The sequence below is a fragment of the Malania oleifera genome, chromosome 5 (assembly GCF_029873635.1).
Source record: "Malania oleifera isolate guangnan ecotype guangnan chromosome 5, ASM2987363v1, whole genome shotgun sequence".
Classification (NCBI taxonomy): Eukaryota; Viridiplantae; Streptophyta; class Magnoliopsida; order Santalales; family Ximeniaceae; genus Malania; species Malania oleifera.
In genome coordinates this window covers 40,265,573-40,409,751 of record NC_080421.1, presented here as the reverse complement: position 1 = coordinate 40,409,751, position 144,179 = coordinate 40,265,573, and the positions used below count along the sequence as shown (strand labels likewise).

Sequence of the window (144,179 nt, the reverse complement as noted above, 5' to 3'; positions counted from 1 at the left end):
GGTTTGATGTGACCAACCTTATTGCAATTGTAGCACGTGGGAGCATTCAATTTTCTTTTCTTTTACTAGACTCTCCCTTCTCAGATGCAGACTCCCTATACCTTTTGTATGGCTTTCTATTCTTCTTGAAGAATTTGTTGAATTTTTTAGTTAGCATAGTCAAATCATCCTCAGAATCAGGTCCGATGCATTCACTAGATGTATTAATGGAAGTTTTCAATGCAGTCATCTTCTTCACCCTATTATGTTCACTAAGTCTCTCATTTATAGCTAGTTCATAGGTGATCAATGAACCAATCAATTCATCTAATGTCATGGCCTTAAGGTCTCTACCCTCAGAAATGGTCGAAACCTTAGCTTCCCAAACAGGAGGCAAGCCTCTAAGGATCTTCCTAATCATCTCATATGTAGGATAGGTCTTGCCTAATGCATGCAGTGAGTTTATAATGTGTGTGAATCTAGTGTACATACTCTGAATGGACTCACCTACATTCATCCTAAAGGCCTCATATTCATTAGTCAGCATATCTATCCTACTATCTTTTACATCCCTAGTGCCTTCATATGTGACTTCTAATTTATCCCAGATTTCCTTTGCACTAGCACAGTCATTGCTCTATTAAACTCATTCACATCAAGACCACAATACAAATTATTCATAGTAGTGGCATTCAAACTAACAGCTTTCATATCATCATCATTATATTCTTCCTCAGTTTTAGGAACTCTAGTCTCACCCTTTGTTTTCATAGGAACATAATTTCCCTTAGAGACAATCCTCCACACCTTCCAAGCTATATTTTGATGGTAGATGCGCATCCTCTATTTCTAGAAGGTGTAATTAACACCACTGAAAATGGGAGGTCGTGTGGAAGAGGGTCCCTTAGGGAAACGGGTCACGGTGCTATGAGCCATCTGAGATCTTTTGCAAATTAACTATTAAGTCTATACTACGTGGCTCTGATACCAATTGTAGCTTTATAGTAATCCCAAGAGGGGGGTAAATTGGTATTTTCAAAATTGATGCCCTTGGTCAATCCCCTAGCAGCAGTATTACACAACCCTAAGGTCAATCTAGTGTAGATAAATTAAATCAATTTAAATATATAGTAGAAATTAAATTTTCCAATTAAATTAACTAAGCATGCACAAGAAAGCTGTAAATAAAGATGACACCTAGAAATATTATTGAAGTTCGGCAAACTGCCTACGTCCCTACATTGGCTTACAAGCATAAGGATTGCCACTATAAGGCTTACTTAACAGGTGGAGCGGCACCTAAACAATTAGGTCAATTAGTACAGGGCTGACCTTAACCTTTACAACTAATCCTTATCGGGTTGGATTACCATCCCCTCAAGCCACTCCTGGAATACAACAGATTTCTCAAACAAATTTGCATATAACAAGTATGCTTCTTATCTAAGCAGATTATGTACCAATCTAATCAATACACCACCGAATGATATGATAAAGTAAGCTCAATATGGTCTAAATGTCTACTCTTAAATATTTATGCAAATATTGCAATCAGTGCATGAGATTGTAAGTGATATGATCTTTGTGTCAAAATAATGATTTCAATCACAATGCACAAACAAAGATCCTTAGCACACTTTAAATATCTCAACAAATATTTCTCTTAAAATATATGTAGTGACCCTGAGAAATTATTATATTTAAATAATATTAGAGAGGGAGGAAATAGAAATTGGAAGGGATAAAGAAAGAGGCAGCAGGCCTCGTCGACAAATGCGAAGGCTCGTCGACGAGTGTACGTTTCGTTGATGAGAAAATACCGAAAAGGAAACCTCTCATTCCTGAATTTCTTCGACGAGAAATAGAGCTTGTCGATGAACTTCCTTCATGACTTCGTCGACGAGGTGATGTGGCTCGTCGACGAAGGCCGCAATATAAATAGTTCTAAACGCGATTTTTTGATAGAATTTCGGCACAGAATCCTACCTTCTCTCTCCCTTTGGTTCCCCAACCTTCTCTCTAGTTTTCTAGGTCCATTCTTTGCCGGATCGACGATCCGAAGCCACCACAACACTCTAGGAGAAGTTCTCTGCATCTCTGCTGGAGTGGATCGTCGATGGTTCGAGTTCGGAATTCATCCCAAATTCAGGGTAAAGCTTCTACTTAATATTTGACTTCTTAATAGTTGTAGAAAGCGTAGTACGTGTAGAAATACTGAAGTTTAGTTCTAAGAAATATTGTTTTCAGGGTGTTGACCAGGGAACCCAGCGGGTGTTGAGTTGATTGTTTTAGGGGTTTTTTTAGGAATCAGGTAAGGGGATAAACTAAGTTAGTTATTTTATGAAATTATATGTATATTAATACAACATCTGATTTCAGGAAAATAAATATATTTATATATGCTTTATGTTTGGGAAATACTGTTGTAAAAGATGGTATGTTTTAATATGTATGAAACCTATTTCATGTGGCATGAGCAAAATTTATAATGAAATACTGTTTTTCTGGGAATATGATAAAGATATGAATTTTCTTATAATGAAAAACCGGCGCACGGGCCGAGATTTTAATATGATTTGCCGGCGTATGGGTCGAGCTATGTGTATGATTTGCCGGCGTATGGGTCGAGCTATGGATATGTTTGTCGGCGTATGGGCCAAGCTATGGATATGATTTTTTGGCGTACGAGCCGAGTTATATGTATGATTTTCCAACATACGGGCCAAGTTATGGATATGATTTGCTGGCGTACGGGCCGAGCTATGAATATGATTTGTCGGTGTGTGGGCTGAACTATAATAAAATGTGAAATACAGGCGTACGGGCCGATGATTTTCATGATATACGTATATACAAAAAGACATGATGATATTGATTTGGCAATTAATAGTATGAAATATCCATGTATCACAGCTTCATTATATGTTATATGCTATCAGAACCTGGTTGACTTGGTTTAGGCTAGCACTTGTACGGTACCGATGCTATGTGTTCGTGATTCATCATGACATTTGTGTTAACGCTGCTGTACGGAGTGATATGAGGTTGGATGGTCGATGTGGTTTTAAGAAGTGTGAGTGCCCCTGGTGTACGGACCAGGTCTGGCAAACCCATTGGACTTACATATTATACTTTTGACTTGACAGTGGTCGATCAACCATTGTTAGGTCCCGCCTTCAGGCCACACAACCTAGTCATGTGGGGGTAATACATGACAACAACCAACTAACCTACCAGGGTGGTTTTTGTATTATTATTATTATTATATGAGATGATCTATGCCATCAAAAATCCTTTATGTCTGCTTTTGAATGAGTATATATGCTTTCCCAGATATGATACATACAGTTTTACTAGTTATGTTTATGTATGTGATTATATATATAACACAGAAATGCTCATGTTGCCACACACTAGTATTAGTTTATTTCCCTTACTGAGAGGTGTCTCACCCCAAAATTTTATAAACATTTCAGGAGCCCTTGATAGGAGAGCGGCTAAAGCTCCGTTGATTTAGTACTGTTGATATCCCTCGTTGAAGGGTATGTTTTTGTGGGGACGGTTGGATTTTGTGGGAAATGTCTCTAGGTCTTTCTTTTTGGGATGTATATACTTAAATACAGTGGATGTAATAACTCTGGTATTGTGATGGATGGTTTTGTGTTTATGATATTATGATTGTATGTTTCCTACTGCTTAGGCTTCCGTTTGTCTTTCTGTTATATCCTTGGTACCCACGGGTTCAGGTTGATTATGATTTGTTGAGTTTTGTGATATTGGTTTTATTATATTATGGGAAAAAATGTGGAAATTAAGCAGGTCGTTACAATATAAACCTCAAGAAATATTCAAATTTAGTTTATAAAAGTTATTTGATCTTTGAGTTCAAAATGATAAAATCAATCAAAGGATATTGCTACAAAGATCTTTTAGCACATCGACAAATATCTCAACAAATATTTCTCAAAGTAAACCACACGAGATATTTGAAGATGATTTGAAAAGTATTTTTAGCAATCAAAATACAATGTGAATTCCTTGAGATATTGCAATGAAAATGCAGTACTCAAAAGCTCAATGAAGTTTTTCCTAAGGAAGACTTATTAGTAAAATCTCCTGGGAAAAACTTAATGCTTTACTCTCCAAGAAAATAATCTCAATTAATCAAGCAAGAGAGAGCAAAAGCCTATTGATAATAACACTCAAGCACGCTTACAAGGGGATTTTAGCAATAAGAAATAGTAAGAGTGAGTGTAGGAGGCTTGGAAATGAGTATAGGAGATTTTGAGTTTCGGAGAATTTTCTCTAATCAAGACTGCTAATTAGGTGGTAATCTTTTCAAATGAGGGGGTATATATAGAATACCCCAAAATTATAACCGTCCAGGACACATATGTCATTTTTAGTAAAGTTAAAATGAGGTTAGTAAAAATAATGAAGTTTTTAACCTCAGTAAAATTCACCAACTCGAGAGCACTGGTCGACCGAACTTAAGGTTCGATTGACCAAGTGACACTGTTCGATCAACTGTAGGAAATTTGAACTGAGAGTTCGATCGACCGTACTAAGGGTTTCAAATGCGATTTTTTCAATTTCGTATGGTTCGATCGACCAAGTGATTTTGAACTAGGTAGTTCGGTCGACCGAGCGGTTGGCATTTCCCACGTGGGGGTTCGGTCAACCAGGGGGTTTCCCATATATTTGTAGTCGGTCGATCGAGGGGTCAAACCGTTGACTCGGTGAAGGTTCGGTCGACCAAGTTGTATGAACTTGGCAAGGTTCGGTTAACTGTGCTATGGTCAAAACATTGACCTCTGACTGGTTCGGTCGATCGAAAGCTTTTATACATTCTGGTTCGGTCGACCAAACATGCATTTTGAATGCATTTCAGTTCTAATCCCCTTATACATTAACCCTATTCATATAAGCACATTTGTTTATGTATGCATATGGGTCCTAAGGTCGTTCTAGGTATTTTTGAGCTTACCTATCATATCATGCATGTAATGGATTTGATTATTACAGGCCATTTTTCTTCTAATTACTATTACAGGTCCGCATTACATAAAATGAATTTAAAATACAACACAAATATGGTCTTCAAGCTCTACTTTATGTGCCATCATTTTGATTTTTCAATTATATACCTGCACATATCCTTAAATAGCCATTAAATACAACAAGTATTTGTCATTATTAAAACCAGGTGTGACCTATAAGGTCAACACGAGCCCTACGTTCGGTCGCCCGAACAGACACATGAGAAAATGTGTATTTTTCATGTTTAGGTGCCCGAGGACATGTTCAGGTGGCTGAACTAGGCGATTTTCAAAATGTCCGAGGTTCGGTCGCCTGAACTTAAGTTCGGTCTACTGAACTTGCATGTTCGGCTGCCCGAGGGTATTTTGAACATAAAGTTCGGGCACCCGAGTTGTCTGAAAAGGTTACGACCAGGGTTTGGTTGACCGATGAAGTTCAACTCTTTTTTGGTTTAGTCGCCCGAACAATGTCAAACTTTTGAGCAGTCAACAATTCGGTCGACCGAGGAATTTTTAACTTGCTTGGTTCGGTTGCCCGAATCTTTTTCAAACTTAATATTTTAGGTCCTTTATGAGTTTAAAGTTATATGCAGGGACCTAAGGTCTTTCAATGGCCTAGGCTTTTTTAAATAGCCCAAAACTCCTGCGTCGGTCGACCTTTGGTTCCCTACATTCAATCTATGGTCATATCTAAGCATTAAGTCATATCATGCATGATGTATGCAGTTATTACAAATCAAAATATAAAAATTTAATGCATATACAAATTAAAACAAATGTGTCTTCTTCTTTGCTCTTCTGACAACCTGGAATGTGCCTGAGTGTATAGTCTTTATGTCCTTTAAGGCTTGAATTGCTAATCTCCTTATGTGTGTGTTGAATTATAACCTGTTCAAGCACATTAAAACACGCATAAGGAACTAGTACTTTGTTAGCATCAAAAAAGTGATCGAACTCAAAAAGTCAATAGTATGAAAGCATGGATTCAAAGATGATTTGATAAAAACTTTAAAGAGTATTGAAGCTCAAAGTGAAGATGGACTCAACAAATGACAAACATGAAGACTCCGAGCATAGAACGATTTTAAGTCTTAAGAAAGTTTTTATGTATGTACTTCATTCAAAAGTCAATATGGATTCTTTGAAGCTTATTAGGATAAATCATTGACTTAGAGACCTTATTTTGAAAAACCCCAGAAAATATTTTCAAGAGTCTCAAAGTGTTTTGATAAGTTTAAAAGAACACAAAAGATTTTGGAAACAAAATAAAAAAAAAATAGATTTTTTGAACTATTCAGGCGACTGACCCTTGTTGGCCCAGTCGATTGAACTTTATACAGAACAAAATTGGACTGATAGTAAAGGCCCAGTCGACTGACCCTGGCGAGCCTAGTTGACTGACCCTGGCGAGCCTAGTTGACTGACCCTACACTAACTTTGAAATTTCATTTTTTTTAAAGGCCCAGGCGAGTCCAGTCGACTAACCCTTCGAAATTCAAAATTTTAAAATAACAGGAAGTTTCCAAAATTGAGTTTTTGAAATTCTAAATGTTATGAAAACTTACGAAACACTCCAAGTCACTTGGGGAACACGAAATACACTTTCTAAATTCTGTAAATACCCCCCAAGACAAAGGATTTCATATACTAAGAATTAAATTCAGCCATCAAGTTCAAAAGCTCTCTTGCTCACATACTTGCTGAAGTTTTCTACTGAATCTTGCCGAGATTTTCTCACCAATCTTTGCGCACAAATTATGATTCTTTCAATAAAAGGAAGATGGTAGGGTGATAAATATCTAAAACTTCAAATACTCTATATTTTATATTTTGATTTGAAGTATATAGTTGTGCTTTAAACTTGTACTAATCAAGCTCTTGTTGAGAGTGTCTTTGTACACCGAATCCTCTTGTTGTTTTGTTGACGGTTCAGGATTGTTGAATCGTTGTACCGAGCGTAGGGTATCGCTTGGAGAGGAGGGTTCTATCCTATTGAAGAAGTGTTGTAAAGGTTTGCTCCTCCTGTAAAGGAGCAATATTGTGGAATCCTTAGGTGTGTTGCCTAAGGCAAGGACGTAGGCGGGGATAGCCGAACCTCGTAAACTCTTAGTGTCACTCTCTTCCTTACTCTATTTAATTTTCTGCACATATATCAACTGTGTGGATTGGATATCAAATTGATGAAAATTAATTTGTTTTTGGGAATGGCGGAAACCAAAAGGGAGTATGTTGGTTGATCAATACATATTGCAAAAACCGTAAGGGAGTACGCTAATTGATTAACACCCAAGACTCATTAATATTGAAAGCAGTTTATTTAAATTCTGAGTTTTGGAAGCTTGATTGAATTCTTTATATCTTTCCATATTGAAATCCAGCTTATCTTGTTGAGTAGGTTGTCATATTCAAAAGCTAAATCTTGGAAGCATTGTTGGATTTGACATATTGTTTCATATTGTAAAGCTAATCTTGGTTGATTGAATTGGTTTATTGGGTGTTGATTTAAAGTGCTGAAATAAGTCTTGGAAAATCTACAAAGTATTAAATTTAGTATTCTCATTATAATTGAATTAATTCTCAATTGAACTTGTGATTGCTCAAATTAAAAAAAATTGCAAAAGAATTAATAAAAGAGGTTATAAAGAAATTTTTATAATCCCATTTCACCCCCCCCCCTCTTTTGGGAGTACACCTTTCTTTTCATAGGCCTCTAATAAAAAGGAGGGAAATCCCTTTTGAATTTGAATTTTAAAATTTAAAATTTAAAAATAATTATCATTAATTACCAACCATCAACTAGCAATGTCATTACTTGACAAGTGGCATCAATAGGACATGTGGTATGCCTAAATTTCCCATCCAATAACAAGAAAACAACTAAAATTTTTGAATTTTTCCAGGGTTAGTTGATCACTTGATGGAGCTGAGTTACCTCCTATTGGGGGAACAAGCTAGAATTGGTGGGAAAGGGGTCGATCGATCGCCTCAATTTTTTTTCTTCCTCTTGTATTTTGTCTTAGCTTTTTCATATTTCAACATGACCATTGTTTTGTATGGTAAAAAATGACTATTTACACTAGCACTACAGATTATCTATCCCTACAAGGGGACACTCTTAACTTCAGTTAGAAAGTCAGTTCTTTCATGCAAACAAGCACCTTTAAGCAATCTAAGCTAAATTTAGGTATACTACCCACAGAATAAATTATGACTATGAAATAAAATATAAAAAAATAATAGATGAAATTTTATTAAATTCTTTTTTTTTTTTTTGTTCACCTAAAATTAGATCTTTTAAAGATGTGGTGAAAAAGAGACAGTTTCGACAACTATGATCTTATATTGGAAAGAATACTACACATTGGAAAATATGCATGAGATTTGTATATACTTGCTCAAATATCATGAGATTTCTTGAATAATAAAAAATCACTCTCAATACTAGCACTACAGATTATTTGTCCCTACAAGGGTACACTCCTAACTTCAATTAGAAAGCCAGTTCTTTCATGCGAACAACCACCTTTGGGCAATCTACACTAAATCCAAGTATACTAACCACATAATAAATTATGAGGATAAAAGCAAAAAAAAAAAAGAATAGATGAAATTCTCTTTAACTCCTTTTATATTCACTTCAAATTAGATTTTTTTAAGAAGTGGTGAAAAAAAAAAGAAAGTTTCAAGAACTTTTAACTTATATAAGAAAGAATACAATAACACACGGAAAAACATACGTGAGATTTGTATATGCTTGCTCAAATATCATAAGGTTTCAAATAGTTAAAGTGAGAGTATTACATAGAAGAGCTCCTTAAGGAGAGTCTATTGCAATCTGTTTTCTTCTTTGTATTCTTTTTTGTGTTCCTTTACAATGCACAAAGTATGCTTCTATAGACACATTTAATGAAATAGTCATCCGGCCATCAATTGCCAATACTTAATAATCTTTCCAAAAAAAAAAAACAATATGAAAAATATTAGAGGTCGTAGCAAAAGCACGAATAGTTTTGATGAGATTTGTTTCAAGAAGACTTATTTCAATTTCAAGATACTTTTTTAAACTACAAGTCAATGCTTGTATTGATTTATTGTTGAGTGTTGTTCCCATAAAGTATTTGGCAAGCCAAAACATGTTCAAATAATTTAAACAAGGTATTTTTAAACAACATTCTAAGCTTCAAGATTAAATACCATTAGAAAATACAATTTGATAATGAAATATGCATTATCCTTCATATAACAAAGAAGATATACTCAAAAGCCTAAAGTTATAAAACTCATTGAGGTTAGTTTTATTTTCACCATCTACAACTTATTTGATTATTCATGTGCATATTCTACATCTAGTAGTGCATCTAAGAGAAAGTGTCTAATTATGCATGTAATGAATAGATTGTCAAAATACATCCAATGAGTTAACAACCAAAATGCATGGAGACATTCTTTTAGTACATATCTAGTGATGCATCTAAAGGACTTCTAATAGATAACTCAGTTCTTCAATTCAAATCAAACAATACTTTCTAATCTTTTGGTGTTTTGGAAACTATCAAAGCTTATTTATTAAACATGCTCACACAATTTCTAGCACAAACAATACTACTATTTAGTTATATTTATAGTAAGGTGGGATATTTACCTCATCATCCCTTGATATTGTGAATGCCCACCACTGGTAATATAATTTGAGCACTTCCAACATGCAAGCTTGGTAATTTTATAAAATTATCATTTCTATAAATTGCACTATGAGAAATTATCATTAATATTAATAAATTCAAAATTTTATATAATCATGTGAATGATTCACATGGTCAACATTGAGTCATCATTACACGAATTTGGTTTATGATATTGCGCGAGTCCTATTTAGATTTATCAAATTTACCACGTACTTTGTTTAGCTATCACTGTTGTATACTACAAGAAATAATTTATTTACTAATCTAGTTACCATTGGTAATTATGGACAATATGTTGGCATAGGTTTTTTCAAGTGGATAAAAATCGTTGGTGTATCAGGTATTGGTAATATCACATCCTATCCTAGAAGATCCCGATGTATCAGGTATTGGTAATGTCGCATCCTATCCTAAAAGATCCCGCCCAACCAAGAGAAGATGGCTCCAAGAGAAATCTAAAAATCAATCCTTTTGAAGTTACTAGTATTAGGAAGCTATATAGCATAAATAAAAAGAGCACAAAAATAGTGGACCCATTAGCATAAAGTAGAGTTAGATGCAACACAACCCAATCCCTCTATACATACCAAAAGTTGAAGGGAATATATATATATATATATATGCTTTACAAAAATGAAATGATTGAAATGAGATAGCATTCAATGAGTGGATAAGAAAGTATTACGTAACTACTCCACATTTATAAAACATAATTTCAAAATAATTTATCATAATTTCATATATCAAATTGTTTTTTATCATAAGCATTATTCAAATTTTATATACTAAATGTGTCTATGTATATATAATATAAAATTTTAAACACATTTCTTTATACATAAATTAAAATATGAGTATGTAACATGGTGGACACATAGTCTAACAAATCAAATATAGTAAAAATAGAGACAAAGTAATATATGTGTATACAGGTATCAAAATATGAGATGTACCAAGCACAAATTGGAAATGTAGGACTTAACAGTAAATTAAATGACCAGATATTTCCTCATAACATTATATAATTGCAAAAATAAATCATATCATTTAATAAAATTTTTCATAATTTTTGGTGTTGTAAATTCAAACAACGGGATGTTAATTTTATAAAAATAACTTTTATCCGCTCATAGTAAAATATGGAGGATGAGCTGTGTGTGCCGCCAATCCTAAAATCACCATCTAGTGCACTTCTTGCATTTTCGAATATGTACTAGAAAGCACTTGTAATGTTAACATGATAGTGTACATGCTATGTATAAAGGACCCCATTATTATCATACACTAAATATTCCAAAAATACTTGATATTTAGACACCACAATTGAAGAAAATAATGTCATTTCAAGAACTTCAAAAAATTTTGGATTGCCAAACTTCTTGTGATAAATTTGACACAAGTGAAGTCAGACATTATTGCTCTACTATTTGTGCGCTAAAAGAAGAAGTTGAAAGGAGGGAAGACAAATAAATAATAAATAAAAGAAAAAGCAAAGAGTGGGATTTTGGAGAAGGCAAAAGTTACATATAAGAGGGATGTGCTGTCATTGTGCATGTTACATCCTACATATGCATTTTTCTTTTATTTATTTCTTTCATTTTGCTTTCATTATTAGTCTTCCAAACTATTCTTAATTCAAAACTAATAGGAGAACATTTTTTATATATATAATTAAGCCATTAATCTTAAAAAAATTTATAAAATTAACCCTAGTAAAAATTGTTGTTCACTAGTTATTATATATTTTTTCTAATTTATGAAGAGCTAATACAATTTTTTAGGGTCTGCTAAAATAATACTAAAATATTATTATTTTACATTATAACTCTATAAATTTTGTTATCACATGTTCAAGATTTTAAACCAACTATTTAAATTTAAAATAATTTTATTTTAAGTCCTTTAATTTCCAACATTTTTATCATTGTTTGGGCATAATGATATCATAATGGATAAGTGAATAAATAAAAATAATGGATAATGGATTTCTTGTGAATATGGAGTGAGAAAAAATTAAACTTCATATTAATTAAAATGGTGTCCTGACCAATTGGCGTTTGGGCCAAATGTTTTACAAGGCTATTTATAATCCTCAAAAAACGTAAAACTAAGATTAAAACTATAACTAAAATTAAGCTTGAACTTAATCGTAACTTGTATAGTAACTTGCCAAAATTAATTTGGTATTAAGACGCTTAAAATACCTAAAACTCTTTAACTCAAATCCATATAATTAATGGTAAATAAAATCAACAATAATCAAGATACAAGTTTATTTTGTCTTTGTATTATGACTTCATAAGGCCCCTTCACTTGAAGATAACTCACCATTAACTTTATTGATGACATTGCAATTGTGTGACTTTGGTGTAATCTCAAGAGGAGGGTGAAGTGGAGATTTAAAAACTCTTGCTTAGGTCAAACTAGATGACAACAATATTTCACAATCTATGGTCTTTCTCTGCAATCCCAATTACACTGGTAATTAGCTGAGCAAGTATTTAAACAATTAAAGCAATCTTAGTATTTCCCAAGCATTCACAGAAATTAAAATATAAATAAATTAATATGAAAAATTAAATAGTGTAGGGAAGAGAATAACACAGGATATGTCGGGGTTCGGCCAACTGTGCCTACATCTCTACCTTGGCTCGCAAGCCTGAGAATTACCACTAATGCTCACTTAACGGGTGGAGTGACACCAAATACAATACCAAGTCAAATTACCAGGGCCGACCTCAACCCTTACAACCAATCCTTACGAACTAGATTAACACCCCCTCAGGCTATGCTTGGAATACAACAGATAATCAATAGAATTTCGTGTACAATTTTAATGCCTCTAACATAAGCAGATTTGTACAAATACGCACAATATGATCAGTGCATTCAAGTATGATACGAAAATAATGCTCAAGCGAGATTTGTTCTAAACAGTGTATCTACTCACAACAAGATATGTATCAAAGTATACATGAGAATGAGTAAGGTCTTTGATTCTAGAATATGTATTCACAATGTAAGCAATCACAGAATCTAAACAACCTTAAGCAAATACCTCAATGATATTTTTTAGCAATAAAATCAAGAGACACTCAAGATTAGCTTCTTAAAAGTATTTTGTCATAGGCTCAAAATCTAGCCTTTGAATCTTACAATAAAGATGCAAAGATTCTCAAACTGAAACGAGTTATCTCAAGATAATATCTATCAATGAAATAAACTAGGATCAACTCAAGCTAACTCTCCAAAAATAATTTCAACAATAATGAATGAGTGAGTATACTAGCTTTAAGATAATGTATGAAGCACACAAATATACTCACTCTTCAAGCTGCAACAACAATGCAAATGAAGGGAATGCAATAAACACTCTCTTATCAAAGATAGTTTTTATAATTAAAAGTTTGAGAGAGTATGAACAATATTTTCTTGAAAAATGATGGAGTATGAGCAAATAGGAGTGTAAAAATTTTAGAGAACTTTTTGCTAATATATTTGCTAATCTTGTTACTAATCAAAGCAAATGAATGAATATTTATAGGTACTCCACAAATTATAGTCGTTGGGGACTTATTTGGTATTTTCAAAATGTTTAATGAAGTTTTAACCCCAATTACCATAGTAAAAATGTGGCAACCCGAGAGTTTCGGTCACCTGAGCTTTAGGGTCGGTAACCTAAACAGACATAGTTAGAAAAGTTCACTTTCTGACTTTGGGTGCCCGAGTGAAGGTTCGGGTGGCTAGGCCAAGGTGATTTTCCAAACGCTCGAGGTTTGATCGCCTGATTATCAGTTTGGTCTACCGAACGTCATACATCGGTTGCCCGAGGTATATTTGAACTTAGAGTTCGGGTGCCTGGAGAAGGTGAAAAGTGACACCCTTAGGTTCGGTCGATCGTGAATAGTGTGTTCATTTTGGGTTCAGTCGCCCGGACCACAGTCAACTTTGTTGACTCTTACCTATTCGATCAACGGAGTCATTTTCAACGTCCTGAGTTCGGTCAGCTGAAGCCCTTTCAAGATTAAGGGTAGGTCTAATTTTTGCTTAAGTTTCACCCCTACTTGTACAGATAAGACTTGTGATTTTAAGGGGATTTTGCAAGAGAAGTTTTAGGGACCTAATAGTCGATCTATGGCCTCTTGAGCATTTTGTCATATCATGCATGCAGATGCATTATTACAGATCATATTATATTATAGACCCAATAGAACTGAATGCAAATATAATAATAAAGAGGTCTTTGTCCTTTTACTTCTTCAAAGCCATATATGAAACATGATCTTTGTGGTTCATATGACTTCCTTAAGTTCCTACCATCAGTGCATGCTAAGGATGAACCTGTCCAAGATGCTTAGTGCACAAGTGAAAAACATTGGTTTTGTCATAATCAAAACGAGATCAAACTCATAGAGTCAATAACAATCTTTTAAAAAAAATAATTAGAATATTTGACATGTATATATATATATATATATATATATATATATATATCTTAGTTTTCTTTTCTTTTTGTTGTTTTTCAACATATAAGCTTCCCAAATATTCTTCCAGTCTAAATTTCAACCCATTTGTTAAGTTCTAGAAGTGCTATACAATTTTCAATAAATGCATAAACTCAAATGAAATTAACATGTTCAATTGTTAGATATTCTAAAAGATGTTGAAATTTTTAGGCTATCAGTTATAAATGGTGGTTTGGGTTGCTATATGAACAAGAGGAGCTTTCAATGGTGCTATAGGTTGTTGCATGAATGAAGGGCTACTCAGAAGCCTAGATGGCAGAAAAATAATGCAGGAAAAAAAGACACACACACACACACATGCAAAATTCATTGGGAGGTGTGGAGAATCAAGTTGTTGTTAGTGAAATCAAGGTTGAAGACTAGGAAGTTAAAGAACCCGAGATATGCAGCAACGGATATTACAGAAATCATAGCAGTAAATAATGATGAAATCCTAGCAGCAAATCAGGAGCCTAATAATGAGGAAGATACAATATTTATGATCCCGCAGAATTCAATTGTATAGATGTAAAAAGTTCTTAAATTGTATCCTTTAAAATAGGAATCAATTGTATTTGTAGTGTTATTTATATAGTTGTATATACAAACAAGACTAATCAATGAAAAACAGAGATTATTCTCAAATACTCCACCTTTGAATTATCTTACATGGTATCAGAGCCACAAAAGACCAACGTCTAATAATGTCTTCCTTAAATCCCTCCTCCACTCCCAATTCTGAACCACAAAATCCCACCAATTCTTCTATCATCTCCATGCCTAATGTTATCACCATTAAGTTTAACCAAGACAATTACTCCTCTAGAAAGCATAACCAGTGCCTTATTTCAAAGGTCAAGATCTTTTTGGGTACATCGATGGTACTACTCCCAAACCACCTAAAACCATTTATGTTCCTTGCCCTGAAACTATAGTTGTCTATGAAAGGTTAAATCTTGCTTACTCTCAATGGGTTCATCAAGACAACCTCATTCTTAGCATGCTGATCTCTTCCCTCTTCGAAAGAGTACTTGGCTCAAGTTGTTAATTATACAACTTCCAATGTTGTCTAGTATGCTTTGGCTGAAACTTCTCTTCAAGATCTCATGCGTGTATAGTGCAAATCTGCACACAACTAGCCACTACAACTAAAGGCAATCAATTTGCCACTAAATATTTTCACTTTATCAAAAGGCTCACAGATGAATTAGCAGTTGCGAGACAACCAATAATTCATGATGATACTATCACATACATTCTTGCAGGTTTAATCCATGAATACGACAGCTTCGTGGCCTCCATTTCAGCTCGCACTGACAGTGTGACACTTGAAAAAATTTATTCCCTCTTGCTAACCACTGAAGCTCACCTTTCTCGACATCAACTTACCCCTACAGTACAGCAACCTTATGAAAATATTGCTCAACGACAATCACAATCCTTTCCGCGAAATGCACGTGGTGGCTTTCGAGGAAGGGGGCGTGCCAATCGTGTGGCTATAACTCTGCCAATTGAAGCCATGATCAGTCTCCAATTATTTGCCAAGTTTGTGGTAAACCTAGACACTCTACTCTTAAATATTATCATAGATTTGTTCTTTCTTATCAGAATTCTCCAAAAACACCACCCAAGAAGGCCATGGAAGCAATGAACAATGGCAATAATAGTAATTGGAAAATTGACTGGCATGCAGATACATGTGCAACTCATCATTTCACAAATGATGTTGATAATCTAAACCTAAAGAATGATGACTACAATGGTTTAAATAATGTGCAAGTGAAAAATGGACAAGGTTTGCAAATTTATAAAACTAGATCTTCTCAACTTTCAACTAATACCAAGTTCTTCTTGTTCCTGAATTTCAAAAGAATTTAATATCTGTGCAGCAATTTTGTGTTGACAATATGGTTTATTTTGAATTTCATGCTCACTTATTTCTTGTGAAGGATTACTCGAGGAAGGTCCTTTATCAAGGACATCTTAGTGATGGCCTCTATCGATTCTCCACCAAAACAAGTCTACCTCAAGCCCATTCTAGTGTTCGTGTCTCTCTCGATGAGTGGCATTGTAGACTTGTCCACGCCTCAGATTATGTTCTTCACAAGTTCTCTCAACCATTGCCTTTCCAGTAGAGAAAAATAAATTGCATAATGTGTGCCTTGAATGTCAAATGGCAAAAAGCCATAATTTACCTTTTAAATCATCTACATTTGTTTCCACAAAACCTTTGGATTTAATTTTCATTGTTGTGTGGGGACCTGCTTCATTGGTCTCTACCCCTAGTGCTAAATATTATGTAAGCTTTCTTGATGATTATTCAAAGTTTCTTTAGTTATTTCCTATTAAACTCAAATCCGATGTTGAACAAGTTTTTCTCAACTTCCAAGCTTATGTTGAAAAACATTTTGAAAGGAAAATAAAAGCAATTCAATCTTATTGGGGTGGGGAATATAGGCATCTAAACACATATTTTAACAGCATTGGAATTAACCATCGCCTAGCTTGCCCCCACACTCATCAACAAAATGGTTCAACTGAGCATAAACATCGACATATTGTTGAAGTTGGTTTAAGCATGCTAGCTTATTCAAATTTACCTCTGGTATACTAGGAAGATGATTTTCAAACAGCTGCCTATGTAATAAACAGGTTTCCAACACCTATTTTAAAACCAAAGTCACCTTTGAAATGATTTATAATCGAGTGTCTGACTATTCTTTTATGCATGTTTTCGGCTGTGCATGCTGGCCGAACTTAGGATCTTACAATAACAGTAAACTCAATTTCAAATAAAAAAACATGCATTTTCATTGGATATAGTCTTTGTCATCAAGGGTACAAGTGCCTCGATCTCTCTACTGGTAAGGTTTACGTTCCTAGACACGTTATATTTGATGAAACATTTTTCCCTTACTTGAATGAATCCAATGCCATTGTCCATAATAAGCAACCATTCGATTTCGTTTCTCTTCCCCTTCAAATCAATATTCCATGATCCACAAGTTTAAAAAATTTGCAGCCTAACCACATTTCCATATGCACACAATTTGCACCTTTGTTTTCTATTTCTGCAGGCACAGATCAAGCCGCATCTACAGAGTTTCTCACTACAAATTCCCTTACCGAGAGCATTAATAGCAGAAAGTGTTCTTGCAGCTACAAAACCAACGTTTTACACTAAGGCATCGAAGTCAGCTCATTGGTGAGAAGCAATGAATACAAAATTCTCTACTTTTCTGCAAGATGGCACTTGGTTCATGGTATCACCTTCAACTAATGCCAATATAATGGGATGTCAATGGATATAAAAAATCAAAAAGAAGGCAGATGGGACTATTGAGCGTTACAAAGCTCGATTAGTCGCTAAAGGATTCCACCAGCATGAAAGAATCGATTTCTATGAGACATTTAGTCCAGCCATCAAGCATGCAAATATTCCAGTTAGTGATTTCTATTGCAATTCCTTATTATTGGCCTATAAAGCAATTGGATATGCAAAATGCATTTTTGCATGGTGATTTGCAAGAAAATGTGTTCATGTCTCGGCTACAAGGATATGTTCATCCTCAATAACCAAATCATGCGTGTAAGTTACACAAACCACTTTATGGCTTAAGGCAAGCTCCGAGAGATAGGTTCTCTAAACTTTAGACAAGCTCAAGTCCTTTGGTTTTCATGAAAGTAATGTTGATACGTCATTATCTGTTTTTAAAACAACAACAACTATTGTATACATTCTCATATACATTGATGATATCTTGATAACAGATTCAAGTTCAGCTGCAATACACAGGATAATTCAATATTTACAAGACACATTTGCAGTCAAAGATTTGGGTTCTCTAAATTACTTCCTTGGCATAAAGGTACTTCGATGCTCGGAGGGCATTTATTTGACTCAATAGAAGTATATTGTCAATTTACTTAAACGAAACAACATGGACAAAGCCAAACCCTACAATAGTCACATGGCTTCCAACCGTCATCTCAATTCTACGGATGGAAATCCTTTTGAGAATATTAGCCTCTATCGAAGTATAGTTGGTAGCATGCAATATCTTGCATTTATACGACCTGATTTGGCATTTGTTGCACACAAAGTTAGCAAACTTATGCATAAACCTTATGATTCCCATTGGCTTGCAGTCAAGTGCATATTGCGCTACCTCAAACATTTAGTTTCAATAGGTTTGTTCATCACAAAAACTGCTGATTTCAGACTGCAAGTATATTTAGATTCAGATTGGGCAGCTGATAGAGATGATTGGCGATCAGTTGGTGCTTTATGCATTTATATGGGTCCAACTTGATTTCTTGGAGTTGTAAGCAGCAACCTACAATTGCTAGAAGAAGTATAGAGTAGGACTATACACGGTTCGGTGCGGTTCGGTTTTGGCCAGAACAGAAAATCGAACCAAAATTTTTGGTTTTGGGATTTTCGAATTGAAATCAAAACCGAACTGAAATTATGTTTTAATTGAAAACCAAAAATATGGTGGTTCGGTTGTGATTTTTCGGTTTTAAATCGATTTTTTTACAAAACAAAATAACCTTTACTCTTCATAAAGTTGTTGAAAATTTATTAAGCATTTTAATTTTTTATAGGGACTTATAATTTTGACAAAATAAAATCTGTTGGGCACTTTTAACAAAAATAGCCTTTATTTTTCATAAAGTTCTTAAAAATTTATTGAGAATTTTTATTTTCTATAGTGGCTATATGGCTATATTGCATGCTATATTTTTACTAGCCATATTATATATATCTTATATAAATCAGTTTTTCAGTTTTTTTCGGTTTGGTCTCAACATAAAATCGAAACCGAAATCAAAACCAAACATTTTAATTTTAGAAAACCGCAATCGAAATCGAAAATTGAAAAACCAAACCGTTTATGGTTTCGGTTCGGTTTCAGTCCGATTTTTGATTTTTCTGTAATTTTTGTACACCCCTTATACACAGGTAGAATACAAAGCAATAGCAAATGCAGCAGCTGAACTTGCTTGGGTCAAATCAATATTATCTGAACTTGGTCTACCTCCGAAACAAACTCCAAATTTGTGGTGTGATAATATTGGAGCAACCTACCTCACCTCCAATCCTATATTTCATGCAAGAACAAAACACATCGAAATAGATTTCCACTTTATTTGAGATCAAGTTTGCAACAAACAACTAGTGGTTCAATTCATTTCAAGCAGAGATTAGTTAGCAGATGCACTTACCAAGCCATTGCCACTAACCAAAATCAAACAAGTCCAAATCAACCTGAATGTCCATGACCTACCCTTGAGACTGAGGGGGCGTGTAGAGAATCAAGTTGTTGTTATTGAAATCAAGGCTATTGGAATTGGTGTGTTCCTAATAGGGGGGTGAATTGGAGATTTTAAAATTTCCTAGGTTGAATGATCAACAGTTCAGTATATCTTAACCGAGGATTACCACTATTGCTCACTTAACGGGTAGAGCGGCACCAGTTACAAACACCCTTTCCTTACTAAGCAAAGGAATACCCCAGGTCAAATTTGTAGGGCTGACCCCAACCTTTACAACCGATCCTTACGAGCAAGATCAACACCCCCTCAGGCCATGCTTGGAATGTAGTGACCCTAAAAATAATAGTATTTAAATATAATAAGAGAGAGAGAAATAGAAACAGAAACAGAAGGAGACCGTAGATTTTGCATTTTGGAGAATATAATAATTTCAAGGAATTGCCAGGACTCATCGATGAATACAGAGCTTCGTCGACGAGTGCATAAGGAATTTTGTCGATGAATACAGAGTTTCGTCCATGAAGGTCTTCAGAACCTCGTTGACGAAATCTTGCCTTCGTCGACGAAGGCAAGATTTCGTCAACGAGAAAATACCGAACGGGGTTTCTGGCTGCTCTGAATTTCGTCGACAAATACAAGGTTTCGTTGACAAATTTAATGAAGGACTCGTCAACGAGGTGACGTGTCTCGTCGACGAATCTGGCCCTATAAATAGCTAAAAATAGGATTTTTATTCACTTTTAATGCTCCTCTCTCTCTCCTACATCTTTCTCTCCCTTCTCTCTTCGATTTTGGCCCCGCCGGTCGCTAGATCAAAGATTTGAGGCTGCCATGACGCTCCTAACGAAGTTCTCTACAAGTCTACCAGAGCGGATCATTAGGAAAAGGAAGTTGGATTTCATCCCAAATTCAAGGTAAGACCTTTTAGCCTATTTTTTGCCTTATGGTAGTTATAAGAAATGATGTAGGCTATGAAATATTGATATTTTATTCTAGCGAATATTGTTTTCAGGGTGTTGTGTAGGAGGCCCAGCGGGTGTTAGGCTAGTATTCCATAGGGGCTTTCCAATAGCAGGTAAGGGAAATATGCTATGTTAGGTATTTTTAAAATATTATACAGTTTATTAAATGATGAAAATTATGTATTACAGTATCGTGTGGCTTGTGAATATGAATATAGTACGGAGATATGTTTTACGATATTTCAGTATTCTGATTTTACGATATTTTAGTATCATGATTTCATGAACCTCAGTATCATGATAATACGAATATCAGTATTATGATCATGCAGTTTCAGTACTATGATTATGCAAACGTCAGTGTTATGATTACATAGTTCTCAGTATTACGTATGAACTACAATTACAGTTTATGCAGCATCATGGTTATTTCAGTATTTCAGAATCATGGTAAATCAGATATATATATATATATATATATATATATATATATATATCTATGAGACCCTGTTGGACTATGCAGCTACAAAGCACGGTACCGTTGCTACAGATATTATGTTATTTTATGAGTGCAACCACCTATTTAGATAATACGTGGTAAGGTCGATCACCTAGGCCCTTGAAGAGGATAGGCTCCCCATCCAGATATGGGTTGAGGTGGGCAGATCGACCGATGGAATATAGTGATTTATTCCTGGTTGGCCAGTCAGGGTAAATCCCGCCTACGGGCTGCACAACCCTGTCATGAGGGGGTAAGTCATAACACACAGATATCCACAAGGAACATTTTCAGTTGCTATTACGTATGTACAGATTTACAGAAATAGAGAATATACCTATGTATAATAGAAATATTTTGATTAGTAACCTACGATATTATTATGTAAAGCAACATGGAAGAGGGGGGGGGGTGTATTTATCACTGGTACTTTATTTATATACTCAGTTATACATGTTTATTTGTAAACAGATTTTCATGATATAGTAGCTCATCTGCCAAACACTAGTAATAGCATACTTCCTCTTATTGAGCACTAGCTCATCTTAGTGTTGAATCATTTTTCAGGAGATTCAGGTAGGCGAGCAGATCAGGCTCGCAGATAGAGGGGCTTCAATGGTGCCCTGTCAGAGAGTGAGTATATTTTGGGAGTGTTTTTGTATATCCCAGCATGGTTGAGGGTATCTTGGGTAAACAGTGATATGTGTATATTTTGGGAACCAGTACGGTATCAGAGCATGTAGATTATCATAATATATATATATATATATATATATATATATATATAAAATCAGTTTATTAAGCAGGTCGTTACATGGAATGCAACAGATAAATATAAATTTTGCCTACAATGAAAGGTGCTTCTCACACAAGCATATTTGTACAATATTATGATCCAAATATACACTGACATATAATAAGAATATGTGCTCAAGTGAGATAATATCTAATAAGATTTCAACTCTCCAAAGATGTACATAAACGTGTGTATACGTGAGAGTGACTACCTTTGATTTAGAAAAATTATAATTAGTATATAATATCAAAGGAACTTTGAATCTCATGGTAAGAATCTCAACCATAATATTTTTCAAATATTAAGCACAATCGAGATTTAGGGATCAAGCTTGCTAAAAAATAGTTTGTCAAATAGTGCAAGCAAGCTTTCGAATCTGGCAATGAAGATGCCAAGAATCAGAAGCTAAAGAGGGTTATTCTCAAATAATATTTATCAATTAAATATGATGAGATAAACCCTAGCTTCACTCTCCAAGAAAAATATCAAGCAATATAAGAATATTGAGAGTAATGAGCTTTAAGAGCAATGTATGTAAGCACACAACAATAAAGAACAAGCTCCCTCTCACTTACAATTAGTTTGCAAGAAAAGGAGCACAAGAACATATAACTCTCTATTTTAGAAAGATTTTGCAAGCAATAAAATGTGAGAGTATGAAAAATTTGGCTTGGAAATGTGAAGTATAAGCAATATGGGCTCAAGAAAAATTAAAGAGAATTTTTGCTAATTATATTGCTAATCCCCTTACTAATCTCTCCAAATGAATTGGTATATACAGATATCCTAAAAAATATTACCTTTGGGGACATAGGAGGAATTTTGAAAAATGTTTAATGAGGTTTTAACCCCAATTATTACGGTTAAATTATGGCAACCTGAGAGTTTCGGTCGCCCAAACAAAGACAAAGAGAAAAGGTGAACTTTTGGGTTTGGGTGCTTGAGGGTGAGTCCGATTGGTTGAATGCGATTTCCCAAACGTTCGAGGTTCGGTCACCTGGTGAGTAGTTCGGTTTGCTGAACCTCACAATTCGGTCGCCTGGGGTGATTTTGAAATAAACCTTTGGGTGGCTGAGGAAGGTGGGAATGGTCACTGTCACGGTTCGGTCGACCGTGGATGGTGTGTTCAATTTGGTTTGGTCGACCGAGGCAAGTCAACGAATTGACTTTCTGGTTGGTCGGTATACCGAGGCATTTACAACGCCAATGGTTTGGTCGACTGAGGTCTCTTGAAAAATTTCTTTCTTCTTTTGACCTTATAAGAATTATCCCTATTTGTATGTGTTTTCAATTTTGGCTTAAGGGACTTGTTCATTATGTGTCCTAAGGTCGATCTATGGCCTTGAGTGATAATCCAAAAAATCCGACGTCAGTCGACCAAAGGTGATACCTAAGGTCATTCAACGGTCTTGAGCATATAATCCTACCATGCATGTGATGCAATTATTACAAACCATATTAACTTACAAACCATATGAATTGAATGCAATACAATAATAAAAAGGGTCTTCATTCTTTTGCTTCTTTAGATGCCATAAGTAAGCTTTTATCTTGAAGTTCGTATGACTTCCTTGTGTTCCTACCATCAATGTGTGCTAAGGATGAACCTGTTCAAGAAGTTCAGTGTACAGGTAAGAAACATTGGTTTTTTCATAATCAAAACGGGATCAGACTCATAGAGTTAATAAAGGCTGAAGACCAGGAAGTTAAGGAACCCGAGATATGCAGCAACGAATATTACAAAAATCATAGCAGCAGATCATGATGAAATCCTAGCAGCAAATTAGGAGCCTAATAATGAGGAAGACACAATATGTATGATCTTGTAGAATTCAATTGTATAGCTGTAACAAGTTCTTAAATTGTATGCTTTAAAATAGGAATCAATTGTATCTATAGTGCTATATATATAGTTATATATACACATGAGATTAATCAATGAAAAATAGAGATTATTCTCAAATACTCTGCCCTTGAATTATCTTACAGGAGGGAATCAAGCCCAAGAACCCAATGTATTCTTAAAAAATCATTATCTCACCTCCATTGTGCAACAAATTGGAAATTACTTTTATAGTTTTTTTGTTTTCATAAAAATAAAGGGAATGATTTCTTTGGAAACCTTTGGAGAGACAACCAAACAAATTTTTATCTTTGTTTTTGAATCTTAAAAAATGCAAATGAAAAAATTGTAAACAACAACAATATGATTCCCTTAGGGCTTATTTAGTATCAATTTTGTTTCTGTTTTTGGGTTTTATTTCTATGTAATGGAAAAACAAATTATGAAAACATGTTTATTAAGAATATGTTTGGTATCTTTCTATTTTTTGTTTTTTGTTTTCATTCATGCATAGTAAAGAAATATATTATGAAAACACATTTGTTGTTGCCAATTTTAAGTTTTTATTGTTTATTTTCAATTGTTTGTGGAAAAAAATTAAAACCAAATTTTATGATTTTTTAGTTGTTTTGCCAACCTCTTGTATAATATTTTAATATCCAGAATCAACTATTTAGAATAAATCATTCATTATATATATAACTAAAATTTTTAAAAAATAATCACTTGAATTTGAAATATAATTAAAATGAAAATATTCCATAAAATATTAAAAAAGAAAAAAATTAAAACCATTCACAAAATACCTTTTTACTATTTTTCTATGTACAATAAGACAATTATTTTAAATTGAAATTTGAAATATTATAATTAAATAAAAATTAAAATGAAATTTTAATTTAATTATATATTCTTAATTTGCATTATTTTGTAATTTTATTATTTTAATTATTATTATTGAATTTTAAAAACAAAAAATGTCGGTTTATCTAATTAAATATTTAATTTATTTCAATTATAAGAATATTAACCAAACAAATCACTATTTTTAGTTTTTGATTTTATTGTTTTTAATTTTAATTTTTAACTTTTAATTTTATAATTTTGATATTAGTACCACATGGGCTAGGGGTGTACAAAATTTACCAAAAAAAGGGCAAACTAGCCTGAAACTAGACCGGAATAAGTTTCGGTTCGGCCTTTCGATTTTCGACTTCGATTTTGGTTCTTGAAAATAGAAAATTTTGGTTCTCGGTTCGGTTTCGATTTCAATTTCCAACCCAAAACCGAACCAAAAAATCGAAGAACCGAAATATCTTTAGAAACTGAATTGAAATGGATGCAATAGAGGCTGCGTCTCAAGGGGTGAGAAGCTGTGCGCCACAATAGTTGCACTTATTCTTAATTTGCATTATTTTGTAATTTTATTATTTTAATTATTATTATTGAATTTTAAAAACAAAAAATGTCGGTTTATCTAATTAAATATTTAATTTATTTCAATTATAAGAATATTAACCAAACAAATCACTATTTTTAGTTTTTAATTTTATTGCTTTTAATTTTAATTTTTAACTTTTAATTTTATAATTTTGATAATAGTACCACATGGGCTAGGGGTGTACAAAATTTACCAAAAAAACGGCAAACCAGCCTGAAACTAGACCGGAATAAGTTTCAATTCGGCCTTTCGATTTTTGACTTCGATTTTGGTTCTTGAAAATAGAAAATTTTAGTTCTCGGTTCGGTTTCGATTTCCAACCCAAAACTGAACCGAAAAATTGAAGAACCGAAATATCTTATAAATAATAAGCTGAATTAGAAATTGAATTGAAATGGATGCAATAGAGGCTGCGCCTCAAGGGGTGAGAAGCTGTGCGCCACAATAGTTGCACTTCAAAAGCAAAGGCAAATGATCCACAACTGATGGCTTGCTCTCTGTTATGGTGTTGCCCCCCTGCTACCAGATCTTAGAAGGGGCATTTACATGTGGTTCAATTCCCCAAGTCCTCTCTATATACCCTCTTACTGTTTTATCGTTGCTGAATCTTCCAGAGCCAGCTGCACTGAGGATGCTCATTTGTGTCCACCTCGCTTGGTCGACAAATGCTTTTTTAACCGACAACAACAGCCCGTGCCTCGAGATAGCTTGCGAAGTCATATCCATCACGCACCATCTACGCTATCACATGATTACTTGAAGTAGTCTTTGATGCCAAAATAGCCTTCCTGCACCATCCTTGCAACATGTGCAAATTGAAGTGATGCCTTAACAACGGCTCCTTTTGCACTCAATGTTGGAACTTCATACACTTTAGCATCAAACAGAAACATGTTTTCTGCTCCTACTTCTTCAGTAATTTCTACGATAGACCCATCTGCTGTAGCTAAAAGCAAGCATCCATTCATAAAAAATTTCATGCTTCCGGTTCCCGATGCCTTATGTCCAAGCAGTGCTTATGTGTTGTGAAATAAGGTCACTCCCTGGTATTACTAGTTCAGCCAGAGAGTCATTGTAGTCAGGAATTAAAACCAGTTTTACAAGGTCTCTGACATCTGTATCATTATTAATTTTTTCTACCACATCATGACAAAGTTTGACAATCTTCTTTGCAATCTCATAACAGGGTGCAGCTTTCCCTCCAATGATGCAAACATGAGGCACAACCTTCTTCTTACTATCAACCTTCCCTATATTCTTTATACAACCTCCCCACCTATTCTTGTCCCACATTGGATGTGATTGAGATTTAAAGTTTCTCCCTAGCTATAAATACTGGTTATCCCTTTTCATTTATTACCAATCCAGCTACTAGCTTATGGGATGAGGGTTTGCATTACTGTGCGTGACCCACATTGAAGTCCTATGGTCCTCTCCAATAAAGCCCCTTCCCAGTAAAGGTTCAGTTGATTTGTAACATTCGCCAAGGTTCAATTCAGTTAGAAATTGAAAACCGAATTGGATAATTCTTTTTTTTAAAAAAAACTGAACTGTCGTTTGATAATGATTTTAAATTATAAGAACCGGTATGTTTTAGTTCGGTGTTTGATTTTGTGTAAAATTGAATCGAAAAAAAATCGAGTGCACCCCCATTATGGGTCTCATAAAAGTTAAGCTTAAAGATTTAATTTTACCGAAACTAATATAGATTGGTTTGAAATTTAGGCCTAACCGAACCCAAGTGGACCTATGCAGTATAAACAGCCGCAGTAAACAGTCTACCGCAGTATTTGATAAAAGTTTTTTAGGCTTTAAACATGTACACACGGACTTGGACCTTCACCTTGTAATTCATTGTCTGACTTCCTATGAGGAGGCAGTTTCAAGCTCTGCGATTCTGCAGCCTCGGAGAAAATTAGGTTTCCAGGAAGATGGACAATATTCCAGGATCGTCGTCATCGTCGTCGCCGCCCGGGAAAAAGCGCCGGCGAGAGCAAGATGTTGAGATTGAAACTTACGATGCGCATCAAACGCTGTCCCTCGGTGATTTCACCTTCCATTTTCCAATTTCTCTTTCTTTGGGGAGCAAAAGATTAGCCGCTTATGGTTTCGAAGTTAAAATTCGCACTTTGAAATGGCTTGAAGATGGTCTTTTTTTGAGATGTGGTCGTTTGTCCTTTATAGTATTCTCGTTTTGTTAGGATTACAGGGTGAAGTGACCATTACTTATCTGCCAATGCAGAGGGAAATCTTACTTTTACCGACACTATGGTTGCACTCCGTATAATGCATGCGCAGTTTCCACCAATTGAAAAGGTTTGTCATGAAATTTTACTTCAACAAATTATTTCATTCGCTATACGTTCATCGACTAGATAGGCTTGTGAATGCTTAAGTTTACCTTAGTTCACTGTTTGGAATATGATGGGAATAGAATTGTAGATGGGAATAGAATCCTAAGAATTTTATAGGGATATAATAATATAAAGAAAAAAAGTCTCATGCCAAAGTTTGTTTTTTAGTTCCATCCAATATGAATGGTATAGAATCGGAATAGGCATTATGGTGAAATTTAGGAATAATTTTTCATTGTCGATTCCATGTTATGGATTAATAAAAATATATGCATGGCCATTTGTTTTTTGACAGTGCATTTTCTTTCATAAGTAATTATACAGATATTCTATGATAATTTCATTTGTAATCTATTCCATCTCACCAATCATAGATGTTTAAACACCTCTTGAAAATGTGCATTTATTATTATTATTATTATTATTTTTTGTTGTTGTTGTTGTTGTCCATGATTGCATAAATTGGCAAAAAATGATTCATATAGCTGACCCCACGTATTGGGACTCAGGGCTGGTTTGTTGCTGTTGTCATGCGTGCTCTTGGAGTTGTTTTATAGTGTTACCTATGGCCTATGGAAACATTATTTTTGAGGGGCCTATTGTGCAACTTAAATATATTTCTAGTAGGGGATGCAAGCATTGGTGGGAACTATTGTTTGGGTTTTTTTTTTTTTTTTTTTGGGTTGGGAGTTGGAGGTGTTTTTGATGGCATAAGTTGGGCGGCTCAGGGGGAAGGTTGGTCAATCCTTAAAAGTTGAGGTACGGCGTGACAGGTAAAGGAGGAGGAAGATTATGTAGGAAGAATGAGAGATGTAGGGGCAATAGTAGGATGACGTAAATATCTTTTTTGGGGGCGGGGGGGGAGGGGGGGGTTGAGGTGCAAGATGAGCTGTTCTTTTGGAAGAGATGCTGTGAGTTTTGAATAGAATAAAAAATCTCCATATGAGGTCATATTGTGGTAGGACGTGCATTACTGAGTAGGGTGATGCCATCGAGCAAGGTAGGCCAATGTGAATGGCTTATATTCTGGTCAAGAGAGAGGGCAACAAGTGGCAAGTGTCATTTCTTTGTGCAAGAATGAATGAAAAAGGAGCCTTGGTGCTGATAGGTTGCTTCCTTCATCTTTTGTCATGGTGTACCACATTGCATACACCAAGGGGCAAAATCTACTTATAAGGATTAGCAACTCGAAACATATCATAGATAGGATCAGTAATTTTGCCTCACCAAAAATAATTTGAAATAAATTTATTTCACATGCCAAGCTTTTTGAATCATTTTATTTGAGTCCACTCATGACTAATGGCTATTGCTTGGGAGCTTCTGTTTGTTGGCTTCAATCTCTTAAGCATGAATATCACCAAGGCAAACCTGGCATGAGCTATGACAAGCAATTTTTGTGGCACACATCCATTGAATATCGCTAACCTCATTGAGTGATTCATTATGAAATTGTGTATAACAGAAGGGTCATGTGCAACATATATTCTTCAACTACACTCTTCATATGCAATCTCATTTTGTTCAGTGTTCTTTGCTGCACATATGTTCTTTAAGGCAGGATTATGAGTGTGCATTGCATGGAGTATTGGAGCTCAAAAAATATATGGATATTGAGACTTCATGGGTGCATTATCAGTAAAAATTTGACCACATATTGTGGTCCAACTTCGGCAACAACATCCAACATAAATTGAGCAATGCAATTCTTGCCCATATATTCCTTCGTATCATCAATTGCCTTTAAGAAAATTAGATTCCTGTTTGGTATAGTCATAGAATTGATTAGTGGCTTTTTTTATGGATCACTCCACCCATCCTATACAATACCAGCGCCTTTTTCTCTCTCCTAGCCTCCTTGATTGCTTGCAACATCCTCTCAATATTTACTTCTCTGTTTTTTTTTTAAGAAGTGTAGCTTTTAGAGCATTAACCAAAAGGAACAAAACAAACAATAGTATTATTAGCTGTATAATTTGGATTTTGAGCAAAGTGGATTGGTTATTGTTTTGAATAAAAAAGCAACTCTATTAAGAGAAGAAAAAATATGAAAAGAAATCCTTCTAACAAAATAGAGGAATAGAAAGAAAAAAAAGTAGATCAAATACAAACAAGAAATAGAAAACTAATGAAGCTAACCAAGCCAATATCATTGTATATTAGAAAAACCCACATCACATTCCCAAAAGCAACTAGATGAAATATCTCCAATGAAACAATGGCAGTTTGGTCCTTCGATCAAACCAATAGACAAAACCAGAACTCACAAAATACAAGCATCTCTTTTGGACAAAACACCAACAGGATAGCAAACACTGCCCGCCACCAAAGTTTCCTTGCTTCCTTTTGCCTCCCAAAGGCAGCCACAATTTGTACTAATCAAGCAGGCAGAATCAGCAATCAAAGAAAAAAATAAAGATGGGGGAACTGCTTGCATTGGGAAAGAGAGAGTTGGAACATAAACAACCACCTATCACCAATCCAAAAAAAAAAGAGGCTTGTGAGAACATACTTGGTGCGCGGTGAGGCCATGAAGTGAAAAAAGTCAGAAGAGTTTGAGAAAAAAAGAAGGTTTCAAATGGCTGAGGGAGGTTTGGACCGGAGGTTTGAGCGACTGATTTGAGCAACATTGCAACTGCAAGCAATCAACTGAGATTAGTCACCAGTTGATGAGTGCTAACTGTTTCATAGGCTGGGATTGGAGGTGTTGTTTATTTATAGAGCCCAAAAACTAAAACTGAGAGGGTAATGAAGTCTTCAAAGGCTTCTTTTGTTTAACAAATGGTAATTTTGAGGCCCCAAATTTGTAAGAACATTTGCATATAATTACCCTAAAAGAAGAGACATCCCCCTCCACCAGTAACGAGTTATTTGGCAAAGGAAAACTACTACAACCCTCAGAGACCCCGCCCCTCTCTTTCTAACCAACCTTCTTACTTCACCACAATTTCTACCTTAGCAACTCACTTTGACCAAACCCAGCCGTTCTTTTTGATTCAACTACCTTCTCAACTCACCTTTTTGACCTTCTTGTAGATTCAGTCCAGTTTTCCAAATAATAACTTTTTTAACCCGAACATCTCCCAACTTGCTTAAGTTCGGTATATTGTGAGTTTGTGAATGATAAGTCTGAATGCACTCTTTCAATCAACAAGAAGCATTTTACATTCAAATAGAGAAGATCTAGGCGAATCATACAAAGCACCAGATGACAATGCTTCTTTATATCTCTCTTAGAGGAGGAGTGGTGATGGCTGGCTACAGAGATACACTTAAAATGGAAACCCTCAATTTGTCAAAGGATGTTGCTCTAGATCATGTAAATTGGAAAAAAAGGATTCACGTAGCCAACTGCACCTAGTGGGACTCAAGGCTTGGTTGTTGTTGTAGTAATATGTGTGGATGACTGATCCTCATAAAATGTCCATGATAAAATTCATGGTTTACTCCAAAGGTGGGGTATGGTATTCTCAAAGTTTGCATATGCTTTCAACAAACTACATCATTATGAGCATGCATATGATTTGTTGAAAAGTTTAATGCAGCAAGCGGGGAAGTAGAATGCCATGCAAATGTTGTTGAATAATGGTAGGCAGAAACTGTAAGTAATATGATCAGGTAAGGGAGGCAGCTCCCAAATGTTTTATAAAACCACGGTTAATTGCTCAAATGAGGGAGCACTGCGATATTGTGTGCCCAGGTATCGTGTGGTTTGCAACAAACTATATTGCCCTTTGATAGCCTGTAGAAAAAGATGGCAAGCTTGAGGTCTCTATTAACATCAGAGGAGGCGCACATTAAATTGGACAGAAACGGGCAAAGATGAAAGTCGCATTTGAGCATGAAGTTCTAATCTTTCAAATGTCTTGAAAAAATTCCAAACGTTCTTGAAAAAGTTTCTATGATTTGACACGCCTCGCCAAACTTGGGTTTCATTTTGTAATTAATTTTAATTATTTTTTTTCTCCAGTGATCATTAAAATACCTTGAGGGCTTGTTCAGTTGTGAAAAATGGTTTCCATTTTCCATTTTCAGTTTTCTGAATAATTACAGAAATGCAATCTTGTTTTCCAGTTTTCCAGTATGTGTTTAGAAATGTTGGAAGACATCTTTCCACTGTTTCTAATTTTCTGGGTTAAGGAACACCCGTGGTCGCTTAACTGTTGACTAAAAGTTCTTGACATCACTAAACTTTTTTTTTTTGTGATCGGAGGTCACTCAACTACCAAATTATTGCAATTTCCCTTTTTTTACTCTAGAACTAACGGGCCTTGGTTAAAAATGCTTACATGGAAAAATATTTTTGTGTAAATTGCAGCTGGGGTCCCATCTCAACTGAATTTAGTTAATTTCCTTCCAAAAAAAATTCATGTGGTCATCTTGTTCCTCATTTTTCTGCTACTCAAGCTATGATTTGCAGAGCTAATAAAATTAATCATGGTGACACCTGCCATTCCTTTTGCAAGAACATCCCCAACATACCCATTTGTTATTGTAACACGGTGCTCCACCCATCTTAATTCCCAACTCCCAAATTTTTTTTTTCTTGTAACACCACCGCCGTGACGGTGCCATCACCACTATTTTTGATGTACAGCAACAGATCAAAGAAACAAAATTATAATAAAGTTTATGTTATCTCATACCTAACCAACGAAACCTATAGCACACAGAGAGAAATAAATTGGGGTATTGACTATGGATGATTATATGTAGGGAGATGGAAGAAATTGATCATTGATGAGAAGGGTCAGCAAGTTTAAAGCCGGAGAGCATTAAATGCGTTTGTGAGACCAATAAATTAAATCATTGAAAGAGAAACAGGAGTATTTAATCTGGGAAAAAAACTTGAAACATAGGAAGAACAACAAGTATACTAAATATGTCACTTTTTATTGAGGTCTTTCGAATCAAAAGCACAGAAGAAGCAAGGGAGAGCGAGATAGCTGCAGAAATTGCAGGGGGATATTAATGGTGGATTGCGAGCAAGGACAGGACAGAGTGGGATTTAGGGAGAGAGAAAAAGAGTATTAATGATGATGAAAACTGAAAAGTGCTTCTTGCCGACTGTCATACAAATGTTCAAGCCATCAAAGCCATCACCACAGTCCACTTGTTATACTCTCTATTAGAATTGCCATGGCCAGTGCTGATGGCACCCCTGCCAGTGCATCAAATGTCACGCTCAGGTAGATATCAAATGACAAGCTCCCCACTGCCAATGGCATCCTATAGTACACCATCCCAATGCCGAAAGCCCCTGCCATTGCTGCCAGTAACCACCTCAGGATCTAGCTGCGGAGGCAAGGATCATGGATTGGAGTGCTGGCCTATTAACATGTGCCATGGGCAAGCTGTGCTGGTCTCCGTCACTGGTGCTATATATTAGATGCTCGAGGCGAGGAGGTTGGAGAATAAGAAGGAGCTGAAGGGAAAATGTGGAAAGAGGTGAGGCATTCAACAATGGAAGCGCTGGCGACGCAGTTAGCGTCGGCTGAGAAGACAAACCACCAAGGGATTACAAGGATTTCACAGTGATGATGCTGTCGAGAGCTGCTCGTACCGGAAGTCCAACATGACTCTTTGGTCGTTGCCGACCGAACTATGGATCAACCAAATATGGAGAAAAATTATTTTAAAATTTTCAATATGGACAAAAATCGTTTTAAAATTTTCATGTGTTAATGCCCTTGTCTTCTTATCCACCTTTCAAAACCCTAATATTGCTGGTGTTAATTTTTAATTTTATTTTTTGGATAAAAATATAGTGGCGTGTTTCAAGTGGGACCCAGTTGCCATGTAGGTATTCCATTTAGGCATATGTAACAGAGTGACGTTCAAATTGGACGGAATGGGGGAGATTGCAATAATTTGGTAGTTGAATGACCTTAGTGCACCAAAACAAAAAGGTTTAGTGGTATCAGGGATTTTAGTCAATAGTTAAGTTATCATGGGTGCAGTTATCCCCAGATTTTGAAATAAATGTTGGAAAATTGAAAAACAAGGTGGCAGTTTCATAATTATCTGGAAAGCTAAAAAGAAAAAAAAAAAAAAACTGTTTCCCGCAGTTGAAAAAGCCCTAATTTTTTCCCCCTTTTCTCATTTTCCTTTAAAGCTGCTGTGAATTTGTTATAGGGATCTTTCTTTTCTGTAATAGTATGGTTGACTTCGATAGATACTTGTTAACCGAATTAATTCTTTCTTCACTTCAATAAGCTAGTGTGTTTGCTTATTTGGTAAAATATTCAGTGGCATTTCAGCATCTGCTAAATACAATGCCTCATTATCTGTTCACAACTCCACATGCTATGGATCATTGGAAAATTAAACAAGTAAGCATTATCCAGAAAAAAATTGTCCTGTGCTCTTTTGTCCCAGCACCTCTTTTTTTGTGCCTTCAATGATTGTGAAATAAATGTACTTTGGCATGCATCTTTTTGATTGTTATTTTTATTTCATCTGAACTCATAAAATTTAACACCGACGCATAAGAAACTGCTGCTGGCCTGAAGTTTATTTTAGGAATATTAGTAGCATAGAGAGTTTGAGGGATTTTGGTGTACATGAAGAGGCTGCTGCTAGTATGGAGTCCTATTCCTCTGAAGAGGAAATATACGAGGTTGTGAATTCCCTCTGCTTTTAACTTACTCTGTCTGTATTATTTATACGAGCTCTCTCATTCACTTATTAGTGTCTCTGGTGCTTAATACCAGACTGAATGTTAACTAAATGCTTACAATTGACATCCCAAGCCGATGACATCTGTTGACATGCACCCTTTCCCTGGTAATGAGGCCAACGCCCAGCCATTGTGGCATACACTAGTGGACTTGTGGCTGCATGGAATGCCAATTGCAGAGCCTTTAAGGACCACTTATCGGTGCCTAAGCTTATAAAGTTTTAGACGCTCTTATAAACATTTATTATGGAATTTTTTCCCTCTATTTATTTTCCCCTTTTCATATGCCAGTTTAATGTTGAAACTTATATATACCATTATCCGTTTTATTTTTTAATTTTTTATGTTATGCCTATTTCAGATTTCAATTCAGCCTTTCATTTTACGGTCGCAATTGTATAGCAGTGTCAAGGACAGAACTCAAGTTGATAGGGAATTAGAGGTTAGTCTGGTTCCTCCAAGAAAACTCTAAGAATTGAAGCAGAAATTGGTTTTGTTGGCAGAAATTTTGATTTTCTTTGGATTTTGATAAAAAAGATGTATACTTTTAGTTTTAGATGCATTGATATTGAATTTTAGATTGGTTATAAACATTCAACTGCTAGTCCTACTTTCACATATACTACAAAATTCTCTTCAGTTGATAACTCCTACAATTGCTATCCTACGTTCATGAAGAAAGTTAAGTATTTTTTTTTTGATTGAAAAAGAACAATTATATTAATGGAGAAAGAATGTATGAAACAGGAAAATAAGGAATCTTCTAAAAAGCAGGAAAACTAAAATAGAAAAACAAAAGAGTTAATACAACATAGCAAAGCTATCCTGCTGAGCATATTCCAAACATGTTCCTTTGAAACAACCAGCAGCCAAATCCCACAAAGAAGCTAAATATTGGATCTTATCCCAGACCAGAACCCAAGAAGTCTTCTTCCCCTTAAAAAATGCGAGCACTCCTGTCTTTGCTCCCTCCGAATCTCAAAAGAGAAATGGCCAACATATCCACCACTAACTCTAGACAAACCCAACTTTCCCCAATAAACCAAAAAGCTTGTTCAAATCCTCCTAAAGAAATAACATTGCATAAACAAATGAGAGGCAGATTCAGAACTATCAAAACTAAGAACACACAAATGGAGATAATGCCATAGAAGGCTTCCTACTCTGCAACAAATTGTTTGGTGGTAACTCTATTAAGAACAATCAACCAAGTAAAAGCCTTAATTTTACAGGGTGTTTTGGCCTTCCAAATTCTATTATAGAATGAAAAAGACATATTTATCCAAATCAAAAACAAAAAAGAAAGAGATGCAAGAAAATTGTCCCAAAGAACAGCACCCACTTATCACATCCTCCTTGTTGGAAGGGAAACCCTCCAACAAACTCAACAAAGACCCAAGCTCCTCCACCTCTCTATCTTTCAGAGATCTATGGAAATGGAAATCTTATGCAAAATTCTCCTCATTAAAGGGGTTCTTGGGTGTCATGAGCCAAGCTTGTTCAGGACATTATGTTTGCCTATGACCATTTGTCTTTTGTGCATGTGATGAGTTACCATCATGTAAATACTAGTATAGGTTATTTGCTTTGAGTAGGTGTAAGAATTAGTGTAAAAGAAGAGTATGACTCCTTAAACAATTTGATGTTTGCTATTGCCAAAGCTGAAATAACATATAAAGCTCTTTTGGGGGAGGATCAGTGTTCTTACAAGACTCACTAGCATTTGATAACCATGTTAGCCTACTTGCCTCCCTTGCTAAACACAAGTTGCTTACGGACGTCTTGTTAATGAATTACATTGTTTCAGTGTTTACCGCTTGCTTGCCATTAGCTTTCATGAATTGCTTATTGCTTGCGTTTACTTTACATTCAATGGTTGTGAATGTGTTCTATGGGTAAACCGAGGTAATCTTTGGCTAACTAATTAAATGAGAGTGCTTTAGCTAGTGTTGCATGATCCTTCACAAGGTGTGGAATATTTGCCCTGTGAAAGTTGGTATTAGAGCCAGGTTACTTGCTACAAGAATTTAGTTGCCTTCTTTACGGGATTGTGTTAAGCATTGGTAAGAGACTGTGCCAATCAATATCAAGAGAATAGAAGCGCTAGAACTCGAGGTTGATACAACCAACAATGTGGCTATGGAGATGGTCAAACTTGCTGAATGTGTTGATGTTTTTGAAGGGTCACAAAAACATCAACGAAGTTCTATGGTGGAGATGTCAGAGGTCATCTTTCAAGGCCTTACAAGCCTCCGTTGTGGAGAGGGCACTATAAGATGATGCTGATGAGGAGGAAACTCCAAGGATGGGTGCAATGCGGTTAGGCATCATGTTGGAGAGGTAGACAAAGGTGACAAAAGTTACTTAGGCTAAAGGGTTATTGTTTGTGGATCTATGGATCAATGAGAAGAGCACTCATGCTATTTGATACTAGGGCTACCCATAATTTGTTTCATAGGTGATAGGACTCAACTTGAACTTAGAGGGGGATTCAAGACGCATGAAAGCAGTTAACTCCCCAGCTCAACCTACTCTGTGAGTAGCCAAGCAAGTGATTGTAAAGCTTGGATAGTGGGTGGGGCATGCGAATTTCACAATTGTGCCGTTGGATGAATTCCAAGTGATTCTTGGAATGGAATTCTTGAGGGAGACTAAGGCGGTATTGATTCCATTTTCTAGTTCCCTTTGTCTGATGGGAGACCACCCTTGCATGGTGCAAGCCATTACAAGGAAAGGAGATGAGAAATTTCTTGTTGCTATGCAGCTCAAGAAAGGATTGAGGAGGGGTGAACAAACATATCTTGCCACGCTGCTAGCAGATGAAGATGTAGGTTAAGAGTAGGTACCTACTACCAGCCAAGTTGTATTGGATGTGTATAAATTTGTGATCCCATATAAGCCACCTCACAACTTGCCTCTGCAATGGGGTGTGGAGCATGAAATTGACTTGTTAACAGGAGTGAAGCTGCCTGCAGTTTGCATAGTTGAGGAAATAGTTGGAGGAGTTTTTGGAAGCGGGCTATATGCATCCTTCCAGAGCACCACTCGGAGCATCGGTTTTGTTTCAAAGAAACATGATGGGAGCATGCAGATATCTATGGACTACCACACACTCAACAAAGTGACTATGCGCAAGAAGTAACCTATTCCATTGATTGCTGGTTTGTTTGATTAGTTAAGTCATGCAAAGTACTTCACCAAACTTAACTTGCGGTTAGACTACTATCAGGTTAGTAGATGGGGATGTACCAATGACAACTTGTGGGACATGGTATAGGGCGTATTGATTCTTGGTGATACCTTTTAGGTTGATGAATCTGATAGCGACATTTTGCACCTTGATGAATGATAAGACCCTAGGGTTTTATCATAGTGAAATTGGGGAAACTTGATGGGTGGAAAATAGAAAGAGAAAATAGGGTTGATCACTTCGAGGGATCTGCCTCTAAATTAGCCAATGGTTATGAATTGTGTTATTGCTTGACTGAAAAAGCCCTGTAGGGTTAGATTAATGTAGTGTAGGGAGCCCTACTCCTATTAGGAATATAAAATATTTTAATCCAAGTCTTGTGGACTCAATCCTAATTGATTTGGGAATCTAACTCATTAAATAAAAATCCTAACATAAATTGAATCCCAATTGATTTGGAATCATAACACGTTAATTAGAAATCCCAATTGATTTGGGAATCATAACATTAAATAGAAATTGCAATTGATTTGGGAATCCTAACATTCTTGCCTCTTTCAAATTAGCCTTGTCCTCATGGCTGAGCAACAGTAAACTTTGGGAATCGCTCCTCCAAGAATTGATAAATTCCAAAGTTGCATCTTCGATTGGTTAGCCAATGAACTAAAACATCTATGATGTCTTGACTTTTGTGTTTGACCACTTGGTGATCCAGAATTGCTTGTGGCTGCACTTGAACCTCACTAGTAGGTGCAATATTAGGTCAGTGGCACTGCACAGTAATTTGCTCTCCTAACTTCTTTTTGAGGCAAGAGACATGAAAAATTGGATGTACCTTAGAACGTGTTGGTAAGTCAATATGCCCAAGATATCCACATGTGGTCGAGCAAAGCTGCATTTAGATTTGTTGACAAACAGATGATGCTGGCGAAGAGTGGTGAATATCGTTCGCAAATGACATAGATGATCTTCAAAAGATGAGCTGTATTTTAGGATATCATCAAAAAAATATGAGAACAAACTTTTGTAGATAAGGTCGGAAAATGTCATCCATGAGACTTTGGAAGGCCGAAGGGGCATTGGTTAACCTAAAAGGCATAACCAAAAACTTGTAATGGTCATCTTGAGGTCTAAACACATTCTTCTGAATGTCTTCATCATGTACCCAACTCTGGTGATAGCCTGATCTCAAGTCAAGTTTGGAAAATTTTTGGGCACCCCCCAACTCATCTAACAATTCATCCACAATAGGGATATTTATCCTTCACACTGTTCTTGTTTAATGCTCGATAATCAACACATTCGCCAAGAGCCATCCTTCTTCATAACCAATAAGATAGGAGAATAATATAGACTAAGCTTGGTTGAATTATGGCAACATCTAACATTTCTTTCACTATCTTTTCTTTTTCTTCTTTTTGAAAATAAGGATAATGATAAGCACGAATGTTAGTATGGACGCTACCTAGCAATAGAGGAATGTGGTGATCATGTCTTCGTTAAGGTGGCCATTCTTGTGGCTCCACAAATAGGTTAGAAAATTCTTAAATAAGAGATTCTAGCCATTCATCTTGGTCAAATTGATGTTTTAACTCCTTTGGTGCTCGAAGTTGTACCAGTTAGCCATGTCATTCCTTTTTAAGGAGCTTCTCCATGTGATGGCTTGAAATTATAGTGACATTAGCACAACGTTTGCCTTTAAGGGTCATTCTCTGGCTGTTCACGACAAACTTCATAACTAGTTTAGAAAAATTCCAAGCTATATCACCTAAAGTCCTTGGCCATTCAATACCCAAAACCACTTCATAGTATTCTAGTGGCAACTAAAAGAAATCAACATGCAACCCATGATTTTGCATAGTAAGTTTTGACCTTTGGACTCTTGCTTTGACATGTCAAGGTCCTCCCATCTGCATCCTTCACATCAAACTTTTCACATTGCTCTAGAAGATAGGCTAGCTGTTTAGCAATTTTAGCGTCCATGAAATTATTAGTGCTACGTGTATCAATTAAGAGAGTAATAGGTTTGCATTTTAGGAAGCCAATAATTTTCATGGTTTAAGGATTAGCATGCCCAGCTAAAGCATGAATTGAAGAAGTCATAGATTCATCATTATCATCAAATTCCATACCTTCTTGATATGAATAATCACAGCCATGCTCAACTTCTTTTGGCTCCTCCACTGGTTCAATCATCAAGAGTCGTCCCTTTTTTGCAATGGTGCTCTCTTTGCCGCTTTGCATCATAATGTCAACATAAACCTTTTGTCATTTCGCTCTTTAAATTTCTCCTGAGTTAATCGTTTGGCAGGAGGATTGTGAGGAGCAGGTGGTGTTTAAATTTCTCCCGAGTGATGTCATTCTTCTCCAAACCTCTTTTCTTCTAACCATGCAAAGGAAATTGCAGTGGTTATAGTCCGTGGCTGATGCACTTTGACCTTATGCCGAATGTCAATTAGGAGACATTCAATAAGTACCGACGAGTTGACTTGCATTCCAATCTTTAGCTAGTGCTGCATGGCCTGTCACAAGGTATGAAATATTTGGCCTATGACACTGGGCCACAAGGCTCCCTGCTTTGCGAGGATAGGGGGAAGGTCGTCACAGGTTCACAGTGCAAGGCTGGGAGCCTTCTGACTAGGGATGCCCTTTAGTAGGGAGAATTTTGTGTGAAGACTAACATTTCCATAGTTTTTTGAATGATGGAGAGGTGGAGGAGCTTGGGTCTTTGTTGAATTTGTTGGAGGGTTGTCCTTCCAACTGGAGGATGTGAGGAAGTGGGTGCTGTTATTCAAGAGAATTTTCTTGCATCTTTTTCTTTGAGTTTTCATTCTGTCATAGAATTTGGAAGGCCAAAACACCCTATAAAATTAGGGCTTTAACTTGGTTTATTGTTAATAGAGTTTTCACTAAACAATCTGTTGCAGAGTAGGATGCCTTCTATGGCATTATCTCCGGATGTGTGTTTTCGTAGTTTTGATAGTTCTGAATCTGCCTCTCATTTGTTTATGCAGTGTTATTTCTGTTGGAGGATTTGGAACAAAGAAGAAGATCTAAAGCAAAAATTCTCCCCATTATAAAGCAAAAAAGAAGAAACAGCCCCATTATGTAACCAAGAAAGATGATACGAGCAAGGAAATGACACGAGAAGAGTTGAGGTCTTCCCAAAAATGAATGCACCCATTACCCACCCCAAATTTGTTATTAGTGATAAAACATGGATTGATATACATCTCCAAGACTCTCAAAAGAAGATCTAAAACCTGCTTTAGTACCCTATCCATTTTCTTGTAAGACAAATTTGCTGTTAGTTTCTTTATGCCAAAGTGAGTTCTCCTCTAAAGGAAACTTCCATTGCTATTTGAAAAAATCAAGGCAATGTTTTTAGTACTAAATTCCCAAGATCCAATCCCCCTTCCTTCTATGACCTACACACCTCCCCCCAACTAACCAAATAATCTTTCTTCTCCCTAATCCCATACCAAAGAAAGCCTTGCATGATTCTCTTAATAGTCCTAGCTACTACCGCAACAGGAACTTTGAAAATGGACAAAAAATAATAAAGAGGTATACTAGAAAGATGAGATTGGATAAGAGTAACCTGACCACCTGAAGAAAACATAGCACCCTCCCACTCATCCAAACGCTCCCCCCCTCCTTCCCAACCATAGGAGCCCAAACAATCCACGAATCTAGGATTACTACCCAAAGGAACCCCAAGTACATCAGGAATAGCACATCCTGCTAAAGAATCCAACTCCAAATATCTACATTTCCCAAATTTGTACCTGCTATCCCACTTTCCCCTAAATTTACTTTTAACCCTGAAACACACTCAAAAAGTTGTAAAATAGTAAGCACATATAAGAAAGAATTTTTGGTCCTCTAACCTTCTCCATGTTCTCAATCTATGATTCATTTTGGCAGGGTTTGAGGCCATCTCGGGCTTGAAAGTAAATCTTGGAAAAAGTAAACTTATTTTGATTGGTGATGGCATAAGAGGGTTTTTCTTGCTGGCCTTCTGGGATGCAAGATGGGATGTTACCTGATCAATTATCTTGGGCTTCCTCCTGGAGCCAAATTCAAAGATCAAGGAGTGTGTGACCCCAAAAGTTTGAAAAAAAGATTGGCAGGATGGAAAAGGAATTTCTTGTCTAAAGGTGGCAGACTCATGCTTATTGGAAGTACTTTGGCAAACCTTCTCGCCTATTTCATATCTCTCTTTCCTCTGCCAGCTTCAATTGCCAAGAGATTTGAAGGAATTCAGTGGAGGTTTTTGTGGGGGAGGTTTGGGGCGGTATTTAAATTCTACCCTATCAAATGGGGCATGGTAAAACAACCTATTTGCCGGGGAGACTTGGGCTGAAGTCCCTTCACACTTTCAATAAAGCACTTCTTGGGAAATGGTTGTGGAGATTTATGAAAGAGAAAAACCTTCTCTGGTGGGGAATCATAACTTCCAATGTGGGTTCGAGCATGATGAATGGATTACTCAGGCTGGCAGAGGACCATATGGTGTAGGGGTGTGGAAATTCATCAGGAAAGGATGGGATGACTTCTTCCCTTTTATCATACTTCAAGTGGGGAATGAGGACAGCATTTACTTCTGGCAAGATGTGTGGCATGACCGGAAGGTTTTCAGAAATGTGGAAGATGGGGAACTCCATCTCATTAATTTTTATGGTCATCTCTACAACTTTCAACACCAAAACATTTCCAATCACACCAAAGTGGACCACAGATAAAAATGGGGTCTTATTAGTCAGATCCTTCTGTAGGAAACTCTCACAAATGGAAAAAAGCCACAGAAATTCCCCTTGGTCTCACGTTTAAAAATGGATGCCCCTACAAAGGTAGCTTTTCTTGCTTGGGGACTAACCCGTGGAAAGATCTTAACCCTGGACTATTTGCGGAAAAAGGGGCTGATTGTTGTCAACAGGTGTTCCCTATGCACTATGCATGGCTGATGCAGAAACAATTGAACGCATACTCCTTCATTGCCTGTGGACCAGGAACGTTTTGAATATGGCTCTAACCTTGATCGGACAAAGGTGGGTTACTGCCAGCTCGGTGCTAGGGGAGCTCTGGGCATGGAAAAGGATTCAGGCAACCAAGGAGAAGAGAAAGGCTTTAGCTCTCATCCCTCTTGCCATTTTTTGGTGTGCTTGGAAAGAATGAAACAGAGAATGTTCAAAACTCTCTTACGCCGCTTTAGAAGTGTAAAGAACAATGGACTACTAAGGTTCCCAGCTGGTACATTAGGACTGTAGTGAATGATCATAATGTAATTTAATATTTTTGTGACATCCTGTAGGATGGATGACTGTGTGTACTTTGGGGTGGCATCCCCTTGATGCCCTTTTAGTAAATTTCTTTTACTAATAAAAAAAGAAAAAGAAAAAGAAAGCTAGTGTTATTGGCCTGAAGGAGACACTATGACTCTCTCACTACCCACCCCAATACCTCTCTCATGCCATTTTATCAATTGCCCTATCTATCAATCCACTCAAATGGCCAACTACCAAGACAAACAAGGATGTGGACAATGGACCTTCTTGCCTAACACGTCTTGAAGCTGTAAACCATGATTAAGGCTCCCCATTGACAATAATAGAAAAATAAGCATTAGTAAAAAAAATCTTCATCCAATTCCTCCAACTAAGCCCTAAAACTTTCCCCTCCGAAAACCCTATCCAGGAACTTTCATTGATTCCATCATAAGGCTTTTCAAAACACAATTCAAACCCTTTTATTTCTCTGCACATTCTCCACAGCCTCACTAGCAATTAAAATAGCACCTACAATTTGCCTACTCCTTACAAGCCTGAGAAATTGTATTTCCTATTACTAAAATCAGCCTGTTCGCAAGCACCTTTAATCTTATAACACTAGTAAGCAGACTCATAGGCTGAAAATCAGCAACATGAATAGATTTACTCTTCTTAGGCACCAAAGTGATGAAAGCTATCACAAAAGAACTAAAAAATCTTCATTAAATCCAGTATGACCACATCCCAACAGTCTTGAAAAAAGCGATATTAAGACCATCCATACCTAGAGCTCTATCCTTATCAATCTCAAATACAACCTGCCTAATCTCACTTTCCTCAAAAGGTGTCACCAACCAACACTGCTGATCCAAATATATAGGATTTCACTCCAAGCCCTCAATCATTGGCCTTCCTCCATCCTCCTCTGAAAAAAGGCTAGCAAAAAAAATCAGTAAGCTCACTGGCTATTGCACCAGGATCAGAAATAACCTCTCCCCCAATCTCCAGCTCCCTAATAACACTCTTATCATTAGCCATGCTATGGAAAAAATTAGAATTACAATCACCTCCTTAGCCTACTTATGTTTAGCCTTTTGCTTCAACCACCTCATTTCCCTAAAAATTACCTCCTCTTAACTCATTAATTAAACTTGTACCCTCAACCTCCTCATCCATCAAAAGCATCCCTTCCTCCTCTTTCCTATCCAAAAAATTTAGTTCGCGCGAAATATAATTTTTCTTGATTCTATTGTCTCCAAAAACCTCCACATTCCACTTCTTCAACATTTCCTTAATTTTTTTGAGCTTTCTCATCAACCTAAAACCCTCCCTACCCATATCCGCCTCTTTCTTCAAGAATCCCTCACTAAAGGGCAGCCTGGTGCACAAAGCTCCCGCGCATGCAGGGTTTGGGGAAGGGGCGGACCACAATGGGTCTATAGTACGCAGCCTTACCTTACATTTTTGCAAAAGGTTGTTTCCACGCCTCGAACCCATGACCTCCAGGTCACACGGCGACGACTTTACTAAAGACAGAAAATACTTATGATCCAATCACATATTTAAAACCTAAAAGGAGTAGGGCCCCAACCTAATCTTTCTAGACTCGAGCAAAATAAGAAAATAGTCCGAAACAGGCCTGGGGAAAATCATTTGAGAAAGATTTGGAAATTCATCTTCCCAGTTACTAGAAAACAAGAACCTATTATCTATCTAAACAACTCGCAACCACTTTCTCCACCCACAAACCAGGAAAATAAAGCATTATCCATTTGAAACTAATAAATATATCAAAATTACTCATGCTAGAAGAGAACGTCCTTCTCACTAGGAAACACAACCAAAATAAGCCCCCACCCACCCCACCCCCACCCCCCCGGCTGCCACCACTAACCACCTAGGTGAACAAAACCCAAAACCCGCATAAAGATCCTCCCAAGAAAATGATATAAGTGCTGGCCTAGGAGGACCATACACAGACGTTACCCCTACTATTAATGTATAACAATTCACAAATCTGATAAGGAAAGGTAACCAAGTAGACTATCAATCTTACAAATGGAACGAGTGTCCTAATGATCAACCTCCCCGCACCACAATAACCACCAAAAGAAAAAAAAAAAAAAAAATGCCCCTTGGGGAGGAAGAAAATCCCACTCCTTGCACCTCCCCTTCCAAATACTCCTAATTTCCTAAATCACCCCCCCATCCATGTCCTCAAGTTTAGTTTCCTGAATAAAAAACAATATTAGGAGCACTTCTGCTCAAAACTTCATTAATGAGTCATTTCTTCCTCACATTCCAACTAATTATCTTCATGATTTAACTAATTTAGCCCTTACCTACATCCTTATGCCCCACTTCCCCCCCCCCCCCCCCCCCAAAAAAAAAGGAAAAAAAGAAAAAGAAAAAATAGAATTAGCTAATTTATCCAACACCCTGTGCATCCTTTTTTTCTTCCTTCTCATTGGTCTGAGGAGTAACCAAAGGATTCACTACCTTGACATTCACCCCCTCAAGGAGTTCTTGTGGGTCATAATTGTCCCTCTCAGTTTCCAAAGAGTTTATGACTAAGATATCCCCCTTATTGGATCCCTCACTTTGGCGCAAATTAATATCAATATTTTTTTGAGGACTTGGATCCCTTTTATTTTCCTTATTCGATTCAGTCACAGCATTATCCACATTAATACTAGAGACAAGCACATTAGGGACAGCAGGACAACAATTCAAATGAGTAATATAAGCCAAAGTCGCTCCTCTGTTATATTTTTTACTTGATCATCTGTATTCTTTAAATGGTGAACACCAACATGTGTTTCTTCAGAGGGACTCTGAGGTTTATCATCCCCCACTTCCTATTGCTCAGACAAAACACCATCTCCCGCTGTCATTGTGCACTCTGTATGCTCCTCGAGTAATTTCCGAGGAGAAATTAAATACATACCCTCATTATCTACCCCATTTTCTGCCATTAGTTGATCCAATAAAAGGCTCGTATCTTTTCACTTAAACTCTCGAAATCTTCATCTGATTTTATCCCCTCTTTAACGTCATAAGATTTACAACCCAAAAAAAATCCTGGACTTATTTATTTCCTGATGCTTTCATATTAGACAATAAAGAATACATCAATAGCTGGACAGGAACAGTACTTTGTATGCATTGAAGACTTGAATGACCGCTTGCATCATCAGCAGCCTTCAATTTCTTTTGGCTATCAATATCACCAAACTTCACGAATTCCCCCATGTCCTGACTCTTCCCTTCATGAGAACCCTCAACCGCTTGCAAATTCCAATCCAATTCTTTATCGACTCATTTGCTACTTGTATACCATGTATCGTCTTTTTGTTCCATCAAGATTCAATTCATTTTGGGACTGCATCAGATTCTATGAATTCTGCAACAGCTGTTGGTTCAATGCATCTCCTGATCCTACTTCTTCCAAAGCTTCCACCTTGTTACTTCATTTTGTTACTGCACCAGATTCTCTGAATTCTGTAACAGCTGATGGTTCAATGCATCTCCCAACCCTACTTCTTCCAAAACTCCCACTTTGTTACTTAGAATGCACAACCCACCAACCTTCAAATCACCTGAATCAATTGCTTTATTATTATCCACTTCATTAACTTCCTCATGAGCCTTAAGGTCCAATTCATTAGTTATCTCAGGCCCAATACACCTTTCGCAGACCAAATTTTATTTGCAGCTTAAAGTTTTGTGTATTGAAGGGCAAGGTATTTTTTATTTTGCAGTCATTGAAGAGGGAGAAAATTTTGCGCATTTTTAAGCTAAACACTGGACAAGATGATCATGGCATAATGTTTGTGGATGACTATATAACACAGGTATGCTGTGTTGGTTTGCATTTCAAGTAATCAAGGATATATTTATAGTGCCTTTTTTTTGGGGGGAAAAAGTTTCGCAAGCATATTGACATCTTAATACGTGAATATATTGAAATAATGCTATTGAAAATTAAATTGCTTGCATACCTCTGTTATTTTTCATGTTTCATATGGTGCTTTTGGCTTCAATGCTAGAGCTATACATTAATGGCACATTAAATTTTTGAAGAAATGCTAATATATTAAGTAGTTACAAAATTTTATATCATTTTCTTTTATAGATTGAACGTGTTGCAAAAAGAACGCAAGCAAAGGAGCCAGATGATCTTGCAGTTTTTGAATGGTTTAAAATGCATGTTATCGCTTCTAGGCTGGAACCCAGTATTGAATATCAAGAGCTTGTATGTTGTCCTGTCTAGTTTTCATTTGCTTTTGACTGCTTTATGGGTTTATTTATTTTGAAACCTTAAATGATTTTAATCACGGAAAAAACCCCTAATCATTAGCCGAGTGACACATTACTGTTATATAGTTTGGGTGTGCACACAGGTGTTTGCATGCATGTGCGTGTGCATTCTCTTTATTTTGTTCTTATTTTCTTTCTACACACTTCTAATGTGTCTAGCTTAAACCATGAAAAATGTGTGCACTTCCCTTTTTCTGACAGGAAATGAGGACAGATATTTATTTAGTTAGCATCTATGCCGTCAACAGATGTTTTTATTTTTGGATAAAGAAGAAGATATGTTAAGAGAAAGAGAAGACAAACAATAGAGAACGAGCAATCCTCAATGAGGAAAATTAAATAAGGGATATAAGAAAGCAACCCAAACAGTACTGCCAATCGTCCAAAAATGAAACTGCAAGCGCTACCCTGGAAAACCCCTTTTCAATCTCTTTCTGTCATAATTGACAGAGGATTGCAAATTAGCTAATTCCCATTGTCCCATCTTAGCGTTACTTTCACTGCTATCCAAAGGGACTTCCTTCCTTTCTGGATCAGCTAATTGTAAGCCCATTTTATCCAGCAATCGTTGAAAGTGGGGCAGGCAAAATACCAGTCAGTCTGCTCAATCTTGTCTCTTTCCTTGCCTATTCCATCATTTTGAAAAACAGAAACTCCTTCTAAATTATACATTGGAGGTGGAGGCTTGTAAAAAAAAATTCTCAATAAATCAGAAGAACCTGATCCAGACCCATGTTGTTCATGAACCTCTTCATTAAGTTACCCTCCATCACAATCCCAATCACTTTCCAGCTCACCCTCCTTGTTAGATACATCACCTCACTTCTTCTTCTCCTTAATAGGGTTTTCCCTCACTAACCTTCTTTATTTCCTTGACCCATTTGAATGCTCCTTGATGTAAAAATTGCCATCGCTATGTCTTTTAAAAAATTTACTTATTCACATCTTCACTGATTTGCCTCTCAACTGAGGAGTTCCTTTCTTCCATGCCCTTCTGCTCCTGAAGAGAATAAACCTTTGGTATTACGGACTAACCCACAAGCAGATATTTTGTCGCCTCATCCATCCCCACCTTATCATTATTAGAACTAGCATCATCTTGATTTCCAATCTGATCAGCAAAGAGAGTAACCTCCGTCTGCACTTCCTGCTTCCCTGAAACCTTTGTCTGATGTCCATCCTCCCCATAGGAAGACCTCTGGAAAACTAATGAGTGTTCAAAACATCCCTGCCCAAGGCTCTCAGCCCGCTAGAAAAAAGCTCACGACACCCACTTGCACCAATAACTCTTGCCAGAGAGGACATAACAGTTTTTTAAAAGGCTCAATTGAGGCTCGCCTCAAGGCAAGGCATGCCTAAAACGCCTTGAGGCTCAATCGAAAATACCAAATTCGAAAAAGGCCAACACATTACTTGCTAGGGCTTACACATTTTTACAAAAGGCATGCCTTTTGCGCCTTTTTAGTTGAGGCTTAAGCATTTTGGGTGTGTTCTCAAGTTAGAATTGGTTAGAAAATTTTAACTACATGTTTATATAAAAGCAATATCATAATATGAGCTGTTTTTAAAATTCTTGAACCTCAAGCTTTCCGAAATAACTAAGAATTATATCTTAGATCATGAAAATAGTTTGAACTTTATAAGTATAGTTATCTTGTCATGTAATAGCCAACAAGTAGTTTGCAAAGTATATCTAATCTTTCTTTTTTATATTATATTTGTGGTTTTCTTAATTTTTTCTTTATTTTTACAATACAAATATTTATTTACATATTTTTATCTTGAAAACAAATTCTCAAAAGGCTTATGCCCCAACGCCTTAAGAGGCTTATGCCTTGCCTCTTAGGGGTTAAAACGCCTCGCCTTATGTCTTCGCCTTTTAAAACATTGGGACATAACACAAATCTGTTTCTCCTCCACCTGCTTGCTTTTCCTGAAATCAGACCTAGTGTACCCATCCTTTTTGACATCGTCTGCTGTCAGGCCTCACTTATACTCTCAATCTGTGGTGATATATGGTTGGCGGCTTGATGTGTACTCATCTGTATGCCCTCTCCACTTGTATATTGGGCCCCTGAGTGGACATGGATATGGGCCTGTGAAGATGACGCAGCAGAGGCAGTCTCACTCTGGCCAGATGAACTCCCATGTGTGTTGGAAAACTTAATTTGGGACAGAGCACATCTATTGCCATCTATCGTTTGCGAATGGGTCAAATCTCCCTTAAAAACGCCGGTTTATTTCCCAATAACTGGGCCAAATGTACTGTAACACGAGGAATCCCTGGTCCAACCAACTCCAAATCCACTTCACTCTCAGCTGCACACCAACCACCCCTTTCCCCTCATAAATCCTAGTTTCCCTGAAATTTCCTGAGCAACAGGCACTGCCACTCCAGCACACACTGATCGGGAACCTCCACAGTTTCTGCATCACTATCCTCCCTTCGCATCCTCTGAACTACTGGAGATTACCTCCTTCCAGCACTGGGCAATTATGAGTCCCTGAAGGTTGAGCCATGACTTTTGCTTGTCTTCTCAAATCACATAATTGCCTGCAACACTTGCATATACCTTCGCCAACCTCCCCTTCCAGATGTCTGGGGATAAAGATCAAATAACCCTTGATCTTTGATCATAGACCATTAGACCCAACTCTGGAAAGTTGCCATTCTGATTTGATTTAATTGCCACCAACTACTGTGTCCTGCTGATCTTCTTGTAACGAGTCAACTGCTCCAATCTTGATAAAACCAAAGAAAAACACTCGCATACCCATGTAACATCGGATAAGTAATCTTTATCCACTGGCTACAATTATGAGATCTCTCCTTTGTGAAATTGCTCCATCCATAAAAAAGAAAAAAGGCTCTTGCTTTCATACTTGCTCCCATTCTTGCTCTTTTCTTTGGGTTCTTTTGTTTTCTTTGATCGGTTTATTCAAAGCTACATAAGGAGGAGAACTGCTACAAATTGTTGCAGATTGAGAGAAAAACTTATGATTTGCAACTGGAAAACGTTGGGCTAGGGAGTTTTGTATGTGACTCGAGCAATTGTTAACCAGCACAATCCAATTTGTATCCTAAGTATGCCTTATGTGGGCACTCTACATTTTCCATCTGTGAGGATAATTTTCCGATTTGTTGATTACTGAACTATGTTGATGAAAGCAGCCCTTAAAAGTTTATAAAAGAAACTAAAGAAGGCAAGATTATCAACCACAACCACTGATTCGGTGGGATGGGTCTTTTAGGATGAAGTTATTGGGACACATTCTAGTTTAGTGTATTTGGGTCTTTCCTTTCAGTTGTTCTGGTGTTTTATTTATTTTATCTAGTCAATTATGTATGATCTAGATTAGTACAGTTTTAATGGTTGATATTGATTATTTTTAGGATGAAGTTATTGGGACACATTGATAAGTTTTGTGCTGATTATGTTTGGGTTTTTGAGTGAAAAATTGTCAATGTTGCAAAGCCTTAAAATCCTAGAAAGTGAGAGATTTTCTTCTCCTAGGAGTGATTCCTAGTAAGTTTGATGCTAATAGTTTTATGCCTTCTTTTCTTTCCTTTTTCTTCTTCTTTTTTGGATTATAAGAGAATGTATATTAGATAGGGAAAAAGGAAGTACAATGTGTGGGAGCAGGGAGTGGTCCAAATAACAACAGAAAAAAGAAAAAAAGAAAAAAAGAAAGAAGAAAAATAACACGAGATCACAAGATGAGACTAGACAAAATTAACCAAGGAAACCCCTTTTCAAACCCTTTCCATCGTAATTTATTGAACTCTTCAAATTTGCTAATTCCCTTTAACCCTTCATCTTTAGACTTTTGCCACCATCCAAGTGCACTTCATTTCCTCCAATATCAGTCAACTTTAAATCCATTTTATCTAAAATATCTTGAGCTTCTAATTCCTCCTTAGGAATCTCCTCCACCTGAGTAGGCAAAAATTTCATCCCTATGCTGCAAATTGTTCACCAACCCATCACTATAAAAAATAGACTCTCCCTCCAAACCTTCCAACTGGGGAGGATGAGCATAAGATAATCCCCTACTTCATCACAAGAATCAGAAATGTACCCATATTGTTTCGAATCTCATCCAACAATGACCCCCACCATAATCAAAGTCACTAATATCATCACTTTCTAAATCTGAAAAATGCCCCCATTTCTTTACCTCATTTTATTTTTTTGCCCCTTTTCTACACCCAGCCTCCTTCTTTGCAAGAGAGTCTTCTACTATACTATGTTCCCGTCTCTTTTCTTTTTTTAGATGAAAAAGAAAATTATATTAAATATTAAAGAAGCTGATGAGTTTCGCTAAGGAAATGTCTATTTTCCAGATTGTACTTTCTTACTCTATCTAATGAATTTCTTTTGCTATCGAAAAAAAATAAAAAATGATGAGAATATGAGGTAGAGAACAAGAAGTCCACCCAACTATACAAAATACAATGGAAAATCCATACAATGAACATTTGATAAAGCAGAGATGTCCAATCACTCTGAATTAGACTTATGCTGCATTTGGGAGCATGAGATTTGGACTTTTGATTTGGATTTGAGTGAATTTGAATGAAACATAGTATAAATTGTATTGTGTTTCTTCCAAATCTACATAAAATTCAAATCCAAGACCCCTAAAATCCATATTCCCTACTGCTATTTTAAAAGGAACCTCCGGAAAAGCATCTACTGCAGATGCACAGGGAGAGGCGAAAAATACCACTTTATCTGAAACTAGGTGAAGAGGGAAAGTTTGTTCTAAGAGATCCTCAAGTTCCTTTCTAGTGAAGTGCACTACACCATAGCCAATAAAGCAGAGTCTCATAAAATCCTTTCGACCTTCCTATGATTGAAATCCCCGAACTTCACAAGAAACAACTCCACAATAATTGGGCACACTCAACATTCCACATCAATGTGAAAAGGAGGTTCCACAACCTCCCAATGTAGGACAATGCAGAAAAAGATGGGCAATGGTCCCACTATTCGAGGTGCACATGACACACACATTAGGCGACAAAGCCTTATTGGGCCTCCTCTGGAAACTAAAATTGATTTGACAACCTTCAAACATAGGGGCATTGCGGAAAATAAGGGGCAGTGGTCTCACTATTTTGCATGCACATAGCACACACATAGGCAACAAAGCCTTATTTGGCCTCCTTTGTAAAATAACAATGTTTTAAAGGGCTCAATCGAGGCTCACCTCAAGGCAAGGCATGCCCAAAATGCCTTTAGGCTCAATCTAAAATACTAAATCCCAAAACTCTAATGCATTACACTTCTGCAGCTTATGCATTTGTACAAAAGGTACACCTTTTGCACCTTTTTAGTTAAGCCTATGCATTTTGGGTGTGTGATTCTCTAGCTAGATTTGGTTAGAAATTTTAAATCTATGTTTATATAGAAGGAATGTCATAATATGAGTTGGTTTTCTTGAACCTCAACCTTTCCAAAAATATTGAGAGTTGAATCTTAGATCTTAAAAATAATTTGAACTTTGTAATGTTATAGCTATCTCTTGTCATGATTTATGTAATGAATTCAAGTAAGAAAAAGTTAAATGACCAACAAGCAGTTTCCAAATTATGTTTGATTCTTTTAAACATTGTTTTTATAGTTTTATTAATTTTTTCTTCATTTTTAAAAGATATGTACTATAGTTACATATTTTTATCTAAAAATAAAGTTCTTAGAAAGCTTACGCCCCAACACTTTAAGGCTTATGCGTCTCTTAAGGGTTAAAATGCCTCACCTTAAACCTTTCCCTTTTAAAACGTTTAAATAATAGTTGGTGTTATTCTGTTCAAAATCATGCACCAAACAAAAGCCTTAACTTTTAAAGGAACCTTGACCTTCCAAATAAATTTGTTAATTAGAAAGAACTTAAGGAACCTTGGCCTTCCAAATAAATTTGTTTAATGAGAAAGGACTACCATTCAGGGTTTGAACAGAATAAAAATAGAAGGATTTGCAGGAAATGGAACCTGAACTAACAGAAGACCATAGTCTCCTATCCATGGAAGAGAGGAACATAATCATGAATGGATATCAAAGAAGTAAATTCCTCTACATCCTTATCATTTTTTTTAATAACAAAAGAAGATTTCATTAAAAGAGAAAGAATTTACAAGAGGTAGAATGAGACATCTCCTGAGGAAAACTGGGACAAACCAAAAATAAATAATTAAAAGCATCATTAAGATTATGAAAGAGCCAAAGATTATTTTTGATTCTTGTTGGTTCCTCTCTTCCTTGGATAGGAGATTATGGCCTTTTAATGGTTCAGGTTCCATTTCCTGCAAATCCTTTTATCTTTACCGTTCCGACCCCAAATGGTGGTCGTTTCTTATTGAACAGAATTATTTGGAAGGCCAAAAGAAACAGGATCAACATGTCCACTGCTTTTGAGTGTTGACAGTGGCACTGGTGGCAAGTTCCACTATTGATGCTGTCCACTCACCTGCAGCATGCTCCAGCGGCAACTCCATGCACAGTTGCAGGTTGGCATGATTCTTCTCTCTCTGCATGTTGAATTAAACCTTGTTCTTCTCGAGAGGCATATCATTAGACCAGCTATAAAACTAGAAGGATTTGGAATGGATGGCCATGACAATGTGAATGCGTATGTGAGAATGGAGGAGATTTTGGGAGTGCTATGGGTTCACTCCACTTTTAAGGTTGAAGGAAAAGTGCTCAAAACGTGAATCGTCTTGATTCTTCTTCTTTCTGCATTTTGGAATTTGCAGGGAGGCTCATATCCTCCATCCATCCTGTTGAAGAAGGATGAGTTCTTGTGGGTTTTGGAGATTGATGGGGGCGTTGTGTGGTGGAAGTCAAGGCCTTGAGGTGGTCTCTTTTTTATTTTTTATTATTTTTCCACGGTGGGAGGGGGGAGGGCTCTAGTTCTCAGAGCAGCGGGAGGATTTGCCAGTCTGTGGTAGAATGGGAGTGGCAGATTCCTGTGCCTAGATAAGGTTTTCAATGGTGGGACAAGACAGGACTAACACATCACTGAAGAAGAACAGAGTTCAGGATGGAGATCCTTCCGTGCTGCTCTGATGCATCTATCGATTGGTTATGATTAGTCTCTTCGTAACAAAAACCCTAGTTTGCATTGTGTTGGTTGTGGATCCATGAACGTTCTAAGGTACGATGTGCATGGGGATAAGGTGGCTGTCTTTCAGAGGCTTTCAGTGGGGTGTTCTTTTGGCAATGTAGTCAGAGGTGCTCTGGCATCTGGTTGGTGGATCTCCAGGAGGCATGATGACCGCAATCACGGGGATCGGGGCAGAACTTTTCTATTATTTCTCTTGATCCTTAGCGACTGCTGCCAGAGGGTCTTTCCATTCAAAATCTAAATATTTTGGTGAGCTTCCAGGCTTCAGAAATTTTGAGCCATCAGCTTGTGGGCCGTTCCTGAATGGGCCAGATAGGTCTGTTTATAAATGGGTAGTGAAAGAAAAGAAGCTTAGTCCCTCTAAGGCAGTAGTCTTGAGCCCATTCAAAACAAAAGAACTGGAGACTTTAGAGTTATCGATAGATCTTGCTTTGGGCCTCTCTAAATTAGATGAGATGCACAGCGTTGGTGGTGAGGGTATTGGGAGGAGTCGGAGGACTAAGGGTTGATCTCCTTCAGGTGAGCGAGGGGTCATTGCTGTGAGCCAAGTGCAAGGCTTAGAAGAAAAAAGAGGGGTGTTTTGCATCATGATCAGCAATTGAAAATTCCCCAGCAGAAGGAATTGCTTTTCCTGTGGAGAAGAACCTAGCAACAAATTGGAGAAAAACTCAACTTTTCTGTCAGTAATGCCAATGCCTTCTCTGTTTTATTATCCAATCTTAGTGACGAACCAAGGGGTATGGATGCTGTCGAAACAGAGGATGCTTTGTGTCTTGATTCTGAAAATGATCTGAGCAGTTTGTGTGAATCCAAGAAAGGTTTGTTGGTCGACCAGTTGAGAGAAAATTTTGTTCCTAAAGGGGAGGAAATTCTTTCGCAGTTACTTGGGGGGAGTGGCTTTGGCACTGATTCTGAGGATCTTATGCTTCTGGATGATGCTTTCTTGCAGGAATTACTGCATCTTGAGGAAGATTGTCCTAATATGATCACAAGAACTGATTTTTAAAGGGTCATTGCATCCCACTATCCCTGACTATAATTCTAATCCAGTGGTCAGCATGGGTACTTCTTCTGTTTTTGGGGGGGGGGGGGGGGGGAAGGGGATAGGGGTTCTGTTGGAGGCTTCAAGAATTTTCTGTCTGAAAAGAGTATACCTCCCTTTCCCATCAACCTATTCTTACTTCTAGTGCTTTATGCCAAGCAGCCAAACGGAGAGTCTTTGCGGGGGAAATGCTTTTGGTTTTAGTCTAGGCAGAGTGAGGGAGACTATAGAAACCCACAAATACTCCTTATGACCTGAGCTTAAAATTAATGAGTTGTGCAGGCCAAGAGATGGGGGTGGTGATGAGTCCTAAAACACTTGAGAGGGAGAAGAAGATGAAGATAATTAGTTGGAATGTTGGAGGCTTAGGGGACTTTAGGAAGAGGAGCTTGATTAGGGATGCTTTGTCTAGACAATCTCATGATATCACACTTATTTAGGAAAACAAGCTTGAGACTGTTGATTATAGGGCTTTTTGGGGGGGGGGGGGGGGGTGGGGTGTTAGGAGCATTTAGGATGGGACACTCGCTCGTTTTTTGGAGTGGATAGCATGTCAGGTTCTTGTCCCTTTCTGTTTTGGTAGAAGTGAGAGATAGTTGTTAATGGTGGGTTTCCTTTGTGTATAGTCCTTCTAGACCAACTCCTAGGAGCTTCTTTTGGGATCTGCTTTACTTTGTTGTTGATTTTTGTTCCCCTAGGAGGACCACTGGTGATTTTGGGGAGGGAGGGTAACCTTGAGCATGCAGCATTTTTATATGCTTATTAGGGAGTGTGGCTTGAGAGATTTCTCTCTGGGCAATGCTCGTAACTTAGTTTGTTGGTGGGGCTAGGGCAGTAGTTAGTAGGCTGGATAGGTTTTTGTTTTTGTAAGTGTTGAATAATTAGGTAAAATGGAAGACCTAAACTCAATGATAGGTCTCTCCCTCTATTTATAATATATGTCAAAAACAATGGGAATGACCATAATATCCTTACTAACTTACACTTGCTACAAACCAGAAACAATTAATAATAATGCTAAATGACTGAATAACCATTAACACTCCCCCTCAAGCTGAAGCATACATATATATATATATATATGTATGTATGTTTGTATCATATGCTCCTAGCTGTTTCAAATGAATTTCACACAAGCACCTCCCAAGGCTTTAGTGAACAAATCAGCAAGCTGAAACTCGGACACATGAGTGGTTGTAATGAGCTTCTGTACAAGTTTACAAATGAATTTCACACGAGCACCTCCCAAGGCTTTAGTGAACAAATCAGCAAGCTGAAACTTGGACACATGAGTGGTTGTAATGAGCTTCTGTACAAATTTTTTTCGAACAACATGGCAATCAACTTCAATGTGCTTTGTCCGCTCATGGAAGACAAGGTTGGAGGCAATATCAATAGCAACTCGATTATCACACATCGACTCCATAGGCTGAGAATGTGGAAAACTTAGTTATTTCAACATGTTCTTCAGCCAAACAAGTTCACATGTAGTGTGCGCCATAGCCCTGTATTTTGACTTAGCACTTGACCTGGCTACCACAATTTGTTTCTTATTTTTCCATGATACCAAATTACCACCGACAAAGATACAATACCAAGTTGTGGATCTTCCGTCGAAAGGCGACCCGACCCAATCTGCATCTGTATATCCCTGAATGTGAATGTGATCTTGATCCTGATATAAAAGACCTCTCCTTGATGTACCTTTGAGATATCACAAAATGTGAATTACTGTATCCCAGTGACTTGTTCTCGGGGAATTGAGAAATTGACTCACAACACTTGTTGTGAAAGATATATCTGGTCGGTTGACTGTGAGATAATTCAACTTTCCAACAAGTCTCCTATACCAATTTGGGTTAGGCAACAAATCACCCATATTTGGCACTAAGTTACTCTTGGAATCCATGGGTGTATCAACATGTTTGGATCCCAACAACCCTGTCTCATCTAAAAGATCAAGAACATACTTTTTCTGTGACAATACAGTTCCTGCATGAGATCTCGATTCTTCTATACCCAAGAAGCACTTCAATGGTCCTAAGTCCTTGATTAGAAAGTTACTCTGTAGGAAAAGCTTTAGGTCTTGGATTCCTCGATCATCATCACTAGTGATCGCAATGTCATCCACATACACAATAAGCAAAATCTTGCTAGATGGAGTATGAAGATAAAAAATAGGGTGATCTACTGCACACCGATGAGGCCAAACTCAAGTACTACAACCCTAAAACGGCTAAACCATGCCCTTGGAGATTGTTTTAATCCATACAATGATTTCTTAAGTCGACATACGAAGCCTAATTCCTTCTAAGCAATAAACCAAGGTGGTTGCTCCATATATACCTCCTCATGAAAATCACCATGTAGGAAAGCATTCATCGCATCTAACTGATGAAGAGGCCAATGACAAGTGGTGGCTAACGAAATGAACAAACTTACTGAGGCAAGTTTAGCAACTAGAGAGAATGTGTCTTGATAATCCAAACCATATATTTGAGTATACCCCTTAGCAATGAGGCAAGCCTTCAAATGAGCCACAAAACCATTAGGATTGACTTTCACTGTGTACACCCTGCGACAACCAACCAGAGACTTATCAGGAGGAAGAGGTACCAAATCCCAAGTATTATTATCATGTGGTGCACACATCTCTTCAACCATTGTTGTCCTCCGCCTAGAATAGGATAGGGCTTAAGAAATAGATTTTGGAAGAGCAACGGAAGACAACTCAATGTTTTAAAAGGCTTAATCAAGGCCCGCCTTAAGGCAAGGCATGCCTAAAACGCCTTGCGGCTCAATCTAAAATACCCAATCCCAAAATGGCTAACACATTACACACTGAAGCGTACGCATTTGTACACGAGGCACACCTTTCGCACCGTTTTACTTGAGACATGCATTTTGGGTGTGCGATTCTTAGAATCTCAAGTAAGATTTGGCTTGAAAATATTGATTCTATGTTTATATAAAAGGAATGTCATAATATGAGTTGATTTCTAAAACTCTTGAACCTCAACCTATTAAAAAAAAATTGAGTTGTATCTTAGATCTTGAAAAATAATTTGAACTTTGTAATGTTATAGCTATCTCTTGTCATGATTTATGTAATGAATTTAAGTTAGCAATTTTTTTGAATGGCCAACAAATAGTTTGCAAATTATATAGCTTATTTACATATTTTTATCTAAAAATAAAATCTCAAAAGGCTTAGGCCTTGCCTATTAAGGGTTAGAGCGCTCTGCCTTACGTCTTCGCCTTTTAGAACGTTGAGAAAAAGTACTAACAATATAGTAATACGAGGGTGACAATAAATCATAACAAACAAAATTAGAGATCGGATGTTGGGTACAAGTGCGTTTTCCTTTTTGAACAGCTATAGGAGGATCAACATGATGGGAAATAAGATCATCCGACGAGGGAACTGGAGGCTCAGTAGTTGAAGCTAAAGGAGGCACTTCCCCCTTGAGTCGCTGTGTGTTTACTTGCAAATTGGGATGATCCAAGCCACGAGAAAACTCAAAATGGATGAAGATGTAGAAGGATTGGGCATAAACACTAGGTTTGGATTTGGAAGGCAAGGCAGAGACTCATTAAGGTCAACAGAACTCAATGTATAAGAGTAATATGGTGTAGATTCAAAGAAGGTGACATCAGCAGAGACAAAAAATTGATGTAAAGTTGGACTATAACATCGATGTCCTTTTTGAGTATATGAATAGCCCAAAAGATACATTTGATAGCACGATGATCCAACTTATCCATTCTTGGAGTTAATTGACGCACAAAGGACATACGACTGAATATACAAAAAGGAAGGGAGAACAAAGGAGCCTTAGGGAAGATAACTAAATATGGGAGTTTGCCGCCAAGGACAGAGGATGACATTTTATTGATGAGGGAGCAAGTTGTGAGCACAACATCTCTTCAAAAAACTTTGGGGACATTCATTTGATACAATAGGGTACGAGTGACTTCAAGAATGTCTTTTTTCCGCTTTGCAACCCCATTTTGTTGTGGAGTGTGGGCACAAAAGGACTGATGGATATGCTAGAGCTAGTCATATAAGTACTGAATTTGATATTGAAGTACTCCTTAGCATTATCACTACGAAGTATCCTTATTGGCATATCAAATTGAGTCCTTAGTTGGGAACAAGAGGCACAAAAGATATCAAACAACTCAGACCAATCTTTCTTTAAATATAACCAAGTCATCCTAGAGTAGTCATCAACAAATGTAACAAAGTATCGAAACCCCAACTTTGATGTGACATGACTAGGTGCCCAAATGTTGAAATGGACTAGCATGAAAGGACTAACCACTCGTTTGTTGACCTTGGAAGCAAAGGGAACACGATGATGCTTGTTCAATTGACAAGATTCACAGTCAAGATTAGACACAAAACTCAATGTACGGACCAATTGTTTCAACTTGTCTAAGGACGGATGACCAAGGCGACAATGGATTTGAAGTGGTGTAGCTGCAACTGTGTGGGCAATGGGTGGAGAAGGCAACTCAAAGTAGTAAATATCACAAGCCTTACATCCTGTGCCAATTGTCTTTCTTGTCTTTAGATCTTGAATAACAACATAATTAGGAAAGAACGTGAAATAACAATTTAGTGACTTTGTAAGCTTACTAATTGAAATGAAATTGAAAGGAGATTTAGGAATGTAGAAAGCAGAAGAGAGATAGATGGAAGGAGTAGGATTTATGTTCCTATCCCCTTAACAACAATAGTGGATCCATCAGCAAGGGTAACTTGAGGTAGATTTTTAGGATATTGGAGATCTGATAAGAAGTTGGTTGCACCTGTTATAAGGCTGGTGGCAGCAGAATCGATAACCCAAGGACTAGTAGGAAAGATACCAGATGAAATACAAATTGTAGGATTACCTTTCTGGGCAAAAGACGCAATGTGAGAAGATGCTTGTTGAGACGACTGATATTGTAGAAACCTTGAATACTCCTCCTCTGATATAGTCATGGTATGCTGTTCACTCAAACAAGTGATTAACGAAAGGAACCACACTATTGGGATTTGAAACTCCATCCCAACATACACAAACTCTGACCAATGACCATAAGATTAATTGTTGGAACAATCGGAACAACCACAAAAAAGGTGACCAACCATGAACAAGTCACAAATAAATCAGTACAAGACAGCCACAGCACCAAGAAACTCAAACACAGCCCCAAGAAAGGAACTCACAGCACTGAAACAATTGGAGAAGTGAATCACTGACACTACCATGGAGAAATCACCAACTAACTTATATAATACTGCCATAGCCTCACAGAAAACAGCTTATAAGCACTGTCACTGCTCCAAGAAAGTCACCAAGACTGTTACTAACACTGAAAAACAACTGACGAATTGTCACGACTGCATGGTTAAACAAAGATTGGATTTTTGTGCAAAACACATGTCCAACAGCTTTTTATTTTGATATATGGAAGGAATTAGTTTATTGAATCAAAAGACACAGCAAATCCCACTGTTTCAGACCCAATAAACTCCATAACCATTGATAAACTGCTTCATGAAGCATCAAACAGCCATTCATTGGGTGCCGTACTTGAGCAATTAAAAAAGGTGAGATTTTTGGGCAAAAAGCATCATGAAAAACTCCAAAAACATGTTAATAGAGAGATTGGATCACTGCTGGATCATTTCAGGTACACGCCGGTGCATGGGGTTGGCTTTGGAAGCCTTCGTTCGGCGCGTGAGGGCGCGTGGGACACTGCCTGGAGGTGGGATTTGAGAGGGGGGCAGATCGGCAGTGTCTGTAGGTGACTATGGTGTTGGTTTTGAAAAATCTATGCTGGATTTGATGTTCTCAAACTGGCAGTGTTGCCCAGAAGATTCCAGCGACTGGTCTGCATTTCTGCTGCTGCTGGCTGTTTTTTAGGGACATAGTTTTGCTGAAAAATATTCTATGATGATAGACATGTAGCGGATTTTGGGTTTCAGGCTTCTGTTTGAAGGTGGTGGTAACACTTAGGGTTTAGGTTTCAGAATCATGCTCTAATACCATGTTGAATAATTGGGTAAAATGGAAGACCTAAACTCAATGATAGGTCTCTTCCTCTATTTATAATATATGTCAAGTACAATAGGAATGACCTTAATACCCTTACTGACTTACACTTATTACAAACCAAACTCTAACAATTAATAATAATGCTAAATGACTAAATAACCATTGACAGTAAGTGAGTGGGAGGGCGTGTTTATAATCTCTTCGAAACTGTTTTACCTAGCCTGCATCTGACCACTTTCTTATTTTGTTGGAGTCTAGCAAGGTTTCTTGGTGTCCAACTCCTTTTCAATTTGAAAATACGTGGTTGGATCATGATTCTTTACAACCTTTGGTTAGGAATTCTTGGAGTGAGGATATGGAGAGGGGGTGGGAAGGGTTCAGGTTTAAGAGGAAGCTTAAGTGTTTGATGGAGATGTTGAGAGAGTGGAATAGGGAGGTGTTTGGGAGGCAAGTAGTTTAGGTGGGTTTGATCATTTAGATAGAAAGGAAGAAGATGCTAGTCTATCAGAGAGTGAGGAGTTGAGAAGGATTTCATCGAAAAATGAGTTGGAAGACCTGATATTTAAGGAAGTGAGAAGTTGGAGACAGAAGACTAAGTTTAAACGGGCTAAAGATGTCGATTGCACATGCGCTAGCTAATGGGAAAAGGAGGAAGATTAGGGAATTGGATTTGGGTAAAGATTATTTGACTATGTCTTACTTCTTAGTTGGCTTAGGGTAGAAAGCATAACATTAGACTTTATACGCTGTTGCCTATTCTTCATGAGCCTTGGCAGGATCTTAGCATGGACTCTGTCCGGTGTTTACTGAAGGCAATAGAAGTCATGATTTTACTTTTTGTCGTGGTATATGGGTTCTCTAAGGTGTGTCATTTTATTCATTGTCATATTGATGCTGTTCATGTTGCCGAATTGTTCCTTAAGTGGTATGTATCCATGGTCTATTTCTTGCCATTGTTTCTGATTGAGGTGGGAATTTTATGAGTTATTTCTGGAAGACTTTGTGGTAGATAATGAATACAAAGAGCTTTATTTTTATTTTATTTATTATTTATTTCACTTTTTGTTCTTTGATTTATTTTTTTTATTTTTGAGGATTTAGTATCCTTGCTCTGATTGGACATTCTCTTTCTCAATATATCTTCTTTTATTATCTGAAAGGAAAGAAGTGATGCATCATCAAATTGTTAGTCTTTGCCAAGGTCATAAGTTTTTTTTTTTTTGATTAAAATTTCAAGGGTTTTTAAAGTGTGGGAATTTCAATGGAAATTTCAACATCGGTTCAATATCGATTAATGCAGTAAAACATGGAATTCTTTGAAGAAATTCTAGGAACTATTTGTAGGCATAATAATGCAAGAATGGAGTTAAAATATCTTAAATAAAATCATCAGATACCAGTTTATGGTGTGTAAGGTACAATAACTGTAACATAATATGATATTCAACATATTCAATTAATATAAATGAAATTCATAAATTGGTTAAATATTATTTATTATACAAATAAGATAATTTAGAGGTAATTGTCAAATAAAATGTTGCAGCTAATATCTAATTTTAATTTTTTCATGTAATTTAAAAAATCTGAAAGCTATTCATATCCTTCTTGTAATAATCTCTAGTTTCAATAATAAAATAAGATGAATTAACGAAGAATTTCAATTTGGGTTTCAAATCTCAAATTTGAATTTCAAGGAAATTTCATTCCATAGTTAAAAATTTCAGCAAATTTGGAGATTTCAATAAGGTGATTCATGGATATTTTGATGGAAATTTGTAAACCAAAAATTGACTGCCATTTCATTTTCAAGGTGATGGAAAGCTGAAATATCAACAATCTCATGTAAATTTGAGGCCATGGTCTTTGCCCTAATTCATTTAATTAGTTATTCCCTTGCCCCTTCTATTTGAGCCTCAAATGTAGCATCAATTGTTATCAAAGCAACAATGAATTTTTTATCCTTAGTATATGGTTGTCCATTTCAATTTGTTAAGGATATTGATGATAGGGGTCAAAGAAAGCTCATGTTAGCATGTTTTTTGATGTCAAATATTTCTTTCAAATCATTGAAAAAAATAACCAAGAGGAAGGAGTGATTTCCCTAGGATGGCCATGAGGACTAATGCTCCCACTAAATTTTTTCTTTTCTTTTCTTTTCTTTTTCTTTGGAAGCCTTGTTATAATGGATCTTGATTATAGATAACCTGCTCAAGCAGTGAATGGCGGTGGTTAGATGCTATCTTTGCAAGGAAGGGGTCAAGACAGTGCAGCATCATTCTTATTAGCTGCGAGTGGTCCAGGAGTATTTGGGACAGTGCTTTGTCCTTTATAGGAGTTTTCTGATGGCAGCAGGTGCTATTAGGGAAGTGTTGTGGGCTTGGAGAGCTATTGAGGCTGGTAAACCTAGAAAGAAGATCCTGGAACTGATTTTTGAGGGAAAGAAATAGAAGGGTTTTTTGTGACTTTTTGATTAATGCTAATATTTCCATTCCTCTATAGAATTATTTGGAAGTCCAAACTTCCCTCAAAGATCAAGGTATTTATTTGGTTGGTTGTTCTTAAAAGAATTAACACCAACAATTGTTGCAGAATATAGGAGACCTTCAAAGGCACTTTCTCCTGGTGTATGTTTTCTTTGTCTTGATAGCTCTGAAACAGTGTTTCATTTTGAATATATGGAATAAGCTTTTTGGTCTTTTTGGAGAAAATTGGGTTTGTCCGGAGTTGGTGGAGGATTTGTTGCCCACTTCTTTTGCTGGTTTTAGTAAAAGAAAGGATGCTCATGCTTTGTGGATGTGTCCATTTTTCACAGTTCTGCGTGCTTATGGATTGAGCAAAATGATTGTATATTATGGAAAAAAGCTGAACATGTCTTTGTTATGGGAGAAGAATCATTATTTGGCCACACTTTGGTATGCTTGTGCTGGTTGTTTTGAAGTAGTGAGGTTTTCTGATATCTGATGGGATTGGTTGGCATTGTTAATCTGATTGTTTGAGTTTTGTTTTATTTTTTATTTTCTCTTTTTTCCTTCTTCTGTTGTGGAAGATTTCTTGTTCTCTTTGTACATTCTCTCTTTTTCTAATAAATTCATCTTTTGCTATCAAAAGAAGAAAGAAGGGCTCTCAAAGGAATTGGAACGTCTCGAAGGATTGAAACTTCCCTTATAAATTCATCTTCGTGCCATACTTGGTTACTTGAATGGTAATTGTAAAAAGAGAATCAAACCCTGCTACCAGAAAGCTTCTATTAAAGAAGGGGGACTCAATTAAAGGAGTAAAGGATAGATTTCCTAAACTATTATACTTTTGGTTTAATGGGCAGCAATTGGTCAATTCTCAGGCTGCCATTGATTTTTAGTAGATTCTATTTCTTTATAGTTTTTTCTCATGCTTAGGGTTGCACCCCCTTGGTGCCCTTGGTGTGATTTATCTTTGTGCCTTTAAAAAAAAGGAAAAAAAAAAAAAATGCAGTCCCTGATGTTAGTTCTAAGGGAGGGATCAATCCAGATTCCAGAGCATGCAGAGGAACAGAGAGCAAGTGCTCCTTGGGATGCTAGTTTAAACAGAAAAATTCTTAATCATAGGTGGGGCTACTTTTCAAAGGCCTCTTTATTATTGGTTGAGCTACAGAATTTTTCTTTCTGATATTTATTTCTTATCCTTCAAATTCTGAGTATATTTCTTTGATAAGTTTGAAAATTCTTTTTGTTAGTCAATTTATACATAACCATGAAAATGCTGATTGAAGTACTTGATTTTTGAATTCCTTGAGACCTTTGTTTATATCACAAATTTTGATGTCTGACTTGTTAGAGAATGCTACCTCTTCTTTGTGTTACTCTTTTAATATCTATTTTAAAGTTATTAGCATATTGAATGTACTTAGTTTGACTTGCATTTCCATTTTTATCATAGTAGTAATTTTTTCTGATAAGAAAAGAATTATATTAAGTGAGAGAGAATAAGTGCAAAAACGAGGATAAGGTTATCTTCACTAAGGAGAAAAGCAACAACCTAAAATGGAAGAAAAAAGAAAAAAACTGTAGAACAATTAAAGAAGAACAGCTTGCCAACTGTCAGCAGATTAGACAATGAAACACCGCTGAAGCAGAACTAATGATGCCAAAAACATCACCACACACCATATCTTATCAGTTAAGAGTAGCAGGTTCTTGCTTTATGTTGCAAACCAAGCATTCATCCATGAGGTTTTCTTCTCCTTTCTTTTTTACCAAAACCCTTGACAGAAAGAGAACACATGCCCTCCAAAGATAAAGGACAGAGGTCCACTGCTGTTCAAAAATTATCCACAGATTCCCCATGAAAATGGACCATGCAAGAATAAATGAGAAACAATCAGGAGATAAAGCCTTATTTAGTCTTCTCTATAAAAGATCATAGGTATTGATTAAAAGGACTGCAGCTCATATGAAAATTTTAGGGCCTGTTCATTTGTTGAAAACACTTTTTCCATTTCCAATTTTGAAAAAATTAAAACAATGCCATTTTATTTTCCAGTTTTCCAACATTTGTATATGAAAACCTGGAAAACGACTTTTGATTGTTTTCCTGCTTTTATAAACAAATGTTGGAAAACTGAAAAACCAGGTAGCTTTTCTGTACTTCTTTGAAAAACTGAAAAGGGAAAATGAAAACTGTTTTTCACAACTGGACTGACCCTTAATTTTTGAGGGAACCTTATAATTCTAAATAAAGGATTTAAGATGGAAAGAAGCATTGGGACTATGAACCAAATGAGCAAAGAATGACTTAAAAGAATAGTTTTGAGAAGAATCCAAAACCCATCTTCTAACATCGCTACCTGCAAAAGGACAAAAGGAATCAAGAACATTCAACAACACAACAAGATGATTGAACAACGGACACTAGAATCCTAGTTGGAGACTAATAATGCAAAGGGGTGGAAGAAAGACAAGCATGAATAAGAGTGATCTGATCCCTTAAAGCGAAGTTCCAACCGTCCGTCTCCTAATAGTAATTTCTATTTTTAGGTATATGGCTTATTATTATGCTGGATTCATTTGTGTGCTTTAATTGTTTGATGCTCTGTTGAGTAATTTATTTATTTATTTGTTGTTGTTGTTGTTATTATTGTTATTATCATTATTATTTGTTTCTTTTGGCTGCAGTGTTTGCTTTTGTCACATGGGGGGAATGTTAAAGATGAACACATCTCTCTTTTAATCAATGCTGGTCTTCTTGTAAGCAAACCAAGTATTCTTATTTGAATTCTGCAATGTTGCTATCAATAATATGTTTGTCAGAATTTGACACCTAATATGGACGGTTGGATTTGGCATGTAGGGACAATGACATGTAAATTAGTTGGTATCTTGTGAATGAATTTTGAAGATAGCTTATGCATTTCAATTTATATGAACAATGTTTTTTTTATTTAATAATTTCAATTATTCTTTATGGACATGCTACACACTGGTAGGTTATATGCACTATCATTAAGAAAAAAAAATGAGAACTTGAAGGGGTTCTGCAAGAATGCATGGGTTGTTGATCTCAGCCATGCCTAACCTTGACACAAGTTCGATATTTGACATTTATGCTGCACTGGCAGATGGCAGATTACCATGCACCAGATCTTGATGGACTTGCTTGTTGTAGGTTTACCAGTTTCTGTTTGTCCAGCTTCACACCAGGGTTTTAAAAGCTGATTGGTGACCAATCTGGTAAAGTGACTGGGTTGACCAGTTAGACCGCTGGTCAAGCTGGTGGTTGAATTGGGGTTGTCAGCATATATATATATATATATATATATATATATATATATATATATATATATCGCTTATTACTAAATCAAAGACAAGACAGTTAAAAAAAACAATTAGGCCATTATTGTTATTATTATTATTATTATTATTATTATGGTAAACTCAGCTGGCTCATCAAGTCCGGCTAGCTCAAGCCCCATTATCTGGGTTTGGCTGAGTTGACCTTGATTCACTTGATTTCTGGTTCAGAGGCATCACCTGTACCAGCAAAGTGACTGTTTCCAATCAGTCATACTGGTTAGTCCGGTCCAAGTTTAAAAACAATGCTCGACATCTTTGCTTGTTACTTTCATTTGAATATATTCATAGACTAAACATTGACAATTTTTAGTCATCTTTTTCATATTGCCACAGTGCTGCCACAAATTAGTGTTTTCTTCTTCACTAATACTGTACCACTAGACCTTTTTACGATCACTTTGGACTTGGAGGTTGATGACATGAATGTTTTTTCTCCATTTAGTTTGATTTCTAGTTCTTCTTTGTTTGAAATTAAATTTTAGGGCAAAAGACCCTGACCTCTCCCCAGTTTTGTCAGATACACAAGGATATTCAATTACATTTCAAAAATACCATGGACCTCTCTTGACATTTATATTTGATGGCAGTTATTACCCTTAAGTCAGTCTGTTATGAATGACTTAGACGGGATGTGATTAGTGTTCATTTTTTTTTTTTTATAAAAATGCCACCCACCTATCCCTCAACTGGGTGGATCAGCTTGCCTACCTGATTAAATCCCAACTGTCCACTCATATACATTAACATATATTTCATTGAACCCACTCGCCAGACCAGCTGATTAGTTGCCATCACACACAAAAACGTCGCTGATGCCCATCATTCTTGGCCATTTTGGATCTTTTGTTATTTGACAGTTAAATATGGCATACCAAAAGCTGTGACCTTAAAAAAACTGGACAGGCACACCCTTTAAAGACAGTAATCATTCTATCTGCCTTTATTTTTTTTTATTTTTATTTTTTCTAAAAATTTTAAAACCAGCGAATTCAATTTGTTGTTGTTCTTCTGCCCCTATGAAATTCAAATGTCTTGAGAAGGAACTGTAACAAAAAACCATAAAAGTTTTTACTAATAAGTTGCTGCAAATTAGGATACCTTTGAAGGCTCTGTCCTGATGTATGTATGCTGTGTTAGAAGAACTCCGAGACAGCTTCTCATCTTCTTTGGCACCATGAATTTTCTTGAAGGATTTGGAATAAGCTTTTGTTATAGAGAGAGCTGGGTATATCCTTCAGTGGAAGACTTGTTAGCCATTTCTTTGGCAGGCTTTGGAAGAACGAAGGATAGGGCAGCTTTATTGAAGTGTGGCATATTTACAGTTTTATTGGTGATATGGCTGGAGTGTAATGCACGGATATTCGCTTGGAAAAAATTAAATTGGGTGATGGTTTGGGATAAAATTCAGTATTTGGCCTCACTGTGGTGTGTTGGTTTTGAATTGTTCAGAGGGATTAGTTTCCAGGAGTTACAAGGAGATTGGAGGAACATGCTGGCTTGTTCATCTTTTCTCTCCTTGCCATATCCAGTTTCTTTTCTGGTTTGTCCAGATCTTTTTTTGGGACATGTCTCATTCTCCCTCATGTGAATTCTTTTTCTATTAATGAAATTTTCTTTTGCTATTGAAAAAAAACTGTAACAAAAACCAGATTATTTATTTAATAAATTTGGTTTTCCATAAATCAAACCTAATTGCTAGTTATGTACTATTGTATGTCTTGTCAATATATCAAGAATATTATGGCATTAAAGCAAACTGGACCAAACAGACCTGAAAGAACATGGTGAAAAGTTCACCATTTGATTGAGAAATCCTGTAGTAGTTTAATGGAAAATGTGGCAAATGCATTTAAGATGAATCAGTGACTATGTGGCAAAGATGTGCTCAGTGGGTGGCTATTTGATTTGGGTGCCAGGACAGACGGATGGTTGTTTGGTAGTTAGTTTGTGGATATTTATTTTAATTCACCGGTATTGGTAAGAGGAAAGAGGAACTTAAATTTCCACAAACTTGTCGAAATTTCCGGTTTCCGTCACTTGAAATTGAAATGGCACTCGATTTTTGTCTTGCATAATTCTCTTCGAAATATCAATGAATCATCCGAAATTTATCGAAATCTCGATATTTTAGCGAAACTTGAAGAAATTTTAACTATACAATGAAATTTCCTTGGAATTAAAATGAGAGATTTAGGAGTGAATGAAATTTCTCTCTTAATTTATTTTATTTATTTTTATCGAAACAAAATATTATTACAAGTGCTTTTGAAATTATATGAAAAAAAAACTTATAGCAACATTTTGTTTAACCATTCATGTCTAAATTATCATTATTTGTATAATAAATAATATTTAAATGATTTATGAATTTTATTTGTATTAACTAAATATGTTTAATGTACATTATTTTACAAATATGTTTGTTACACATACTATATTACAACTTTTCCACTGCATACACAACGTAGATGTTATCATGTATTTAACTTGCAATATATTAATCCTTAAACTTACATTATTATGTCTATTAATTATTTCTAAAGTTTCACAAAGAATTCCATGCTTTACTACTAATTTCCATTATTTTTTTATATCGAAATCGAAATTGACATTGGAATCGAAATTTTCATTGAAATTTCCGTACTTTTGGAGCTCTGAAATTTGAGTTGAAATCGAAATTTAAGACCTTGGTGCTGATAAGAGTTTGGTCTGCCAGCTGGGTCTTAACTTTTTAGTATTGGTTTCGCTATGCATCTTATATTTGGTTATTGAAATGCACGATTTATATAAACCAGAATAAATCTGGCCATCTCACATTCGATCATTCAAAGTGCATGATTCATGGATTCAGTTTGGGTATCAGGCTATCAGAATTGATTTGGATCTCATGTTGCCTAGACTCTGGGATATTATTTGTGGAAATAGAGTAGAAAGGAAGAGAAGAAAGCACTATTTCTGGGAAAAAACAAAAAAGGTAGCAGCCGCTTTAAAGGCACAAGTAGGGAATTGAAGAGATTGGAATGCTCAATAAACTATGACAAGTTGGGAGGGTGCTCTGATTCGGGAGAGGCTGGAAGCAGCTGGGTTGGGGAACTGATCCCATGTTGAGGAAGTTAATCTCATGGAATGTGAGGGGACTTGATGATAAAACAAAAAGATCTGTAATCAGATCATTTCTCAATGTCTGGAAAGGGGATGTTATTTGTTTTCAGGAAACAGAGGTGAACTCCATATAAAGCTGGTTGGTTTACAGTTTATGGGGCATAAAGAATTGTAAATGGATCGCGTTGAATGCGACAGATAATGCAGGAGGTATTCTCATCATTTGGAATGATCTGTTTGTGGAATTGCTAGAACAATCCATCGATGCCTTCTCACTCTCTTATTTGTCTAAGAATCTTGAAGATAATTTTGTTTGGGACTTTACTGGTGTCTATGGCTCAGGTGAAGGGCCTTCCAGACATCTTTTGTTGAAAGAATTGGCATAAATTAAAGACAAATGGGATAATCTCTGGGTCATTGGGGTTGATTTCAACATGTTCCCTCATCCTCATGAAAGGAATGGACTTTTTCGGAGTCTATTTGCATGCAGGACGCAGGAGTTCCATGATTTTGTCAATGCTTATGCTCTCATTGACTCCCCCACTCATTGGAGGCCCATTCTTGTGGTCAAACACGAAGTAACACTCAAGAATTGATAGATTATTAATTTCCTCCAATTGGTGGAACACTTCCCCGAAGATTACCCAATCTTCGCTTCATCGCCTTGTCTTAGACCACTTTTCAATCCTCGTTGACACGGGGAATCAGGTGGGGGCCAAATGGTCAATCCCCTTCCATTTCCAGAACATTTGGTTTAAACATGAAGGGTTTGATGAACAAGTCAAGAAATGGTGTCTTGAGCTGCAAATTAAAAGGAAGGCCAGCTTTGTGGTTGCATCAAAGCTGAAATTGCTGAAATGTTGGAATAAAAATGTTTTTAGCAACATCACTCTAAGAGAAAAGGAGTTTCTTGACAACATTAAGGAACTAGACGACAAGGAAATAATGAGGGTCTCAATGCTGAAAATAGATTTAGAAGAATTTCCCTAAAAAAAGATCTTGCCGATGTCATCACTTTAGAAGAAACGACTTGGAGGCAAGAATCTAGAGCTCTTTGGTTGAAGGAGGGGGATAGAAATACCAGTTTCTTCTATCGTTCAGCTAATGCACACTGTAGATTTAATAAGATTACCAAAATAGAAGTGGAGGGAGAGATGTTGGTGGACAAGGGGAAAATCAGGAATTGTATTTGCGACTTTTTCAGAGCCTTGTACACCAAACTAGAGTCATGGAGACCAACAATTAATGGTATTATTTAGAAACCTGAGCCTCTCCACAGCACAGTGGCTTGAAAGGCATTTTGAGGAAGAGGAAATTGTTCGAGCCCTTAGAGTTGCAATGGGGATAATGCCGTTGGTCCTGATGGCTTTAATATGGCTTTCTTCCAAAGGAATTTGAGACTTTCTCAATCAGGATGTCTTTGGGGTTTTTGAAGATTTCCATAGAACGGGCAGTTAAGTGTCTAGCATCAACTCAACTTTTATCTCTTTGATTACTAAGAACCTACGAGCTTGCAACATCAAAGACTTCCGTCCAATCAGCTTATTTGGCAGCCTTTATAAAATCCTATCCAAAGTCCTGGCAGTCAAGCTCAAACATGCAAATTCAGAAGTTGTTGGAAAGAACCAGCACGCCTTTATTGCAAGTAGGCAAATCATGGATGCTGCTCTGAGCCTCTGATTTCCAATGAAGTTGTTGATGCCCACATGAAGGATGAGAAAAGAGGTGTGGTGTGCAAGCTGGATATGGAGAAGGCTTTCATGTTAACTTAATGTTTTTCGGTTCTAGTAAATGGCGTCCTTCTAGTTTCTTCAAACTCTCGTGGTCTAAGACAAGGCGATCCCCTTTCTCCCCCTTTTATTTATCATGGTGATGGAAGTGCTGAGTCTTATGATAACTAATGCAAATGAAGGCGGTCTTCTTAAGGGACTTAGCATCGGAAGGGCCAATGACTCTATGGAAATCACTCACTTCCTTTTTGCAATGATGCTATCATCTTTTGTGAGGATGAGCCGGAGAAAATTTTTAATTTAATATGCATCTTCCTTGGTTTTGAAGCGCTTTCAGGCTTAAAAGTGAATCTTGGCAAAAGTGAAATCATTAATGGAGACTTGTGGTTGTGTTCCTTTGTTTGCAAGTATCCTTGGATGTAAGCTTTGAGCCTTCCCTATTTCCTACCTTGGCCTCCCCATAGGAGCCAAGTTTAAGGATAAGGGTTGGATTCCATCATTAGCAAGTTCAAAAAGAAACTCGCTGGTCAGAAAAGGAACTTTTTGTCAAAAGGTGGCAGGCTCACTTAGTAAAGGTACTCTGTCCAACCTCCCAATTTACTTCATGTCTCTTTTCCCAATCCCTTGCATGGTTGCCACGAGATTGGAGGGCATACAAAGAAGATTCCTTTGGGAAAACATGGTAGATGTTTTCAACTATCATCTTGTTAAATAGGGGTTAAACAACCTTCACGAGAGGGCATTATCTTCATAAGCCCTTTTTGGGAAAATGGCTTTGGAGATTAGTGATGGAGAAAAATCACTTCTGGAGGGATGTTATTGCTAACAAGTATCACAATGGTTGGACCTCAAAGGAAGTTCACATTACAGATGTTTGGAGATATATTAGAAAATAATGAGCGATTTTTTTCCCTCTCATCTACTTTCAAGTGGGGAATGGAGATGATGTGTTCTTTTGGCATGACATTTGGTGTGGCAAGTCCCAACGTAGATCCTCTTTCGCTTCCATCTTCAGATTTTCATATAACAAAGATGCCTCTATAAGACTTATTCCTAGACTAATTCAGATGAGCCTTACTAGGCTTTGAGCAAAGATGGGAACTTCACTGTCAGCTTTTTCTACAAACATCTTTGTCCCTCGGCTGAGAGCAATACAAACTTCCCTTGGAATTTGAAAAATAGAAGCCCCTTAAAAAGGTTGTCTTTTTCACATTGGATGCTACTCTTGGAAAATTTTTTACCATGGACAATATTAAAAAAAAAGGTATCTCTCTTGTCAATAGACGCTTTTTATGCTTGGAGTAGGAGGAATTGGTTGGTCATGTCATTTTGCATTGTTTGTGGACCAAGAAATTATGGAACTTAGCCATCTCCATCGCTAATCAGAAGTGGGTTACTGCAGCTATATTGGAAGAGGAGTTGTGGGCTTGGAAAGAATCAGATCAAGTAAGGAAGGAAGAAGATCTCTCTCCCTCATTCCCCTTTCTATTTTTTGGGTGATGTGGAGAGAAAGGACCAAAAGAGCATTTGAAGCAACTACGCCTCCTATTTAGTCCTTCATGGACCAGTGGATGGCTATGATCTCTAGTTGGCACTATGGGTTGGTTGGAAGGACCCCTTTGTTATCCTTGATTTTCTTGACACCTTTTAGTAAGGGATGTTTCTCTCCTGTTGTTTTCCTTTGTACTTGGGTGGCATCCCCTTGATGCCTCTTTTAAATATAATTTCTCTTTACTGATCAAAGAAAGACCCTAGGATATTTGAGGTTGAATTGGCCTACTTGGGCCTTACAAATGAAGAGACTTTCACAAAGTTTTAAGGAATTTTAATGTTGAAACTGTGGCCCCTAAATGGGGTTCTTTCAAGTTAAGGCCATTGTATCTAGTATTTTTGTGACAGTGGAGGTGATAAGTGGATTGGGGCCCTTGGACACTTTGGTAGTGGCAGTGATATATCATATCAAAAGTAGTTCACTTCATATTATTGGCTCTGTGTCATTGAAGGGGTAGATTGGTGGGAGGGGGACTTTTGAGAAGTCAAGGGAGGTCTCTGTATCTTAGATGTATCATATTATTTGGGAGATCAGTGTGTTTTGTCCTAAATTTTGTAACATTTCTTTTCTTTTTTAAAATTTTATACAGTCTTGGTCCACATTCATCTTGGCCTTCCTGTTGCCCTAATAATTCCCTCTACTTCCCTCATATAACTTTTTCATACTAGTGCATCTATTAGTGTTTTTTGGGCATGTTCTAATTATCTTAACTAGGTTTCTTTGTTGTGGATAATGCTTGCTTAGTGTTATCAGTTTGTTTGATTGGATTTCATAGTGTTCTAATTGATGACAAATTAGGGCAATACAACACTTTAAGTCTCCAAAATTATAGGAAAGTTCTTGAAAAATTTGTTTTGGAATTTATTTTTTTATTGAGTTAGAATTTATTGAGTTAGAATTAAAGACAGATTAAAGGGCACCTGGGATTGCCACCAATACATGTACTAGAAGTTGTTCGCTTGACAAAAAATCAACCAAATTAAGATGTCCTGCTTGTCCAAATTACAGTTCCTTGAATACTAAATTTATAAACTCTTCTACTACCTACTTTGGTTTTAGATGGGAGGACCTCCTCTATGTCGAAATCCTCCTGTCTCTTTCCCTCCACGCTGCCCAATAAATGGTGAGGGGTGATTGTACTGGTGATTTTACCCCCCTATACTTGTATTACCTTCCAAGACCACAACTTCTGATCTACAAGGCAAGCAACTGCTTGAAATCGACAAGGCCACCTCCTACATCTCTTTTGTCCATTTATTCACTTTCTCAGTTGCTTCTTGCATAAGTAACATCTTTGACCTGAACTTGCCCTTTCAAAGTTACTGTTCCAAGACAAATTACTACCATTGCCATGTTTGAGGTGACCAGCGCATCCCTATCCTTTGTCAACATTGAACCTCAGAAAAGGGAATTTTGAGGCCTTATCTCTACACCATCTATCATGCTAGAAGAAAACTGATCCACACTCCACAAGTCAAGCTTCACATGTGTAGAAATCATTCCACTCTTTCCTAATCCGCTTCTAAATTCTCTGTTGGAAAGTTTCAAAATTTATCTAGTCAGCTCTCCTTGATTATAGGAGAAATTTCTGTAATTATGTAAATAATCTTAGGAGATATTTAGGATATATTCTTAGGAGATATTCTAGGAGATTTGTTAGCATTTGTCATTCCTTCCTTTTTTCTATTCTTTCCTTTTAGATTATCCTTGTAGCCTATAAGACATTCAGATTGTACTTAATTTTAATAATAAGAAGAAATACTATTTCAATTCGTCTCCACTTCTAGATGGTATCAGAACCTGGTTTTCTTTTCCTTTCAGCAGTCATAGCCTCTAAAACCTAGGCCTCACTGCCTTAACTCTGTTCGGCCTCCATTATGTCTGAAATTTCGGAAACTTCAACCATGGCCAGACCTGAACTTGTGGTCAACACCAAAACGGAAACCAAGGTAGCCCATATCGAATACCATTCAGTCCAAATCACAAATATCTGTCTCAATGAAGCCAACTTCTTGAGATGGTTTCAGTCAGTTCGAATGTATTTCTGTGGGAGAGGTAAGATTGGGTACCTTACTGGTGAAACCAAGGCACCTGACAGAGCAGACTCATCATATGCTATATGGGATGCCGAAAATTCCATGATTATGGCTTGGCTTGTGAATGCAATGGATGAAGATATTAGTGCTAATTACATGTGTTATCCTATTGCAAAAGAACTCTGGGATTATGTTAGTTAGATGTATTCTGACCTAGGAAATTATTCCTAGATTTATGAATTGCAGCGAAAAATTGGCGAGACCCAACAAGGGGAAGATAACGTGACTAAGTATTTCAATGTCCTTAAGGGACTGTGGCAGGACTTGGATCTATTCAATAATTATGAATGGAGGAGCCGTGATGATTGCAACTACAACAAGAAGATGGTGGAAAATGCAAGAATTTTTAAATTCTTGGCTGGACTCAATGATGAGATTGATGAGGTCAGGGGGAGGATTCTTGGTAGACAGCCTCCACCTCCAATCGGAGAGGTATTTTCTGAAGTGAGATGTTAAGATTGTCGCCGGAATGTTATGCTAAAGAAAAAAAAGGGCTGATGGAACAGTTGAGAACTTGACTTTGGTTGCTGCTAATCCTACTGTTTTGGCTGCTGCTAATGCCTCTGTACAATGGTCATATCCCAATCAATAATCTCGAGTATGGTGTGACTATTGTAATAAGCCATGCCATACCTGAGAAACCTGCTGGAAACTACATGGAAAACCAGCAAAATGGAAGAGCTGCAAACCTGGACCTGGAAACAACCAAGTGATTCCTAGAGCAAATGAAGCCCAGACCAATGTTCTAAGTTTAGAGCAGAAGGATCAGCTTCTTCAACTGCTGAAATCGAATCTGATATCCGGTACTTCTATTGGTTCCTTGGCCCAAACAAGTAATATGTCGAGTGCCTATTCTAGCTCTTTAGCCTTTGCACCATGGATTATTGATTTAGGTGCATCCGACCATATGACTAGTATATCTAAATTGTTTCAATCTTATTATCCTTGTTTGGGTAATAAAAAGGTTAGGATTGCAGATGGCAGTCTTTCATCCATTGCAGGAGCAGGTTCAATTAGAATTTCCGGGAAAGTAGAATTAAAATCTTTCCTTCATGTTCCTAAAGTTGCAATCTTCTGTCTGTTAGTAGTTTATCCCGTGATTCTAACTATCGTATCATATTCTTTGATTCTCATTTCTTACTGTGAAATTCAGGACCAAAACTCGGGGGCGATGATTTGCAATGCTAGGATGATCGATGGCCTTGATTATTTTGATGATATCCTATTCAGCAATAAACAAGCTCAAGGCTTGAGTGGTAGTACTAGTTCAACCCCTATGCGTGATCAAATAATGCTTTGGCATCTTAGATTAGGGCATCCTAGTTTTTCTTATTTAAAATATTTGTTGCCTAATCTGTTTAAAAATTTGAATTGTACTTCTCTTCATTGTGACGTGTGTCATTTATCAAAAAATAATCGAGTTCCTTATATTTCAAAAGGCTACCGTGCATCGAAACCTTTTTATTTGATTCATAGTGATATGTTTGGGGTCCCTCTAAGGTTACTACCTTATCCGGAAAAAAATGGTATGTGACTTTTATAGATGATCATACTCGGATTTGTTGGGTATATTTGATGAATGGAAAATTTGAAGTTGAAATATTATTCAAGAAATGCTATTTCATTCTTCTCCACTTCTAGATTCTCACCCTGCACAGATAATTCTCATTATAAGTCAAACCATTCCAGTCAAACCCATACTTTGACCGAACAACTTTCCTTCACATTTGCTCTTTTTCCACTGTGGAACATTGTAGCTATTTTCAATGTGAGCTTTAGTAAAAGGAGTGAGTAATTTTATGCCTACTTTCCCAATTCTTAATGGCTGTTTAACCACCCACACTTAAATAAAAGTTACTTTAACCTCACTGTGAAACTGGCATGACAATTTTCTTTTTACATTTCATAATTCATTGAATCGACATGAAGGTTTGACAAGTTGCTCTTAACGAGAGTGAAGATCCTTTTGCTAACTCGCAAGTGTTAAGTTAGAAGTCTAAATCAAACTCTGAATTAAAGAACAGGATTCAAACGCAATTTGAGCCATTGGAGATTGAATAGCTAAAGTTGTTGGTGTTTGAACATCTGATGGAATAATAATCCAAATTTATAGCAGATGAGAGGAAAAAAATTGCAGAAGAGACTCTCTCTCCCTGTTTTGCACAAAAATAATGTCCGTATTACATATCATAGGAAATAATTCATGACAGGAAAGGGTTACGTCAAATTTGTAGATCTTGCATAAAAAAATTGATCTTTGCATCGAAAAAATTAATGCTTTAAAAGGCTCAATCAAGGCTCGCCTCAAGGCAAGGCAGGCCTAAAACGCCTCGAAGCTCAATCCAAAATGCCAAATCCCAAAGAGGCTAATGCATTACGTGCTAAGACGTACACATTAGTACAAAAGGCATGCCTTTTGCGCCCTTTTAGTTGAAGATTACGCATTTTGTGTATGTGAATCTCAAGTTAGATTTGGCTAGAAAATTTTAGCTCCATGTATGTATAAAAGCAATGTCATAATATGAGTTGATTTTTAAAACTCTTGAACCTCAACCTTCCAAAATAATTGAGAGTTGTATCTTAGATCTTGAAAATAATTTGAAACTTGTAATGTTAGAGCTATCTCTTGTCATGATTTATGTTATGAATTCAAGTTATCAATTTTTGAATGCCAACAAGGAGTTTGCAAATTATGTTTGATTTTTTTTTCTTAATTTTTCTTTATTTGTAAAATATATGTAATTTATTTACATATTTTTTTTTTTACTAAAAATAAAATTCTCTAAAGGCTTTTGTCTCACCTCTTAAGGGCTAGAATGCCTTGCCTTACGCTTTCGCCTTTTAAAACATTGGAAAAAATTTTACAGATCTGCATCCGAAAAGTTTGCATCAAATTTACAGATCTGGGCTGAACAATTGCATGCAAAAAACTGATCTGCATCAAATTTATAGATTGCCTGATCAGCATTTTGAAAAGAAAAAAGCATATCTTGCATCCAAAAATTTTTAAAAAAATTGCGTGGGCTGATCTGCATAGAAAGTTCTGGAAGAGAAATCGACCAAGGGTGAGGAAAGGCATGATTAAGAAGTGAGAGCCTAGTAATCCAACTGGTGAAATTGCTACTGGGTTGCGTCTGATTTGTTGACAGAGTAGAAGGTGTGTGACACCTGAGAATCTGGTTTCACTAGCATATTCAAAATTCAATAGTTGCTGATAAAAAATTTACATGATTGAACAGGTGCATCTCAAGAATTGAAAAGAATGCATAAAAAATTCAGATAAAAAAAGAGAAAAATGAATTTGTTATATCAAACCATCATTTATGTTTGACTGAAATGAGAGAAAGGCTCCTTGGCCGGTTGGCTTTAGCACCATCACTTGTGTTTGGCAGTAGAAGGGGGAGAGAGAGGGAAAGGAAGGGGAGATAGAGAAGGAAAGATGCAAGCAATGGGGAGCCTCTTAACTCTTTCTACTGGAAGGATTGGTATCTGACTAGAAAGAGACAATCAGAGCTTCTTCAGACATTTTGATGCAACACTAATTGACAGCAGAGAATCAGCAAGAAATGACAGAGAAGTAAGAGAAGACCAAAAGGAGGTAACTGAAATAATGGAAAAAATAAAGGGAAATGAAGGCAAGGCTTAGGGGACATTTGTTTGATCCGACTGACCTCTGAATAGAGTTTTGTTTGGACCAGTTTCCCAAATAAGTGAACTGGTTAGACATAAGGTTTGGTGACAGCTCATAATTTTCCTAAAATTAGTCTTACAGCAAACATATTTCCATATGTGATTGGGTAAGTGAAAATCTTAAAGAGGTATCATTTCCATTTTAACTCTATGAAAAAATGAAAATGAACAAAAACACAACAACACAAATGAAACATATGTTCAGAGGGTTAAAATTGGAAAACAACACATATTGAGATATTAAATACCAAACAATTAAAATAATTCATTATTCAGATTTAGTGATTTGTTAGCAGAATCAAAGTTGAATTCTGTTATACTTATTTTACCAACTGCACACTCAGCATGATTCTCAATATTCAAATCTGCCTCATGGTTTTGATTCTGCTATACTTATTTTACGAAATGCACACTCATGATTCTCAATATTCAAATCTGCCTCTCATGGTTACATCAAACCTTTATGTTGACTTTATCATAATACTAAATAAGGGAATTATCTCTAGGAAGTTATGTTAAATCCCTTAAGGAAACATTCTCTAGGAAGTAATGTTAAATCCCTATATAAGGTAAAAATTTGGGAAATAGTGGCAAATCCATGATTAATGAAACATAATAGCGAATCCCTAAATGCTGAAAATTTACAATATTAAATCTAAATACCTAAATTATGCGTTATGCCTACAGATATGGCAAACACGAATATCCCCAAATGCCTTAATCTTGCTCATATGCATCCTATTGATGTACCCCATCATTCCTCTTCAGTTGGAAAAATATCAAATTTGAAACATTTGAAGGATTACAAACTAAAGAATCACGCAAAATTGGAAATTAATGATATAATATGAAAGTTTTGAAAGTAAGTATGAATGCTAGTGGATAAAATCATTGAAAACAAACTTATTAGGAATGATTAATTCCACATATATGTCGTCAGGCTTGAGCTCAATGGACTTACCCTCCATGGATAGGTAAATTTTTGCAATTTGCACCTCCTCAAGGTCCTTCGTGGATTCGTTTGGCTTATTTGTCAATTTTGGAAGATCCTTTACGCCCTCAGATTCTGTTGCTGACAGAACTGGTTGCAGCTCTGGTTTTGACATAGGTTCACTAAGCATCTTCACATACCTCTCCTTTTCTTTTTCAACAACGAAATTTTTTAGGTCAACCATGTTGTCATATTTAACAATATTGGATTAATTGCTTTGCTTGATAACTGCAGCAGTACAACTTCTTTTATCCAGGTGTCTAAATGGGCCATTTCTTCTGTCAATTTACTGTTCATGTCAGCGATTTCCTTCTTGTAATATTGTAGATTAAAAAATTCCAGTGTTTTCAAAAGGACATAGATGTCTCTCCAGATCGTAAATTCAAGTATATCTTGCTGAATGTGCTTGAATTGGTCCTCAGTCACCATGGTGAGTGGCAAGGATTACATAGGGTGATGATGGTAGGGATGCAAGAGTGATGGTGGGATGATGATAACATCATTGAGGAGTTCCCAATATTCAGATCTGCCTCTCATGGTTACACATCAAGCCTTTATATAGGTTTTCTTCTAATGCTAACGAAGAGAATAATCTCTAGGAAACCATAGCCAATCCCTAAATAAGGAAAACATAATTTGGGAAATAATAGCAAATCCCTAATTAATGAAACATAAGTAGCAATCCGTTTGTGCTGAAAATTATAAACTAAATCCAAATATCCTAAATTATGCCTACACATATGGTTAACACGAACACCTCTAAATTCCTTAATCATGCTCATACTTGACCTCTTGTCGGGCCGGACACTTCATACCTTGTGAAGGGCCTTGCTGCACTAGTTAAAAAGCACTCTTGCTTAAGCCAAAGTATAGCACGTTCACAACAATCAATGTTTTAAAAGGTTTAATCGAGGCTAGCCTCAAGGCAAGGCATGCCTAAAACATCTTGAGGCTCAATCTAAGTACCAAATTCCAAAAAGGTTAACACATTACACGAGGCTTACACAGTAGTACAAAAGGTATGCCTCTTGCGCCTTTTTAGTTGAGGCTTATGCATTTTGGGTGTGTGACTCTTGAGTTAGATTTGGTTAGAAAATTTTAACTACATGTTTATATAAAATGAATGTTATGGATGAGTCAATTCCTAAAACTCTTGAACCTCAACCTTTCCAAAATAACTGAGTTGTATCTTAGATCATGAAAATAATTTGAATCTTGCAATTGTATAGCTATCTCTCGTCATCATTTACATCATGAATTTAAGTTAAGAATTTTTGAGTGACCAACAAATTGCTCGCAAAGTATATTTAATTTTATTTTTAACATTATATCTGTGATTTTCTTAAATTTTTTAATTTTTAAAATACATAATTTATTTACATATTTTTATCTAAAAATAAAATTCTCAAAAGGCTTATGCCCTAACTCCTTAAGGCTTATGCTTTGCCTCTTAAGGGTTAAAATGCCTTGCCTTATGCCTTTGCCTTTTAAAACATTGACAATAGTTGAATATAAAATTACAAAGTTAGTGGGAGCAGTGAGCAATTCATGTAAGAAAATGTGCTAGTGAGTTCTACAATGATTGATGAATACTCACCCTCCCCTAAAGAGTTTTATATGCTATTCTAGCTCTGATGCCAACTGTCATGGGCTTAACACTTCGAACCTTGTGAAGGGCCATGTGGCACTAGCTAAAGAACTCTTGCTTTACTAGTCTGTCAGTGTTTACCACGCGATCGTCATTTGCTTACGTGAATTGTTTATTTTGCATGCGACTGTTGTGAATGTGTTCTTGTGGTAAACCACTATGTACTTTGGTTGACTAGTTAAGCTAGAGTTCTTTAGCTAGTGCTGTTTAACAAGGTGTGAATTTTCAGCCCATGACACCTCTTGATGCTCCCATCACATTTTCCTTGAGCAACAATTGAAGCTCATTTAGTGAAGTAATCTTATTTAGAGTCTATTACGACCAATCAAACACAACTTAAGTCTCCCACTTTAGACAAGTGGCTCCTTTTCCACATGATTGATTTCTTTCTAAACTTTTTGATTATTCCATCCCAAATCTTCCTATTTTGGAATTCTACTTCAAGGATCAACCTCGAGTACATTAAGTTTGAAGGTAGAGGTTCCAAGTTGTACCTCGAGGCACTGGTCATAAGTCATTTTTTTTTTTTCATCCTTTTAAATGAAACCAAATTGCTCTTGCTCAAATTAACTTTGAGACTTGAAATTATTTTGAAGCGCAAGGGAATACAGGTCAGTTTGAGAATTTGGTCAATGTCTGCCTGCCAAAAATAACAGTATCTTCTGCAAATTATAAAGGACAACCTCAAGCCACCATCTCTTCTAGCCACACCGAATCCTTTAAGAAGTCATGCATCCTCTGTTCTACAAAGCATCTTGCTTGACGTTTATAAGACCAGGATTAACAATAATTATTGGACCTTAATATGTAAGAGGTGTCAATTCTTAAACTAATTGATACATGATCGTTAAAAAATGTTATGGTATGGATCCATTTGGGTCATCTAATATTATTATTTTATTCATTCTATCCTAGGACCAGGTTTTGTGATGCATTGTGCTTTGTTATCTCTTTTACAATGACTTGCTTATTTATAAGAAAAGCTCTAACGTGTAAATAATGTTGAAAGAACTCAAAAATTGAATTTTGCACCTAGCATGTTTGTGTTTTCTCTTATGCTCCTTGAAATTCTTTTATGTCCACTTGTTTGTTGCAGCCTGGGTTGCGACTTTTCTTTGTTTGCTATCCTGGGAGGAATATTTTGAGGCACAGTTCCAGTTCAATACTATAACAGTTAATAAACAGGGCGTGGTCTGCATTTATACATATATATATGTGTGTGTGTGTGTGTGTGTGTGTGTGTGTGTGTCTCTGTGTGTGTATATATGTCCAGGCATTAAGTAACATGTTTAAGTTGATTGATTATCTTAATTGCAAAGATGCTTTAGATTATTAGATTTTGTAATGCATATTATTAAATCCTGTTATACATTCATAAAATTGTTTGTAAGGTAATTTTTTTAGTAAAAAATTTTGGAAAAATGTTTCTCTTCTCCAGTTCTTTTGGAATGATGTTATGACAAATTGTTAATGCAATGTCTTGATGTTGGATGATATTCTTTTTGAAATGTTCAGGATCTTATGGGGAAGCTAAATTTACTAATTACACAATAGTGTGATAATTAGTTGGCCCCTATCATAGCATAAACCCTTCTTCCTTGATGAACGCATGACTTGATACTAAATCTTTGGTACTATCTCCCAGAGAACTTTCCTGCATGTTTGCCGGACCTTGAAAAGCATTTTTTGATCATATAACCAAAGTTTGTAAAGCTTATTAAGACTGGATTGATCCTACACTTTTGGGACTATCTTCTAGATACCTTGCATGCTAGCTGGATTGATCATATCGCTAAAATTTGTAGAGCGTATTTTGCTTTTGTAGTATGATTGTTTATTTGACTTTGATAATATTATATATTATTTTTCACGGGTCCTTGCCTTGTTGGAACTTAAAATATATGCACATACACACACATTAGTACATATATATGTATGTATATATGCACCCACAACATACACACAAAGGTGCACACACACACATCAAATGCAATTTTTTCCCCATGTTACAGTCAACGTCATCTTTGCATATACATGTATACATACATTTATTTACCAACACAATATGAACTCACGTTGGCATTTTTCTTTTGCATATATAGGTGTAAAACCTGTGGTTCACATTTTGACCATCCAACTTATATTCTTATTCTTGTAATTTGACATGCACGGTAAGAATAAGTTGATACTTGATACCAAGTCAAAATTTCAAAATCTGCACAAAAAAATTATTGAAAATTGTAAAGATAACAAGTTCTCCATTATATGTAATATAGTAATATATATATATGTCTGCGTTTGCATGTGCATATGGAACGTGATTCAAACATGAACTTTGTGATCCTATTGAATACTTGTATAAATTGTTTGTGTATTATATGATTGAGTGATTTTTCTTCCAATTCATTGAAATTTTATTGTGCATTTTTACATGTTCGATCCTCTCCTATCTGTTATGTCACCTTTCTAACACTGGCACTAATTTCCAGACTCGCCAACTTATTGATCCAAACATGTACTGGTTTTCAATTCCAAATATTGGTTCAGTACTTAAAGGCCTTTCTCAGGTATATATTTTCATGTGTTATAATTTTCCTTTTTTAATGAGAATATTTCTTTCCTTCCCCATCTTAAAATTTTTAGGTTTGGGCTTTGTCACACCTTGAGTAAGCAAGGTGGAGGTGGTGAGTTGTGGTATATAAGTAGGGCTCAGCGCCTCAAGTTTCCTTGTCTTTTAACTCATGGTGCACTGATGAGTTTATTTGTGGTACTTCATCACCTCTATTTAGTTATTCTAATGCATATGGAAATTTCCTGTTCCTTTTTTTACCCTTGGCAAAAAACCTACATTTCTTCAGTGTTGGTGTCTGATGCTGTACAAGACTATGAGGTGTGTCTCTATTTTAATGGTCCCTAAACTATGTAAGTAGGGGCTGGGATAAAGTCTATCTAGTGATGCATCATTGTGGTGGGGCTGGGGGAAAGGGGAGAAGGAGAAATGCAGAGAATAATTTTTGTATTTTGTTGATAATCTTTATTTTATTAGAATCCAGCTATGTAGGAGTTTCAAGTGCCTCTAGATGATTGAAAACACAAGATTCTAGAGTCTGGACAGGGTTATCTATTCTAATTAAATAAAATGTAGATGGTGGAAGAGAGCTGCAAAAAGGGCCTAATTGATCTTTTAGTTTTACGATTTTTATGGAATCATGTGGATCCTATAACCAAACTTTCTAATAGCTAGCATATTATTTTTGTTGAAACTCTGCAAAAAATGTATCCTTGTTAGATTTTTGTTTTGGTGCCTTGACTAACAAACATACGGAGAGTTCAAACTGAAGTGTGTTGAAAAATCAAATCATGTTCCAACTGCCAGTTACCTCCTCTCTCTTTACTCAGGGAAGAAAGGAGCTCCTGTCTTTTCTAAACCGAAGGAGATACAAAGAGATGATGTTGGCTGTTTTGGAGAAGAAGCGCCTCCGGTTCTCTCCACTTGATATAAGGTTTCATCTCCGTGATCTTATTGGCTCAGGTCACCTTAAAACGATCCACACACCTACTGGCCTTGTTGTTCGGGTCTCAAAGGATTAAAATTTGGGGAAGGTACCGATTGCATGTGATTCATTTAGCCGTTATATTGCTCTTCTCTTGACTGTCAAACTTGAGAAGAGGTTTGGATGTTTATGCAATGAATGAATGACTTATGACACTTTCTGTCATCTATGTTTTCCATATGATAAGAGGCTGGAACCTCTATCCAACTTTCGTGAAGTGGGACATGACTAAAGATTTCAGGCAATGACATGCATCGACAGCAATGGATACAACATGATGTGAGTGTTCCTTTATGCATCTTACTCTTTCCCTTTTCCCTAATTTATTGTTTTGTGTGGGATTTTTCTTTTGGGAAGTTTTCAATGATGCCTAATTTGTGCTTTATTGTTAATATATATGTTGTGCCTGTGAATCATCCATGATGAATTGGGATACTGTAAAGAAACTAAAAATAAAAGAAAAATTGAGCTTATTATATGCCATATCATGGACGGCGGGAATATTTTATTTTGATTTCCATGGGTTTTCTAGTTATTCATGAATTTGTTTATTTTTGCTTTACACCTCCAGTGTTTTAGTGGAGGGCGGGTCTTGGATCAATGGTAAGGTTGCTCCTTTGTGACTAGTTGGTCACGGGTTCTAGTTCAAGGAAAGAGGCTCTCTGCACAAAAGCAGGGTAAGGGTGTCTATGCTGTGACAACCCTTCCCCTACACTCGCAAGGTGGGGAGCCTTGTGGGTTGGGTTGGGATCAACCCTTTACCTCTAGTGGTTTTGTCGTTGTCATTTTGACCCTTCTTGATGGAAATAAAATATTGCATGCCACCCTTACATTTGTCTGCTGAATGCTGGATTAGGGAACATTTATTTATATGCGAAATACTGTGCCTCTAAGCCTATCTTTTCTTTTATCTTTGTTGTACAAATATATATATATATATATTGGGCATGTTGTTTGATTGCATAAATTGGCGGAAAAGGATTCATATAGCCGATCCCACCTAGTGGGACTCAAGGCTTGGTTTTGTTGTTGTTGTATGTTGTATGATGTGATATATTGGGCATGTTGTTTGATTGCATAAATTGGCGGAAAAGGATTCATATTGCCGACCCCACCTAGTGGGACTTAAGACTTGGTTTTGTTGTTGTTGTATGTTGTATGATGTGATATATATATATATATATATATATCTTGGCCATGTTGTTTTATTTGATCTAGTATTTTTTATTGTATTGTGGCCATTGTGGTTATTGTTATTATTGAAATATTTGAATAATTTGAGAACCAACAATTTGCTAGGTGTTCGTTTATAGTTATAATCAACTCTGTACAATAAATGATGTTTATACCCTTGCCTAACACGCTTAAGTCTAACACTTCCCCCTAAGCTGGAGCATATATCATATGCTGCTACACTGTTAGAAATGAAACTTGACCTGGGTATCCTGTAAAGACTTAGTGAAAAAATAAGGCAATTGATATTCAAACTTCACGTGAGCAGTTGTAATGAGCTTTTCTATCAGTTTCACTTGAAGGAAATGACAATCAACCTCAGTATGCTTTGTCATTGAAAACTGGATTGGAAACAACATGAACTGCCACTTGATTACCATGCATCAACTACAGAGCCCGTGAATTGTGGAACCTAAGCACTTCTAGCATATTCAAGCCAAATCAGCTTATAGGTTATATGTGCAATGACTCTGTACTTAGGCTCTGCACTTGATCTTTACAAGTTGCTTTTTACTTTTTCAAGAAACCAAGTTGTCACCAAAAAAACACACATTATCCAGTGGTGGACCTTCTGCCAATGAGTGAGCAAGCCCAATTTACATCTGTGCATCCATGAACATGTGTATGATTGTGATCCTAATACTGGAGATTTTTTCCTAGTGCACCCTTGAGATATCCTAGGACACAAGCAACAAGATCCTAGTGATTGGTGCAAGGAGAGTCAATGAACTGTGCAAAAAAAGATTCTTGGCTGAGTAACTATAAGATAATTCAAGGACTGTTTGGTATCATTGTCAAAAATTATGAAGACGAGAGCTAGAAACGAAAAATAAAAACTAGAAATAAAAACTAAAAACTGAAAGCCAACATTGAACAAGTGCTCATTTTTGTCCTTGAATTATAAAGCGATTAAAAATGTGATTGAAATAATAAATATAAAATAATACATATTAAAAATATTATAATAATATACTAAATTATTATATTTTAAAATTCACTTTTCAAGAACAATCCTATTTTACATGACAATAGAAAGTAGTAATAAATTATTTTAAATAAATTTTATTATTTTTTAAAATTTTTAGAAATTCTGTGGCTATTTTTACGTTAATTATATTTTAAATTCACATAGTCATTTAATTTTAATTTTAATTTTAATTTATGCATAAAACGAATGATTTAATCCACAAATGTTAATTTTGGATGTCAGAGTATTTGGCAATAGGTTTGCCAAAACAATTGAAAACCATGAAATTTATTTTTCAGTTGTTTTGAAAACTAAAAATCAACAATAGAAGACTAGCAATGTAAGCAAATGCGTTTTCATAATTTTTTTTTTCATATCACAGAAACAGATAATTGAAATGATCCCAAAAGACCCTCAACCTAAAGAGTCTCTAATACCATTTTGGATTAGTTAACAATTTTGGCAATTGGCATAAGCTTGATCATAGGTTCCATGGGTGCATCAATGCGCTTGGATCCCAATAGCCTTGTCTCATCCAAAAAATCAAGAACTTGTTTTCTCTATGATTGGACAGCCCCCTTACGAGATTTAAATACCTCAATCCACAAACAGTACATCAATGGTCCTAGATCCCTTGTCTAGAATTTGGTTTGTAAGAACTGTGTCAAATGTTGTGTGCTTTGGCTATCATCTCCTCTGATTACAGTATCTTCACTTAGACAATCAGAAGCATCCTGCTTCCAGCAGTATGATTGTAGGGTATAAAAAGATCTATCAAACATCTCCAAAGACCAAAATCACCCCACGGCATTGAATTGACTGACCAAAGCATGCTCTAGGAGACTATAGGCCATACCAGTGTTTTAAAAGGCGTTATTGAGCGCGCTTTAAGATTTGGGCCTAAAACGCACTAAGGCGCAGGTAGAAATGCATAAATCCCAAAAGGCGTACACGTCAGGGGAGAAGTCGTATGCCTCTCTTGTAAATGCTCACCTTTCACGCCTCAAATCTCAAGGTGTACACATTGAAGTTTCTTCCCTTCTGCTCTCTCGACGAAGCCTCCAGCGAGTCTTCTCCTTGACGATAGCCTCGGCTCTCTCTCGGACGATTCCTCCAGCACTTCCTCTCTCTCTAATGACTCGACGGCTGCGTCCAACGATTCCTCTATGCTTCTCGTCTCTCTCCGACGAGTCGATGTTCCCTTCCAAACTCTGATTTGCCTCCGGACTCCTTCTGACGTATTTTTTCCCTTCTATGAACCATTCGGAGCTGTCGTCTCTCTGCGGTGGCCCTCTGCAGTCTCTCGCCTCTCTCTGCGACCCTCTCGTACTCTCTGCCACTGTTGGCTGCACTTGGCTTTTAGAAATTGGAATCTTGAGACATTTTTAATTTGGCTTTTTCTTATGGCTCATGCGTATTTTTTTTAATAATTAATATATATTGTTTGTGTTTGTTAGTTAAAACTTAAAATTGGCTTATATGATATTTAAAAGTTATGTTTTTATATTTGTTCTCTATTATTTTAAATTTTTTCACATTTTTTTATTATATATAAATTAATTTTATTTATTAATTATTAAAAAGAATATAGTCCCAAAATGCTTACCCTCAACGCCTTAAGGCTTACGCCTCGCCTCACGGAGGTTAAAGTGCCTCGCCTTACGCCTTTGCCTTTTTAAACACTGGGCCATACAAAGACTTCCTCACTTGACAAACCTAGGATGTTAACAAACCAATCTTGACTCCCCTTGAATGACAAACCTAGGATGTTGCTTCATATAAACCTCTTCTTCAAGATCACCGTACAAAAAGTCATTTTTTTCACATCCAACTGGCGCAATGGCCAATGAAATTTAGTGGCTAAAGAGAAAAGCACACAAACACAAGTGAGTTTGGCCAACGAAGAGAATTTGTTCTAGCAATCCAATCCATACACTTGAGTGTTGTGTTTAGTCAGCAATCTAGCCTTGAAGTGAGCAATTGAACCATCTTGATTGACCTTCAGAGTAAATACCCAATGACATCCAACATTAAATTTACCGACTAGAGGTGACATAAGTTCTCAAATATCATTGGCCCTCAAGGTGTGCATCTCTTCATCCATGGCAGCGCTGCACCCAAAATTCAGATAAAGAATCAGACCCCAATTTGGAAATAGAGATGGATGACAGAGAGTTAGCAAAACAGTAATATAAAAGTGATTCAAAGAATCGTAGAACACTAAAAATAGAGCTAGGATGTTGAGTACATGAGCATTTACCTTCTTGAGCAGTAATGGGTTGATCAATGTCACAATGCACAATCTATTGACCAAGGAGCTGAAGGTTGAGCAATGGAATCTGATGGGGCCTCACTTTCTTGGTGGCAGTATTATTTTCTTTTGCATATACTTGCAATTTAGGACAGTCGAGTCAGCACGAAGGACTTAGTGGAGATGAAGGGGCAAAGAGCAAGAAGAAGGCAGAGGCAAAAGTCCACTTCAAAAGGAGAAGGAAAGGCAGGTAATGGAAGGGAATCATAAGATCTTTGGGACTCAAAAAGACTCGAAGTAGGAAGGAGTATACCTAAACTCAAAGGTGACATTGACTGATATGAAGAAACAATTTAGGGTAGGACAATAGCACCAATATCCTCCTTGTGAAGGAGAATACCTAAGCAACACAATTTAGAGCATGGGGATCCAATTTATCTACCCTATGAGATAATTGATGAATAGAGGGTGGACAACTGAATATGCAGGGAGATAATTGAGAACAAAAGGTCTTTAGGAAATCGGATAGAGCATAGTTGTTAGAATCTTATGATTTGCAATTCAATTCATATCAATTTCATTCCAAATAGATTTGAATCTTACTAGGGAATTTAAAAACAACTAAATTGTTGCTGAATATATCGATTCACCTTGTGAATCTAGCGAATCGATATGAATCCATTGATTCACATGATTCTAAACCCATCATGTTCTGACATATCCGACTAGTTTAAGACTCCAAAAAAAAAAAACATTTTTCTTATATTTTTGTTTATATATATCTTTTATTTATGCACGATCACCTTCCATTCCTTATCTATGTCAGTCTTGTGTGAAAGAAGAAAAAAAAAATAGAACTTTAGGTCTTATGTTGCCTTGACAAACCATTATTCACTCTTGAAAGGATAGTGTTTCACCATTGAGAAGAAGGGGCAGAACACTCATCGGCTAAGGTGGTACTCATGTTTCTTTGTGTTGTTAAGATTCAGAAGTTGCTTTTTTTTTTTTTGTTTTGGTAATAGTTCGTTCAATTATTACCATTTTTTAAATTAATTATGTTTCTTTTAATTTAAGAAAAAATATGCATTCATTAATAATATTTTTAATTGTTGATAGGCACCAAAAGCTCAATTATTTACTATTTTTTCTTAATTTATTTGATTAAAAAACATAAAGTTCATCTTTTATTAATATTTATGGACTTAGTCCCTTACATTACATTTGTTTAGGGAAAGCATGCACATGAAATATGATTTTTATTTATTTTTAGATTTTGTTCAAAATCTAAATGTGTTTACTATTTTTCTAGTTGTTTGTAATATTGGTTTTGGAAAATTGTACTGAATCTTATGAATTGAATTTCGAATTCCCAAAATTGGAATTTCAATTCAAAATTTGAATCTTGATTTGACAACTATGGGATGGAGTGTGGTATTTTTCCTTTTAAGGACCAAGGTTGTTAAAATTGGGATTACATAGGATCACTAGGATGGTTTGCATCAAATCGTAGAATTGGATTGAAGATTGTAAGATTATACTAAATACATAAATAAATATGAAAAAATGCATTTGTATGTTCTTTTTTCATAAGCTTACATGATATATATATTTTAGATAATAAAAGAAGGTATGTTAGATTGAGAAAGAAAAGTTACAACCTAAGGAGACCAGCGGTCCACCTGAAAAAAAAAAAAAAAAAAAAAAAAAAAAAAAAAAAAAAGAAACAAAAAAAAAATAATAATATCATAAGCTTACATGGTATAAACCTACACATATGGCTAGTAAGTGTTGAAAGCTAAAAAATTAACAAGTATCTATGGTAGGGCCCTTGTATTACAAAAAGAGGAAAAGATGAAGTGTTCAAATTGTCGTATTCCTAACTTAATCAAACTGTCTTACAAAGAAAATGAAATAATTTCGTATAAAAAAACAAGAACATAATTTTCAACACAAATAAGTCAAGAAACAACCATATAACATGAATATCCATTTTTTTTTTTCAAAAAAATTCTTAACAGAAGATAAACTATCAAGCTAGCTTCTACCTAAATGTCAGCATCCAAGCCACCATTTATCTCTTTAGTATGACTAAGGCTATCATCAATGACTTAATCAAGGCCATTGTTAAAATCATCACTATCACTACCATTTTTATTGTTAAATCATAAATCCATCAATGTGTTATTTACCTTTAAAGTTTGTACCACTTAATAAACACCAATGAAACAAATAAGATTTTGAGTCATAATTTCGTTATTGTGAAATAGACCAAATTCTAAGTTGCCCATTTTATGTATAAGTTATATAGGACAAAACCCCAGCCTTTATGAAAAGCATTTTAGTAAATTTTTTTGAAAAAAAAAAAATTAAAGAATGTAGGATCTTACAATCTTACCTCGATCCTACAATTCCATTATGATCCTATGATCCTACTAAGATCCAAACAACTTGCGATTATAGGTAGGATCAGGATTGTTTAAGTCAAGTAGATCTTAAGATCCTATGATCCAGATTGTGATTTTAACAACCATGTCGAGAACAGACAATGGCATTCAATAATAAGAGCATGCAGTGATAAGTGGTGTAGAAATACTATTTAGCAGCATTGATATCATTTAGTGTTTTAATCTTAGAACAAAAGGCTTACAACCCAATTTAGAAAGGACTCAACCTGGACCCCACACATTTGAATAACTCAAAAGGGCTGATTGCCCATTTATTGTCTTAGGAAGCAAGAAATGACATGATGATTCTTTCCAATTAACATGACATTCTAAACTAGATACAGGACTCAAAACTAGGAACCAACTCTTTGACTCATCCAGTAAGGGATGACTAAGGCGACGATGAATATGAAGAAGCATGACTGTAGTGATGTAGGTAGTCGTACGAAGATAGTGAATCAAAATGAGGAGTAAAGCTCCCTGGCTTCATGTCCTCCGCAAATCACCCTCCTCGTCTTCAGATCCTAAAAGCTAGAATAGGGAAAGAGGTGATTGAATGGTTTAAGGATTTTGTCATTTACTAAAAAATATAATATTAAATAGAAATTTAGGAATATACAGAGTTGAGAAGAGAGAAACAGAATTAGTAGGATTCACAGTCTTGTCCCACTAGCTATGGTAGGGGAGCCATTTGCAAGGGTAACATTGGGTAAGGTGTTGGAATGCTGGAGTTCAGAGTAAAGATTAGATATGCTTGTCACTAGGTTTATGGTAGCAAAATCTATGACTCAAGGCCAGAGGGTGAAATGAGTTTACCTTTTCGAGAAAGAGATGCAACGGGAAGATATGCTTGCAGAGATATGGTTGTGATCTCAGTAACACCAAAGGGCTAGAAATGGAGATCCCAACATTGGTCAATTTTATGACAACTGCGACCACAATGAGTACACTTCTGTGGTGACCTCTACAATGCTCATCTCCATTGTCATGATTTCCCAAACCACCCTTGGAGCCTTTACTACTGCCATGCTGATTACCAAGAACACCTTCAGTGATGAAGGCAGATCTCGAAGTACCAGAATTTGGAGAGCCTGAACTAGGAGGAAGTTGAAGGATGTGTGCTAGAGGAGGCGCTGAGCACACAAGAATAGACATATTCAAAAGAAGTAACTCTAAGAATACTGAGAATTCAGGATCAAACTGGCTCAATTTTGGGTTCCAAACCTGTTAGGATGCGTTCCCTCCGTTTTTGCATCTCACAAACAATGTGATGGTTTGCATTGTATTGAGTTCTTTATGAATGCATTTCATTGTAGTAAAGTGCTCAACAACACTCCTATCCCCCTGTTATAGTTGACACTACTCCAGGGAGAGATCAAACGTGGGAGTCAGGTTACTGGAATACAATATTTTAACAGTTCCAGATCTTCTAATAAATATCAAGGTGCATATACATCTGTGCAATCTGAGGTTCCATCAAATTCCAATACAAGAAGACAACCAATGCATCTTGACCCAGTACCTCCTCCTACTGCTCGCCATTGGGTCCAAACTTGAAGAGATATTCGGGCTTGCCTAAGCATGTCAAATAAATCTTGACAGCCTTAGGCCACTGTTAAGTAATTACTTCCACTCAACTTCTTTGTAGAGATCTGTGGCTAGTTTCGTGGGAACTAGAATCCTGGATTCATGGACTCCAACAGTCCACTGCAAGGACAAATACCAAACAAACAGCAATGGAAAACTAACATACCAACCTTACCTTATTCACAAACAAACCAACAACACACATCAACAACCCAGACTCACCAACATGGGTTAATAATAGTGTCTGGCAGTCTTATTGCTGTCGCATGTACTCGGTGCATGGGGATTGGACTTGACAAGACATAATGACCAAACTGTGAAGTGTGAACATGAATATCACAAAACGAGGAAAAAACTTGCAAAACATCATGTTGGAATGATTTATGAAGAAAATTGCATTGAAAACGAACTTCAACAAAGCCTCATGCCCTAGCACATGGCGTTCTGAGTTGGTAGCCTGCAAAAACCACATGAGCCAATTACCAGTGATGAGGTTTCATGGGGAGGTAGATCAGAGGTGTTTTTGGAGGAAGGTGGTCGTTTGAAACTGGTGGTGGCATTGATAAAGTTAATGTATTCTTGGTGAGGCTGATTAATTTTTTTTTGGCACTATGAACAGTGTTTTGGGGCTACATATGACATGCCCAGTTATGGAGGGGCATGAGGGTGAGAGGGAATAAAAGTAGCAGTAGTGCCATTGGTGTCATCAGTTATGTAGGGTTTGGGGTTTGAAGTTTTGTCTCAGATACCATGTTGAAATATTGCCATAACTGGAGAACAAGGGGGGGGGGGGGGGGGGGGGTTTTTGGTAAATGACCTATGCACTTACTACCATGCTAACCTGTAACAGTTATTATCATTGATCGGAGAATATTGAATTTTGGATTTCACTCAACCCACTTTGACTCTTTACTGCTTGAGCTGTTATTACTACTGTTGTTATTTTTTGTTGAGTTTTTTTTTGGGTAAGATTTCAACCCTAGATCACCCTTGAGCTGTCAACACATTGCTGCTTGAGCCAATATTATTGTTGTTGTACTTATTAATGTTATAGGCCAATGTTAATTGTTGTTATGGGCGAGTGTTATTTTTATTATTACTGTTTTGTTTGCTTTTGTTAAAGCTTGACATACATTCTTGAATCCTCACCTACTAGCTTAAGCTTTTAGGTTAAGTAGTTCCTAAATATGATATCATAGCCATGGTTCGTGAAAGGTCCTCGGTTTAATGCTTTATTTTTTGAGAAACAAATAACCATTTTAAAAGAGAGAAGAATTTACCACAGAATAAGAAAATGAGAAAAATGGAAAAAACAAGGAGCATAAGAAATCCTTCCTTTACGTCAATTGAAACGAGCTAAAAAAATCACTGCAAAAACCAACGACAATTCAATGAAGCAGAGCCAACTAATCCTGCTGCAAGTCTGCAAAGGAAACATGACAAAAAAAGCCATTTGCTGACCCCCATGGTAACACAAGATAAACCACTCTACTCCAAAGAAAATTGTTAGTAGTAGCCACATTTTTGAAAATCCTAGTGTTCCTCTCTAACCAAACACACCAAATAATAGCCATAACAGTGTAATGCCACAAAGCTTTCCTATCCTTTCCCTTCCATGCAAACATCAGGGTAAAGTGCCTTATTAGGCCTTCACTTATGAAGCAAATCACTAATGATGATTCTTTCATGTATCACAGTCCAAATAAAAGCTTTTATTTTTTGATGGAGCTTTAGTTTTTCAAATCAAAGAATACATGGCAAAAGGATCTGCAGTAGAGTCACAAGTCAAATAGGAGAAAAAATATTTATAAGAGAATTCCCAGAAGGATTTATGCTCCAATCCCTTTTATGATTACTCATATGAACATGAAAGGAGTCGAGCAAACTAGTCAAAAGAGCCAACTCATTAAGATTTCTCCAAAAAATGGAAGTTCCAAGAGTGCCTATCCTCTTGCAAAAGAAGAAAAACAGAAATTGGGGCATTATGAAGATTAGATAACCAAAAGAGATGAGGAAAAGAAATAGCGAAAGGCATCTCCTCTCGCCTCCCAAAATCAAATTTGCTCCCCATTACGCATCGTATACTGGGTTTTAGGGAGAAAATACTTGTACATCTGAAACACAGACTTCCAAGGACTCAAATAAGTAATATTAACTCCCTCTTTAGCATCCTACCCATTTTGCAATAGATCAAATTTACTGAGAGTTTGCTCATGCCAAAGAAAATTAGGTTTTAAAGGAAAGTGTCTTGCCCATTTCCCCACCGAAGAAATATTTTTGGATGCCAAATTATCAGGATCCAAGCCTTCCTCGCTTTTAGATTTACATACAATCCCCCAACCTACAAGATGATCTCTACTACCCTTAGCCTCACTTGACCACAAGAAATCCCTTATTAATTTCTCAAGCCTTTGCCAATCTCATGGGAATACTAAAAATAGAAAGATAATACAAAAGGATGGAGGGCAGACAAGCGTGGATAAGGGTAGTATAACCCCTTAAAGTGAAGAAACACTTTTTTCAATCCATCTAGTTTCTTAGCCACTCTCTCAAAGACAGAGTCCTAGAAAGAGTCAGCATTGGGATTACCACCTACACACCTAAATAGCAAATAGGTGAAGTCAAAGCGGCACAACCAACTAGTCTAACGAAAAAGTCACAGTAATATAAAGACTGACCAAACCACTGTAAGAGAAGTTAATTTTCGGCCCATGTTAGAGAAGCAGCCCATGCTATCTGAAAGGAAGAGAATAGTATCATTTGCAAAATAAAGGTGCAATATGATACAAGCCTCATACCCTACCTTAATCCCCTCCGCCAACTCTCTACCAACTCTCTTGATCACCCCACTCAAAACATTAACCACAATAGTAAAAAGAAAAGGAGAAATAGGATATCTCTTGGATGCACGAAACCAAGACTTTAGCTCGCCATTCATAAGACTAAGAAGACCACAGAAGATAAACACTTTCTATTTCATTTCCTCTACCTCAGGCCAAACCTTTTTTTTAGCCCTAAGTTGGTCCAAGAAGCTCTTGCTCACCTATCTTAAGCTTTCTCAAAATCCAATTTCAACACTTGACCCTATTTATTCCTTTGAACAGTAATGTCAACCACCTCATTTGCCATCAAGGTAGTGTCTAGGATCTGTTTGTCACCTATAAAGAGAGAGGGCCCTCCGGAACTGCAACCAATCTCTTGGACAACACCTTAGTCAAAATCTTATAAACACTAGTTACTAAGCTAATTGTGCTCTAAAATCCTTTTTTTAGGCACTAGGGTAATAGAAGAGAATTCATATTCCTTCTTACCAATTCATCATCGAATAATTCAAGAAAAACTTAGAGTAGGCCTCCTTTCAAGAATTCCCAACAATCCTGAAAAAATGCCATAGTAAAACCATCCAGCCCCTTGTTTCTATCCATCTCAAAAGCCAACATCGTAATCTCCTCTTCTTTAACAGTCTCTCTAACCATGCTGCTTTATCAACTCTTCTAGGACACCAATCCAGCCCCTCAACCATAACTCTTCCCTCATCATCTTAAAAAAAAAAGAGGTTCCTGCAAAAATCAATAATCAAACCAACAATATAGTCATGAACCTTAGTAACCCCTCCTTATCATTCTCAAGCTCTTTAATGAATTCCTTCTTCTCCTATGCGACCCTATGGAAGAGTCTAGAGCTACAATCCTTGTTCTTGACCCACTTCATTCTAGATTTCTGCCGCTAATTCATCTTTTCACCTAAGTAACTTGTTAAAACTCATTGGAAAATTGATCTTTTCTAGCAACAATTGTCCTTTGAAAGAAGTCTCTCCTAAGCCAATCTACCAATTACACCTAGTTCCTCAAGAATGCATTTTTTTTCTGCACCAAACATCACCAAAAATCTCCATATTCAAGATTTTCGTCTTATCCTTCAACTACCTCAATCTTTTTCATAAAACAAAAACCTTCCCAACCTCCCATAATGCATGCCCCCACCAGTTCCTAATCAACCTCTGAAAATGAGGATGTGACAGCCCTATGTTTTCAAGTCTGAACCGGTAGGAAACCATTTAACTAGATTAGACTCAAGAACTAAAGGGCAATAGTAAAAAATAACTATAGGGAGCACTTCTCAACGTAGGGTGGGAAATGCATCTTCCCAATCAGTGGTAAGCAAGGACTTATCAATCTTAATAGCCACTAACCTAGTGCCATCAATGAAGCTTGTCAATTGAACATTTGAGAGCAAAATATCCCCCAAATCACACTCCCTTATAAAAGTATCAAAGCCCCTCATGCATGAGGTTTAGAGCCTCCTAATTTCTCATTAGTGGATCTAATGACATTAAAATCAAGCCCAAACACCACTGAGGAACACATGCCATAAACCGCAGTTAGTTCATCCCACAAAATACCTCGTCAGTAAGGGTTATTCGGTCCATAGGCCTAGGCAAACCACCACTAGCCCTTTCCGATGATGTCTAAATGATTAGACAGAAAGGGAACCAATTAGCACATCCAATTTGCTTGTAAATCTGGTATCCCCCACGGAACTGGTAAATGCTAACCAAACCCAATCTTTGAATCTAGAATTCTAGATGCCCCTAACAAGAAACTCATCCCCCACTTCCAATTTAGACCTTTGAAGCATAACAACATCTAGGGCAACCTTAAGTATAATGTCCTTAACCTGACAACAGTTACGAGGGCAACCCAAACCCTAATATTCTTGCTCAAGATCCTCATTTTGCCACCTTACTGCCCCCACCTTACTGCCCCTAAGCTTGTTACCCTTCCCCCTCCATAGTTTGTATTAGAGGCTAGATTTTGCAATTCTCTCCACTCTTTTCCCCCCTTTTGTATGTTTTGGAGGAAAAAAAGATCTTGACAACTTGGTCTAAAGAATTAACAATAGAACAGCCATCCTATCTAGAAGCTCTTGTGGGTCTTAGCTGTCCCTCTCACCTCCTAATGTATCAAGAGTTAAGGTCCCTCCCGTTGAACCTTGTAGTAACCCGAACAAAAATATATATCTTGGAGGAGATATTTTTAGATTACCTAAGGGCCAAGTTATATTTATTATATAACTCTCTCTCTCTCTATGATCTCGGGCGGCTCGTGCCTGAATTAACGATCCAACGTTACTACGTGGATCAGCGGTTGAATCTCTACAATTCCTACGGAGTAGAATCTCGATTTGAGGATTTCCGGGTTTTTACCCCGAAGTTGAGGTAAGGGTCGAAACGAACCTAGTGACTTGTAGATCTGTACTAAATAGGGTGATATTGACGTATGGTCTTTCGGTTTTAGGATTTAGGAATTCGTGTGACTGTTTCGAGCGTTTGGAGTCATGTTTCGGTATTCGGGAACTGGTAAGGGGATTTGTTTATATCAGTTATTTTTAAAATATGATTCGGTAGAACTGTAGGTTATGTTTATACGGATGTTTTGGTTACTTGTTTGGAAAATTTCACCGGGTGAGATTGCTGGTTTTTCGGGTGTGCGGTTTTTGGGAAAATTAGGGTTTCGGGTATCGTCTCCGTTTCTTTTGAAAAATCGTTTATTTGAATAAAACTAAAGTATAGAGATGACCGTACCTTTATTCTATGTTAAACTGTATTTTCAGATCAATTATCATATGATTGTTTAATTATCCAAATAGGTGTGGCAAGAGGATATTTCGTGATGATTGAGTTGTGATGTGTTTGAAATGGAATATAAAAACTGGAGTTCCAAACTGTTTTCAAGAATGGTGGTTATTAACATGCCGATTTCATACCATGGGGTCAATAATGATATGTTGGTTTGATTCTGTGGGGTCGAGACATTCCGGATTAATGCCGTGGTGTCGTAAGACATGCCGAGTTAATACCGATGGTTGTAAATTGCCGTTTTATGTTGAAGAGTGTGAAAACCTAGATTTGTGCTGGTTCAATACCGTGGGTTAATAATGACATGTCGGTTTGCCGGATTATGGTTATTAAAACACCGGTTCAATACCATGGGGTCAATAATGATATGCCGATTTTCCGAATAATATTGAGGGTTGTGGAATGCTGGTTCAATACCGTGGGGTTAATAATGACATGCCGGTTTGCTGGATAATATCGAGGGTTTTGGAATGCCGGTTCAATACCGTGGGTCAATAATGACATGCCGGTTTGCCGGATTATATCGATGATTGTGAAATATACTGGAACTGTTTGTGAAAATACTGGAAATGTGAAATGGTTTGTTTCTTATTGGAATAACACTCATGTACCCACACATTGATATAACCTGATTCTCCCTTTTCGAGAAGTGTCTCACCCCAATTATACAAATCTATTTCAAGTCCTTTAGGTAGCCGGACCTACCATTCTAGAGAGTTTTGGAGCGTAATATTCTCCTAGTTTTTGTAAGTACTGTTGTGAGTACTGAACTGTAGTCGGAATGTCATTTTGGATTATGTTGGATACCTTGGGTTAATGTTTTGCATCATGACAGACTTAGTACTCTGGTATGAATGAATGTAATAGGTTAAAATATGTTCCGCTGCGTTATTCATTTGAATAGTGGTTGTGAGTAGGGTATCCGCGAGCCTTATCGGGTTGGACCCTTATATTTATTGGTATCATGGATGCTTGTATGATATAGATATAGGTTAGGTTCTCAGATCACACCTGGGGCCCACTTTTGGGGTTCGGGGCATGACAACTTGGTATCAGAGCTAACTAGGTTGTTAGGTCTTGTAGACTTGGTTAGGCTTGATTAGGTGAACATACCAGAGTATAGGAATGTAAGGAATGGGTAGATTGAGATATGGGTAGAGTAGGTCGAGGGTTGTCTTGTAGCTAGACAGGGATTCATTGACGGCGTTCTATGTTTTTCCTGGAATGACGATTTCAGTAAAACCACGGCAAACCATTGATGGTTTCGTGTCGGTGCGGTCAGGCAGACCTGGACTCGAGAGTTTAGATGTTAACATGATTATTTTACAAGGATTGTGTTAATTGTGCTATGACATAGGAATACTAATCTATTCTTATCCTGTTTTCAGAATGGAGCCTAAGGATAACAACTTGGACGGTAGCTTGGAGGGGACTTCGAGCGATGGGTCTCCTGCCATGCCTCGAGGCTTGACTGAGCAGGTCTTGCGGGAGATTGGGCGGAGTGTTAGGGGACGGGAACACCCACCTACTGTTGCGGGTTGCATTATCAAGAAATTTACCCGCATGCATCCTCTGACGTTCACTGGAGGATCTGACCCAATTGTGGTTGAGAACCGGGTGTAGAAGACGGAGAAGATACTGAAAGTTTTGCACTGCACAGACGAACAAAGGGTTCTCTATGCTACATTTAAGCTTGCAGGTGAAGCTGAGAGATGGTGGACGGCTATGAGTCTACTGGAGGAGCAGAGGATTGGGCAATCAGAGATGACGTGGAGCCGTTTCAAGGAAGTATTCTTTGAGCGATACTTCTCGTCTTCCTCCTGAGACGCGCAGACGGATGAGTTCTCAAGTCTGACCCAGGGAACCTTGACGATGTAGAAATATGCAGTCAGGTACATCAAGCTATCTCATTTTGCTCGGTGCCTGATATCGAATGAGTATGAGAAGAATCGGAGGTTTGAGAAGGGTTTGAGGAAGGATATGCGTAAGCAGGTGGCAGTTATGCAAATTCGGGAATTTGTTGTACTGGTGGATAAAGCCACCATGGCTGAAGCTAGTCTTCAGGAGGAAGTGGTAGTCCAGGATTCGAAGAAGAGGCCAGCGCCTTCTGGTTCTCAGACTGGTGCTCGTTAGGGGAAGAAGAATAACTACGGTATTGGTAAACGACAGGAGGTGGAACCACGGGGTCCACAGGGGGATTCATCTCGCGCATGGTGTCCCAGGTGCCATAGATGGCATGAGGGTGAGTACTGACCGTTCATGGGTAAATGTCACCGTTGCGGTGAACAGGGCCACGTGGCACAAGTCTGTTGTGCACCGATGAGTGCTACGCTTGCACTGAATCAGTACCGGGGGGGGGGGGTAACTGGGTGCATCGGGGAAATTTACAAAGAAACACGGTTCAAGTGAGAGTTTAGTCACTTACCCTTGCCGATGCGGAGAACGCGAGCGATGTGGTGACAAGTACCATGTTATTGCTTTCGAATAAAGCCGTTGTCTTATTTGATTCGGGAGCAACCCACTCCTTTATATCTGCAAATTTTGTGAAATTGTGTGGGGTTGAAACCCAAGTGATGGATGTGGAATTGTCCGTGGCGACACCATTGGGGAGTATGGTGATATGTAGGAAGAAGTTGGGGGATTATCCTATAGAAATTCAGGGAAGGATGCTACCGATGAATCTAGTGGTATTTGACATGTACGGGCTTGATGTTATTCTGGGGATGGACTTGTTATCCTCTAGTTTTGCTGTCATCGACTGTAACCGGAAAGAGGTAGTGTTTAGACCTCCGGATGGACAGTAGTATAAGTTTGTGGGATGGTGTGTGCGCTTGCGCCACAGATTCTATTGGCAATACAGGAAAAAAGGTTACTCTTGGACGGGTGTCAAGGGTACCTAGCATGTGTAAAGGAGCCACCGTGGGATGAGTTAAAGCTCGAGGATATCCGAGTGGTTAATGAATTCCCGGATGTATTTTCGGAAGACTTACCCAGTTTACTTCCTAATCGTGAGGTGGAGTTCACTATTGAATTGCTACTAGGAAAGGTACCGATTTCTAAAGCTCCATACCGGATGACTTCGGCAGAACTTAAAGAGTTGAAGGAGTAGTTGCTGAAACTACTGGATAAAGGCTTTATCAGACCCAATGTTTCGTCTTGGGGAGCTCCAGTGTTGTTCGTGAAAAAGAAAGATGGGTCAATGAGGATGTGCATTGACTACCATGAGATTAACAAGGTAACAGTTAAGAACAGATACCCGTTGCCTCGTATAGATGATCTGTTTGACCAGCTGCAGGGAATGCATATCTTCTCTAAGATCGATCTGCGATTAGGGTATCATCAGGTGAAGGCTAAGTTTGAGGATGTGATAAAGACTGCTTTTCGAACTAGATATGGCCACTACGAGTTTCTAGTCATGCCATTCGGGTTGACTAACGTTCCAGTGGTATTTATGGACCTAATGAACAAGGTTTTCCATAAATACCTGGACCAATTCGTGGTGGTATTTATTGATGATATTCTGGTATACTCGAGGAGTCCGGAAGAGCATGAAAACCATCTGAGGTTGGTGCTTCAGGTACTGCGGGAAAGGAAGCTATATGCTAAGCTTAAGAAATGCGAGTTCTGGTTGGAACAGGTTGAATTTTTTGGCCATGTTGTGTTGAGGGGTGGTATCTCAGTTGGTCCAGGTAAGATTGAAGCAGTGGTTGACTAGGTGAAACCGAAGAGCGTGCAGGAGGTTCGGAGTTTCGTAGGACTGGCAGGGGTATTATCGTTGGTTCGTGGAGGGATTCTCTAAGTTATCTAGCCCTCTGACACGGTTAACGAGGAAGAATGTAAAATTTGACTGGACCGATGAGTGCGAGTAGAGCTTCCAGGAGTTGAAACACTGATTGGTTACTGTTCCGATTTTGACCATCCCATTTGGGGACGGTGGTTTTGTATTATACAGCGACGCGTTTCTGAAGGGTTTGGGATGTGTGCTGATGCAACATGGGAAAGTGATTGCTTATGTTTCTCAGCAACTCAAGGAGTACGAGAAGAATTACCCTACACATGATCTGGAGTTGGCGGCAGTGGTGTATGTGTTGAAGATTTGGAGACACTACCTTTACGGCGAAAAGTGTGAGATCTTCACGGACCATAAGAGCCTCAAATACTTTTTCACTCAAAAGAAGTTGAATATGAGACAGAGGAGATGGCTTGAGCTGATCAAGGACTACGATTGCACCATCAGTTATAACCTAGGAAGGGCTAATGTGGTAGCTGACGCGTTGAGTTGGAAGTTAGAGCATGCGTCAGTATCTGCGGTGGTAGATCAACATCATATCAGAATGGATCTGGAAAGTCTTGGCATAGAATTGGTGGGTGGTAATCACCAGGCATTCATTGCTAGCTTGGTGATCCGGCTGACATTATTTGAGAGAATTAAAGCCGCATAAGCCAATGATGAGGAGTTAGTGGAGGTTGTAGAGAAATTGTAGAAGGGCCTGGCTGCAGATTTTAACATCTCTAATGATGGTGTATTGAGGTTTGACATTAGGTTGTGTGTTCCAAACGACGAGGAGATAAAGAGGACGATTTTGGAGGAGGAGGTACATCGTTCTTTGTATATGGTACATCCGAGTAGTACGAAGATGTATCGGGATTTGTGCGAATCGTTTTGGTGGAGTGGCATGAAAAGGGAGATTGCTCGATTTATGGAGAAATGTCTGACGTGTCAGTAAGTGAAGGCTGAGCATCAGAGGTCGGCAAGGCTATTGCAGCCATTGAGTATCCCCGAGTGGAAATGGGAGCATATTTCCATGGACTTTGTTACAGGGTTGCCACCAGAACTTCACGGGCAGAATGCGACTTGGGTGATTGTCGACAGGTTGATTAAGATTGCTCACTTTGTGCTGATGAAGGTTAACTACTCCTTGAATAGGCTGGCAGAGTTATATGTTTAGGAGATAGTCAGAATACATGGAGTACCGGTTTTTTTTGTTTCAGATTGAGATCCAAGATTCACTTTTCAGTTCTGGAAAAGTTTGCAAGAAGCACTGGGGACTAAACTTACCTTCAGTACGACATTTCACCCTCAGACTGATGGACAGTCGGAAAGGGCGATTTAGATCTTGGAGGATATGTTACGGGCTTGTGTGTTGGACTTCCGCGGTAGTTGGACACGATTTCTACCGTTGGTGGAGTTTGCCTACAACAATAGCTTCCAAGCTAGTATCGAGATGACACCATTCGATGCATTCTATGGTCGGAGGTGTCGATCTCCTATGTACTGGGATGAGGTCGGTGAACGAGAGATGTTGGGACCTGAACTCGTGCAGCAGATTTCTAAGAAGGTTAAATTGATCAGGGATAGAATTAAAATAGTCCAGAGTCGGCAGAAGAGTTATGCGGATGTTCATCGTCGGGAGTTGGAGTTCAAAGTAGGAGGTAAGATATTCCTAAGGATTGCTCCGATGAAGGGGGTGATGAGGTTTGGTAGGAAGGGCAAGCTGAGCCCTAGATACGTCATTCGAGATTCTAGAGAGAGTCGGTCTGGTGACGTACAGGAAAGCATTACCCCCAGCACTGTCTAGGATTCACGACGTGTTCCACGTGTCCATGCTTAGGAGATATGTTCCTGATCCTTTGCATGTGATCAACTATGAGACTTGGAGCTCGGGGACACTTTAGCATATGATGAAATACTGATTTAGATTCTAGACCGTAAGGAACAGGAGCTACGTACCAAGAAGATTCCGCTTGTGATGGTACTTTGGCGTAATCATGCAATCAAGGAAGCTTCATGGGAGTTAGAGTCAGAGATACGTTAGAAGTATCCTCAGTTATTTAGAGATGCTTAGAATTAGACAGGTATGCAGATTGGTAAGTGGTTTGTTTGGTCTCCAGGAGAGCTTGTATTTGTAATCTCCCGAGACGTTATGTGTAACCATAGTATTCCTCTGCCATAAGTGGGGGCAAGTAATAAATTTGGGATGGGGCTGCTCTGTGGGTGACCGCCAGCTATTCCTAGAGACAGAGCAGTTAGAGTTCAGACGATGTGATAGAAACAGTTAGTAAATTTTGATTACGAAATTTTATAAGGAGGGGAGATTGTAGTAACCCGAACAAAATATATATATATATATATATATATCTTGGAGGAGATATTTTTAGATATGTATATATAAATATCTTGGAGGAGATATTTTTAGATTACTTAAGGGCTAAGTTATGCTTATTATATAACTCTCTCTCTCTCTCTCTAAACCCCGAATTCACTCTCTCTCTCTCTAAGATCTCGGCGCTCGTTGTCTGATTTAACGATCCAACATTACTACGTGGATCAACGGGTGAATCTCTACAAGTTCTCCGGAGTAGAATCTCGATTTGAGGATTTCCAGGTTTTTACCCCGAAGTTGAGGTAAGGGTCGAAATGAGCCTAGTGACTTGTAGATCTGTACTAAATAGGGTGATATTGATGTATGGTTTTTCGGTTTTAGGATTTCTGTGTGGCTGTTTCGAGTCGTTTGGAGTCGTGTTTCGGTAGTCGGGAACAGGTAAGGGGATTTGTTTATATCAGTTATTTTTAAAATCTGATCCGGTAGAGCTATAGGTTATGTTTATACGGATGTTTTGGTTATTTGTTTGGAAAATTTCACCTGGTGAGATTGCCGATTTTTCAAGTGTGCGGTTTTCAGGAAAATTAGGGTTTCGAGTATTGTCACCGTTTCTTTTGGAAAATCATTTATTTGAATAAAACTAAAGTATAGAGATGACCGTACCTTTATTCTATGTTAAATTGTATTTTCGGATCAATTATCATATGATTGTTTAATTATCCAAATAGGTGTGGCGAGAGGATATTTTGTGATGATTGAGTTGTGATGTGTTTGAAATGGAATATGGGAACTGGAGTTCCAAACTGTTTTTAGGAATGGTGGTTACTGACATGCCGGTTTCATTACCGTGGGGTCAATAATGACATGCCGGTTTGATTTCGTGGGGTCGAGACATTCCGAATTAATACCATGGGGTCGTAAGACATGTCGGGTTAATACCGATGGTCGTTAATTGCCGGTTTATGCCGAAGAGAGTGAAAACACTAGATTTGTGCCGGTTCAATATCGTGGGTCAATAATGACATGCTAGTTTGCCGGATTATGGTTACTAAAATGCCGGTTCAATATCGTGGGGTCAATAATGACATGCCGGTTTGCCAAATAATATCGAGGGTTGATGAATTCCGGTTCAATATCGTGGGTCAATAATGACATGCCGGTTTGCTGGATTATGGATGCTAAAACGCCGGTTCAATACCGTGGGGGCAATAATGACATGCCGGTTTTCCAAATAATATCGAGGGTTGTGGAATGCCGGTTCAATACTGTGGGTCAATAATGACATGCCGGTTTTCCGGATTATACTGATGATTGGGAAATATACTGGAATTGTTTGTGAAAATACTGGAAATGCGAAATGGTTTGTTTCTTTTTGGAATAACACTCATGTGCCCACACACTGATATAACCTGATTTTCCCTTACTGAGAAGTGTCTCCCCCCAATCGTACAAATCTATTTCAGATCTTTCAGGTAGTCGGACCTAGCATTCTAGAGGGTTCTGGAGCATAGTATTTTGTTAGTTTTTGTAAGTATTGTTGTGAGTATTGAACTGTAGCCGGGATGTCATTTTGGATTATGTTGGATACCTTGGGTTCATGTTTTGTATTATGACGGACTTAGTACTCTGGTATGAATGAATGTAATAGGTTGAAATATGTTCCACTACGTTATTCCTGTGAATAGTGGTTGTGAGTAGGGTATTTGCAAGCCCTATCGAGTTGGACCCTCATATTTATTGGTATCATGGATGCTTGTATGATACAGATACAGGTTAGGTTCTCAGATCGCACCTTGGGGCCCACTTTTGGGGTTCGGGGCGTGACAAACCTAATTCTCTATGGCAAGAAAGGTAATTCGTTTCATTAAGGTCAGCCACAGGCATAGGCAGGATACCTTGCAACAAGTAATTAATTTATTGGAAGTGTTAGAAATTATAGGCTCGGATTTAGAATTAGTCGAAGAATGTTGTATAGAATAACAACAAAAGGAATTATCTAGGAGATTTCAGCAACTAAAGCTTCCTTATCTAAACAATTTCTTGAACCTGTAGAAAAACTTGAGAAAATGTCACGAGATTGATTAGAAAAGGAAACTTGTGAAAAGTCGATGCCTCCTCAAGAGGCACTTCTTGCTTTGAAGTCTCTATTCGATTTTAATTCAAACAATTTCCAAGTTACTCAATAGCCTCTGAATTTTCCACATCCTCCAACTAAGAAGAAAGTGGGTACACATCCTTATATTCTCATATTAGTTCCAGAAGCAGATTGTTGTTTTCTTTATACCAATCTTCCACTTTAGTATCGAAGTTAGAAATGAGATCCATTTGTTGAGTTTTTGTTTCCAACCTAAGACAATAACTTTGCTTATTAAATCTGTGCTCTTCACTCTAGACTCCATTCACACATCATTACTAGAATTTGTTATAACTTCCAAAATGTTCTCTATAACCCTAGACATCTTTGTATGAGCTTTATTCTTTGCATTATTTGTAAAAATTCATCTGTAATACTAAGTCCACTTTTGGGCTGGTGAGTCAAAGGAGTGGCAATAGCTACCCCTTGTTGAATAATTGGGTAAATGGAAGACCTAATCACAATGATAGGTCTCGCCCCTTTTTTTATAATATATGTCAAAGACTCAAAGTACATACCAATGACCATAATACCCATACTAACTCTCACTTGTTAACATAACACTCACACACTAACAATGCTAAATGGCTAAGATAACCATGAACACTCCCCCTCAAGCTAGAGCACATATATCATATGCTCCTAGCTTGTTACAAACGAATTTAGCACGAGCATCCCCAAGGCTTTAGTAATTAAAGCAAAAAGTTGCCTATCAAACTTCACATGAATGGTGGTTGTGAGCTTCTACACAAGTTTATCCCGAACAAAGTGACAATCAACATCAATGTGTATTGTCTGCTCCTGAAATCAGACTTAACATGAATGGTGGTTGTGAGCTTTTACACAAGTTTATTTCGAACAAAGTAACAATCAACTTCAATTTGTAGTTGTGCTCATGAAGACCGGGGTGGAGGCAATATGAATGGTAGCTTGATTATCACAGATAAGCTCCATAGATTGAGAATGTGGATAACCCAATTCTTCCAACACGTTCTTCAACCAAACAAGTTCACATTTAGTGTGAGCCATGACCCTATACTATGACTTAGCACTAGACTTGGCCACCACATTTTGTGTTTTACTCCTCCAAGAAACGAAATTTTCACCAACAAAGATATAGTACCTGGTTGTGGATCTTCTGTTAGAAGGTGACCTAACCCAATATGCATCAATATATCCTTGAATATGAGTGTGATCTCAATCCTAATATAAAAGATCTCTCCCAGGTGTACCTTTGAAATATCTCAAGATGCTATTCCAATGACTTCTTGTTGGAGAATCAATAAACTGACTCACAACACTTGTTGTGAAAGATATATCCGGCTGAATGACCATGAGATAATTGAGCTTTCCAACAAGTCTCCAATATTGTCTAGGGTTGGGCAACAAATCACCTATATTTGGCACTAGCTTACTATTAAGATCTATAGGTGTATCAATGGGTTTGGATCCCTGCAGTCCAGTTTCATATAAAAGATCAAGAACATACTCCCTCTGTGACAAGACAATCTCGATATGAGATCTCAATACTTCTATACCCAAGAAGTTCTTCAATGGTCCCAAATCCTTTGTCTAAACTTTAGTTTGCACTTTGCAGGAAATACTTTAGGATCCGAATACCTTGATCATCGTCACTAGTAATCACAATATCATCCACATACACAATAAGCAGAATTCTTTCGGATGGAGTATGACGATAAAATATAGAATGATCTACTTCACATTGTTGATGGCCAAACTAAAGTATTACAACATTGAAGCGACCAAACCGTGCCCTCAGAGACTATTTCAAACCATATAGTGACTTCTAGAGCTGACACAAGCCTGAATCTCCCCTGCGCAACAAATTTAGGCGGTTACTGCATATAAGCCTTCTCCTAAAGATCACCATAAGGAAAGCATTCTTCATGTCTAACTGGTGTAGAGGCTAGTGATAGTTGGTGGTTAAGGAGATGAACAAATGCACTGAGGCAAGTTTGGTGATATGGGAGAATGTGTCTAAATAGTCCCAGCTATACACTTGCGTATATCCCTTGGCAACAGGGCGGGACTTCAATCGAGCCATGGAACCATCTGGATTGTCCTTCACAGTGTACACCGAACATCAACTAACCATAGGCTTATCAAGATGAAGATGTACCAATTCCCAAGTATCATTATCCTATAGGGCATGCATCTCTTATATTCTTACGTTCTTCCATCTAGAATGGGATAGGGCTTTAGAAATAGGCTTGGCAAGAGCAACTAAAGACATGGTATTAACAAAACAGAAGTATGAAGGTGTCAATAAATCATAAGAAACAAAACTAGAGATTTGATGTTGGGTAAAAATGCATTTACCTTTTCGAACAGCGACAGGGGGATCAGCTACTTGGGGAAGAGGATCATTTGACGAGGGAACTGGAGACATAGAAGTGGAAGCTAGAGGAGGCTCTCCTCCCTTAAGTCCCAGTGTGTACACTTATAGATTGGGATGATCCAAACAACGAGAAGGACTCAAATTAGTTGAAGAATTAACAAGACTGGACAAAATAAATAAGGAAGGACCAAGAAGGCTTAGTGGAAGGGACTTATCAAGGTCAATAGAACTCAAGGATTCAGAATATTACAGCGTAGTCTCAATAAAAGGTGATGTCAACAGAGACAAAGAACTAATGTAAAGTTTGGCTACAACATCAATATCCTTTTCGAGTATAGGAATAATACAGAAAAATACATTTGATAGCATGAGGATCCAATTTATTTGTTCTTGAATTTAACTGATGAATGAAGGACACATCCAAGTATACGAGGAGGAAGGGAGAACAAAGGAACCTTAGGGAGTAAAGGAGCCTTAGGAAGGTAATTGAATGTGAGATTTTACCATCATGGACAGAATTTGGCATTTCATTGATGTGACAGCAAGCGGTGAGCATAACATCACTCAAAAAACTTTGGAGACATTCATTTGATGCAATAGGGTTCGAGTAACTTAAAAGAATATGCCTGTTTTCTCGCTCCGCAACTCCATTTTGTTGTGGAGTGTGGGCACAAGATAGTGGATCATGCTAGAGTTTGTCATATAGGTAGTGAATTGAGTACCGAAGTAATCCTTAGCTTTGTCACTATGAAGTACTGGACTAGCATATCAAATTGAGTCTTTATTTGAGAACAGAAGGCACAAAAGATATTAAATGACTCATAATGATCTTTCATCAAATACAACCAAGTCATTTTGGAGCAGTCATTGACAAAAGTAACAAAGTATTGAAACCCAACTTTGACGTGATATGACATGACTAAAACCCTAAAAATTCGAGTGGACTAACATAGAAAGGCTAACGACTCTTTTACTGACTCATGAGGCAAAGGGAACATGATGATATTTTCCTAATTGACAAGATTCACTGTCAAGTTTAAACATGAAAATCAAAGTAGGAACTAGCTTTTTTAACTTGTCCAATGATGGATGACCAATGTGACAATGGACTTGATGTGGTGTGGCAATGACACTACAAGCAGTAGGAGAAGAGAGCGACTCAAAGTAGTAAAGTCCATGAGCCTCATGTCCAATGCCAATTGTCTTCCTCGTCTTTAGATCTTGAATGAGAACATAATCAGGAGAGAAGGTTACAAAGCAATTTATTGACTTTGTAAATTTATCAACAGACATGAGATTAAAGGGGGATTTAGGAATGTAGAGAACATAAGAAAGAGAGATGGAGGGAGTAGGATTTACTGTTCTTATTCTCTTAGTAGCAGTAGTGGTCCTATTAGCAAGGGTAACTTAAGGTAGATTTGTAGAATACTAGTTAGTAGAAAAGAAGTTGGTGACATTTGTCATATGGTCAGTATTAGTAGAGTCAATAACCCAAGGACTAGTGGGAGAGATACCGTATGACATACAAATGGTATGGTTACATTTCTGAGCAAGAGATGCAATGTGATGAGATGCTTATTGGAATGCCTGAATACTGTAGGAACCTTGAATAACTCCTCCATTGAGACAGCTATAGTATGCTGTTTCACTCAAACGAGTAACTGATGAGGGAGACACACTTTTTGGATCTTGGAACTCCATCCCAACACACATTAAACCTTGATAGAGCAACAGATAAAAAACACACAGTGGACAACATGTTTTTCAATTCACCAGCATGATCCCAATATGCACAACCTCACAACTGATGCAAGCCACAAGCCCACAACATATGAATCAAAAACACAGAAAATACCACTGTTTTAGGCCCAATAAATTCAATAAACAATGAAAAACAGTTTCAAGAAGCATCAAACAACCATTACTTGGATGTTGTATATGAGCAACTGAAAAAGGTGAGATCTTTGGACCAAAAACATCATGAAAAGCTTCAGTAATATGTTTATAGAGGGATTTAAGCATTGCTGGAATAATTCAGGCCGGAAACATGCCTTAAATTGGCTTCATATGCTGGCGCATGGGATCAGCCATGGCAGCCTTCGGCCGGCATGCGAGGGCACGTGGGGAGGTTTCTGGGTTGGGATTTAATTTTTTTTTTTTTTTGGGGGGGTGGGGGGCAGATGGCAGTGTCCGTGGGTGACACTGGTGTTGTTTTAACAAAATCTATAGTGGATTTTGTTTTCCGAACTGGCAGCATCACTCAGGAAAATTCAGGCAACTGCTCTGGCTTCTGGCAGCTGTTGGCTGTTTTATAGGGCTATAGTGTTGCTAAAAATTCTTCTATGATGGTAAACATGCATCAGATTTAGGGTTTTAGGCTTCAATTTTGATGGTGGCTCTAACAAGTAGCGTTTAGGTCTCCAGAGTCATGCTCTGATACTGTGTTGAATAATTGGGTAAAATGGAAGACCTAATCACAATGATAGGTCTCTCTTTCTATTTATAATATATGTTAAAGTACATTTCATAATACCCTTATAAACACCACTTGTTAACAATATCACTCACACACTGACAATGCTAAATGACCAAGATAATCAACACCCCTTTTTATCTTGCAGGACTCTGATTCCAAGTTAGATCATTACTAAATCATCCTCCCTGCTCGATGTCTCTTACATCTCCCATTACACATTTATGGCTACAGTTGTCTTCCCTAAAGGCTGTAGACCCAAGCCCCCATCTTTCAAATGAAGCCCCATACAATCCTGTATTCTGAGTTGTATTGGGCTTTTCTTTTTCCACCCTAACTAAACCAGCCCCTTTTTTCTCCCTCGGGCCTATTGGATACGCAGGCTTCAGATTAGGTCTCTGGGCCAAAAAAATGTGTAGTGTAGAAATTGTTTTCTTCAATTAACTTTTGCCCATATCTCAGTTCGTTGTCTTTAGGTGGATTTTGCTTAAATTTTGAAACAGATTTGGACCTCTTAGATACTGCCCAAGAATCAATTCCCTACCAAATTGGCGGTTTTCAAAATCGAAGACTTACCTTGCTGAGTTTCCCAATTGGTGCTTCTTGGAATTACGCCATCTCCGATTGTTAGAAGCTCCAATTTTCACCATCTTTGCATAATTAAGCTCTTTGGGAAGCTCATTACACTTATGACTTTCTCCCTCACACTTCACTATATCTTTAAGTCCACAATTTCGACAAGAAAAACCAGGGTTTTCTGTGCAATTGTCGTATTTTTCCCTTGTCGCCATTCAGCATTTTGCAGAATATCCACCAACCTGAGGTCTTTGTTCCCTCTGGAATTCTCAATGAGAATCTCACCCCAAAGTACAAAAGCTTCTAGACTGCAATCATACGTCCAAAAGTATTTGTAACAAAACTTGGTTCAATCCTTATTTCTGTATTTATCATTTATTTTGTTAAATATTGTCTTATTCCCTGTAATGGGTGTCATTTTATTGTTTGTTTACATTACCACATTCATAGGACTCATTGTTGCCCCAAAACCTAATAACTTGAGCCTTTTGGTCAAGTGGTGACTTGACAGGTTTTCTTAATATAAAAGAAAATCCAATTGTTGAGTTGATTTGGAATGGAAAAAAAACTCTCATATACAGGTGAATATGTCAAATGCCAATGTTAAAATTTAAAACATTTTTAATTTTATAATATTGAGAAATGTATATTGATTAAATTTTAGAAATTGTTTAAAAACTGGCATAGTAAATATGCAACATTGCTATTATAATGGTTAGGCAATAAACAGGATTTTGAATATTTCCTGTCTGGCAGGTAAAATGGATTTGTAGTTCTCAATGAACAGAACCTTTCTGTGAGCTGCCCTATTATTAAAATATGAATTTGTAATACTTGAGTTTCTTATTACGTCTTTGATGACTACCATTGCAGAACATGAACTTTCTGGACATGGATGACCCAAAGGCAAGAAGTTAAATATAAAAAGATGCAAAAATTGATGATGAAATTGGGTGTTGGAGAACAAGCCAAGAATGATGATCGGTTCATCTAACTATTTCAGCTTGGTTTGGTTTTATGTCGACTAGCTTGAGTTTGAGTGTGAACTTTAAACAAACCTAATACATAAGATAGAACTTAGCGTGGTCATTAATTGGTGAATTACTCACAAACCCCCACCGTCCCCAAGCAAATGTTGACACATACTTTGTGTAGCTCTGCCCCGTGGCCTTTACCTGTGGTCTACCATTTGCTGTTCGCTTAGCCATGCGGATTTCTGTTGTCCTTTTAGCTAGGCTTGCATAGCATAAGGCTAAATATTTATTTTTATTTGAGTAATTTAGTTTAAAGAGGGTTTTCTTGGTTAATCCTTGTTAGAATTTTGCTTTCTTATTTTATTTTATGAGGATTCCTTGTCCTTCAGTTGTAATCCATCTTCTTTATTTCATAATATATTTTCATTCTTATATATATAAAAAAAATTAGTAATGTAATCTAAATATTTGTATGCCGTTGATTACGTAAAATCAGATCAAGAAGCTTGCAAGCTAACTAGCAGAACATTCATTATTTGTACTTGGCTCAATTAGTGAAAAGGGGATTGATTTTTGCTTTGAATTCTTTCAGTTAGATATTGTCACTTATGATAATTAGGAAGTTCCGAAGTTGTATAAATGTACTAAGCAAACTATTTTAGATTTTCTAGTGTCCAATTGACTTGTAATATTGACACAACAGGATCTAGTTAACCTTTTGAAATAATTTGTGGGATCACATGCAGTGCAAAATCCAATATGTCAGAAACTTTAATCAATACTTGTTAGGCCGTTCATCCCCACTGATATAGAAATATTGGGCACTTAAAAGAAAACATTCCTGTGAACTGGTGCCTATGAAATAAATTATGATTAGTTTGGCAATCTCAACTTGTCACAAGATGAGGAAGCCAAAAGATTTCTTACAGGATGGTTTTTGCAGTAGGATATGGGTGTATAGGTTTTAGTTGGGAAAATGTATTTTCTAACAATGAACTGTTTCATTGGACTGCTTTGCTTGATTATAATTGTACTATAGTTTTCCTCTTTCTCTGCTTCTGTTGTATTATGGGAGGATTCCCTGTCCACCCTGTGGTTTTTCCATTTATGGGGTTTTAGTTTTTTGCTCTATCTTTAATAATATTCTCTGCTTATCATATATATATATATATGAACTTTTCCTAATCTCTGCTCCACCTTCCCGCAAACTTTACAGAATACCTCCTTGGCCCCTTCACCTATTTTTTTTTCCCAAATGTTTGTGTATCCTACTTTCAAGGCTGTATGTTGAGGGAAGGTGGAATGAGTAGATTATTCATTAGTAACAAACAATTTTGAATTTCTTGCTTTGATTGTTATGACTTTTGATATGCTGAATTGCATTGTTCATTTTTCATACTCTATTTAAGTGAGACAAACCAAGGATGATTATGGCGAAGATTGCAAACACGCTTGAATGCAAACTAGATTTGGATGGAATTCATTTAACCCACTAAGAGTTATGCCACTGTGGGATGAATGGTTGAAATGTATTGATGGACGTTGCTTATTTATGGTTTATAATTGTGTTTTAAGTGCAGTCATCATCTAAATTGCTTTTTGTATTGGGTCAATTTTATTTCCAACTTCTTGTTGAGTGGTTAAAAGTTTGACTACTAGCCTAACATATATCAACTCATAGTAAACAATTGAGACAAGTTACTTCACACTATATTCAGGTGGGGTTGTCTTATTTACTGCCACCCTACGGGGTTGAGCAACTACCTACACTAGTGGATCCAAGACTACTTCTCCCCTCTCCCCCCCCCCCCTCCAAAAAAAAAAAATTATTATATTTATAAAGATTTCTCATTAATGTTGTACTATTGCCCCCTGATTTTTTTTTCTTTTCAATGCAGTAAATTCCTATTAAGAAAGGTTAAAACAAATAAGTGTATCTTCCTTCCAAAAATCCTTCATATCATGTTTCAAAATTTTTTAGTCTAATTCCCCTGATGTTCAATCTTTTTTTATTAGGCCCTGAGGGAATACAATGCATGTTTTTTTAGATGTTGAATTAACTTCATAGGATAGAGTATCTCTAAAATATTGAAAAGAAAAAAGTAGTGCATGTTTGAATAAGTGTTGTAACTTATTTTAACTATAATGATATTTATATTTTTTATTTGTTATAATAATGATATTTATATATTTAACATATAAAATTTAAGAATAAGATTTTTGATACTAAAATTTTATTTGTTAGCCTAAGCTAATAAGTACAACAACATTAACAACAAGCCAAGCCTTACATCTCACTAGGTGGGATCAGTTACATGAATCCTTTTCTATCATAGACAATTTCCTTTGACAAATTTAGGGCTATTAAATCCTTAGGGTCTATTTGGAATCATTGTTGGTTTCTGTTTTCTATTTCTGTTTCTCCACAATAAAGAAACAAATTATAGCAACGCGTTTGTCTATGTTCTCTGTTATCTGTATTTGTTGTCGATTTTTAGCTATTTGCCAAAAAACTAAAAACCAAAATTTATGGTTTTCAGTTGTTTTGGCAACCTATTGCCAGAAATGTTAATATCCAGAATTAGTTTTTTTTGGATAAAATTATTCATTTTGTATACTTTTAAATTAAAAGCAAAATTAAATGATCATATGAATTTTAAATATAGTTAAAAGAAATATATAAATAAATTTCAAATCATAATAATAAAGCCAATTATAAAATACTTTTACTATTTCTTAATTGTCATGTCCAATAAAATATTTTTTGTAAAGTAAAATTTGATAGTATAATAATTGAGTAAAATAATTATGATAAATATAATTTTTATTATAGTAATTTTTTATGTATATTATTTTTAATTTTATTGTTTTAATCATATTTTTATAATATTACTTGATTTAAAGATGAAAATGAGCATTTTTTAATTAAGTTTTTAATTTGTATTAGTTTTATAAATGTTAAGCAAACAGGTTGTTGGTTTCTAGTTTTTTGTTTCTGTTTTTGGTTTTTGGTTTTCGGTTTTGGTTTCATTTCTCTAGTGAGATTTAAGGCTTGGTTTTGTTGTTGTTGTTGATACCAAACAACTCCCTACTATCTCATTACAAGTTATTTTTAGTCTACCCTTATTCCTTCTATTGTCCCTCATTGTAACTAACTCACTCTTTCTCACTGACACAGTATGTATCCTACATTGGAAGTGTCAAACCATCTGTGCCATCCATACCGTATCTTATCTTTTACAGGAGCTATACCTAACTTACTGCTAATATGTTTGTTCCTTAATTTTTCTTTTAATGTTAGAACACTCATCCATCTTAACATTCTCATCTCAGTAACTTATACTTTTTGGATATGTTGTTTCTTAGTCGTCCAACATTCTGATCCGTATAACATAGCTGGTCTTACAGCTGTCCTATAAAACTTACCTTCTAATTATAAGGGTATTCTATGATCACACAGCACACTTGAAGCACTTCTCGATTTTACCCAACGTGCTTTAACTCTATTTAGTACGTCTTCTTCAATTTTTCCTTCAGCTTGCATAATAGATCCAAGGGATTGAAATCTACTAGTGTTATTGATTTTTTCATCAAGTTTAACTTTGTCTCCAATATTCCTCCTACTATGATCGAAATTACATTGCATGTATATTTTGTTTTATTTCTACTTATCCTAAAGCCTCTAGTTTCTAAAGGTTCTTTACATAGTTCTAACTTAGATTTTACTTCACCCCTAGTTTCATCAACCAAAACAATATCATCTGCAAACAATATACACCATAGAACCTCATTTTGGATACTTTTAGTTAGTTCATCCATTATGATAACAAAAAGGTAAGAGCTTAAAGTTGATCCTTGATTTACACCTATTGTGATTGAAAATTCTTTAGTCTCTCCACCTGTAGTCCTAACACTAATAACTACTTTATCGTTCATATCCTTCATGGCATTAATATACCTACTACATAAACTTTTTATTGCTTTTTTAAAGTCAATAAATACCATATACAACTCCCTCTTCTTTTCACTGAACTTTTCCATTAATCTTCTTAAAATATATATTGATTCTGTAGTAGATCCTCTAGGTATAAAACTAAATTGATTTTCTGAGACCTTTGTTTCTAACCTTAAATCTTTGTTTCACTGACCTTTATCACATTTTTGTTGTATGACTCATAAGTTTAATTCCATGATAGTTATTATAATTTTGAATGCATCTTTTATTTTTGTATATAGGTATTAAAGTGTATTTCCTCAATTCATCTAACATTTTCTTAGTTTTTATAATTATGTGAACTAAATTAATTAACCATATAATTCCATTATCACCTAGGCATTTCCAAACTTCAATTGGAATGTCATCTAGTCCTATAGCTTTTACATTTTTCATCTTTTTTAGTGCGAACTTAACTTCATTAACTCTAGTTTTGTGAATAAATCTCATATTTTTTAACATTTTCCTTGTTTTCCAATTCTAAGTTTAAGCCTTCCACTTGGTTTTCACTAAAGCTTACTGAAGCAACTTCACCGTCTTTCTTTTATGTTTTCTTATCCAAGACAATATCAACCTCACATTTTACACATTTTACATTACCTTATTACTCTTTCTTTCTCTTACTCTCATGAAAGACCTGTACACCACAATGTGATTTACACCCAGACCTCCACAAGTTTCTATGCTGCCTGGAACTATATTTTGTGCCAGCATTGCATTATTCTTTGTTAACAAATTGGGTTTGTGTAGTGTAAATTAGATTGGGTGGGTTGGGGTAGTTGGATGATTGCTTGTAACCTAACTTACTAGAGAGTCTTGGGAAAGTTCAGATTGCTTCTTGTCTGTAATATTGATATCAAACCATTTGAATTCATTCAGTCCATGTGTAGATGAGAATTTCATTTTTCAAAGCTTCTATCCATGTTCAGTATATGCACCAGCTAGTGTAAATTGTTGTTGCTTGTTTGTAGGGCTGCCTTTATTGAATGATTAGAGTGATAACCTACATTTTACACTTACATTTTTCCATATCATATCATACAAATTTGTAATGGTTTTACATTGGCATTTAGCCACCTAACTCTGTTCTCCCTTATTCGGCTTGGGACTGGCCTTCATGGGAGGTTAAAAAATTAGAACAAGCAGCTAGTTTTAGGGCCATGTTCCTAACGAAGGCAGGTGTTATAGGGAGTCCAATATCAGTCCTTTAGCTTCCTGAGCCTCTCCACCTATCACCAATTTGTTTAAGTTTTTATATCCATTTTATGGTGGTCTATGGTACCAATCATTTATTATTTATAGGAATAAGACATCCAAGCATATGAACATGTTGTTCAATAGTGTAGCAGTTGCATGCGGTAAGTTGGACTATTGCTTGTACTATTCTAATCTGAGGGTACCCTCGGCAAAAGCATGCTAGTACTTTTGTAACTATTTATTTATTGGTTGGGAAAATTTTGTGCTCAGGACAGAGTCATTGACTAGTTCTACCTATATAATGATCATTAAATTGGACGGAAAACTATTTAAGCATGATTACTAACTAATTTAGTCTCTTGTCATATTGAGTAGTCTCTTGTCATATCACCCCTCAACATGGCTAAGATATTTAAATTTCCATACCAACCCTGTTTGTCAAACTAAAAATTACGGAATTATACATAGTATGGAAGGAAAACTATTTAAGCGTGATTACTAACGAATGTCCCAGTATGAATTGAGTAGTCTCTTGTCATATCACCCCTCAACATGGCTAAGATATTCAAATTTCCATACCAATCCTGTTTGTCAAACTAAAAATTATGGAATTATATATATATATATTTATATATTCCAAAGGACCGACCTAAGCCCTAGAAATCTTTTAATAATTAAATTAGCATCTCTCGCAATTTATAACTTCTCGAGTTGTTTGATTTTAGTACTTTCAAAAGCGTTTCTCATTCCCAAGGCTTCCAAGTAGGGAATGGTGTAGTCCCATATTCATCCATTGAGTTTATGTAATCACTAGGCGACCTAAAAAGATCCGAATAAAGTACCGATTGAACACGATTATTTGCAAATTTGATATTCAACTTGATCCAATCACTTGCATGCGGAATCATCTAATTATCGTAGGAGCCTTAGGCTTTATTTGATTATCCAACAAGGGGGAAGAATCTGTGTGGAGAACAGTCTCAGTAGTCTAAAAACATCCAAGTTGCTTTTTCAGTTAGCTCCAGAACGATTAGAAGCATGTGATTTGAATTTCTGTATTTATGTTTGCTCACAGCATGCTTTCATATGCGTAATATATTTTTAATGCTTCGTGATGTTAGTAAATTGCTGAGGTGCAACACTTTCTTTCCTATAAAAGACGTTGTTGCAACTGTTGCTGCCTCTTAACCGCAGACATTTTTGACTTCTGCAACCAGGTTGTGGGTGCTGCCCTGTTCCTTTCATGTTCCCTTCGTGACTTCGTCACCTTTAGTTTATGTTACTGGAGAATCTACGGTGCCACCATCAAAATGAAGCCTTTACGCATCCTCACGGGGTTGGGGTTTCATTTTTTTAAAATAGACAGGGTACCTTAGATTAATTGTTGACAAGTGCTTCCTTTTGGATATTGGATTTTGATTGGTCCTGTTTGGTAATTACGTGTGCAACTGCAAAAATAGGTAACAGTTTCTGAGTGTTTCCAATTTGAAATATATATATATATATATATATATATTTGTTTGATTAAATAATTTCATAGTTGAATGAAATGGCCCCTGGTATTTTGACAGCACAGTGAGGTGGGGTTCGCTAGATGACTTCTGACTGGAGAAAGGTCCAACTCTGGGACCCCATAGTGGGGGACCCCAGACAGGTATATTTGCATAGGATACCAGACGAATGGCTAGTAGAATATGCCATTCAATCAGGACAACAGTACTGGCTGTCCTTACTATGCATTTTTTCTCCTTCGAGAGAAAAAAACTGTGTCGTGAAAACATTAGTACTGTATATTATAAACAATGCTCATGATGATATCCTGTCGTGGTTCGAGGTTGTTGATGGCCAAAAAATACTCTCAGACGCGTAGTGTTCAATCATATTTTGGATAAGTTCATGGCAACTGCAAATCTGCGAGCTTCCCCAGTGCCAGGGTGTGGGTTTGCTGGTGTAATCTGTTAATCTGTATGTTAGCATGATTTATTTATTAATTGCAAAATCTGTCAAACACCATGGTTGTTGCCATATCGGCTATGCATTTATTTGCGGTCCTTTCCCTGTTCTGATAATGATTGTTCTGATATGCCAATTGCGGTGCAGGGGATTGCATGGAAATACTGTTTATGGGCAATTGGCAATTCTTTTTGCTTTTTAAATTTGTTTCTGTTTATTTACTTTTTTTTTTTTTTTTCCTTTTTATAGAAAGATTAGTATATTTAAAGTGGGCGAGACTGACTGGAAGGCTTTATGAATGAATAGACTTTTGAAGGTTTACCAGTTTTGTCTTGGTACCTAAAGTTGATGAAAAAAAAATTTCTTCAATTCAGATGATTGTCTATAGGGATGTTTGATCCCATCAGTTGGATATGGTCTATTTTGATTTTTGTTCCACTAGTTCAGTTTGGGTTTGAGTTTTTAATCAATTTAACAAATTTGAATCTCCTTCTGTGACTATCTAATTTCTCGTACGTATAGGTTGTCAAAAAATGTTGGCCTCTCGGAAAATAACATCAACCTCTACTGATATCTAAATATTTTACTCATTCATCTTCTCCCTTTTTATTGAAACAACAGTACCTTGATATGTTGTGTTGCTTCGGACGTAGCACTAAACTTGTTAAAAAATTTGTAGTAATGAAGATTGTAATAAATACTTAGATAGTGTTTGGAAGAATAGATTTTGAGATTTGGATTTCGATTTGCATTAATTTAGTAGAAATCCCATATAATTTATATCAAGTTATATTCAAAGTCATGCAAATTCAAATTTAAGTTTTGAATTCTATGATCTCAAATGCTGGGTTAGTGTATCTTTTATAGGTATGCATTTTCATTATTTGATGGTTGCTCACACTTTTGTTGAAATTCAAGGAAGAATAGGTTTTTGAATTTTTTTTTTTTTCAAACAAAACTAATCAAATTGAATAAAAAATTTCGTTAGTTATTATTTTTATTCAATTTTTTAATTTTTTTATAATTAAGAATTTGTTTTCAATTCTGTCCAATCAGTAATATATGTTATTGGAATGTTATAATATATAGACGCGCACACACGACTTAGCTATGCATTATTTTATTTTTAACAATTCAAATGAATTTCTTTTTCAATAATTAAAAATTGGATTGGTTACTCCAATGTTATTTTTCAAGAATTGAAACTTAGATTGTGAATTTTGTTTACGCTCAATTCAGGGGTGGAGGTTGGACAGTTTTAAGGTTATGTTGGATCTAATTTCAAGTTTATAAATTTTTTATGAATGATACTTGAATATTAATATTTGAATTTTAAAATTAATATGTTGAGTATAATAGTAAAAAAAATATTATTTGGTTGCGACTTTAAAATTTTATATTGGATCTAACGGTTTGATTTGGTTAATCGTTGGATATTTACTTAAAAAATGGTTTAATTGGAATTCAATTAACTGTTTTGAAATGATTTGGTTTTAATTTGCTGTTCTAGCAAATCAAAACTTCAATTTCATTAGCGATTCAAGGGGCATGGTTAAGTTAAAATACAACCCTACCTTGTGGGCACTTTGTTGAGCATTTGACACATATTTGTTGTGTATATGAGGGGTGATTGGTTGGTAGCTTTGCATGGTTGATTACGATTACAATTTGAGCATAAAGAGAAGCAAATTTGGAGCTATGGTATATATGCATCGGGGTAAAATAAAAGAATCTTTCTTGAAATTTTAAAATGCTTACTTTTGACATTGAAGATTTTATCTTTTTGGCAAATTTTAGTAGAGATTAGATTTTATAAAATCTTAGGGAGGAAGACCTTGAGATTTTTAAAACTTGAGCGGAGGTTTTATTTATTTATTTTGTTAAATTTTAAAGGAGGTTAGTGTCTTTTATTCTAATAAAATAATATTTATATAAAAATTATGACTTTTTAAAAAGGAATTGAGGTTTTAGGTGTAATCACTAGAGGGGGGGTGAATTGGAAATTTAAAATTTTCTAGGTCAAGTGTCTTATTTTTATATACGCAATCATTATAACCGAACCTATTGTCTGTCTAATCAACTATTAATCTAGCAGATGCATATAACTATTTAAATAATTTACACACATCACAGTTCCAATATTTCCTAATCAATCACAAATTTATATATAAAATGCACTAGCAATGATATCAGCAGATAAATATAATCATGCAAATATTGAAATGTAAAGAGTGTAAGGAAAGAGTGACACATGATATGTTATCGAGGTTCGGTCAACAGTGCCTACTTCCCTGTCTCAAGCCAACCCTATTTAGAGGATTCAACTACCTTTACTCAGAAGGTGGAACGATACCGTTACAACCTCTCCTTACGGGGTGAGGTAAACCCAACTCAAATTTCGGGGCTGAACCACAACCTACAGCCACACCTTACTGGATGGTGCTTCTAATTTTCCTAACCGGGTTTGAATCAATCCGGTGCACTTTACAAGACAGTGCAATCCTCTTCCGACCGTACGCCGGGAATATAACAAATATAAAAGATTGCGTACAAATAGAATGTTTCTACAACAAGCAGATGATGTACAATATTAAGTACTATATGCACTATCAGATGATTTGCAAATGAAGCTTTGTAGAGTAAATGATTTGTCTCTCAAAAATATTTTTCAAATAAATGTGAAGAGTTTAGGAACATATTTTTCCTTTAGTCTGACCTTGTATAAAATCAAAAATACAAGAGGCTTTTCAAGCAAGCAATATATGAGTTAATATTTTGCTTAAGCACTCTTGATGTACTCAAAGAAATTCTCCACAAATAATTTTTTATTGATGAAATGTATAGGAGAATCTAATCTTTGAAATTGACTACCAAAACAAAAGGGACTTTCAAGCCAAATGTGTGAAGTTGAATACTAGCTTAAGTCTCTTTCAAGAACTCAAAACAAATTTTCTCCAAGAAAGTATGTTTTTCAAAACAAAGAGTGTTCGGAGAAAATGATTTGATTTTTGAAATCTTGAAGAACAAGAGGCCTCTCAAGCAAAATATATTGAATGAATATATGCTAAAGGCCAACTTGTATAAACCCTAAGATTTCTTAAAAGTATTTTTCAGAGAAAGAAATATGGGAAGACTAAGATTTGATCTTTAAAAGTAGAGTATAAAATGGGAGAATATTCAAAGAATAATGAAATGAATTTTTGGTATTTCTCTTTAACATTTGCAAAGTGGTTTGGGCTTATATTTATAGCCAAACTTCAAAAATGACCGTTAGGTGACCGTTGGGCAGTAAAAAAATAAAAAATAAAACTTGAATTTTCTGGCTGTTATTGGCTCAAAATTTGAACTGCCCAAGAGGTTTGGTCGACTGGCCTGAGGTTCGGTCGGTCGACGTAAGGCGATTTCACAAACCTTCGTTAGTTTGGCAAGTTGACCATGACTAACCAGTTAGCCAAGCTAGGAGGTTGACCGGCCGGACTTAGCACGTTATAAAAGGATCGGTTTGTTGAGCCTATATAAAAGACATTTATGCCCTTTGGTCTGCCAAGCTAAAACGGTGTGTGAGGGTCGGCCTGTTGAGCCTTTATAAGATCAATCCCTTTACACATGCCGGTCAAACGAGCTAGATAAACTGTGGAAGGCCGGTCGGCCGGGCCTTCATAAATTTTAGTTTTAGTGCTTGTCTTGTATTTAAAAATATTCTAAACCTTTTGAGAAAATGTTTATGGAAAGTTTTTGTTCAGTTAAGGGGTTCCTTTGGTCAGCCTAGGTCTTGATGAGCTTCAATATAAATCAAGTGAAATGCATGCACATCCAAACCTTAATTCCTATTACAACATAAGATTACACAAGTCTTCTGCTCCTGCTCTCTAGTGACTATGGAATACACCTTGGAAATATGATTATATAGGAGTTTTTTAAGGCTTTCATATTGTAGCATCATCTGTGCTTTTCTAAGATTTAACTTGTTCAACACTAAGCACAAACATAAGATGTTGTTGTTTGTCATAATCAAAATAAGGATAAGACTCAAAAAGTCAACAATAATTTCTTAGAGAATATATATATATATATATATATATATATATATGTATGTATGTATGTATATGTATGTATGTATGCATGTGTTACACATTAACTTGAATCCAACCAAAACGGTTTGTTGACATCTGCCTTTGTGTTTTACACTTTTTATAATATTTCTTTCAGTGTGTGTATATTATATTTATTTATTTATATTAATGAAATTTTCCCTGACATGATTACATTTGTGCTATAACGTTTTGTGAATACACTTGATGGTTCTGTTAAAGAAGCTTGATGAATTTTTATAGCAAGCTATTTTTATATTTATAAGTTTTTTTTAATTGTTAATTTTATTGGATGCTCATAGTCATTAACTCTTAAAGGTAGTTGATCTTCCATCTATATTCATTCCCTCCTTCTTTGAGGTTCAAAGGTAAGACTTTCTATAGAAATTCCAAACCATAAAGGGTGGGATGTACCTAAGGAACCTTTATTAGCCTTATTAAGCATAAAATTTGTGTCAAATATCAAAGTCCTAACAAATAAAGATTTGGAGAGAATGATAAAAACTTTTAACGAATAAAATTAGATAGAAAATTTGTAGTAGTAGCATACTAGGGATTGGGAGCCATTCCTCATTAATATTTTTGCCAACAAACATATTGTCTCTTATTCTCTCCTTATCCTTATTCTCCCTTTGTGTATGGGATGATATTTTTTTTCTTTCCGTTTGGAAAATTAAGGACATGTGGATATACTTGGAACTATAGATGTCGTAAGAGCAAAATTCACATCCTTTACATTGAATGATAGATCAAATTTTATTTTTCAATTGTGACTTTATTCATACTTAGAATTTTTTTTTGTCGTGACAAGTTTTATCACCTTAGCAGGTAATTTTTTTGGATAGAAAATACCATTTGAAGGATAGTGTTTATCACTTTACAAATTGTTGTAACAGAAAATGGCTCGAAGAGATTTTGGCCAAATAATGATTTCTAGACACATCCAATTGATACTTGGATTAAGACCAATATCATGGAGAGTAATGGGTGGATAGGAAGGAGAGTTGGTTGGGAGGGATTTCTAATAACCTACCCAGTTATTTATAGAGCTTGCAATTCTAAAGTGATTGAAGGAAAGACAATATCTACCAAGGGAGATTTTTCCCTTGGTAGATGATTTGCCTTTGCTTTCTATACATAGGTCAACATTTGGAACCTCGTCTAATTAAATGGATCTACCTTGAAGATGATATTGGTGTAAGGTACCTGTCGATGGTTGCTCTAGAGGAAACCTATGAGTGGTAGGTTTTAGAGGTTTAATTCATAATGATATGCATGAATAGTGCTTGGGATTTTCACAAGGACAACATCAAATATGGTGGAGGTAATGACAATAAAACATGGGCTAAATGTGGCTTTGAAAAATGGTTTGAGAAAAGTTATAGTATAATCAGATTCATGGAGGCACTAAATCTCATCTAGTCGAAAAATCCTAACAAACATCCTTATTTCACAAGACTTATGTTAGATGTTCACCATTTGATTCAAAGACAGTGGGAGGTAATTTTTAAGCATGTGTTTGGTGAAGGTAATTGTTGTATAGATGCCTTGGAAAAAAAGAATAAGATATTATCAACATCAATTTAAAGAAGTTCCTTTCATCCTCCAAATGAATTATATTGATGTCATTTTTTGGTTTGAACAATTTTCCCTTCATCCTCGAGATGAGTTGAAATCATTTTTGGTTGAAGATTTGTTTGGTGTGTTTTTTGTTAGTCTTAGTTTGTTCTTTTAAGTTCTCATATACCAAAAAATAGAAAAATATTGTTTCTTGTAGGGTTGTTTGTGGGTTGGGTTGTGTACAGCTAAACTAAAATTTCCAACCAAACCTATAGGGTTGGTTTGGGGGAGAAAAAAAAAAAAAAACTCAAACTTAAGTTGGACCATATTGGATGTGTTTTAGATCGATTTGACACTTAGGTGGATTGGTTATTGGTTAGGTGGTCTAGGGTCTTCTCAACCCCAAAAGCTAACTCAAGGAGTGAGACTTTCCATCATATTTAATAACTGATCACCAGCCCCTTCTACAACCGATGCGGGATAACCCAACAATCTCCCCCTCACACATCGGGATCTCTCCTAGCAAGACAACTATCAAGGTCTCCCTCGGCTCGGCACACTAGGGAGAATGTTGGCGAACCAGACTCTGATATCAATGTTAGGGGGTCTAGGGTCTTCTCAACCCCAAAATCTAGTTAAAGGAGTAAGACTTTCCCTCACACTTAATGACTAACCACCATTTCCTTCCACAACCAATGTGGGATAACCCAACAATCTCCCCCTCACACATCGGGGTCTCTCCTGGCAATGCAACCATCGGGGTCTCCCTTGGCACGGCACACTAGGGAGAATGTTGGTGAACCAGGCTCTGATACCAATGTGAGGTGGTCTAGGGCATTCTCAACCCCAAAAGGTAGCTCAAGGAGTGAGACTTTCCCTCACACTTAATAATTGGCCACCATTCCCTTCCACAAACTGATGTGGGATAACCCAACACTAACTAAGTCTCTATTGGATTGAACTACAAATACTTTATCTAAGAAACCTTAGCCTCAAAGTAGCGTACATAATATGTAACTTTCAACCTTCTCTCCTTTCATTTATGTTATTTCTTTTACTTTTTTGCCACTATAATTTTGATCGGACCTAGTTGGGTTGTTTGTACCCTGAACTCATCATATGACCCACTTGTTAGGTTTGCGTACAATGCATAATCCAACCCAAAAATTTATGAAATTGTTCTTTATAGGCAATTTAAATTGGGTTGGGTTAAGATGCTTGGGTTGGGTAGAGTTCTATGAACACACCTAGTCGCCTACATTGTGCAACATATTAAATCTTTAGCAACATCTAGCCATGATCCTAAAATGTTTGCCACAAGGAAATTCTCTTTTTTTTTCTTGACCCCCTTTGTGTCGTTCTTAAAGACTTCATTGACAAGACTTTGACCGATGAATCGACATATTGTCCCTAAAAAGATGTAGTGACGACGTACGATTTATTTAGCAAAAACTTGAGTTGCCGAAGTCTAATTTATGTTGTCGTAATAACCTAATCAACCCTATCCTCATCTTGTTCCACTCTCGTAAATCCTATCGGAGTTAAAAATATATGGAACAGTTAGTTATCCGTAATTCCATTGTAATATATTTTATGTCAACCTTGACTTACATCTTTAAGATAAATATGTTGTATTTAGGATTGAAAATGGGTAAAGTGTTCTTATGGAGCTAGGAGCTTTGCGCTTCACTCCTAGCGTTAATGAGCCAAATTTAAGTGTAAATTACGTCTTATTGAATAAATGAAACCCAACTTGAATTGGGTTAAACTCAAAGTAGACTCATGAATTAACTCATTTATTTGTTTTTTGGGTTAGCTCTTTATTAGTTCGTGAATACTAATCTTATGTAAAGGTTCATTGATAGCTTAATTTGGAGGTTCATATATGCTTGTCCGTAGATATTCAATGAAAAGAAGTTGCTAAAAAACAATTGTAGAAAAAGGTATCATATAGAAACTACAAATTGTTTTGAATATCTATTTCACTCGTTCACTTACAATGAGATTCCCAAAAGTTTCAAATTTTATTTTGCAAAAAAAATGTTAGATTTAATGCAAATTGCTAAAGTTCCATATAATTTGAAGTATTAGATCTATCATTTTGGGTTATTATATGTAAGACATAATTGCAAGAGCGCCTTTGTTGTAACTAAGGTAATAGATTCAAATTGTAAGACTTAAAGTTCCAAAAGTCAAGGATTAACATATTTGGTATGCTTTGAGAATTCATGGTCACTTACCATGTAATGTAATAGTAGAAGTCTGAGTTATATGATTAAATTCATCAAATTTATTTATTATTTTATTTAATGTTTTGCATGAATTTTTGAATTATTATGTATTAGATATATATAAGTGTGTGTAGACATACTTGATATAATTATTATTCTATAATACAATATATAATCAACAAATGCAAAATGGAGGTGTTTTTATGCATTCGGTGTTGGTATAAGGATAAATTAATTTTATAACTTTTTTAGAGTGATGGAAGATCACCTCGCTAAAAGATGAGATGAAGATTCATCTATGAATAGTAATTTATTATTGGGTTAACATGAAATTCTCATCTCACTAAGATGGTGAAAAGATTGTTCAAATTCACACAGATCTAAATTCATGACCTGAAATCTATGCGACCAAACACAACGTAAGTAATAAATAACCCCTTCATCCTTAAACTCTCTTCTCTCTCTCTCTCTCTCTCTCTCTCTCTCTCTCTCTCTCACACACACACACACACACACACGCAGATTCTTACTATTGCACTACAACTAGATCTATGCTGCCATGCATATGGATGAACAATCAACACCACCCTCCTTTTGGTTCACAAAGGTGAGGTTTAGGTGTGTTTAGGGTTTATGACTTGTGAATGGGAAAGAAATCTTTGGAATCCCTTGTTTCACATACACAGTGAATATTTGCTGCATCTCCTAAATAGAACCGCGTAGATCTGCTGCACTTGGGCATCTTCTGTTTTTTCTGATGATGGGAATGGAGCAACTACCATTTCCACATGGGCTCCTACCAACCTACGCACCACACACACAAATCCAACTTGAGTCTTCAACAGTGCCTGCGCCGCCAACAGACAATAATTGTAATTTGTGCCCCTGATGATTATTTAATAATTCATAATTGTATCCGTTTGAAATAATAAAAGCAGCCCATGTTTATCATATTTTAAAATGTCTATTCAATATCTTGTGCCATTAACAAAAACTCCCCTTCCTTCCAAGTGTAATCAGCTGTCTTCCCCCCAACCTCACCCAAATCTCAGGAGAATCCACTCAAATAGAAAAGCTGAAAAATAAAAAATTGATGATGATGATAATAAGCATAATAATAATAATAACAGCAACTTCACTTTCACACCCTAACCTCCGACCATTCTTCTCTTAGATTTAATCGCATAATTTAATTTAAAGTACTCTGCAGGTACACAATTTTTTTAGGTAACCATTATATATAAACATGATACCTGCATTTGTTTAATTTACTGAATTTTTAAATCTTTTTCCGCCTACGGCTTTTTTTTTTTTTTAATCTTTTTAATTCTTTCGTTTAATTTTTTTTTTCTTCTTTTGTTTTGATTTGAAAAATTATCAGTGTACAACAATTTTGTTTTGTTTCAAAGCATAGGTTAGTTCTTGGATTTGGGTCTGCTTGGATCTAAATAGAACTCAAAAGATTAGAAAAAAAAAAAAAAACCCATCAATCGACTCGGAGGTTGCGATAGCAGCAATACACTCTCGATCGCATATGATTTTATAGATTAGGAGTCAAGAGTTTGGATCCAAACATTATATTTGGAATTGGACAAAATATAATATGATTTTGTTTGTGCCATGGCATGAAGAAACACAAACCTGCTGCTTCTTTATAGCCCCTTTTCCTCCCATATTTTGTTTTGTTTCTTGAAATTAAACAAATACAATTAGGTCGTTACAAGCCTACCGAGTTTTGGGAATTCTTTATTCAACAAAGGACAGAGTCTCGTATGAAATTTGACCTTAGATTTGGATTTGAGTGGATTTGGATCAACTTCAATACAATTTTGTATTACATCTTGTCCAAATTCAATACAAATTCAAATTCAAGACTTCTCCGAACATAGAGTGATAATTTTTTATTGTGCCTTAGTTGTCTTGCTGATTGTACTATTAATTTTTCTTCACTTTCTTTCTTCTCAACATCTAAGTTCTCTCTCTCTCTCTCTCTCTCTCTCTCTCTCTCTCTCTCTCTCTCTCTCTCTCTCCCCTTTAAATACACTTCGCCTAAAATTCATGCTCCCAAAAATATCTTCCAAGGAAAAGCAAATGTAGTACATAAAATTCAATGTTGCTCTTATTAAAGAAGTGATGTAAATTGACCTAGTGAATCCAATTAGAATGGTACGAGAACAAGCTCCTATATTTTGGTAACTTAATAAGCTCCTAGCTATATGAAAACATGTATAAGAGGCACTTAAGCTTTACTAAAGCATTGTCCTTTTCTTAGGGTTTTTTAGCAATTGGAAAAAAGGGATAGAATGTTAAGAAGGTAAACATAATTTTATGTCATGATTTTAGAAAATTATGTATGTAAGTAACATGTGTGTACTTAATTAGGACATTGTGCAAAATATTTATGAAGATGTATAAATGCCGTGCCTGAAGTGAGGATGATTCATATGTTGAAAGTGTTATAAATTAAATATGTATAAAAGCCATCGTGTGGGATAGACAATAATTAAGGTCAACGTAAGTATTTGATTAAGTGATTGAGGGATTGTAACTCCTCCTCGAAGAATAATGACCCTATTTTGTGTGCGACAATTCTCTTTATTTTTTTGCCCACCATCTTGCCTAATAAAGTCGTATCATGATTCTAATAAATGGTATTAGAGTCTAGTTTGATCCTAGAAGATTGTGTGTATCAAAACTAGCTCAAAATGGAAAAACTCTAAAGAAGTCGTGGTTTTAGAGCTCGATTCAATTTTAACTAGGAGGGCATATATTAGAACAAGTTCAATCCTTCAAAATGGAAAAAAAACTCTTACAAAGTAGTATTAGGGTTTGATCCAATTTAACTAGAAGGACATATATTAGAACAAGTTCAACCATGGAATAGCATCTGCAAAAATTGGTCAATTTTGAGATTGGAAGTCTTGGGTGCTAGGAAGTGATGTTGTATTGAAATTTTTCATTAGGCTTTTAAAAAGAAGGAAACAATTTGTCACAACCATAAGTTATACGATTTCTAGATGTGATAAAAAAAAATAGCCCATGTCAAGAGGGTGTGAGTTGAGGGGTGAGAGTACTTCACAAGGAGGTGAAGATGAGAGAGTGTCCTCCAAAAGAAAGCGAAAGGTTAAATGACATGTGATTGATCTTTGTAGCAATTAGGAAAAGTTAGTTTATCTTATATGAGATTGGAGAGTCTATGGTCATTGAAGCAATAATATTATATGAATTGGATATTTAGGATTTGCTAGATATATAAATTAAACCTGTTGGCCTTATGAGAATTAAAATCTTGTTTTGATGATAACAAATCAGAGGAATTGAACATATTTGGTTAAGTGATGACATTTCAAGACTCAAATATGTAAATACAAGGTCAAGTGCACACAAAGATTATTGAAAGCCTATACTCCAAAGAAAGAAGATCTCATAATGTTGAAGAATGAAGAAACCTGAATTGGGTGCAGGCAGCTGCTCATAACCATACCTGCAGAATTCTTGTTTTATTTTATTTTATTTTGTTTTATTCTTTCTCCATTCTGTTACAGGGATTTGTTAGAAATAACTGTTTTTTTTTATTCTTATAGTTAGCCTCTGACCATTTTGATTCCATTTTTTTATATTGTATATATATATATATATATATATATATATATATATATATATATATATATATATATATTTGCTGATCCAATACAAAAAAGTATACGGGAGAATTCTACTGCTATCTGTCTTCCCTCTGTTTTGCATTCCCTTCTTCTCCTCTCTGTGTTTGATTCATTGCAGCCCAGCATTTCTCACTCACAACAGCAGAGTCAAATTCTTACATGGTATCAGAGCCACGATGGATGAATCATTCAATACCAGCCAAACCACTCCTCCAAATCCACCACCAAACACCAATTCACCAGAAGCTGTTCCTCACGACCCAACGCAACCCACTAGTCCTTATTTTATTGGCAGTAGCGATGGTTCAGGTGCTATGCTCGTCACACACACCTTGGACTGTAGCAACTACTATTCTTGGGCTAGATCCATGAAGAGGGCTTTGCCGATCAAGAACAAACTCGGATTCATTGATGGTACCATCTGTGAACCTTCTGACCCCAATGATCCTCTAATGGAACATTGGCTGAGGTGCAATGATATCGTGATAACGTGGATGCAGAACACAATGATGATTGATATCAAATCCAACACCACATATGTAGAAACTATGCATCAACTTTGGTTGGAGTTGGAGCAACGTTTTGCTCAAAAAAATGCTCCCATAATTTTTGAGGTGAAGCAAGGCATCACAAACCTCAAGCAAGATCAAGACTCAGTAAGCATTTATTTCTCTAAACTCAAAACCTTGCTTGATGAATTACTCAACTATGAATCAATTCCTGAGTGTACCCATGGAGGGTTAAGAGTTGTAGTTCAGAATCAGCAAAGGGATTGTGTAATGAAGTTCTTGATGGGGCTCAATGATACGTACAAAGCTATTAAAGCACAGATACTGCTGATCAAACCCTTTCCCAGCTTGAATGAGGTTTACTCCATTATCCAGTAAGAGGAAAAGCGAAGGTAAATCTCTACAAACAACCTTGGCAGTGATTCTATGGCTTTGGTGAGCAAAGGGAATTTTGGCAAACAATCTCTTGGGCAACAAAGGAAGGATAGGTATTATTGTACCTTCTGCAAAATATCAGGGCACTCTCTAGAGAGATGCTTCAAAGCAAATCCGAACAAACCCACATGTACTCATTGCCAAATGCCAGGCCACACATCAGATAAATGCTACAAATTGCATGGATACCCAGCAGGGTAGAAAGGACAAGAGAAGAACATAAATGTCATAAATCTGTCAAATGTGAATGCAACTGTTGGTCCTGAGCAGGGGGTTCTGAACGACAAATCTCAAATGTCATTGACACCAGAGCAGTATACTCAACTTCTGGCTCTCCTCAAACCTATCTCAGGCAACCAAGCTTTCATTCCCTTGGCAAATCATGCCATGGTCACACCTTCATCCTCAGATACAAATAACCACAAAATTTCTGGTATATCTCTGTGTTTTTCTGTTTTTACTTCCAAATCCAGCAATGTCTCAGAAATTCCTTGGATTATTGACACTGGAGCAACATACCATATGATCTGCTCCAACTCCTTATTTCATTCCATCCAGAGCACCATTTCCTCCTTTGTAGCTCTACCAAATGGTCAGATTGTTCCTGTTACTCACATAGGAACAACCAAGGTCACCAAGAATCTTACATTGCACGATGCTCTTTGTGTACCCAAATTTTCCTTTAATCTGATTTTAGCAAAGAAAATGACTCAAGAACTAAATTATTGCCTTGTTTTCTTTTTTGATTGCTATTATATTTAGGACCTTTTGACTTGGACAACGACTGGGATGGGTAAAGTGAAGCAAGGACTCTATCATATGCTGCAAGAGGAAGTCTCTCCTTCAGCCTTATCTGATGCTCTATCCAAACATAACCTCAAAATTGGTTTTTCAGCTTCTGTCAGCAACAGCAGTGATTCCTTTGACCTCTGGCACTATAGATTAGGCCATTCCTCTTACTTTGACACAGATACCAAAATCAACATACCAAAACCTTCTGATGATAACCCATGTCTCATTTGTCCTCTAGCTAAACAACACAAGCGACCATTTCCAACTAGTCAACATCAATCTAAGAAATGCTTTGAGCTGATACATTGTGACATATGGGGTCCATGTAATGAGATTAGTCATGATGGCTGCAGGTATTTTTTGACTATTGTGGATGATTTCAGTAGGTGTACCTGGGCTTATATGTTGAAGTTGAAATTAGAAGCAAGCACCAATTTACAAAATTTTTTTGTGATGATAGAAACCCAATTTGAAACAAAAGTAAAAACCTTTCGAAGTGATAATGGAGGTGAGTTTGACATTAAAGAGTTTTATCTAAAACATGGAATTTTGCACCAAAGGACATGTGTGGAGACACCTTAACAAAATGCCACTGTTGAAAGAAAACACCAACATATTTTAAATGTTGCAAGAGCATTAAAATTTCAAAGTGGCATTTTATTGAAATATTGGAACCACTGCATTCTTACGGCTGTATACCTCATTAACAGAACTCCATCTCCATTATTAAATCATAAAAGCCCTTTTGAGGTTTTGTTCAAAAAGAAACCCAGCTATAACCATCTAAAGGTTTTTGGGTGCTTGGCCTTTGCTACCACTTTAGTTAATGGCAGACAAAAATTTGATCAAAGGTCCAGAAAGTCTGTAATTATTGGTTATCCTTTTGGTGTCAAAGGATATAGACTTCTGGATTTAGACACTAAGAAGATCTTCATCTCTCGAAATGTTGTGTTTCATGAAATTGTTTTTCCAATCAAAATGAATAAAATCAGTCATCCTAATACTAGTTTCAGCAACACTAATTCACCACCAAGTCCAAATGAGTTAAGTTTTACTCAAAACCCTGTCATTTCTGTTCCTGCTCTGCCTATTCACAATCACTCCATAGACACTGTCAACCCCAATACCAATTTAGAAGTTAAACAAATACCTGCTACATTATCTGATTCACAAAGCAATGAACAGATTAGTTCCCAAAACAACTCCAAACCAAAAATAGAAGCTAGTGACAACACCCGTACACACTTACCTAGAAAATCAACCAGAATAAGGAGAGCTCCCACTCATTTGTAGGATTTCATATGTTAGCAATCATCCTTCATTTCCCCATCTCAGAACTTGGACAAGCAGAAGGACTAGATCTCATCAAGTAAGCCTTCTCCTCGAAGTGCCACCATATCTTATGATAAATTGTCTACACCTCACAAGACTTTCGTGACCTCCATAACTTCACACACTGAACCTACAACTTACCTAGAGGCAAGTACATCATCCAACTGGGTCGAAGCCATGAAGGCTAAAATTGCTGCCCTTGAACTCAATGACACTTGGATTATTATGGATTTACCTCTTGACAAGGAACCAATAGGCTGTAAATGGGTTTACAAAATCAAATTTCTTGCTGATGGTAGCATATAAAGAAACAAGGCCAGGCTTGTTGCTAAAGGGTACACATAGCAAGAGGGGTTGGACTATCATGAAACCTTCTCTCCAATGGCAAAAATGGTTACTGTGAGAACCTTGTTAGCCATTGCAGCAATAAGAGGGTGGTTCTTACAACAATTTGATGTCAATAATGCCTTCTTACATGGGGATTTGGAGGAGGAGGTGTACATGGAGTTGCCCCTGGGGTATCCCAATGAAAGTGGAAGAAAAGTATGCAAATTAAACAAAAGTTTATATGGCCTCAAACAGGCCTCACGTTAGTGGTACTCAAAACTTTCAAATTTCATCACTCACCAAGGATATATTCAATCCAAGGCAGATTACAGCTTGTTCACAAAGGTAGCTGAGGGCTCTTTCACAGCTATTCTTGTATATGTGGATGATATAATAGTTGCTGGAAATAACATGGATGAAATTGATCAATTGAAGAGGTCTCTTGATGATCGATTCAAAATCAAAGACCTTGGCAAGCTGAAGTATTTTCTGGGTATTGAAGTGGCAAGGACAGCAAGGGGGATTCATTTATGTCAACGTAAATATGCTTTGGACATTTTAAGAGACTCGAGTACCATTGGCTCCACTCCAGCAAGGATTCCCTTGGATCAAAATGTGAGAATGTCCAAAGAAGAAGAGAAATTACTTCCTGAGCCTGCTCTTTATAGAAGATTGATCGGTAGATTATTGTATTTGACCATAACCGGGCCTGAATTAGCTCAATCAGTCCAAATGCTAAGCCAATTCATAAAGAATCCAAGGGTGCCACAGCTGCAGGCAGCCCACAAGGTACTGCGGTTCATCAAAGGGTCACCGGGGCAGGGTTTGTTCTGTCTAGTGGACTTAGAAATCCATCTTAGAGGTTTTAGTGATTCAGATTGGGGGGCTTGTCCAGACACTAGAAGATCTGTGACAAGCTACTGCGTGTTCCTTGGGAGATCCTTGGTGTCTTGGAAATCAAAGAAACAAAGTGTGGTCTCTAGGTCTTCTGCAGAGGCAGATTACCGCACGATGGCAAATGTGAGCTGTGAATTGACTTTGCTGAGGTATCTACTTAACGATCTACAAATTGCTCATTCACATGCTGCTTCCTTGTTCTGTGATAACAAATCAGCTATACACATTGCCACAAATCTCATATTTCATGAGAGGACAAAGCATATAGAAATAAATTGTCATTTAATTAGAGACAAGATTCAAGAAGGTTGCATCTCAGCAAAACATATGGAAAGCAGGTTGCAAGTGGCAGATATTCTCATAAAGACCTTAGGCTCATAGGCCTTTTATTCATGCTTATCCAAGATGGGAGTAGAAGACATCTACTCTCCATCTTGCAGGGGGCTGTTGAAGAATGAAGAAACCTGAACTGGTTGCAGGCAACTGCTCATAACCGTACCTGCAAAATTCTTGTTTTATTTTATTTTATTTTGTTTCGTTCTTTCTCCATTCTGTTACAGGGATTTGTTAGGAATAACTATTTTTTTTATTCCTGTAGTTAGCCTTTAACCATTTTGATTCCATTTTTTATACTATATATATATATATATATATTTGCTGATCTAATACAGAAAAGTATGCGGGAGAATTCTACTGCTATCTGTCTTCCCTCTGTTCTGCATTCCCTTCTTCAACTTAAAGTGAATTGAAGTTGAAAGTCAAGATAGACTCAAGAGATGGAAAAACATGAAAACTTAAGTGCTTAAAATGTCAAAGTCTTGAGAAGTCTTTATGTAAGTACTTCAAGCAATTTCAATATGGATACATGAAACTTTTAGGTTAATTACTTGGACCTAGATACCATTTAAAATACTCGGAAAATATTTTTATAAGGTCAAAAGTTATTTCAAAAAGGTTAAAATTATTTTTGGAATGAAAAGCACCAAAACAGGATTTTTCCAAATTCTGTTATTTTTTCTATATCTGCATTGGTGTGTAATTTTCTTTATCAAAAACTCCTTATCTTAAAAAGTATTCAACATGAAAGTTGTGGGATTTTCTTTTAGATTTCTGTTGATACCAAGAACATCTAATTTGAATTGTGTAGAAAAAGTTATGACCAAAATACTGAAGGGTGATCAAAGTTGTTAGGCAGTTGACCTTGTCTGTTCAGGCGACTGAACAGTAGACATAACCACTTCAGGCACCTGATCCTAGTAACCTCAGCTGCCTGACCGTGTACTGACTTCAAAATTTGCTGAAATTTAAAGTCCAGGCAACTGACCCTTTGAGTTCAGGTGCCTGAACCTTCGAAGTTCAAATTTTAACAGTTAGGAAACTTTCCAAAAGTGATTTCTTGGCCACCAAACTTTGAGAAAACTTGGAGAATACTCCAAGCAACTTGGATAACACAAAAAAAATACTCTTTAATTTCTATAAATACATGATTAACACCAAGGATCAAATACACCAACAACCTACAAGCAACAAATCAATCAAATTCTTTCTACTCTTCAAAGCTACATTGCCTGTACTCTTGTTGAATTACTTGATGTGATTTTGCTGAGAAAAGCTCATAGGTCTTTGCATTTTTACTGAGTTATTCAATCTAAGAAAGAACCTTGGTGATACATATACTTGAGCTTTATCTTTCTATATTGTGATTTTGATTGAAGTATATAGATTTCAATTGTACTAATCTACTCTTTTGAGAGTGTTATTGTACATCAAATTGTTTCTTGTTTCTCTTGTAGTTTTTGACGATTCAAGGTTGGTTGGATTATTGTATCGAGCGTGGGGCATCGCTTGGAAAGGGGGCTCCACCCTTAAAGAAGGGATTGTAATAGTTTGTTTCGCTTGTAAAGGAATGCTATAGAGGAATCCTTAGGTGGTCTTGCCTAAGACGAGGACATAGGCTGGGTATAAGTTGAACCTCATAAGAAACTTGGTCTCACTCTCTTTCCCTAAACTCTCTTTAATTACTGCACATATATAACTGTGTGGTTGTTAATTTCAAATATATAAATTGTGTGGATTGGATATTGAATAAACCAAAAATTAATTTGACTTTGGGATTGCGAAAATCAAAAGGGAGTACGTTGGTTGATCAATACTTATTGCAGAAATCATAAGGGTGTATGTTGATTGATTAACACCAAAGACTTATTAATTGAAAGTTTATTTAAAATCTGAGTTTCAAAAGAGTGTTGAAATTTTCAATTGTGTTTCATTAAAACAAGGCTTTTATTAAACTCTACTTTGAGTTGCTTAATCGCTAAATTTCGAAAGCTTTGCTGAATTCTTTCTTTAAGTGTGAATCTTGTTTTGGTTATCTTGTTGAGGGGTTTGAATGATTCAAAAGCTGAAAGCATGGCATTGTGAATCATTGGTTTGTGTTGATTGAATCAATTTATTGGTTGGGTGTTAATTGACATTACTGCAAGATCAAGTTGATTTACTCATTCTTAAAGTTTTAAAAGTGAATATTGATTTTTAACTGAAATTGTAATTCAAATTATCCTTGTTTGAGTACTAAACTTACAATAAGTTGAGAATCTATAAAAGGAGTTAAAAGAAACTTTTAAAACCCAATTCACCCCCCTCTTGGGACTGCACTTTACTTTTCAAAACCTATCACTAGCAATATATATTATGCAAAACAACTAAACTTCATCGTTGTTTGAGTTTCTTTTTTTACTAGTATTGATATTGATGATGGATATGGAAATATGAGTTTGTATGGGTTCAAAGTTGTAGAAGATCAAGTGATTTCAACTGAAATCATTGCTGAAGGGAGATATGATTATGAAGACTTCAAATTTGAATTTGAATTTGAAATTAGATTTGAATTTGAATTTGAATTTGAATTTGAATTTGAATTTGAATTTCAATTTAAATTTGAATATGAATTTAAATTTAAATATTAGGAAATCAGTTGTAAATGTGTCTATATATATTGCATGTAAGCTACAAGAAAATTAATAAGAAATACAAAATTCTTTCAAACACTTTATCTCTTCTATTTCTTTACATGGTATTAGAGTCGCCGTAAAAAGACCAACGTCTAAGCCATGTCTTCCTCCTCTCCAATTTCCTCTACTACCACCGATAACCAACACTCACAATCTCCCTTTGTCATCACTATGTCCAATGTGGTCACTGTCGAACTAAATCTCGACAATTACATTCTTTGGAAAGCACAAATGGTGCCTTACTTTCGTGGTCAAGACCTCTTTAGATATCTTGATGGTACCATGCCCAAGCCTCCCCACACCATCTTTGTATCTCATCATGATAGTGGTGTTATATCTAAAACACCAAATCCTGCCCACTCTCACTAAATGCGCCAGGATAATCTTATTCTCAGTACACTAATGTCCTCCCTTACTGAAGGGGTGCTTGCTCAGGTAGTAAATTATACTACTTCCTATGCTGTTTGGCATGCACTAAACGAAAATTTCTCCTCAAGGTATCGTCCAAGGACTATGCAAATTCGCATACAGCTTGCAACTATAACAAAAGGCAGCAAGTTTGCCACCAAATATTTTCTTTTCATTAAGAAACTCACTAATGAATTAGGTGTTGCAGGAAAACCTATGGCTTGTGAAGATGATATCACTTTTGTGCTAGCAGGATTAAGTCAAAAATATGATAGCTTTGTAGCCTCAATTTTTGTCCTCATCAACAATGTTACAATAGAAGAAATTTATTCTTTTTTGCCAACAATAAAGGTTCGTCAATCTTAACATTAGCTTTCATCTCCAGTTCAACCAACGTCTGTTAATGTTGCACAAAGACAATATCAAAACTCTACAAATTGAGGAAGAGGTGGTCCTCAAGGGAGGGGGCGTGGAAATCGTGGTGGTTTCAATACTACTTCTCATAACACTGATAATAACTACTTAAACAAGCCATGATCGCTACTATTGCTGGAAATTGGGAAACTAATTGGCATGCAAATACCAGTGCAACGCACCATGTGACCAATGATCTCAACAATTTGAACCTTAGAAATGATGACTATCATGGTACAAATCATGTTCAAGTCAGAAATGGCCAAGGTCTGCAAATCTCTAAAACTGGTTCCACTAAACTTTCCATTGCCAACTCTACCTTTGTTCTTCATCAAGTTCTTCTTGCCCCAGAAATTCAAAAGAATTTGTTATTTGTTCAAAAATTTTGTGTTGACAACCATATTTATTTGGAATTTCATGACCAATTCTTTCTTGTGAAGGATTACTTAGAGAAAGTACATCATCAAGGACATCTTAGTAATGGACTCTATCAATTTACATTCAAATCACGCTGTCCACATGCTCTCTCAACTATACGTGTCTCTCTTCGTGAATGACATCGTCGACTTGGACATGCATCCACACCCTGTTCGGAATTAACACGAAATTCCCAAATCTCATGAACAAAAATAGAGAAAAAGTCCACGCTAAATAAAAACAATCACACACACAAGACAATATTTACGTGGTTCGACAATTTTGCCTACGTCCATGGAGTTGTAGGGATTTCACTATTATTAGGAAGAAAAATGCAGAGAGTGCGCTGTACAATGATTTTCTCTCTCTTTCTCTCTCTCTCTCTCTCTCTCTCTCTCTCTCTCTCTCTCTCTCTCTCTCTCTCTCAAAATGACGGCCTAACCTAATCACCTAAAAAATAATCATTTTATATGCTGCGCAAAGGGTTTAGAATGGGCTACAAGCCTTCGCTCAATAGACTAAGCCTTAGGATATAATTATCTCATTAAAAACCATGTAGCATTAATTCGGGTTAGGTCATTATCATCATCATCCGGATCAAACAAAAATAGGCTCCACAAAGCTCAACACACCCATTGTCAACAAAGTTCTTTCATGGACCAATTTTCCAATAGAAAAATGTAATGCCCCAGACCCGAAACTGGGGTCCTGAGTGTTACATTTTGGTATCAGAATGTAATGCCCTGGACCTGAAACTAGGGTCCGGAGTGTTATTTGAAATATAACTCTGATACCACCTTGTGACGCCCCGAACCCACCAAGTGGGTGCCACATATTCCATTTACCTGAACCTGGCTCTATATCAGTTATACAGTGGAAATAATAACAATTCTTCCATAATATGCTAGAGTTTCTACCTATATAATCCCAAAAGTATATACCAACATCTAGTATTAACGAATATTCACAACTCTGAAAACATAAATATATTACAACCCCAAAAATTATAACCAAAGTTTATACCCTCTCTTTCTTTCAAAAATGTTATACCAGCCCCGAGCTCACTAAGTTCGATCATGCGAAGATCTTGAAAAAGATAAAATTCAACTATCGGGTGAGACACATCCCAGTAAGGATGGAATACATTAAATCAGAGTGTGAAAATCATGAGGTTTAAGTACAACATATATATATATATATACACACATATATTCATTATTTTCAAATGAAACCATGATTATGAAATCATTCTCTGTTCCTACCCAAACACTTGTAAGGTATTTTATCAAAGAGAGTTCCCAAGGATAGGCGTGTTTACCCGTCCATACAAGTAGCACCCCTCTGCTCTGATACCTTAAGCAACCTACAATCACAACTGAAGCATATCAGAGCACTTACCCTACTCAGTAAGCCCTTAGGTGATTAGTTTATCTCGTACTCACGCATTCACACAAAGGTTTAATGGCAGAAGTTCCCAAGAATAGAGAAGATTATCCACCAATGCAAGTAACTTCCCTCTACCCTAATATATTATGCAGTCTAATGTAGCTACATCTGATACCTATCAGGGCAATCGCCTTTCTCAGCAAGCCCTCAGGCGGAGTGTATACTTCGCCTCAAATACATACTATAATGCAATATATAATACATTTTTTTTACTCTGTATCTGTTATCTCTGTATTATTCACTTCACATTTCACATTCATATTCTACATTTCTCATTCATATATTCATGTATGCTTTCACATATTCTGTTTTCATATCATTCTCGTCTGCTGTTCTTATATCCGTTGTTCTCATATATGCTATTCCCATATCTGTTGTTCTTTTATTATCAATGGTTAAAATAACAATTATGCATTTAGAACTCTCTATACCGGTGAAAAATCATAGTCATGCTTTCGCCCCATAACAAGTTGTGTGCCCGAAGGTTGGACTAAACCCTGGTTGGCCCTCTAGAGTTAAATCAACCACATTCTATAGTCTGTAGGTCCGATTGGCTGTTCCCATACTGATCTAGACTCCAGGGGGACTCTACCCTTCCTAACACAATTGACCATCCCGTCTCCACACTCTCTCTAAGATGTGTGGGTGCACTACCACTTCCACAAATACCCACAAAAGTACTGTTCCCTTTTCTGGTCTACCGGAGTTCTCAAACCATACATTATAATTTAACATTATCAAACACATGCAAAAAAAATCAAATCAAATTTAAATTCTCAATGCCTCTATAGTATTTCCTGCATCTCATACATATATCATAGTTCAATACAAAAATTTCATTTTACTCATACCACACAATTTAACAACATATTTCATACGTGTATTGTAAAATAAGCCAACCCACATTCATCATTCATTTACTGAAAATATACATTTAATTTCTTAGACAATTATCCAGAAAATCTGTCATTTTAACTTTCCATTTTTGTAAATAATATCTAGTAGCACAACCTAAGGCCCAGAAATTTACTAATCAAATGGTCGGCATTTCAGAACCCATATGAAAATCATATACATATATACATAATATTTCCATTTTCACCAAATATTTCCTAAAAAATCCTGGTTTAATATATTCCCCTTACTTGGTTTCCTAAACTACGCCAGTAGGGACCCCAAAATGATGCCTATGACACTCACTCGAACCCTGATTCAAAAACCATAGTTTAATCAAATAAACCCCAAATAACCTATTATTTCAACATTTAATTAACTCATAAATCTTGAATAAACATATTAAACCCCAAAAACTAAGAATCCTAACCCTTACCTCAACTTTGGAGCGATGTCTGGAAAGCCCAGTTTAGAAATCTGCTTTGCTAGATGTGTTGAGAATCTAACCTAGAACACCGTAGCGGTTTTCGTTTGTGGATTTAGGCTGAATCAGCCAGAATCTTAAAGAGAAGGCAGAGAAAACCGTTTTAGAGAGAGAAAAATGAAGAAG

The 144,179-nt window shown here is 36.5% G+C and overlaps 1 protein-coding gene across 20 annotated transcripts; it reads left to right on the top strand.

The window, feature by feature from the left end:
* Nucleotides 1-26,403: 26,403 nt before the first annotated feature.
* On the top strand, nucleotides 26,404-121,629 carry LOC131155705 (uncharacterized). 20 transcript variants are annotated; one of them, XM_058109033.1, is made up of 11 exons: nucleotides 26,404-26,489; nucleotides 26,755-27,072; nucleotides 27,272-27,345; nucleotides 34,424-34,504; nucleotides 46,284-46,376; nucleotides 46,658-46,777; nucleotides 66,216-66,287; nucleotides 84,192-84,269; nucleotides 85,102-85,305; nucleotides 85,444-85,535; nucleotides 120,405-121,212. In XM_058109033.1, the coding sequence occupies exons 2-9, from the start codon at nucleotides 26,961-26,963 to the stop codon at nucleotides 85,291-85,293; spliced, it is 822 nt and encodes a 273-aa protein (XP_057965016.1). In that variant the 5' UTR covers nucleotides 26,404-26,489; nucleotides 26,755-26,960; the 3' UTR covers nucleotides 85,294-85,305; nucleotides 85,444-85,535; nucleotides 120,405-121,212. The 20 variants fall into 20 exon arrangements, with proteins under 20 accessions (XP_057965016.1, XP_057965012.1, XP_057965011.1 ...); XM_058109029.1 differs by having other exon boundaries at nucleotides 26,425-27,072; nucleotides 120,405-120,647; nucleotides 120,764-121,212; XM_058109028.1 differs by having other exon boundaries at nucleotides 26,425-27,072; nucleotides 120,405-120,647; nucleotides 120,759-121,212.
* The last annotated feature ends 22,550 nt before the right edge of the window (nucleotides 121,630-144,179 follow it).

Coding starts and splice junctions, on each gene's coding strand:
- LOC131155705 (XM_058109034.1), top strand. CDS start 26,961: ATGGACAATATTCCAGGATCGTCGTCATCGTCGTCGCCGCCCGGGAAA. Junction 34,505..46,283: donor AAGTTGATAGGGAATTAGAG/GTTAGTCTGGTT, acceptor TTTATTTTGCAG/TCATTGAAGAGGGAGAAAAT. Junction 46,377..46,657: donor TGGATGACTATATAACACAG/GTATGCTGTGTT, acceptor TTTCTTTTATAG/ATTGAACGTGTTGCAAAAAG.